Source organism: Colius striatus, chromosome 9 (assembly GCF_028858725.1).
Source record: "Colius striatus isolate bColStr4 chromosome 9, bColStr4.1.hap1, whole genome shotgun sequence".
NCBI classification, from domain to species: Eukaryota; Metazoa; Chordata; class Aves; order Coliiformes; family Coliidae; genus Colius; species Colius striatus.
In genome coordinates this window covers 17,253,059-17,395,990 of record NC_084767.1, presented here as the reverse complement: position 1 = coordinate 17,395,990, position 142,932 = coordinate 17,253,059, and the positions used below count along the sequence as shown (strand labels likewise).

General features: G+C 48.0%; 1 protein-coding gene across 6 annotated transcripts; it reads left to right on the top strand.

The window, feature by feature from the left end:
* Window positions 1-43,142: 43,142 nt before the first annotated feature.
* Window positions 43,143-129,076, top strand: JADE2 (jade family PHD finger 2). Of its 6 annotated transcripts, none has more exons than XM_062002953.1 (12): window positions 43,143-43,316; window positions 50,772-50,829; window positions 52,785-52,870; window positions 65,922-66,079; window positions 86,576-86,745; window positions 99,187-99,398; window positions 103,987-104,154; window positions 104,655-104,771; window positions 110,666-111,127; window positions 117,162-117,279; window positions 121,995-122,123; window positions 124,540-129,076. In XM_062002953.1, the coding sequence occupies exons 2-12, from the start codon at window positions 50,772-50,774 to the stop codon at window positions 125,394-125,396; spliced, it is 2,535 nt and encodes an 844-aa protein (XP_061858937.1). In that variant the 5' UTR covers window positions 43,143-43,316; the 3' UTR covers window positions 125,397-129,076. The 6 variants fall into 6 exon arrangements, with proteins under 6 accessions (XP_061858937.1, XP_061858935.1, XP_061858936.1 ...); XM_062002951.1 differs by lacking the exon at window positions 43,143-43,316 and adding an exon at window positions 43,396-43,741; XM_062002952.1 differs by lacking the exon at window positions 43,143-43,316 and adding an exon at window positions 43,450-43,472.
* Window positions 129,077-142,932: the final 13,856 nt, after the last annotated feature.

Sequence of the window (142,932 nt, the reverse complement as noted above, 5' to 3'; positions counted from 1 at the left end):
TCACTAACCGCCGTGTCTGATTCATTCCTAAGCTGAATCATTTTGACAGCTGCCAATTTGGTACACATACCATAGGCTGAGCTAGGGAGCCACAAAGCTGGCGAGGGTCCTGCAGCCGAGCAGGGGCTGTACCTGCACGGCAACACCACTGCACCCCAGCAGCTTGGGCACAAAGGAAGCCTAAATATGGACTCATTGAGGAGCTAGCTGGTCAAAGTAAAATCACCCCAAGCTTCTGAGACCCACACTAATTTTTCTCCTAGATGAACCTTTGCCTACAGATCAGTGAACACACCCATGTTCTTTTCAAAGCCGAGTTGAACTTTGAACTGCTCGGTCTTGGCATCAAATTTTGAATAATACTGTTTGTTATCATCACTCTTGATTTATTTTGTGTCCTTCTGTTCATTTTTAAGTTTATTTGGGTGCAAGGAGAAGATGATGAGTTCAGGGGTTTGTCCATAATTCTGACACACAAGCACAATGTCCAGTAAATGTAAATGCTGTTATTTTTATTACTCATGTTATTGCTATTGTGATGGGAATAGAAGGATTTAGTTCTGAAATATGGTTCTTCACAGACTGAGAGGCAAATTGTCCTCAATGACTGACCAAAACGGGGAAGAAGGCAGCAACACCATCTCTTTTGAATTAATTATGAACTGCACAGCTCTTGCTATTAGCTGTTTACACATTATTGGCCTGTGTGATGTGCTGGTGAGAGATTTCCTTTCACTGTCTGGTCCAAATGTACGTTAAGTCCAATTTCATTAAAAAGGCTGCTCGCTTTCCTTGTTGAAAGGGTCATTGTGTTGGTTATTACAGTGTTTTCTTTGTGCTCGCTTTCCTCAAATTCCAGTAACTATTTGGTAGAAAAGTTTGAAAGTGAACTTTTGATGCCTGTGAAAGCTGCTTCATTGACTTTATTGACTCTGGAGCCTGAAGTTCTTTATCTGCAGAGATCTTTAAAAGGACACTAAAAAGTTTCAGCCAATGCCAAAGCTTATAGAATTTGGTGCTTATGGTTAAGTATTATAGACCCAATGCTGTTCCCATGGAGACCTAAAGGAATTTTTCCATTGAATTAAGTGGCAGCAAATCATACCCTTTATTAAGTGGAGAAGGGAGTAGACTCGAGAACTTAATTTGTTGTTCTCAGTTTTGTTTATGCGCTTACTCTTCTGTATAAAGAAATAAACGGGGAGAAATTCTAGGTCTTTGTGTTGGGATTCAACTACTTTGGGCTTGCCGTGTTTGTAGATAAGGGCAGGGAAGTGGTGGTTACAGGGTGATAGCACACAAAGCAAAGGCAGAGCTCACCTTACTTCACTCGTTGCTAAGGTCTCTCCCTGGAAACTGGGATGCAAGGAGAGCATTTCAGTCTGCTGCGTCTCTTGCTTGGGAGAGGTCAGTGAGGGCAGGACTGGGCCCTGGGCAGGCAGTGTCTGCCTCCCTGCTGCCGGCTTTGTGCCAGCCACTCTCGAGGGCACTTTGTAACTTAAATTGACTGAAACACTAACTTGTTAGCAGTGCAATTCCAATGGATACCAATATGCAAAGAAATGCCATGTATGCTCAGTTTTCAAAAGTTTTTCCATTCTGAAGTTTGGGATATTGTTTAATGGGTCAGTGGAAGCCCCTGGTGACCCCAGCCCCAGCTGTGGCTTCGAGTCAGTGCTCTGCCTGGGCTCTGTGACTGACGTGTCTGGACCCAGCAGCTCTTGTGTATGAAGATCCTTTGTAATTTCCAGAAAAGGAGAAAATCAAGGCCTCAAATTGTACAATAATGATGTTGAAAATTGTTTTTGATTGGGGTCATGAAATCCATGGCTCTTGAAGTCAACAGATTTGTGACTAATTTAAACCGACCGAGGATTTTGTCTGTAATGAAGTCTTCATTTTGGCTCACTGGGATTTCTCTTGTTCTTTCTTACTGCTTTAAGACACATTCACTCCATCCTTGCCTCAAACAAAGAGAAATTATACTATCATGGTCTCCCTTTAAATATTTTCTATTTAAGGGCTTGCTGAAAAGACTCCAGAGGCAAATTCTTGTTTTAGAGGTTGCTATTTATGGCTAGACACATCTGAATGTTGTCGTACTTTGAGTGACCTGGATTGCTTGCCATCTTCTTTGTAAAGATATACCAGTCTAGAGAGCGTGCATGATTTTATGTTAACATGAAATAAGCTGTAAACAGCTCAGAGTTCTACTTGTTGCAACTGTATCTTGTAAAGATACATAACAAAATAAGCAATACCTCAAGTAAAATTGTGATTTATTGGTGTTTTAAAGCAGGATGGAATCAGGTCCACAATTTATGACATTGTAATCTGTTGACATGTTAGTCTTGGAGTTATTACAGGGTCTCAGACTCACACACTACGGGCTCTACACAAACAAAACTGGCATGTTGTTTTTATTTAATGGGCTTTCAGCCCAAGTAAAAGGCAGGTGATGGCAGGGAACACAGTCAGGCACAGAAGGAGAGGAAATAACAAAATCGTAACTTACTGCCAAGAAGGCTAGTGGTCTCCCATCAACTAGTTGCCCACCAACTATCAAATGTTGTAAGAAATAAATAGATAAGCTTGGCAAGTTATACATTTCATTGAAAAATATGATTACAGAGTTGTGTACACCTGAAGTAAGACACCAGATTGTCCTCAGGGTGTGTGTTTCAGCTCCAAACCCAGGTTGCACAGTACGGTTTTCACAGACCAGATGATTTCCACCTCTATTTTTATGCAGTTCTGTATTTCTCAAAGGATTCTTCAAAGCACATAAGGTACTACAAGTACCTTATACAAGTACAATTGCTGCTTGATTTTGTTCTTTCCTGCAAACTTTGTTTACTTACCAAGCAGATAAGGGTTAGGGAATGTCAGACTCTCATGAGAGCTCTCTAGCTCTGCTGATGCACATCCTCCTAAGGATGGACTCACACTCTTGTCATGATGCTGTTTTGTAGCTTTTGATGTCACAGCAATTCTGTATGGATTAAACAAACAAACAACGCATTTTCTCTGGGTCAGTTGTGAGACTTCTTGTTTCTCAATGTGGGCAGGGCAGAACTTATTGCAGTATTAGTTGGTGAAATGCTGGGCATGATAGGTACAAATCTACAGATCTGCCCTGGATCTCAGGGTGGGATGGCACAGATAGTGTGTGGTATGTGCCAGCCAGCTACAGCATCAGGACTGGTGACTGATACTCTGCATGAGCGAAGAGTTTGGGCAGTACCCTCGGGGACATTTCATCAGCAAAACAGAGATCAGGTATATACAGAGAAGAGTGAGACTCAATGTTACATCCTTCAAAAGGATTCAAAATGGCATTAAATCTCTCAATATCAATTTATCCAACTTGACTGTCTTACCACTGACTGAGTGCTGGTTTACAGTTATTTTTAAAGAATGAAGAAAACATTTCAAATGAATGATCAAAAGAATATTTTACTTTTTTCATATTCAGAGTATGGAGTCTATGAAACATTTATTCAGGAAATGAAATATTAGGGCCTGACAGATATCTCTAGCGTCACTGAGTAAGCAGGTTATCTGGAGATTTCTAGTACAAACAATCCAGTGCTTTGATGAATACATGAGTAATACCATTACAGGAGTTTGAAAGCTCGATTAGATTGGTGTTGAAGTTACAGTCGTGTCAGCAATTACAATAAAGTCTGAAAATTAGCAGTCTGTTACGAGAAGCATTTTGCTTCCTCAGTGTGTTTCTTAAACAAAGAATAACAGACCATTTTGCTTTATGGTGTAAATAATGTTTTTGTTGAGCAGGAGGCTGGATGTAATGGAAAGACCTTGATGCCCAGTAGCTTGGATTTTTGGAAGTTTTCAAGAGGATGAATGAAATCTACATGGTCATAGCTTTGTGATTGTCATTGGTTTTCTGTATAACATTTGTCTGGGGTTTTAACACTTTTGTTTGCAATCAACATTGTCATCAAAACAATGCAGACCCTCTCTGTTAAGTGGTTTGGAGCTCCAAGACCTTCAATTGTAATTACCAATGCTTCAAATGTCAGGTTCTTTAACAGCATATCACTTCTGGTGATAGAAACCTAAGCGGCTTAGGTGATATAAACCTAAGGAGCTTAATAGCTTGACGATACCATATAATGTATGGGGAATTTCCCTGCAAAGGGAATCTGATAGGGGAGATCTGAGTCACGCTGACAGCTTCAGCAAACAGTCAGGCAGTGAAGTGAGGGAGTGGGTGATGAGCTCAGAGGCGGCGAGTGGATGACTGGCTATTTATAGATACATGAAGAGGCTCAGAGACAGGAACTCCAGGCAGGTTCACTCTTTGGTTCTCTGCGAAGCGGATTCCTCGTCAGAGCTGTGAGCAAAACACCGTTTGTAGCTGGCATAGTCTCAGGGTGCCCTGACTGTATGAGCATGTGGACATGCCACAGAAGCAGCTTTTGACAAGAGCGTCAAATACAGCATATTTTAGCAATACAGACATGACTGAATTTTATCTTTCTTTGTGAGGGTGTTTTGGTTTTACAGAGAAAGAATGAAATTACACTGAGTATCCTTTACACCAAGAGCTGTCTCCTTTCATTATTATAAGATATCATTCAGGAATTAATTTGGTCCCATTTATTTAGTGTAAGATTCCCTTCATTGTCAACCAGTTCTGGAAACTAGAGTTACAGGACTTACACATAATGACCTTCTCTTCCATAAGAGACACGAATTGTTAACAACATCCAGTTGGATCTGGCTGATCACCATCAGCCTGAATTAAAGAGATTGTGTTTATTTCAGTTATTTGGTCAAAATTTTTAGTTTTAGCTATTTCCAGAGCTCAGACTGACAGAAAGCTCACAGTCATTACTTGGAGACCTCTATAACACGTGTCCATGGGCTGTATCTGAAAGATAGCTGTATGATAAACCTGCCTGCTGTGGTTGGTATGAAACCGGTCCTCTGGGTGCAAATCTGAATGTAGGCCTCAACAATGAAATTAACAGTTGAAGACAGGTTTAAACTGGATATCACGAATAATTTCTTCACTGAATGGGTTTTTTGAGTCCTGGCACAATCTGCCCAGGAAAGTGGTGCAGTTGCCATCACTGGAGGGACTCCAAAGCCATGTAGTTGTGGGACTAAGTGTGGTTTGGTGGTGGCCATGGCAGTGCTGGAGGAAGGGTTGGACTCAGTGATCTTAAAGATCTTTTCCTATATAAACAATTATGTGATTCTACAGTTCTATGACTCTAAAATATACCAGTGTGTACATCTGAGAAGCTGTCTGTCAAAGGCAACGTGAGGCTGCAATGGTTGGTGATAGCAGGGTGCTTCTGGGAGGGCTGTAGCTCTTCCAGGAGACTCATCCCGTGCAGTTTGACTGCAGCATTCCAGAATAGAGGACATTGCCATTGCCGGTGCTTCCCACAATCAGCTGCTCCCTAGCATGGTTTTGGCTGGGCTCAGCACTTTTCCGGACCATTCCTGTCCTAGACAGGGCCTAAGAGTTACTTTGGACCATTTTCAATATCTGTTTCGAACATGCCACTCTCTCTGAAGAGGGGAGGGCATTAAGAATAAGGATGATAGCCCCAGTACCAAGGAAGGGTCCTTTATGTACAGTTCAGTCAGAGATATACCCTTTTTTCTTGATAAAAGAAAAAAATCCAATTAGAAGAAACTATTAAACAACAGACATTATAATCCTAGAAGTAGGATGAAAGATCTGTCATAAAATATTTTCTCAATAAGATAATTTCTGCCTTTCTGTTGCAAGAAAAAACACATTTCTATCCCTAAGTGACTGAATGTAATGATGCCTCTGGCTTAGACTCGTGTGTCCATCAAAGTCAGGGATCAATGTCATGCTTGTTTCATAGATGCTGAATGGAGTGCTTAGGGCCCAGCTCGGAGAGCCTCCCTGCTCTTAAATCCCGATGAACTCAATGAGTGCAGAAGGAGCTCATCACCTCAGAGGATCAGGCAGATACAGAAGCCAGTGAAGCCTCGCTCTAGTCCATGTCACATGCTTAAAAAGGTCAGTCACGTATTTACAAAAGCCCTTCGGAGCTGAATTGGCCCTGATTGAGATTATACTGGAAGCAAGACACGCGATTGTGCTGATGTTTACATTATTTCCCAAGAAGGTGAGATTCAGGCATTTATTTTTGATGGTTTTGCACAGCACAGAGCTAGCAGACTGATTTGTATTCAACTGCTGCATATTGGGGCTGGTCATTGGTCTTGTGAATGCTAGATAGGAGGAATTGCTATAGTAGAGAAATATTTCCTCTGTTTTATGATAGATTTTAACCATAGCCCTCCGACTCCTGATAACCAAAGCAAGAGTTATGTGTCTGGCATTCTCTGCCCCCCTGCTCCCTCTTATTTATTCCGTGATGTGCAGGAAGGAAGGAGACGTGTGCAATCTCCATTCTTGTTACCAGGAATTGTGCACCTAATTCTCTGTGCATTGTACTGAAAATGAACTAGTAAGATGTGTTCTGCATCAGCAAAAAGCCTCCCTTATTCAGCTGGAATGAGAGCGTGCGTGCTATAACTTGGGAGGAAAGAAAATTGCTGTAAACGATTTCTTTAAACAGAGTCTGTTGGGTTTTTCCTTAAATTTTTGCTGAGAGTGAAGATTCTGCAGGTTTTTTTTTTCCTCCATTTTCCTACCCAATTGCTAACCTTTCAGTTGCATGCATTTCTGCTGCTTCTAGCACTTTTCATTCTGATGGCAGTTTTTCATCTCTTCACTAGCTTATGGCTAAAACAGTCCTTGTAACAAGAATTGCAGTTACTCTCCAGAATAATTCTTTCCATTTGTTCCTGCTCCGATCCTGGGGCAAAGGGCTCCCTCATGCCTTGCCTTGGTGGATCCTTCCTCCCAATTCTTCTGCTTTGTGCAAACATCTTCTCTGCAGGTGTCAACACCAGGTAACAGCACTTTTCTGAGATGTATTTTCAAGTCATTCTTAGCTGATACATTGCCTTAACCTATTTAGGACTCGTTACTAGGACTGGCCTTTCCCTGGTTGGCTCAATTAATAAAAATGCATCAGCATACACAGGCACAGTGATGGTAAAGCATACAGCTCTGTGACTTAGTGTGAAAACTTTGCACAACGCTTCCCAGAAGTACTGTTAGTGCCCCGAAGTCCTGTTAATCACATCACAGAGACCCAAAACCAACACAGGGATATGAGTGAATTTCTTCTTGTGCCATTACTCAAGAAGTCGCTAAAAGAACCTGGAAAACAAACTGGGATCTCCTCACCCCCCATTGTTTATATTAGCCACTACCTAAGTCCTAGGAGCTGTTTCTGCAGCAAAAGCTATAACACAAAATCACAACTCAGAGTTTTTTACAGAAGGAATGTCATTTGTAAGCTGTGTGATTTCAGAAGAGCATAGACTTTCTGCTTTTCACGGTACCTTGAGCTTTTAAAATGACTTTTATCTATGAATCTGAAGGATTCTGAAATCTGATAGATGTTAATTAAATACAAAAATACCTGGATATGGAGAAATATTATCTCCTATCTGCTCCATCTGTGTAACAGCTGAACACCATTCTGTACAACCTCTTTTCTGACCAATGCTACATCCCATCAGAAGTCAAGGTGAGGGGTATAAGGCAAAGGTAAAACTGTTGCAGTTTTGTAAAGACAGATGTTGGGATAAGCATAAGCACATTCACTCCAATTGTGCAGACATATACCAAGGAGGGGACCAGTGTTTCGAGGACAAGATAAGGTGCTGCAGGGACAGCAGAGTAGTGTGGAGCCAGAGCTGGAGCATCCTGTGCTGACATCTGGCTGCGCTGTCCAGCCTGACACGTCCCAGAGATCATCTGCAGGAGACAGGCGCCTCACTACAACTAATCTCTAAATTTAAATCAATACAAGTAATATCAATTTTTTCTTGGTTTGGTTTGGAACACATTTTACTAACCCATAATAAGCTACTTTATATGGAAATGAGTGTCCGTGCAGTCCTCGCTCCAGTCAAACTGTATTGGTTTATGGATTCATGTTAAGTTCTGCAGCAATACAACTTTCTCCTGCAGCAAAACCCTTGGAGAGTCATCAGCCTTCTATGACATCAAGGCATGGAAATATAAAGCAAAGGTTTAGGACATTTCAACTGTATTAAACTTACAAATTCTGCCTGAATCCATGAAGCTGTTGTATTATTTAATGCCTCACTGTACAAAGACTTGGAGGTTTGTTTCAGAAATGTATGTTACTTGCCTCAGGCATGAGCTTAGAGTTGTGAGAGGAGCAACCAGTGTCATTTATTGTGATAATCTGCTGGAAGAAGGCACAATGCTGACCTGTACAAGAAGCAGAGGGAATCTGGTCTCTGCAAATGACTGACGTCAGTGGAAAACCCCCAGCAGAAAGGAGTAAAGGTAAATATGTATTTAAGTGCTGTGGAGAGAGGACGTACCTGGTGATGGGAGGAGTGGTACAAACACGTTATGGGCAGGAATTACAAAGCAAACTGTGACCAGGGAGCCCAGAAGGCATATGACAAAATTAAAGCAGAAGCTGAGTGATGATGTGGGTTCTGAAGAGCTTGGAATTGCCTGGAAATATTTAATATGCCACTTAAATCTGTATGTACGCTCAGCCTGTGGGTGAGTGAATGCCTTGTGATCCTTTCAGCAGTTCCTCCAAGAGCCCTGTGCATAGCACGCTGGTTCAGGCATTATTCCTCAAGGGTTAAACTATAAACTGAAGTACCTTCAAGTGTGGAGCTCAAGTGAGGGTGGTTTTGAGTATCCAGCAGTCTGATAGCAGTTGGAATGTATGGTCTCATTCCCGAGCAGTAATACCAGACCTGTGCACAGAAACTGTGGTTGGTGTCTGCAGAGACCCGTTCGCAAGCAGCCCCCTGGTTTTATGGAGGTTGTAGGCCCTCTGGTATTGATCAGAGGAGTTTGGAGGATACTAACTTGTGTGAGGGGGGAAATGGCCTTTAAATACTAAATAAACAAGCTGTTTAGAGTGTCAGCACTACGAGGATTTTCCACTTGCTGGGAGCAGCATCTCAGCCCTCATGAACTGTATTGCTGCTTGAGGAATGAACCATGATGATGTGTGTGCAGTTCTTGTGTCTTTTCCTTTGCATGAGCACGCACAAATAAAACACTCACCCCAGCTCAGAGCTTTTAATTCTACCAAAATCTCTTTGCTTAGTGATTCGCCCTGACCAGGCATTGCTGATTATAGGCCCAGACACCAGGGCAGGTATGAGAAATGACCCTGTGAAGACAAGTGGAGAATGAACATAGTGTAAGACCTAGCAATGGGGAGCAGGTGTGACGCATGCCTCCTCGCACACTGCTTGTGAGCTTTGCGGGAGCTGACCAGGAGATGCCCCAGCACGAACTGAAGTCCCATTAGTCATCAGGCAGTGCAGGCATTTTGGGTGGGAGATCTTCCTGGGATGCAGGAGCCGGGACACGACCCTTTCCACATCTGCCAGGAACCAGGTCCATCCCGCAGCCCCAGAGCTCTCCCTGTCTTACACAAACTCCTCACACAAATTAGGCAGGTGACCATGACTCCACTATTCACAGGCTGTTTTGTGACTTGCTTCTTGCCTCTGCATGATGAAGGACAAGCTGCCTCCGCCTTCTCCCAGGGGATTACTCTGAGACAGGCTTTTTGTGACTCTTATAAAGACACTTTATCAGCAGCACTGATACAGCAAAATGACCTTGAGTAAAATTGTGTATGGGAGACAAAGACAGCCCTTCCATACAGCTCTGCCTTCATCTCCTACAGGCATGAATTAAATGCCAAGTCAAGCTTTTCTTCCTTGTGCAGGGGCTGGGGAAGAAAAGCACAGCTGTGATGATGCTTTATGTCAGGCCCGTCACACATCAGTGAGGTACCAATACAGAAATATCTATAAAAGCTGGCCTTCAAGGTTACATTCAGTGGAAAGATGGTTTTCCTTTACCCTCTGGGGTTTACAGTGGAGGTTGACACACCTAGGCTGGCAAACAGCTGGTTGTGGGACCTTGTTCACCAGTGTGTCCACACACATGGACTGGTTCTCTTTATTTTTGGCCACCTTTTGGGGTTTTTTTTGTCTTCAGTCTGGTAACTCTGCCCTGTAAAGGAAGTGTATTTGTTGAGGTACATACACTGTTGCAGTCTTTTCATCATGTTTACTTTCCCTTGTACAGGATATTTAACCAGCACTGCTGGCATGATTCCACAGCTGCTGTTTATTACTAATTATTAAACATCCAATACAAACAAAGTACTCTGTTCTTTACAACCCCGGGGATAAATTTTAAAGCATTAGATTTCTTTTTTTCAAAACCTGTGTAAAGCTAAACTTTCTGTATTGCCCCTGGGTTTTCACGCTGCAGACTTGGTCAGTCAAGCATGCAAAAATCTGGTGAAATAAACCCTAGAGACCAGGTCTGAAATGTGCCTTTCACTATCCAGAATTCTCTTCTCAAAGAGGTTGCCGAAACTCAGCATGTAACAATTAATAATAATTAATTACTCTAAGTCAGATAATGAAAAAAGTGGTACGGACAGACTCAATATAAGCATAGCATTTAACAACATTAAATTTACTTTCTTGTGGTGCAAACTATCAGTAATCGAATTTCCATTACCCAGTGATGGGTATGAACAGACAAGAAAAATACTCAGTCAACAGAATACCAATTAGAGATCTGCAAGTATCCTGCTTTCAGTGAAGTAAGGAGATGTTTTCCCAGGAGGCTGGTCTTCTAATGAGTAAGCATGACTCTAAATTCTTTACCTTTTTTTAAAATCCTCTTGAGAAACACTCTCTGTTTCTGGGTGTGCCAGGAGATGCACCAAAGGAAAAGGATCTATTCACAGCCTGTAGCAACTATTTGGCAGGCACAAAAGCAGTGAAACAAACCTTTGTCAAGTGTCCTCTGAAGAGAGGAGGAAAAGTAGTTTGCTTTGTAAATTGATCTGGTCAACCTTGCTTCTAGAAAACATGCAGAAGCTTTCAAGTGTGATGGGACTGTCAACAAGACAGTCTCGGTCTCTTCCTGCTGCATTTACAGTACAATACTCTTTATTCCGTTTCTTCTGGCTTGGGGGCACTGCCTAGTTTCAGGGGTTATTGGTGTTGGACAATGGATGCTATGAGAGGCTGTGGAGTTGTAGCAGCCGTCCTAGCTGCTTGGCAGGAGGCAGGTTTATGTTTGGTCCTGAAGATGAGGGAATTAGGAAGCAGGAGTACTTCTGACTTCATGCCAGAAACTCAGAAGCTTCATGCCTTTCACAACCATGAATTTTCTGCTTTTTGCCTCAAAACTCTATGTCTTGGCTACAACACATGTGAGTTGGGAGATTTAATTAATATTAATAAAGCCTATTATGTAAAATTAGCCATAGACAGGAGATTCTTTAAAAGGTGAAATCATAGTAGTCATGATCAGAATGTCTGTGTTGCTTGGAAACTGAAAACTGTCCTGGTCTGCTCCTCAATATTTGCCTTTCATTACAGTTATTTCCCCCTTCCTTGTGGAAAAGGGGTCTTAAAAGAGAGAAAAGAATCCATTGACAGTGATGACAACAAAAACCAGTCTTTTTCTGAGCTTTATTTTTTTGCAGTTGGTTCTTGGGCCTGGCAGGTGAAGGCCACGTGGAGATTGTTTAGCAGTGGAGCCCCACAAGAGCCAGAGGACCAGCCAGCAGCTCAGGTGAGTGCAGAGCACAAGGCTTGTTTGTTTGCTTGTCTGCTTTGGGACTATCTTTCAGCTCATCCTCATTACTCCTTTGTTTTTCCAGTCTATCTTCATAAATTTGGGGACTGGGTCCCAATCAGACAACATGTCTGGCAACACATCCATTTCCCAGCATAGACTCTGGCCATTTCAACAGCTGTAGATACACCACTGGCTTTTAGGTACAGCCTTTACATAAAGCAACTACATACTCTCAGAAAACCTTCAGCAGAAGTACACAGGCTTAAAAATAACCACACGAGTGGTATATTCAGCTAATCAGGAGTTCCGATTGTCTCGGCATTTCTGAGCACAAATCACTTGTATTTAGGAGACTAAAGCAGGTAGTCACTACTGGAGCCTGATTGCATATTTTAAAAGTGCTGCCTGATGAGATTAAACTTGGTGCTGTTTATGGCTGATTTGGAGTAAATGGGAAAAATCAGAGATGAGATCCAGACTCGTAAGTAGATCCAGATTTTCAGAATGAAAAATTCAGGACTCAAACCCAGACCTAGATCCAAGTTTCATACTGAGGCCCCCAACTTCAGAGTGGGCTGATACAAAATCCTGCAAGGAAAGACTCTGGGTTTTTTCCCCTGTAGGAAACTTGTATTTGCTTACAAATTACTGACTTAATTCTGAAGGACTCTTGAAGGTTTGTGTCCTCAGTACTGAGTTGACTTTAAACATAGATAAAGTGCCAAATCACTGGGTGGTTTAGTTACACAGAGTAGTTACATATCAGAAGATATTTCATTGGTTCTTATAGTTTGCAATCCAGCATCTTTGCAGGTTAGCACATGTATTCTGTTTCAGGCTTTTGATTAATTACATAGCACCAAACCCATACATATTTATAGCTTGCAGAATTGGATAAATGCTCCAGATGTGACTTCCTTTTAGTTAAGTCGAGATGAATGGAGATCAAAGCCTTTGATCTTTAGCCTGACTGAAACCTGCTGCTGCCATAACCCTCTAGAAAATGATGCAGTGAGGGGAAATGGCCACTCTCAGCTTTGATACAGAAGCATCTTACAAAACCTGTGAGAAGAAACCTTGTGGAGGATAAATCTATACACACCATTGAGTCTCTACTCTTGAAAGTAGAAGGCAGTTTTCAATGAACCTTTTACTTTTAAACAACATATTTAAATAGATTGATTTTATGTTCCAGCTCAGAAATGATTTAAGACTTTTCAGTGCCACGCGTATCCTCTGTGATGCACAGAACTGGCAGAAAATGTCATCATGAGCTAGTTTATAGCCTCAATTAAGGCTATTTCCATTGCTCCAGATGTGTAAAGCAGACTTATAGTTGAGTTCCTGGTATAGTGAAATCCCTGATGCATCCTAGGATCAGCACTGCCAGCTCAATGATACCTTCTTCATGACCCTTGGAAAAAATGATGGATAGCCAGAGCGCTGCAAATCCAGACTAAATTCTGGCAACATGAACACTTCTACAAGTCTTAGCCAGTGAGGCAGATAGCAAGTCTGAAAACTCTTATCTTGTACCACAGGCTATTCCAGCAGCCATGTCTGCAGAGCAGGGCAAAGTGCTGCATGGCCACCTCTGCCTGCCTCTTCAGCTTTGTAAGCCCCACAGCATGGCTGTAAGCCCACACGGCTGTTTGGGTGACGTAGCCAGAGAGTTCCAGCTCCCAAGACTGTTTCATGAGCTGCTTTCTATAAATGAAGCTGAAGTTACAAAAGAAAAAGCAAAAGAAAAGAAACCCACAAACAACAACCCCACAAACAATATAAAACCTCCCGAGACTTTAGATTCAGACTTGCCAGCATCAGAAGAAACAAAAATTATAATCAAGGATGCTGCTGTGTAGATGACCCACAGCAACATGGAGAAGAGCTGAAAAACTAGGGAGAAAAAGACTATTACTAGTGAAATGAAGTGACTCTGAGCTGCTACAGAGTCAGGAAAGTCAGATGGCTGATACCTTTTGTTGGTGGTAGAGGAATCATCCAAAAAGCAAAACGCCAGTGACAGGAGATTAAGGCTGTTAAAGGATGCCACCAACTCTTCTGAGAGCCTCTTCCAAGACTTGTAAGGCAGTTTTTGGATATAGAAGATGAGCAAAAGAATTAGAGGATAGGCTCCTGGACATCTTATGCTTTCAGAAGCTGGATATATGAAGGTAGAAGACAACTTGGTGGCACTGCCAATGAGACAATAGCATTGATGATCCTTGGAAAGACAGGCTGGCCTTCAAAATGCCTGATTTTGGTAAACTCAGAGAACTGATGGATTTTCATCAGAGACAAAAGGCAGAAATGCACTGACCCAGTGCAGAGAGAGTATAGGACGTGCCATTGATTTACTAAATCATAAATTCCTTATTGACATCACAGGAAAGAACCATAATTTGTAAGATTACTGGAGATGATCATAAAGGAACAGATCAAATACATAGGGCAAAAGTCAGAATGGAAAAGGTAGGAAACCAAATGCAGCTAGCAAGAGGCATCAGGGAAAAGAAGAGATAATTCTTAAGCATGTTAAAAACAGGAGGAAGAACAAACGAAAGATTTGTGCATTACTTTGTACAGAGGAAAAGCTCCTGATCAATGAAAATGGGAAAAATTAATACAATTTTTCATCAATTTTCAGTAAAAAGTATCAGTAAACAGGCATTTACCCCAATTAAAACTAACAAAAATAAATATTTCAGCATAGATTAGAGGAAAATCAGGTTAAAGAATACTTTGATAAGTTGGAGATTTTTAAATTGACTGTGGCTGACTTAATCATGTAGCACTTGAATAACTGGCTTTAGTAATCTCAGTACTAATGATATCACTGAATTCATGGGCGGACTGGGGTGATACCAGAAGACTGATGTGTGTCTTATCTTAAAAGGTGGGAGAGGTGAGATGAAAAAGAGCAGGAGAATTGTACAACAGCCAGCTTACCCTCAAAATCCAGAAAATGCTGGAACAAATATTCGCACACCTAGAAAATAAAAAGATGAGCAACAGCCAATACAGACTCGTCAAAGCACTCCAATATCATTTTAGAGAGTAATAGGCCATGTGGACAGAAGAAGAGTAGGTGTCAAATATATTGACTTCAGTAAGGCTTTTGACACTGATGATATTTTGCTTTTTGCCCCTTGTAGCATTTCTCTTTCTTTTATTTTTAAAATAATCTAGAGGGAACTGAAAATCTAATAGTAACCAATTTTTCAAATCCCTTTTGATTAATGATCCAATATAATGTATAAAACAGAGGATAAATGTTAGAATTTGTGAAGGATGCCAGGACAAGTTGATTCATGCCTCTTGAGAGCTAATATGGGGGATTGCATCCCCCCTTAGGTGACAGGTTTGTGATTCTGTGATTCTGTGACTTACATCTTCTCTTAGGTGATGAGGTTTGTGTCTTTACTATCAGTGTTATGAGGAATAAGATGTCTTCCTGCTGTAGACTCGCTAGGGAAGAGCAATGGTAAGGTCTCCTTTTCCCCAGAAATCCCAGAATCCCAGAATAATGGGAGTTGAAGGGGACCTCTAGAGATCATCTAGTCCAACACCCTGCAGATTCCCTTCAATCAGCCTTGTAGAAATACTGATCTGAACACCCTCTCCAGAGGCTTCTACTGCTCCTCACCTCTGCGGATGGTCAGTACTGAGTCAGCACATTTCCCAGCGAGCATAGCCTTGTCCTGTAACCCCTTCTCTACCCAGTCACACTGCCTAGATGGTAAGACCTTGTTGCAGGCAGCTGCCCATACTCCATCTTTTCCCCCGACAGACTTGTTTGGTTCGGTCTTGTGAGTGGGGTTTAAAGCAACACTTTGCATTTAATAAACTTTCCTGGAAAGCACAGCACAACTGTTCCTGCAGAACAAGAGGAGGTGACCACCGTCAGCAACAACTACCTTTGAGTTTAACCATTCATCTACTGGGGAGAAAGGGACAGACTCTCTTCCTCTCCAGTGTCTCTTGACCAACAAACATCTGGAAAAGTGACGATGAAGATGAATCCCCTACGTGAATATCTGGGAATTCAGGTTTTCTCCACTGGTGAGACTACTGCTGAGGATTTAAGGTAGATGGCTCAGCTGAAGAGGAGGTGAATGTCAGAAGGGGTGGCTGGCCCAGTCATTCTTTCCTGGCTCAGCTTACATCAGGATGTTAGAAACGAGTTAATTTCTTTGCACGGGTCTTAACATAATATTAATTGGTGGAGATAATGCATTCAAATTCAAACCCTGCATTTTAAACCACATTAATGTCTCTGTAAGACACTGTGAGCAATTATCCAGATTCTGGCAACTTGAGTACTGGATTTCAAATGTAGTCAGTTTGTAAGATATGGCCCTTTTGATTCTTTTTCAAAGGGTCAGGTTTATTTGTCTCACTTATGAAACACGATTCTGTTGCCAAAATAATATAGGCTACAGGATGTTCTATTACCAAAGTATGCCAACAACTATACCTGCACCTTGTACTACATCAGATATTTACTATACAGACTTTCTGATGTCTGACTTCTTTGTTGAATGTCTTGGAGTAGTAGTTTCAGTGTGACACACAACTGAGACATTCACTGTAACTCAGTGAGGCTAGTAGAGCTGATGGGGATTAACAGTCAGATCTCCACTGCATTCACTGGAAAGGCAGTGAAAAGAATTGATAAAAAGTGCAGAGGAAACTGAAACTGAGAGACCATGGTTTTTTGCCTCTTGCTTCTTAAGCAGCTAAAGGTGTAATATTTTGAACAAAATACCTTGCATGATGTGTATTACCTTTGTGTATGAGTATGATGTAAGTGCAGTTACATTTATGAGAACAAAGATGTTGGACTGTTGGATTATGCCCCCTTACACCTCCCAGAAAACTATGAAGTCTCACTCGTTCTTCATCATCCATGCACAGCAGCAGTGTTGTAACACTCGTTATGGACATTTCTTTCCTTAATAGCAAACTTGTGGTCTTGCTTAATCACAGCAATCACTTTTTATTCCACATTATGACATTTTGATATCATAACATTTCTCCATGGTTAGTAGAGAGGTAGTTTCTGGTCAAAATATGAATGTTATTTTACAGTACAGATTCAAGATAGAATGAAAGCTACAAAATTTGATGTGCCTCTGCCTCTTTGAGAAGTTTCTTGGTGCTGATAGTTTTATTCTCCTGAAACATCAATGTTTGGTTGGTGATAAGCAACATCTCCCCTTCAAACTTCTTTTTCACTTTTCCTTATCTTACCACTCCACTGAATGCTGCCAGCTTAGGTAAGAGTTCACAGCCATCTTTTTTTTGAAACCTGTAATTCTTTACTGCTCTGTTACAAACCTACCTAATCAAGGCTACTGGAAACATGAAATGGAACATGGATGGGACTGTGGAGAATGGATGATCATCTTAGTTTTGAAATAGGCTTCATGCGACAGTGTAGGGGAGCAAAGATGGGCATGGTAGAAAAAATAAGAGGTAAGCAGAGAGAGAAGCTACCAACATGTAGCTTGTAAGTTTAAATATGTCCCTCTGGAGTTGTGCAGAGTGACTAGTGGATACTTGTACCAGGTGCAATGTGTGGTCCAAGACATCTAACCTGCCTGGGCTGCTCAGCCGAGCTAAATCCAAGAGCAAGATCTGTTTGTTGTCTCCTGTAGAATTCAGGTATTAGCCTGAGACTGCTGTTCAATCAGCGACATGCCTCTCAGTGGGGCAAATTTTGCCCTCCAGCCTTTATGTGATGTCCATGAAGCCAGATGCAGCAACACATAATTGCCTTTTGCAATTTTATCACCCTATATATTCTTATGGCATCTCCCTCTGTCTGACTCCATCTTCAGACCTCCTGGCCTCAGCTCTAGAGCACACTGCTGCATCATCATTAGCTTTATCTGTAATGAAAAGAGTTTATGGTCTCAGATAGACCCAAACCCATATGGCTCAACATCTGATTTGTTTCAAGTCACTTAAGTCACAAGTTGAAAAACCCTCCCTTTCACATATGCTTAGGAGTTGGGGTGTGGATTTCTCCAGGAAAAGTCTTGTGTCTGCCTTTGAAGGAAGCAGCTTTGCCTTTGATGTAGCCATAAGCCAGGAGGTGGCTCATCTCACGGTGTGTTTCCTTCACAGATACCTTAGCTGTTGGGCATTACTTACAGTTCATATAGAAAACTAGAAGCAGAGTCTTGCAACACATCGCTAATCCTGACCAGGATTGTACTGCCTTGGTGAGAAATGTGCAGAGACTTTCCAGACACGCCAGTGTTCCTGGGACAGGGATGTCCTCCTGCAGCAGCTGTGTCATGGGAGTTAGCACCCCAGGGAGACAGAAACGAGGAGGACCCATAGGACATGTCAGGTCCTGCTGGAAGTGACAGCATTTTATTCTGGTATGTAATGGAAGTGATGAATCCAAATAACAGGGTTTATCACAAACTGGGAAGCTGAAGCTAAATTTCAACAGCCACTGCCTGCTTTTGTATTTTGAACCACTTCTGCTGCCTTTGCTCAGACTGACACTGCTGTCCCATGGTTACACAGCTGAGCGCTGCTCCCTGTCCTCCTGCATGAAGTGCAAATCCAATGTTCTATCTGGGTGTAATCACCAGCTGTAACTAACACTTTTTGCATCGTAACATTGGCACTGAGCTTCATCTGTCAGGGGGCGGGGGGGAAACTCTTTTCTGGTTATTAAATTGTGTATCTGAATGAAGTCGAAGAGCGTGTTGCAGATGAAATGCTGATAAAAGCACTAAATGTGGAGCTGCTAATACAAAGCTATAGCAGCAATTTTGCTTGCTATCATGCAGTAAATAAGTTACCTGTTATTCTTTGATCAACCTTTTTCTGTTATGAACTGCATGTGTTGACAAATTATGTCAGCAAAAAGAAATTCAAGTCTTTGATGAAATAAGACCAAACATGCACATGTTGGAGATTTGAAAATGCACTTCAACAGGCTGATGTAGGATTTTGCAGAGCTGGAGACTTATTCAAGTTGCATGGGTTGGAAGTGGAGCAGTTTGAAGCTGGATTGGAAGTGGAGCAATTTGGGGCCAGTGTCCTGCTGCTGGCCAGGAGCAGCCATGGTGCCCTCAAAGCACCCCTGAGCCCCGCACAAGCTTTGGGAAATGTTTCAACCAGAAAACCAGAGCTGTATCCAAATGTGGCTGATTCTGCTTTGAGTTTGCAAAAATAAGCTGCCCTGGTTTCTGCAAATGAGTAGAAATAGATGTTTCTTTATAGGACAGGCACCTTGAAGAGTGCAGTACCGCATCATTTTAAGTGACTGGTTAGGGATGAGGTTTGAATTCATGGGTCTAAGTTGAGAACTGGGTGAAGCTTTAATAATAAAACACCAACAGTAGTGCCTGAAGTGGTCAATGGAGCTTAGACATGAGCTTTGCTCAAATTCCAGGTTTCTGAACCATTTCCCAGATTGTTAGAGCCAAACCAAATAGGTTTTCACATCTGCTTCTTGAAAAACACAACAGCAATGCCAAGTGAAATGAGCTACCACAAACAAGGGTGAGGTGTGCAGTTGGAAAGTGCAGCTTTGGACCTGAACTTCCTTGGAGTCTGGAGGCTTTTAGATCCCAACTCTTCACTTGCTCCTTTGCAAAGTATGATGTTGTCCCTTGCATCCTATACTCCTTGCTCTAAAGTCTTCCCAAGTGCAAGACAGAGTAAAGCTGGGACTCTTACCAAGGTCATTTTTTAGTTACTGAGGTAACTTTTTTTTTCAGATGTAAGTAAATCTCTCTACAGTCAAGGTCTCTAGAAACTGGTTCTTTCCCAACTATAGGCATGTGATTGAGCTTTTGTCAAGTATATGAGGGCTCCAACTGTGCCATGCTGTGGTCCAGCTGAGTCCCTCATCCTGTCTCCAGTAGTGGCCAGCTCCAGACACTGCAGAAGAGGACACAAGAGATGCAGGGGCAGGCATATGCACAAAAGTCTGTTCCTCTTGATTCCCTCCTCAAATGTTATTCTAATACTTAGAGACTGATTTAAATCTTGATCTTTGTTCAGACTGGGGCTCTGGATATACTTACCCACAGAGGACTCGGGTCTCTCCTGTTGACCATTGATGATTTATGAGCATCCATGACCTCTTCTAGCAAATCAAACAGCATATTTTATCAGTTTTGAGTTTTCAGCTTCACCTTAATGAACACTAATTGACCATTATTCAACATTCCAGTTAAATTATCCTTTATACTCAAATTAATAACACTAAAGCCCAGATAAATGACACTGAGATCTTCAACGTATCTTTCCAGTGGCTCCAGCACATAGTGCCTCTGAAAAATGCAGCACAGGTGGGACAACACCACCAAAGTTACTGTGCATGAGAGGAATCTGTACTGCCTATATGTCCTTGCTCCTCTTGCCATGATCTGGGACAAACATAGGGTAGAGAAGGACAAGGCATGTTCCCAGAATGGCTGAGGCCCTGGCCAAGAAACAAGTTTGGACTGTGTGCCAGACTCGATATTGTTGCGGTTCCAGGTAGAATATCAGGTGTAAAATATTACAGGTGGGGAACCTGAAAGTGTCACTTGACTGGAGAGGTTAAAGCACTTTTAAAAGTGCTACTAGGCTGTCTTCAGTGTCCAAGTACCTTTCTAAACCCTTCAACTTTCAAAATAGTTAACACAAACTCTTTTTAAGTACAAATCATGCAATGAAGACTGGTATTTATTTTTCTTGCCTGTAAAAGAAAAGCAGAAGACCAGGAAAATAATTTAAAAAATTAACTAAATAAAGGGGAAACTCAGTTAAATGCCCCATTTTGTAACATGTAAGAACATGCTCCCAACACACCTGTGAACCTCATTTACAGAGGCTGTTACTGGAGCATGTGGCTTTTGTTCAGATTCTAATACATTTGAGACCAGAAATTCTCCCAGTCACGTATTTGTGAATGTATTACCGAGGATGATAATGAAATTCATCACTTTTTTCACTGGAGGCTGCATGTTGACAATTGTAATTTAGAGGTTTTCTGGTTTTTAGACAAATTATGGTATATAGCCTTTTCATTCTTTGAGGCACTTGATTTTGACCAGTCTAAAGCAGCTCTGCCTACTGCTCTGAGTTCTCATTCACTTCTGCTGGGCACTTCTCATGTGAATGGAAGCTGGGCAGCAGCTCTGCCAGGATGGTGCTTCAAACTGACCTTGTCCATCTGCTCTATTTTACTATATTTATTTCTGCATCTCCACTGACTGGCACATGCAGAAGCCCATGCTGGATGGTCAGGCGGACTCTGCAATTAATGGCTAGACACTTACAATTCATCTTAATCTCTCTCACACATATGGCTCAATAAATACATTTGATAGCAGCTTTGATAAAGCTGCTTGAGCTCCAGAGGGTTCATGAAATCAGTGCATTGTCAATTTTTAACCTGCAGAAGCACTCAGCGAAAGGCGCCAATCCATTTGTTGAGAAAACAGTTGGGCTGGAGAAATGAAACATCTCACCAGGAACAAATATTGTTTGACAAGGTTGGGGGTAGCATAATACTTTTCATGGTATTTTTCTGCCTGAGGCACCTCCCTTTTGCTGCCAACATAATACACAGGACAGATGATGGTAATAGCCCTGAGGTGGGATTATTGACAGCTTTCCCCACTTGTTTCTTCCTTGCCTCTCACCAGAGCCACCAGCACAGCATGGGGCAAAACCAAAAACCCCTGAAGTTCCTTTGCCTTTTTGATATACTAACATACAAGGGATGGTGATTGCCCTGGAGGGGAAAGGAGATTAGCCCTTCAAAATCCTTTTGATCCTCAGATCTACAGGAATCTTGAGACTCCTCCAGAGAAATTTTTCCCGTGTGGTAAGCAGGGAAGGTGCCCACAGGTCTGGGAAAGGATCAAAGGAAAGAAAAGCTACTGCAGCCCCATAGGGGAAACATTAGGGGTTCGCTAAGCTGGAGAGGCTGAAGACCATTACTTCAGGAGCAAAGATACAACCAGGTGGAGCTCTGCTCCTGTCTGAGTCTTTCCTGCTTTGCTGGCTTAGGGCTGTGCCACAGACTTGCCCACAGAAACAGACTCCTTAACCTAAAGGGAGGGTTGTGGTTCCAGACAAGCTTTGCTGCACCACTTTTGCAGGGGCAGGTCCTTCTCCTCGCCTCCCCTTAAAATCCATATATTGTTTTGTCTACATCTGCATCTGTTGGATCTTGCAGGAGAGTCTGTAAGTCCAAGGAACAGGAGCACCTTCTCACTGTAGAGCTGCTATGGGAAGCCTGGGATGGATTGCTTCTACAGCCTTTTTGTACCATTTGGGTGACATGAAGGGGACTTGATGTAGTCTGACTTCAAGAGAAAGCCAAGAGACCAGGCTAAGAATGGTAAAATGGTCTGTGGTCTCTCCAAACGTGGCCTAATTTGAACTTGAAAGTGAACTCAAAAGCCCTGCTGCCTATTTTTGAAACTATAGCCTTCTCCATGTGAAAGTTAAGTTGAAACAGTCACCAGCTTGAAGGCTCTTAGATCCCCATCTCTGTAAAGAATAAATACTGTCTTCCCACCATATCAATGTGCCCTGGTCTGCAGGGAAACATCAGTGGCTATGGACAAAGGTCTGAGAGGATTTTTTCAGTTTCCTGTAGTTCTCTCAAGCCTTCATCTCTAAAATGGAAAGGCTTTTCTATTAGTGTAACACCGAATGCCCTCGTTCCTCAGGTATTTATAGCAACTTCTGCAGCTCCTGTAATAACTCTTAGTGGCTCAGCACCTCACAACATGATGTCTTGTTATCCCCGTTTCACAGATGTGGAAATAGGGCACACAGAAATTAAGTGATTTCCTATAAGTGACTGCTAAGCCTTGACTATAACACCACCTTCACATTAGCTTGTAGCTCAGGCAGCGTAATGTGGGCTTCTGCTATTCTCTTTGCTTAAGAGTATATATTAAGAGACACAAATATTGATTCTAGAATACTGCCTTGATTTTCAGCAGTTCTGAGGATCCTCAGATGTCTCAACTCAACGCAGACATCCAGGACCTCTGAAAATGAGGATGGATTTTCAGTGCTGAAATAATTGTGTTGTATGTACTGTCAGAACGGGGGATTAACAGGAGATGGAGGGCTTGATTAATCTGACAGCTACACTTAGTCTCAGCAGTCGAGCTGCAGAGGAGCCAGGCTGCTGTGAAGCCAGGGCAGAATTGGGGTGCAGGGCTCCCCAGAGACCTGCATGGGCACACACGAGGTGGAGCAGCAAGGCTCTGGCTCGAAGAGGCTGCAGGATCTCCCAGCTACCAAACACAGTGCCCTCCCGTGCCTCGATTTCCCCATTTAACAAGTTGTGCATGCTAACAGTAAACCACTACACCAGAGTGGCATAAAGCTGCATTATTTTCCAGTAAAATTATTTCTTGCACTCTGGCCTTGATGTGCACCTGAATGTACATGCTGTTGCTGGCTGCACTGCTGATTCAGATCTGAATTGTGCAAAACCTGAGGCTGTGATAGAAATGGCTCATTCTAGGTGCAAATGGTCCCAGGCTCCACATTGCTCAGTAGTATCAGAATCACCCTTATTGCCAAACTTAACCATTTTTATCCTGGCCTACTCTATTAGGGTGGCCTCGCTGTAAGGTATGATCCTCTTGCTGACTACCCCAGCAACATTGGTTCAAGTTTCATGCCTTTGATGATGTGACAGCATATGTGTTATTTGCTGTAGAGGCTGGACTGTTTGGATGCTGGGTCAGCACTATGTTGCTTTGCAAGGTAATACAGTGGTGACAGGTTATGCTGCGATTTGTGGATTAAGCTCTTTACTATTCCTTAATGATGGACCAGCTTTGGGAGGTATGCAGGCAGCAAAGGATGACGGTTGGGCAAAGGGCTGGCCTTGATTCAGGAACCTTTCCCAAAGCTGATGGATATTCTGCTGCTGTGGGATGTTTTCATGCATCCAGAGATATTGCTCTTCCTTTTCTTCTGCGCAGCAGGACATGATGAAGCTTGGGCATTCCTGAAGCCCTTGCTTTTTCATGTGATCATGGATGATTTTGTCTAATTGCAAACAATGCTGGGCTGATCTGGATTGGCAGTCTTGGCCTTGGCCCTAGTCCCCATTGTCCCTGAAAAACATCCAGGACTAGTCCTTCAGCTTGGTAGAGGAGAGCTTGCCTGAACCATGCTGCACTTGAGGTTGGATTGGGAACTCCAGGAAAACAGCTTTTTCCAATAAAAATAAAGCAACAGCAACACAGAGGTGGCATTTTGTAAGGTTTTCATTAATCTTGCTATGGGAATGTCTGTTACTTTCAACAATGGTGTCTGGTGCTTCTTGGTACTGAACATACATATAGCAAACTGTTCCTGCCCCAAAAGAGCCATCAGTGCAAAGCTGTGGCTGCTTTGGAGACATTTGCTTCAGCACATGTACATCAAAGGCCTGCAGAGCCTTCGGTGTCAGTGTGTTACACAGATGCAGTCTTGGAAAATTGGTAGGTACAAACACAGGACATTTTAAGGATTACATTTGGTGCAGTACCATAGTCCTTTCTAGCCAGGGCCTTAATGTGCTGCAGTTCCTGACGGTAATTAGTTGGATTAAGTTGTACCAATATAAACAAAGTAATAATGAGACAGTTACAGTAAATAGAATAAGCAGGGCTCATCCTGTGCCAGCTGCATTTTGGATGCACTGTGCAAAAGTACCTTGGATGTAATGGGGCTGGGGAGGCCGTACTGGGCTGCAGCCTCCCTGTGAGCATCCAGCTGCGGAACAGAGTGGGACCAAGCCCCCATTGTCAAACACTGCCAACACAAGAGACAAAGGGCTTGGAGGAAAAAGGTGAAGCAGCAAGGCTAGAAGTAGAAAATAAGATCAGATTACAGCTTTGCTGTGTTTTAATTGCACTGTTTCATTCCAGTTTCTAATGCTCCAAGACTAGACATCAAATACAGTGCTAAAATTATTCAAAACCAAGCTACAAGTCTCAACATTAGAATGCCTATTACACTTATCTGTGACCTTCTTAACATTAAAACCACCATATTATTATTATTATACATCTTCAGATTATTATTAGGCTTCTGAACTCTGCTGCAGCTTGATTTATAGAAACTGCTTAGTCACTGGCACTAGTGCTGTGCTGGGAGTAGAAGAGATGCTCACTGGTGTTTCAGCAGAGGCTCCTGCCAAGAGCAGCCACTGCCCTTGACAGATCATTGAGAGCTGATGGTGAGCATTTCCCTCTCATGTCTAACTTCTGCAACTGTGGCAAACCACCCCAGCCTCCTTCCCCACGAAGAGCTAGGGGTAAAAAACTTCAAGGCTGGGTAAATGCATCCCCTCCACTTGGTTGGGGTAGATTTATTTTGTGCTTTGCACAAACAGCAGTTTTCTGGCTTGCCCTGTGCTTTACTGGGAGCACTGCCCTAGATTTTGGGGAGCTTGTGCTCTAGTGAGGTTGGAATTCAGGCTTTGGAAGAAGCAGTTGGAAGGGGCAGAAATAACCAAGTGATGTGGGAAGGAGTCACTGTGCAGCCAGGTGGGGATGGAAGGCAGATGGGGGCCTGGTATGATCGGGGCACTGGCGCACTGAAGAATACTTTCAAAATGAAATACAGGGGAGAGTGCCTGCTATTTAGTCTCATTCATGATTGTGATGATTTCTGTATGAGTGCTCTGAGCAGGAGTTGTGGGACAGGCCCTTACAAGAAGGGTGTCTTCTCCTGGGCTGCACATGCACCAGGGCAGAGTAAATGCTAATAATTTACAACTGTCTGAACAAACCCAGTACAAACGCGTTTCTTTTGGTTACTTGCTGAGTAATGACTATGGTAAGCTCTTTGCAAAGCAAATATCCCAAACCTCAGGCCTGTGCCACTTATGGCATGAATGGGCAGGGAGTGATGCCTTGTCCACTGTGTCTTCAAGACAAACAGGGCTGCTGCAGGGCTTGTACTCCAGGCAGCCTTGCCTTTCTGCACAGTGGCAGTCCAGAGCCCTGTGAAGCCTGCAACAGAAAAAAAAAAGCTTTAAGAAAATAAAGGTATTGAACACTTCCATCCCAATTTCTTTTGTGGATAGATTTAAGGATCAGCTAGAGAGACGTACATGTTTGCAACAAGCTGGTATCCTGGAGATTTCAATGGGACAGTTTAAAGAACATACATCAGTTAAGTACATTAGTCTTTATGGATTTTTTTCACTGAAGTAAGCCATTGTCAGATATTTTTGGGTAGCTAACAGAAGAAAAACAATGTCTCTATTTGGCACAGTCCAGTGGATGAGAAGCAGCAAAGGTGTAAAGTCCTAAACTGCCGAAAATAGTTGACAATAACAGATCAGTTCTTCTCTCCTAACTCAATGCATTTATACTTTTTTGACTTTTTTTTTTTTTACTACATTACTCCTATGACATGGTGCTGACTCAGTGTGAAAGGTCTGTAGTACTATTTCATTGCTGTGAAGCTACCAGATAACCATTATTCATCCTCCAGTCTCACACAGTCACAGATGTTTAGAATAGAATATAGCCAGCAATCGGCTGGCATTGATAGAATTGGGTAAAATAGGAGATGGAAAGAGTGTTAAAAAGCATGTACTGTGGAATTATGTACCCAGAAAACAATGTTTTATTTATCTATTGGAAATCAGAAATGGCATGTGATAACCTGGTGATGTACAGAGCTATATCATGGGATAGCTGCTGCCACAGCAGCACACTTCTACACTTCTCCTGTCCAAATAACTGCAGCTGCTCACTGATAAAATTCTGAGTCAATATTTTCAGGAACTTTGCAGCTTACTTACCTTCAGACCACTTTGCTTGGCCTATGTGATCCTCTAAAAGTGCAGGGCTGCGAGCACGCTGCAGAGGTAGACCTGAGCTGGGATGAGCCTCTGGAAATGGGACCCACCTGGTTCTGCTTAGGATTTTGTTGCTGGAGCAAGCTGGAGCCCTAGTGCCCAGTTCTGAACTTGCCAGCTCATCCAGATGTCTAAGTGCTGCCCTCCAGAGCAGACACCACATTCCCAGAGACTTGACTTGGTTTTGTCTTTGAGCAGGGACATCTAAGGACTGTATTCCAAGTAGAGGCATCAAGGCTTGGCTTAATAAACCTATTGACTTAGGGCATTTGAGAGCAAAAAAATCAATAAATTAGTGTTTTACTAAGCATCGAGTTGGCCAAGTTCCTTTTGCTAAAAGGATATCTCTTCTGAAGCAAACAAGGCTCTAACTGCAGCAAAATGGGGAATGCATTAAAAAACATGAGTGCTGACTTGACACCATCTCACAGTCCCACCCCAGTCTGTATCCAGTTCTCATCTATTCTCTGCCTTCAGTCCAATGGTAAAGTCATATTTATTTACTTGGCTCAGCTGTGTTAATGAAAAAGCCACTTAACAAAACAAACAGAAGGAAGGACATTTGCAACCAATTATGGTATTGCTGATCAGTCAAATTGTGCTGGAAGTTACACGCTGAAGTTCAGCCCAGGCAGCTGATCAATTACCTGGTAGCTTGGCACTGGTGCACGCTACCAACTTCATAAATCAATGTAATTTCAGTCACTGTGCCAGGATGTGTGTGTGTGTGTGTGTTAAATATGACATCAATATTACATAATAATGGTTGAAACTCACTGGCCAAACCCTGTGCTCTCTTATCTGCTGTGCAACCCCACTGGAGCCTGATGGTGTTCCAGCAGGCAGGGTGGAATTTGGCTAGCTAGTCTTTAAATATACCCCTGGGCATCATTTAAAGTCATGTTTTTAAAGCCCTTCTTTTTTTGCAACCACAAGGGAAGTTAGCACTCCAGTATATAATTCAGGGCTGACCAAACTGCCAGCCAGCTATCTGCTGCCAGGGGAGGGCTCGCTGTGTGCCGGCTCCTGGGGAGGGCTGTAGAAAATAGGCACTTTCTCCTTGGTGGCAGATGCACATCTGGGCTGCTTTATTCCCAGCTTCACCATCTTAACTAGCTCCGACATTTTAGGTGTCATAGTATGGGTTTGGTTTAAAAGCACTGAGGTTTTTTCTGTTGAAAACAAAGTTTGCCTTAAGAATACGGAAGCCAGGATGCTTCTAACTTAAAGCTTTGTGATGGGCTGGAACACAGAAATACAGGAGCTTCTGGAAGTGCTGGAGGTCACTCTCACACCCAGTATCACCAGTTTCTGTGCACTCATACTTTAGTTTTGTCCAATTAGTCTGAGCTCTCCTTGCCCTCTTGTTCTGTGCCAGTGATAACTGTAGTTCACTGGAGGTTCCCAGCTCTGCCCTACCTCTCCAGGGAATGCCCTGCGATCAGTATCTGGTTATATTTTAGGGAGCATGTAGAGGGAATTGAGTCACGGCTGTGCTAGGTGCTTTGCAAAAGCAATCCCTGCCCTGAGGGTCTTGTGTTCTGCAGGCACTAATGATCATGGGGATATAGCACACACACACACACACACACACACACACACATATATATAAGGCAAGAACCCTTCTTTGGTGGTGTAATTTGGTTTGGCTAATGTGAGAGCAGAGGTAGGGAGCACAGAGAGAAGGAAAGAAAATCTGAGTTCATCAGTTGCCCAGCCTTTGGTAGATTTTTTGGCAGAAGTGAGTTGAAAAGATAGTTCTGAAGGAGGAGAAAGGAGTGGCTGTTCAGATTTTATCAGGAAGGTTTTCCCAGGCTTAGAAGAAAACTGGAGGGAAAGCAAGTCTGTGAGTAGGGAAGGAGCTGACAGATGGATTGTAGAGGCTGGCGGGGCAAAGGTGATGGGCTGGCCGTATGGTAGGTAGGTTATTGGCTCACTGTGGTAAGAGGAGATGTGGAAAGGTAATAGGAATAAAGAGGAGAAGGCAAGAAGCTTGTAAATTATGTAAACGAAGGACCAGCATTATTGTGAATTGATGTGGTCTTGAGTGCAGCTGCTACAACTGAAGATTGCAATAACTGATGTGAGAGGAGAGAGGCTTGGAGGAAAATATTGTTTTCTAAAAAAAAAAGGCTTTAGAGATGTTGGGAAAAGAGCAAGCTTGAGACATGATTCCAAAGAAATCTGGTGTCTGGATGAGACTGTGGGCTGGAGTGGGAGGACAAGGGTAACAGCTCGATGAGCAGGAAGGGGGAAAAGAGGAAGGATAGCAGTGACTTGCCTACATCTGCCTTACTGGGAGGGGTTGGAAGCAGAGATCTGAGCTGTCCTTTAGAGCTGCCATAGTCTTCTTGAGTTATTTGAGTATTTTTCCATTTATTCTTTCATTAATGAAGCCTTCTATTATTGCTGATTCTGGTAACCTACCCACTGTCACAAAACGTAGATGACCGCGGGTGACATCCTGCCTATTCAGCCAGCCTGATTCTTTATCACCTGACACCAGCTTCATGCAAACAAGGTTTCTTTCGCTATTTCCAGAAGTTCACAGCAGAGAAAATACTCTGAGAAAAAACTGTCTTGTGGTGGTTCATCCTTTCTAACTCTGGACATCACTCAAATAAAAAATAGCAGTGTTCTGTGGAAAAAAAGAAAAATAATTAAAAAGTAGATGCTTGCTTATATTTTTCAAACCCACCAGAGCAGTTTAGCCATTCATGAGAAAAGATGCAATCAAGCAACATTACCCTTAATGTCAGAATGCAAACTCTAGATGAGTCTCTCAAAGAAGATACTCTTGTATTGGTCCTGTCAAATGCAAAAGATAATTAGCTATTTCTTTCTCGTACCCCAAATATTTACATCTGAAAATGCTAAGTAGAATTGTTTTCCTTCCTTAATTTACTTGGTTGGAAAAAAAAAATATAAAATCTTTGTTCTTCTTCTGTCGTTGTTTGTTCACGTGAGCCTATAAAAACAAGATGTACAGCAGTTGGATATGGGTGGGGGGTTTAGAGCAGTGAGACTTGGAGAGCGTCACATCCTAGTGTGGTATGGTGGAAAGAAGGCGTGGAATCTTGGATCCAGAGCCATCAGCAGCAATACTTCCTTTTAGTCATCATTTATTAGATATGAATAATAGAATAATTCATAGTCTTTCAACAGCAAACACTGATTTCTCCAAAATAAGTGACTTCTTTGTGATCCTTTTTGAATTGGAAGCCATCATGCTCTATTTTAGCTCTCAATTACACCAGCAACAATTGCATTTCTATCTGGAGAAACCTTCCTCACCACTTCGGCTCTCAGTTCACTTTGGGTTTGCACTAGGAGTTTGCCAGGCTGCGGTCAAGGGGAAGAGCCACCCTGGGCTGTGGCATGACGGGCAGACAGCTGATGTCGACTAGGGAGGGAGCGGGTTCCCGCACTCCAGAAGCCTCCTCCTGACAGCCCTCTCCAAGGCAGCTGTGCAGGAGCTCTCCCAAGGCTTTGTCGAAGTCTCTGTGTACATAAGCTAACGTGCTAATGCAGATGCAACAGATGGCTGGAGGGGGAGTGGTGATGATGAAGGTGAAGTGTAGCCTCAGACTCTGGTACCTTGATGCTTTAGTGCAGCAAGTCAACCTGCAGATCTGCAGGAAGGCTATCTACTGAGAAATACAGCTCCAATGAAGCCCTGCTGCTGGTATTTGGGATGACACACAGGGATGGGCATCCCAGCAGCTCACTCAGGCTCCTCACCCTGCTATCCCAGTGAGAGAAGCGTATTTGCATAAGCAGCAACCGGGTGAGTAATACTTTTTTCTGCAGACATCAAATGCTGCAAGTATTTTGTGGTAACCCTGTTGCTGCTCTGGGCAGGGAGGATGCACTTTTGTTTGCAAGGCAAGGATGAAAGCCTCTGTGGCAACGTCTGGGCTTCGAGTGCGACCGAGCCCAATCCTCTGCACAAGCAACTGTTTTATTATCAGAATAACTGATCTCCCGGCACCTAATGCCACAAGGAGCCGGTGCACGCTGCAGCCTCACAGCTGCTGCTGCTCAGTACCTCGCTCTCACTCCAGCAATGCCTTGCTGTTAATTGCAATAAAAGAATGAGTTTATGGGATTCCTCTGTTCAGGTTGCTCATTCAGATGGGCCCAGGCTGGTACACAACGGGAACCACCACTGTTAGATGGCCAGACTGTATCTCTGTGACCTGAAATGGCTGTATTTGCCCCATTCCTAAGCTGCAGGTGTGCAGTGACACAAACCTGTGGTTGTCATCACAGAAATGGGTCTAAGAATGAGCTAGATTTGCATATCTGTTTGGAGATAAAAATCACCACTTCAGAGCCAGGTGGTGGATGTAGCTGATGAACCTGGGTGCTGCGTTATCCCTGATCGTGGTCTGCGCCATTTACATCACTGGAGCAAAATTTTGTGTGTTTCCGTTTTCTCACATAGAGCTAAGGATACTGGTCCCTGGATTAAAAGTGTTATTAAGGAGCTACATTACAATTGTAATTATTATATTACAGGTTGAACAGCTGGCAGAAGCTGGTAGTGCTGCTGCTGAGCTTCCTCAAGAAGTGTGTGCATTTGCAAAAGGGAAGAAGAGACCGTACAAGAGGATTTTCTCATATATAAGCTGAGAAAACGGATTATCTGTGAGACAGCCAGCAGTTTTTATTTGCTGTGAAAAACTGAATCTCTCAATTTCCCATCAAGATAAAATGCAGGCATTTGGTTAAAATGGTAACTTAATGCTCCAGAGGTTTAATTACCACCACTCCATAATCAGAAGCAACACGGAGTGCAGTCTGCAGCTCCCAGCTTCAACATGAAATGCAACTCCCCACAAAGCAGTCAATAAAAAGAAGATATATAGCATACACTCAGATTTTGTGGTCCTTCCCGTAGCTGAACTTGCAAATCTGCTGCTGCTAATAGTTTCCTTTCAAACCTCAGGTTCTCCCTTAGCTATTATCAAACACCATAGCTCCTTTATTACTACATGTTCACTTTCTCTGTGTATAATATCTATATACACCGTACTGATCTAAGGGACTTCACAGTGCTGGAAACTACATTTCCAATTTTTCCCCTATATCAACAGAAAGCACTGGTCTGACCTAGTCTCAGTAAGAGTGATTGTTGAAACTATAGTCCTTAACTGTTGTACGGGCCTTGGCTGGAGGAAGTGTCAAGAAGGCAGACAGGTTTTCTGGACTGTGGCTGATGTGTTCTCTGTCACAGGCCTCTGCTGGGTGGGACCAATGATCAGTGCTCCTCCGTTGCAGTTCCTGGTATGTTTCTTTAAAGACTTCAGGACTTGCAGGTCAGCTGTAGGGCCAGCCTGGGTCTTACTTCATAGTGTTTTCCCTCTGCAAATTCAGATTTCTTTTCTCCAGTGCATTTTTCTGAACAAGGTTGTCTGGCTCTGCCAACCATTGTCAGTCCCTGTGAAAATTGCACATGTTCTGCATTTCATCCTTTACTTTGCAGGTCGGGCCTTTAGTGAGCAAAGGTTTTGCCTGTAATTGCAGACACTCTCCTGCCTGGCACTAAGGGAGCTACATCCAAGCAAAGTTGGCCAGTGCAAGTACTACTAGTCCTCTGCCTTCTGCTGGGGCCCGAGCTGTGGCTTTACATCACTGAATGCTCCCAAGCCAGAGCTGTTTCTGCAGGAGCTGCAGTAGCAACCACAGAAGTTGGTCTCAAAAAAAGAAAAAACACCCTTTGCTACAGCTTCTGCTCTAAGTAAGGGTTAATTTTTCTCATTGTCACCAACCCCCTGTAAGAAGCAGCACATTTTGTATCCTGCCCCTACTGACCGTGGAAAGAGATACCTTATTAACAATCTTTGTACAAACAAAGCCTTGGCCTGGTTAGTGCCAGCACTTTCCATCCAGCACTAGTATTTGTTTTTCCATGCTCTCAATCTTATAAATTGAATTGAGTCTGATAAAAGTGACTTCCTGAATATTGCATAACAGTTTGTGTCTGTCAGGATGGGAGACAAACAAACCTGACCTTGAACTCAGAAAGTTTCCTCCCAGCAGGTAGGGGCTTCCAAAAGCCCCCACTGACCTGGGAAATGCTGGAGGGGGTTCCTGGTCTCCTCACTGCCCTGGGACGGCAGCGAGGCCTCCCCAGCAGCCACCCTTTCCTCAATAAAAGCTTTGGAAAATGCTTTGGATCCTCCTCTGGGGACTGGAGAATCCCAGAGCTGCAGCAGGAAGACGGCAGCATGTTCTTGCTCCAAGAAAGAGGCAGAGGAGAAATCCTGTCCATATCTGGCATAGTTTAGCCTCCAGGGATTAATTAAAGGCTTTTTCAGTTTTTCTTTCAAACCTCACAACATTCATCTCTGCCTCACTGAATAGGGAAAAGGGAGAGGCATTTTCTCTGAATCACCAGCCTGTTTCAATTTTCAGTTTTACGTTGCAGTATTATTTTTTTCCTAAGGGAATACCACAGGAAGGGCAAACTTTGGCTTCTCACCATTGGAGCATTACGTCATTAACAGGAGCTGGAAATCTGAGTAGAGGGCAAAACAGATATTCCCTACACTTAACCACCCCCCCTTTCCTTGGTGCTGCTTCTCTCTCCTCTCCCCTTGCCCATGGGCAAGGCAGGTGAAAGTGGTGGCAGAGCCAGGGTGGGACATGGGATGAGGGAGCCTGTGCGTGGTGATGCTCCAGGAGCAGAGATGTGTCCCGCATTCCCCTGAGTGGCTGACAGCGACAGGACTGGAGCTCTGGAGACTAATGGAGCTCTGGGACAGCAAAATATTTTTTTCTATGACTTGAGCTAGTGGTGATGGATGCAGGGGGGAGAAGGAGCCACCTCGCTCCCAGGGCTCCATGTGAAATGTGTGGGGTCTTTCACACAGGTTTCCCAGTGCCAGAAAAGCAAGGGACTGGGAGACTCTGTTTTTTTGGGCAGCATCCTGAAGAAGCACCACAGCTCCTGGCTCAGCCTGCCTCGAGTGTGTGCTGGTGCTCTGTGCATTGGCCCTACAGACCCTCTGGCTATACCCTGGATGCGGTGTTTGTTTTCTGACCCCATTACCTATTCCAGTTTGGATTTCAGCTGCTTAGGCTTGATTATTTTAAACCCTCTCTATCTGATTATCAGCAGCCCAGCCAGGCCACATATGAAGCTTCCTAGGGGATTCCCAGCAGCATTGCAGAAGGATAATTTGCCTCTCACTTCAGCTCTTGGAGAGGGCTGGTCAGTAGACACCATGGGGAGAGTTGCAAAGACAGTACCAGACTGGGGAAAGGCAGTTCCCCCTGTGCTGAAGCCTCACCAATCCGAGAAACTTTGCTGACTGCCCTACTGCCACAAGTGTGCAGGGAGACGTGTGCTGGCACGCAACCACCACCCCCAGGAGGCGTGGGTGACGGGCATTACCCACACGCTACCCCACGCCACACGGGAGGATGCTCTGGGAGCAGGGCAGAGTGTGGCTGGGTCACACAGTGCCACTGGCACAACGGGCAGCAGCAGGCTGCTACCCAAGCCAGGCAGCCCTGTGCAGACTTCCCACAGCTGCCTTGCTCTTGCTTTTTGGTTTTCTATTGTTATCCTGAAGCTGTCCTCCTCCTTCTCCCCCCAGCAGGATGAAGAACCCTCCAGCTGGCCCCGGAGGCTTATCAGCTCTGTCTGGCTGGGTGTTAACAGTTTATTTGCATAAGTACCTGTCCCTGTCATATGCCTCTTGGCTTTGTGACTCACTGTATTTGTTTATTTTCCCTACAGCAGCCAGGCTTTCTGGCTACTGCTCCCCAAGGTATGCCAGGGCAGATGCCACCACCCCCCCGGGCACCCTGCGATGCTGTGCAGGCTTGGGGCTGGGTGCACACCCTCCCTGGCTCACCTGCTCCTTCTGCCCTGTGGGACCAGCTTGGAAATCAAATGTGTAGCTCACTGTGTTCTGTTTTCTTCTGGCTGTCAAATTAAAATTAAACTAGGCTCCCCCCTCCCCGCTTTCACACCTCGGCAGCTCTCCCTGGCTGAGCAGACCAAGACTTCCCCTGGGACTGCAGTCCTAGCTCATATCACAGAGAAGGGTGATGCAGGCAGGTCGGGGGCTGTGATGGGTAACTGTCTCCTCCCTGCTGCTAGGTAGGCACGCGTTGAGAACCTTAAAGCACTCTCTGAACTCAGCTCTCTGCTCCAAGGCAGAGTCAGCGTGGCCTGCCAGACCAACTCTTCTGGATCTGCTGTGCTAAAGCAAGTGCCTCTACAACTCTGCTCCAAGTATTGGTCATGACCGTGGAGTCACCTCCTCAGGTAGGAGCTAAGCAGTCTTGTTTCTGCTCATTAGCTCTGAAAGGCTTTTCCATCCATAATAAGAAAGTCATTAATGTTAAACTTCCGCTGCCAGGTACGATTGATTTGAAGATTACAACCACTATAAAGGGGATATGCATTGCATATACAACGTGTTCAAGGCCTGGCACGCAGGAATTGTTTCCTCAGTGGCTGTCTGTCATCCGTGGAGCTCACCAGAAAATGGCTCAGGTGAATGTGGGGCTGCTCAGCAGCCCAGCGGTACTAGTTAGGTGTGGGTTGTTTCCCAAGGGCAAAGGTAAATTCCAATCAATAGTTGGTACAACCTTTGCAGAGGGGCTTTAATCCCATCCTAGGAGATGATGGACTCGATTTAACAAGCTGCCTTTGTGGTCTCCTTGCTGTGCTATTTTACAAATATGGTGCACAACCTCGAGGTCCTCCATGCTCGCAAGATGCCCATACTCAGTGTGAGATCCCTTCTGCAAGGATCTGCCAGTATTGAAGCATTTTCTTCTGAATGTGGCCCAGAAACCTATCCTGCTGGTGCATTCCACTTCCCCTCCATGGCTGATGAGTCAGTGAATCAGCTGTCTGTCCATCCATTTAGCCAGCCAGCCACTTCTTGTACGTAAAAGTTATATTAGACACGTATTTCTGGCATTCATTATACCATTCATCATATAAAGTGCTTTTGACAACGTATCAGTTGTGCTGTGCCAGGAGAGTGTTGCTGTTCTGACCAGGAGAGAGGATGGAGGAAATTGGGAGAGAAGGACGAGGGATTCAGCTTAGCTCAGACATCCAGTCCCAGTTTTGAGTGTGGTGCCCAGGATGTGATGTTACGGGGCAGAGTGAAGCATGCTCTGCAATGGGGAGAGATGAGTAAGCATGGAAAGGTGAATAACCAGCAATTTGATATGAATATGATAATTGAAGAGGATCAGTGGACTGGATTGTCCAAAGAAAAATGCAGTGGGTAGCAGAGGGAGAAAATAGAAGGAGAAAGAAGCAGACAAAACACCACACAAGACATTCCAAGATGTGGCTAAAAGAGGAGTCACAAAAGGATAAATTAATGAAGGATAAAGGATAAATTAATGAAGGATAAAGGATATTTTGTGGATAAAGGATATCCACACAAGGATAAATTCACGAAGCCAGGAGAGGGCTGCAGGACTCCCATTCCTTCTTTGAGAAGAACACTCTTCAAACTTTCAACTTCAAACTTTCAACTCTTCAAACTTTCAACATATGCCTCTTAGAGGCATATGAGAGTGGTAGACCCACTGCCTTCCACCATTAACCAGAAAAGTGTCTGATTTGTGACCAACATCCAGATGCCCTCATCATCCCACCCAGGTGCTGACAAGCCCTGGCCCAGGCTGCCCAGGGAGGGTGTGGAGTCTCCTTCTCTGGAGGTTTCAAAACCCACCTGGATATGCTCCTGTGAGACCTGATGGAGGGGAACCTGCTTTAGCAGAGGCTTGTACTGGATGATCTCTAGAGGTCCCTTCCAACACCTACCATTCTATGATTCTATGATTCCATGACTGCACACACATGGACTGTAGAATGGCTGTTCTGGCCTTATAGACACAACAAGATAAAGCTTATGGCTGCAGCTTTCTTGAATCTACAGGCAGGTTCTGCTCCTCACTACACAGCCTAAAAATGTTTTTTAAAACTACAAATCCCATGCCTATGTCAAACTCAGAATAACTGAAATTAAATGATCAGGGCTACTCCAGGGGCATTGGGTGCAGTGGGTGCTCCTTGTCTGCTCCTCCCACGTCGCAATGAGCCTCAGAGCTCCAGCAATTGTGCTTCAGTTGTTCACATGGTGCGTCCTGGTCGACTCAGAACAGGCTTTTCTGGTCTTAGTGATGCCAGCAAAAGGACTTGTGCTGCAAAAAGCACGGGAGATGGGACCCTGCTGCCTACATGTCAAGCAGCTTGCTCAGTTGAATGCTTTGTTCATCTGTGTGAATGGCAGCATCAGTCCCATTCCAACAGATCGACATCTTCAAATTTTAGAGGAGCAGAAGGTGGAGATCTTGGATCCAAATCTTATTTACCATCCCTCTCTCACAGCCTTTTGTACATTATGCTAATAAATAGTGCTGCACATGCACAACTTGATCCAAACCCTGAGGAAATCGATAGGAACTGCCAGGTGCTCCATCCTCTGAAAATCAGATTGTGCATTTCTGGGACTGAAGGCAGCTTTCAGAGCCAGCTTTCAGGCCTCCTTTTAAAAGTATTCAAGTATGGTATTCAAGTGTATTGTATCAGGTCCTGACTGTAATCAGACCTGCTGAATTTTCTCGAAACAAATTCTGTGTGAGGTACCTCAGGAGCTCTCTCATTTTCCATCTTTATCTCTTTTCCTCAAATGCATTAGGAGCTGATTTGTCCTTCTGGCTACTCTTAGGTCTTTCTGAGATGTCACCGTAGTCCCACATTCTGCGTGCCTCCCTCAATGCTCGTTGCATCCAGGCTAAGTTTACTGCTTGAGACTACTTCTTAGGCAGTGAAGTGTCCAAGTCAGCTGCCCTATGGTTAAAATCAACTCCATAAGCAAACCCTCATCATTTTAGTTATGACTTTTGGATGAGATAATGGTTTTCCACATTGAAAAGAAAGCTCTCTACTTCAACATTTATTTTCTATAAATGCCTTGGCATTTATATTGCAACAGGAGACTATTCAGTGACATTATCTGATAAATATCACGTTATACAGTTGCAATTTACAATGCATATATTTTTAACGGTGCTTCTAAGCTAAATTAAGTGCTTCTAAAATATGGTACTTACAGAAAACAAATGTCTGTTCTAGCAATTTTGTTTTTCAGGGTACACTATTTTTTTTAAAACCAGATACCGTCTTTATCGTGTCAGGCAGTAAATTATGCACTTGCACTTTCATAAACTCTCCCCTTGGGAACTTAGTCAATGAAATGGAAATGTCTTTTTCACACCCTCCAACTCCAGAGAAATACAGGGAAATAGCCAACTTGGTTATAAACTGAATGTCTAGAGGGAATCCATAGAAAATGTGGACTAATACAGTCTTGATGCCTGTATTGTTTAGCATACGTACCGTTCACTCAAATGGCGCATTGAATTGTGACTCAGATCTTTTATCCCTCTCTGTTTTAAAAAACAAAATTGGAAGAGTAATGGCCTGTTCTGTGGTGGTACCTGCAGGTAGGAATGCACTCGCTGGCACCTGGCTGTTAACCACCCCTGCCAGGGCAGGGTGGCTGCAGGAGGAGTTAAACCCTGTTGGCTTGCTCGGGGGAGTAAAACACAACTGCTTTTACACCTAGGTGGATCCTTCCCAAGGTTGCAGGGTGGGAATGGGCAGGACAACGGATTGCAACGGCATGTCCTGTCTTTGGGATGGCCCTTCACAAGGGAGAGAAAAGGTACTTGGGTAGTTGGACTAGCTGGTCCTCGTGTAGGTCCCTTCCAACTGAACTACTCTAAATCTATTTCTCTTTTCATTGCCCACCACCCAGAACTGCAGACTTTGTAGCAAACACCTTCATACGAAACTCAGAGCAGTCTGAGGAGCCATGTTATCCCATCATCCCATCGAACATGGACAGTCTAACACGCCAAAAAAAAGGGGGGCAAAGCAATGAAGGCAAGGAAGCATGTGGCAGGAGGGTCTGCTGCGATGCCCAAGGATGTGTCCAAAGCAGGACAAGCTACAACAGGTCTCGTATTGCAGGAGCAACACTGAAGCTGTCCAGTTGACCACCGAGGGTCTGTATTTCCCCGAATCTACTCCTAAAAGCCCTTTGAAAGCCTCAGCTCTTGCAGACTGGGGATTGGATGAAATGTGTGCCACATTACACATGCTTTGTAATAAAAATGAGCCTACAGAAAATAGAGAAGCCCACCACAAAAACAACAAAAAGATATCTTGAAATTTGGCAGAAAATAATCAGTGCACAAACCCACAAGAACGTGAGTATCTTTGTACAAAACCACTTATGGATGCATCCCTTACAGGTAATCCCTTCAGACAGACAGAGGCTGCCATTTCTTTGAAAGATATTAAAGCAGCTGCTGCTAGAACATAAAGAATTTTTGAGCTATCCATCAAGGGATGGACGTTTGTAACACTGTATCTATTTTTTTGTTTGTTTACAGTTTATTTTGATACCACATTTCTAGCTCCTGAAGGTAATTGAGACTGCAAACAAAATCTCACTATCCACTGATCTGCCAAATCAAATTTTCTTCTCCTGTAAGTATAATACTTTTCCTTAGCTTCAGAGAGGAAAAGAATTATGCAGAATGAATGAGAAAGAAAAGGGATTAGTTTATATAATGACCATAGCAGCCATCTCTTCCTTGATCTTTCTGAGGTAGTTCACTCTCAAAGATGAGAGTGATTATTATTGTAATTCAGAACAGAGAATGTTCTTTTTCCTTCTACTGCATCTGTTTACTACACTCTGAATTAGCACATATTTTAATAAATATGAAATATCTTGATGATAGCTGGGACATTGGATGACCTTACCTGAGATACTGATGCAGCAAGATTTTCATCATCTTTGTGTTCCTCCTCCTGGAATGGCTGTGCACTGCTCTGTAGCCACGAGGTTCTTTTGACTTCTTCTGGCTAGCAGAGGCCTCAGAAGAGGGTAGCTAAGGCACAAAATTAGCAGCTACATGTCTCCTGCACCACCTTCAAGTAGTGTGGTGCTTCTGAGGGTGTCCACAAGCTCTCTGTCATTAGAGCACTCCCCTGCCTTGCGCTGGTCTTCCAGTGCCCAGCGTCAGGACAGGGCAGGTATGGCAGCAGGGAAAGGCTGAGGGAGCTGAGCTTTCCTGCTCACTTCTCACTAGCTACCACTCATAAATAGAAGACCTCTAAAGGTCTTCAAAGTGGCATTGCATTTTCATTCTGTTTAGGGACTGTTTAGAGATTTTCATTCTGTTTGGGCCTGTCCTGTCCATGTGTCTGGTGTTAACGTACTAGAGTAATCAAATTTGATGCCAACAAGGCAACTGGGTTTTCCTCTTCCTCTCCCATGAGATCTGTCCACGTGGAGATTTTCACTGGTCCCAAGTCTTGTTGACAAGTTTTACTAAACCAAAGTGTTGGGAGATCAATAATTTTATCTGCTTGCTCTCCTGAAGTCGCTTTAACAGTTCTGTAATCTTGGCTTTAGGGTGAGCCAGTTCACCCCTAAAATCCACGTATTCACACCTGGTCCTGCCAGCACTGTGTTCACCCAGAGCGGGGTAGCAGCTCCCAGGCACGGGTGGGCAGTGGAGGTGACAGCTCTGCGGCACTTCCCAGGACTCGTGTTTAGCAACGTGACTTAACTCTGCAGAACTCACACAAAACTCCTAAAGCCTCCATCCTTCACATAAAACCGGCTGCTAATTCTGCTTACGTGCTCATCCTCGGAAGGTTGCCTATGTTTTTCTTTTAGGCTTGCAAAAATAAGCACCGGTGAGTGAAGATGAAAGGAAAATGTTGCTGGTTTCTTCTCTGGAGATTGTATTTCTTACTTGTTGCATAACCGCTTATTTTAGCATCAATCAGCCGAGCCTTTGTTGTGTAGACAATTCTGTCCTTTTAGAGGATTTGCGCAGTATTATTTCTTCCAAAATGCTGGTTTTGTTTTTATTATTAGATTTATTTCTTCTCTTAGCGAATGGCAGCTGACAACACCCCATCAGAGCTCTTCATGAGTGTTACGTAAATGTTGTACTATGTAAACTGAGTATCCTATACATCGTATACATGACCTTTCAGCAGAACCATCCATCAGGTGTCATCTCCATGTTTGATATGTACATGCAGCATATATGCATTCGTATATAAATCTGTGTATATGGCAGCCAAAAATCTGTTAAGCATGTGACCACTTCTGTCCAGGAAAGTACTCAAAATGAAGAAATGTCTGAATTCTTGTTGTCAGCACAACTTAAGCTATGTCCTTTTGTTGAACATGATTTTAATTGCTTGTTCAGATGCTATTTTTCTTTTGCACCACTCTGACGTGCAGCATGTGCAATGGTCAGCGAGGGGCTCAGCAACGCTGGCTCATTCCCATTGTCCAGCACATGATCCTAGGCCTTAGCTCAGCACATTATTCACATGTCTGACCACTTTTGGGTTTTGCAGCAACAGAAAATGCAGCTCTGATATTTCTGTGTGCGGTTTTCAAAGCAGAACAAGGTGCTCATCTTCTGGGGAGCAAAAAGGCACGGAGGTTGCATCCAGGGACGCTGAGGACCGGCTGTGCGCAACCCTCTGCACCAAGGAACTGATGGATTTTGATGTTCTGAGACCTCCTTCAGAGGAGTTGTCCAGACCTCCTGGAGAAAAGGCCCAAAGGGTCTTAAGGCTGCTGTACAAGACTGGACCAGGGATGTTGGCAGCTTCCCCTGATGACAGAATTATTAATTCCTCATGGCTTTTTCTATGGTACTTTCCACTACGCTGCATCAGTGCTTCAGCACCTTCATTAATCCTCCCCAAACGCCCGTTACGAAGATGGGTCAGGGTGACACATGGATGGATTAAGGTCAGTTTTGACTAATTCAGGGTACTCCATCTGAGAAGTGTAATGTCTGCTTTTTCAGAGCATTTAACATGATACAGCACTTCATACATGCAAGCGCAGCATCTGCAGCTTCCAGCTGTACTAAGATGGATGTCAGCAATTCAGGCTAAAGGTTTCAAGCTACCAACCCACAACGGCATCCAAAAGTTTGGTTTAATGACTTTGTTAGCATTACAAAGCCTGCGGCAAGGGCAAGGAGAGAATCCTCTTGTTGGGAGAGTTTTATACACTCTCCTCGCTGTCGGACTGTGCCTGTGTCTTGCAGCCCTTGCTTTGTTCCTGGTGTGGGTTTTTTGGTTCTGCTGATAAGATGAGGATCTGGACAAAATTTGTTTCCCTTCTGACTTGCAGAGCAGGTTGATGGTGTCCAGGTGTCATACGGAAAACAGATTGTGATGATGTAATTCAGAACTGCAGTAGAATATGTGTGCACAAGAAAGCCTCTCAAAATTGGTACGAATGCCTCACTTTGGACATTTCTGATGTTCTGATCAGGTAAACACATCAACCTTCACACCATCCTTTAATGCAGCCTGTGCCCGTAGCTGGCTTGAGACCCATAGGAAATGCCCTGGCAGACGATGCTTGAGCATCAGGGGCAGCACTGGCTCCTGGGGCTGACGGGGACTGACAGAAAGGGGCTGTGTTCATGCATCTCACTGCTCTCCTACAACCAGGAAAGGCTTGTTAAAAAGGTTTTTTATTAACGAGGGGCTGAAGTTTGCCATTCCCTGGGAGGCTGCTGAGCAGGCTCTGAGAGCTAGGGCAGAACTGCTCCAAGAACAGCACCTTGAGAGGTTTCAGCAGCCAGAATCAGGATTATTTTTTTTTTTCTCCTGTGCGTTGTGAGCTTCTCTTCTTCAAAGCCCAGTAACGTAGCAAATTTGGGTGGGTTTACCTAAATGATCACAAAAGGCTGCCTCACGCCAAATTTATAGTTACAGTCCCCTCCAAAAAACAGTAAGCTTAAGAATGACGAAAGCAACGCTCCTCTCCTCCTCTGCTTTCATCCTTAGAAGAGCAAAGGACTTGGGGAGTTTGGAAAACATCCAGCACAGGCAGAAAGTTGCATCCTAGTTCATTCATGTTTGGCAAATCAAAAGCAGCCAGAAGAGGGATGTATGGGGGGAAAGCACCTGAGTGTCTTCCCTGGGGTGGTTCTAGCTGTGGTCCCAATGTTTTTTTTTTACAACCGGGAACTCACAAGCTTTAGAGCTGACCAGCTTAAGGAATCGAAGAGATTATGATTGTGATTGACAGACCGTCTTTAACCTGAATTTTAATCTTCTGCATCAATGTTTTAAAACAGCACAACTCATGCAATTTGTTTTACTGTAGGGCCTCCGGGAGTCTGGGAAGCTGTGCATCGCATGGACCACTCCATCCACCTATGAGTATTTTAAGAAAACGTTTCTATCTCGGCAGCCGGGCTGCCGCTGGTTTCGATGCCTGTGAAACAGCCGGCCTCGGGCAGCCCCGAGCACCCCCCCCGAGCTCAGGCCACCCCCCGTGGGAAGCGCACGGCAGCTGTTCCGCTCCGCGGAAACTCTGCGAAGTTTGGGGCAGAAAATCCATCCCTCTCCCTGGGTTTTGCCGCTACAGCCACAGTCGCATCCGCAGCCCAGCCGCTCCTCTCCCCTCCGCGGAGCGGCTCCAGCTCAGCCCGCGCAGCAGCGCGGAGGCACCGCGGCCCTCGCCGGCAGTGCCCGCCCCGCAGCCGCGGAAGTTTGCTCCGCGGCAGGGGAGCGGGAGCGGGGGGCAAGATAAGGCGCCTTGGCCGCGCGGCCCCCACCCGCTCCGCGATGGGCAACAACCGTCTTTTTGACGCAGGAGAAATGGCAAATTTTAAGTACGTCATTAATATGGCGCCAAAAGGGTGTCCTTTTTTTTTTTTTTTAAGTATAAGCTTATTTTTTTTTAAGGTTGCAGAAGCGGCCCCGTGTACGCGTGTGCACAGCGCGGCGGGGGGAGCGGCGCGGGGCCGGGGGCAGAGCGGGGAAACAGTGTGAGTGTGTGTGTGTGTGTGTGTGAGAGAGAGCGTGTGCAGGGCCGGCGGGACGCCGAAGGGGCGAGCGGGCTCCGGGCGAGCGGTAGCGGGGCTCCGGGCAACGCCATGGGGCCCCGGCGAGCGGCGGGGGGGTGAGGAGCGGGGCGGGCGGCCCGGGATGGGACCGGCGCTGCCCGCACCTGGCCCTGCCGCGGCGCCGGTGGGGGGGCGAGGGCGCAGGAGGGAAAGGAATTGAAGATTTGGGGCGGCCGAGGCGGCGTGTGTATGTGAGTGGCTTGGGGGGGGGGGTGGGTGGCTTGGGGGGGGGGGCTGGTGGAAGCGCCGCCACCATTATCCGTCCCCGCTCCGAAAGTCGCTTCCCCGCCTCCCAGCCGGAGCCCGAGCGGCGGCGGGGCGGGCGGCGGGCGCGGAGAGCCTGAGGAAGTGCGGGGTAAAAAAGAAAGAGAAAACAGGCGGGCAGGGCTCGCCCGGCCGCCGCGGAGCGGCCATCTCGGCTGGGAGCGGGGCCGCATCCATGGAGTTACTGGGCGGGCGGTCCTGAGCAGGGCCCGGCCGGCGCGGCCCCGGCAATGACACCGGATTGAGGCGGCGAGGGGGCTCTCCCGGCCGGGGACTGCGGGAGCATCCCCCGCCCCCCGCCTCCTCCCCGCCCGTAACCCGAGAGACAGCCTCAACTCTTGGAGGACACTCTCCTGGCAAAGGTAAAGGCTCGGCGGGGCTGGCGTCGGGAACGGGCTTATTTTGCAGCCGATGGGTATTTTGCAGCTCCCCCTGCTTTGCTCGTATCTATTTTTTTTTTAATTATTTATTTTCTCCCCTTCCCTCCCTCCCTCCCTCCCCCCCCTCCCGTGGCTGCGAGGCGGGGGATGTGCAGCATTTCCAGGGGTGGATTGCGCATGTTGGTCACTCTTGTTTTAAAGTGTACGAGGGAGGTGGCGGGAACGTAAACAAGAACTTTTAAAGGGTCGGATGGCGGCTTCGTCTTTTTATTTCCCAAATTAATGACTGCGGCAGAGCCTGCCGCGCGCCCTGCCCGCCGGGGGGAGGGGGCGCGCACCGCGGCTCCCGGGGCGATGCGCGGCCCCGGGAGGGGGGCGGGGGGGGGTCGGCGGGGCTGCGGGGCTCGGCGGGCGGGCGGGCGAGCGGCGGAGGCCGGCGCTGGGCCCGGGGAGCGGCGGCTCGCGGGCGCGGAGCGCTGCGCGGGGCCGGGATGGCGGTGCCCGGGGGCGTGGCGGCTGCCGGCTCCCGCCTGCCCTCACTCCTCCTCCTCCTCTCCGCCGCTCCCGGCCGCCGGGCCCGGGAGCCGACCGCCTGCCCTCCCCCCCGCCCCCGTCACCCGGGGCCGAAAACATCCCCCTGCTCCGCGGCTCTGTCGTGACTCCCGCGGGGCGATCCCCTCCCGTCTGAGCCGGCCACCTGCCTCCTCCCTCGGGCTCCCTCTTTACCCCCCGGAGGAAGCCGCTGGCGCCCGCGCCGCCCCCAGCAGCTCCGGCCCCTTCCCCACCTGCCGAGCCCGGCGGCCGCGCTGCTTGTGGGATGCGGGGCCGGGAGCGCCGTCGCTGCCGCTCCCCCGGCTCCACTCCTGGGGATGGATGCAGCGACCGGGAAGTTGGGAAGCGCTGCAAACGCGGGGGGGTAGGGGGAGGGGGGCTGCTGAATTGTCAACCTCATGTGCAACTGGGAAGGGGAAAAAAAAAATGTGTCTGGTATCTCCGTACCTGTGCATCCTGCGCGCTTGCAGAGCGGGAAGCGAAGGATGGCATGCACAGGGAAAATTCCCAGCTGCTGCTCTCAGCACCCACAGTGAAAACTGTTTACTTACGGGTGTGAGCCGAGACCCTGCAACGGCCGGGACATTGCTAAGAGGGGATTTTGCTTGGGGGAAAAAAAAAAATCGATGTTCTCAGCCTTTCTCCCAGGGGGAAGGAGCTCGGCTATTAGGAATGGTGTTTGACCTTTAAACAGTTATTGGCTACTGAGGTTAAAATAAGCTTGAGATAGGAGCAAAAATAGCTTGCAGAAAGGTTAAATCAAAGGTTAAAATTGTTTTTCTTAGGAAAATTGAGGCTGATGTCTGAAAATGAAGGCTTGGCACAAGGATGTGAGGGTACACGTTGGGTTTGTAGGCAGGGAGATGCAGTTCAAAGTATTGGTAGCTGCTGATAATGTTTGACACCAAGTTCTGAAAGTTGTGGATAGATGGTCCTCAAACTAAAGTATTTTCAATACGAGCTGCTCTTTGCCTTACCCTGGGTGTTTGGTACAGATTGAAGTCTCCATAGCTCCTGTTGCTTTCCCTCTGAGTTCAGGATACTCGGAGACCTGCAGGTTGGGGGAGCCAACTGCGAGTGCGGAGCTGAGCCCCGTGTCCCAGCCCTTGCCCCTTGTCCCTGCTTGCTCCCACCTGCCCGAAGGTAGGGGTTGCCCCGACTGCCCGCAGTAACCTTTCTGATTGCCTGTGCTCTGCCTGGGCTTGCTGAAGAAAAAAAATGGATCATGAGAGGGTAACAAGTCAGAAGAGGCAAGCAAAGTTGTGAGTAGTAAAGGGTAAAAAAAATCCCCAAAAAACCAACAAAGCCCCATATAGATGTGCAAAAAGGCAAAGCACAGGAAACAAAGGAGAGCTTGTTTTGTTTTAAATTTAAATGAGATTAAATTTTGCCCCGGGGAGCCAAGGCAGCAGGCGAGGTTGCTGTGGAGGAGAGGAGGAATGGCTCTCTTCACCTGGGCAATTGTTCCTGAAGACATTGGTGCCAAGAGCAGTGTGTGGAGGAGGCGGAGGGGCAGGAGAGCCCCGACTGGCAGGGGCAGCCTCCCCCTGCTCAGAAAATGGGTGTCCCCGAGTCCCGGGACTGTGCCTTTCTGGTACTTGCAATTTGCAAGGTTACCAGGGAGGTTAAGAAAAGAGCAGCATGGCTTCCCCTTGGGATGTAAGGGCTGCACACCAAGGTCTGTTGACGGTCTCTTGGCACAGCCGAGGTGCATCCTTCCGTCAAAAAGTTTGTTCTTGTGTTATTGTGAAACTGGGGCTGTGTTTGCGTCGGGGTATGCTGCTGCTGCTGCTCTCTCAGAGCCTGTTGTAGCAGCGCTTGGCTCCAGGACTGTCATGAGAAAAGGCAATCCGACGAGGACAGCGCTCCTACGGTGCAAAAGCTGGGACCGTCCAGCCCTCCACCCTTCCTATTACACTTTCTAACAACTGGCTGGTGTTCCTAGACAGAGCAAAGAGGCAGTTAACACAGAGGGGGAGCGCCGATGAGCCCCTCCTCTCCATCCTCTCCATGCCGGGCACAGGCGATGGGATGGGGTCCCTGTGAGCAGCGGCGTCCTGGAGCCGGGGGTTCCTGGCACGGGGGTCCCTGATGCGGGGTCGAGTGGCCGGACCCGTGTACATGCCGCTGGGGGCACCATTTTCTGTTTGTGTTCCTTTTTCTGAGCTGGAAGAACAAACAGGGAAGTGGTTTTTCTGCAGTCTCATTGCAGCTCACAAACAGAACACATAATTCAGCCGGTGTTGCTCAACTGTCACAGCGTCAGAGGTGACGGCGCGGGGGCCCGAGCCCGGCGCATCCCTTGCCGTGTGACTGAGCTGGGAAGAGATGATGACCGAATACCTTTTGTTTGTTTGCTTGGGGCTTTTTATTTTACTGCAACTTACGGAGGTTTCTGTGCCTGTTTGCTGTGGGAGCAAGGAGTGCAGGCATCCCTGAATTTCTGTAGCATGCTTGCCACAGTCCAGAATGGTTTGTTCTTCCAAACAGCCCCTGCACAGGGTGCTGTGATGCACTTGAGAGCTCCAAATGCCACGTGGACTTGATGTACAGCAGTTCACACGGAGCTGGGAAACATCAACAGATGTACCAGAGTGCAGAGATTAATGATTGGAGGGTGCACAGAGGACCAGGAGTTGTTTGCTGGCAGAAGGTTGGCTGAGACTTTTTTGGTTTAGCGTGGTTGGGAGCCCGCCGGCTCTCGCAGTCAGTGGGGAGTGCTCAGGTGAGACAGGAGCTCTGCATCTGGACCCATGCATCTCTGTGTGCCTCCAGGGTACCACTGCCTTCACTTCTCTTAGGTGGAGCAAAATTGCATCTCCAAAAACTCCTCTTCAACCCACCCCTGCTGTGAGGCTGGACCAGGCAGCCCGAGGCTATCATCTCTCTTTTACCACCAATCCTGCCGCTAATTTGCTCCAGTGCCTCAGTGATTTACATTTGTTCAGAAGTGATGGAGGGCCATCATCTTCTTTGGTTTAGCACTTATCTGACTTCCTCAGCTTGAACAAAGGCAGTGCTGACCATGTGTTAGTTTGCAAGCAATTTTGTTTTCAGGTTTCCTTGCTTTAGCACAGGGCAATGCCTGTGGATTTGAGCTGCAGACACTTCAGGGGGATGTTCATTTGTTTATAAAAGAAACCCACATCTGTTTCTGTTTGAATTTTTTAAAGAAAGCATACATGGAAACCTTTCTATTGGTTTCTGGCTCTGTAAAAACTAGATTTTGGGCCAAGTTTGACCTAACTCCGACCTTTTCAAAGTATTATGATTTTTTTTTTGGTATTTGTTTATGACTTCAATAATGATGCCATGTGGGGAATGGGGCAGTTAAAGGTGAAATTAGCTTCTAATGTAAACAAAAGTTTCATTTTGTAGCAGAGACTGTATTTTGTGGAGGCTTTAAATTACTTGGTAGTACACCAATGAGATCATTCCCGAGAGCTTGCTTTGTGCCAGGCTTCTTGGGGCTTGGGCAGGGATGTGGGCAATGGGTCCACAGTGCTGGATGCCAGAGGTGTTGGGAGGTGATGCTCACCCAGCCACCTTTGGACTTCATAACCCAGATGGGGAAATGGCCCAATTACCCTTCTTCTACAGTAAATTCTTCATTTAAGTACCATGTTGTTTACTACTCTCTGCAAATTAACCATTTTCTGAAAATATATTTTTGAGCCCTGTGTTTTGGCCCCAAATTGGCTCTCTTCAGGTGCACAGTACTTTGTGTGGCATCCCCTCCCCAGGCAGTGGTTGCCTTTCAGAATTACCGTCTTCAGAGATGCCTGTACTTTACTCAAGCCATAATTCCATTCAGAGCAACTGAAATGCCATTTGGTTCAGAGGATGCTGTCTCGGACTCTGCCAAGCAGTGGCAAAAGCACCTTCCGAAGCAGTACTGCTGTTCTACCTGCAATGTGAACTACTTCTGCGTGTGAATATAAATTCATGCTGTTACACAGTGAGCATGTAAATGTGTGTTGTGTAGGACAGGAGCAGGATGCAGGGACCAAGTTCACTTGAAGGGATGATCAGTGCATTTTCCCACATATACATCAGAGCCAAAGCCAGTTCCAGCATCCTGACATCTGTGTTGTGCTTTTATCATATTCCTCTTTGCATCCCTTAGAAGGAGGGTGATGTCAATAGCACAATCTCTGTAAAGGCAGACACGGGGAAACACTAGAAATCCCACAGGGTATCATTAGCATTCCTCTGCTTCAGCTCAGGTGTTTCTTTTTCCTGTTGCCTTTGTCTTATGTAATCTTAGTGACTATGAACTCCAGAATCAATAAAAGCATAACTCCAACTTTGAACTCCAAAAAAGCCTGTTTGACACTTCAAGCTAGTAGGAACCAGTTTAAAGGTTCAGGAAGAATTTCCAGTAAAAGTAAGGCAACTGCAGTTAGCACTGGCTTCAATATCACTTTTCCCAAGCAAAATCTAACGGCTGCTTGGAAGAGGGCTGGTTTAATAACGTGTGTTTCTCCTTGAATCGCCAGGGGAGAGTATTGATATTGCCATATTCCCAAGGAGTGTTTTAAATCATGTTTTTGATACAGTGCTGCCTTACCGCAGCACTGAGAGTTAAAATGTTTATGATACTTTGTAGTATAATACCGGTGCACTAAAGCATAGCACGTATGTTGTAAAATACAGACATGACAAGGGTTTTACTTCCTCGTGTGGAACTTTTCCTGGTTTTTGGAGGGCAGTTGACATGCTTTTGCTTGCGACCCAGTCTGTGTGCTGCTAGGACCTGCTGCGTCTGAACCACACAAACCCAGTGGTTTATTGTTCTCACTTACTGTGTGCAGAAGCATTAGTGTATTCACTTTGTTTACAACCTTGGATTCTTACAAGATATCTCAGAAAGTACTAGCAAGATTTCCACAAGATGAGCATTATTTTCTGTGGGTGTATTTGAGCTCACAACCTGTTGGATAATTGTCTGGCCCATGGGTAGCCCAGAGCTCCCCAAGCCCCGTGTTGGGGGCCACATCGATCAGTCACTAGCCACATGGGAAAACTGGGGTTTTCAAAAGTTAAAATGTCTTTCTTCTTATTTTTTTCTTTCTTTCTTTTTTTTTCCTGTTATTTTTTTAAAGCACCTACTGGTACAGGTACTTGACTTTCAACTCTGAGTGCTCAGTTCCTGAGGAGTGAGTTCAGGAGAACCTGCTGATTTCAAGCAGTTCCGTGTCTTGTTCAAAGTCACAAAGCAAATCAGCAGCAGAACTTGAAACAGGTCTTCTGTCCTCCTAATCTGTGTGGTGGTACCGCTGCCGTGGTTTTGTCTCTGAAAGGATGGAGAAGTGACGGCAGCTGTGCAGAAGCCACTTGCTCATCCCTCTGGGGAGCTGCAGTGCTGGCAGGAGGCTGCAGGGCTGTGCTGGAGCAGGCAGAGCAGCTCTGGGTGATGGGAAGCTTGGCTTCAAGCTTGGCTAGAGAGCTTTAAAACCAGGGGTTTTAAAAGAAATAGATGCTACTTGACTAGGAAGATGAGTCAGAGGGTAAAACCCCATCCCATCATACACAAGGGTCCTCCTCAGTGCCAGGATGCTCGGACTTCCCCCTGTAGACATACTGAGAGTGCTCTTGGTTTTCATTTTTCTCTCAGTGTACTTCTCAAGTTTGCAGCTCAGATGGGTAGTTCATAGGCCCTTTATCTGGCCCACCACGGTCCTTGGTGGTGATGCTTTTGCAGAGAGATTGCCATTTGGTTGTGAATCCCACACAGGCAAATTGCCATGCCCGGCTGAGTGATCCAAGTTCTACCTCCTGGGAGAGGGAAAGCTCATAGAGAGATGCTCACATCCTTGAAGTTTTTGGTTTTTGTTTTGTTTCTGTTTTTTAAAGCCCTATGAGGATTGTTTTCTTCCTGTTCTTAAATCCCTGGGTAGTTGTCTGTCCTGAGGGTAAGTACTGGCCAGTACTGGGATAACAGGGTATGCAGAGATAATAGTGATTTGGTGCCTAGATGAGTTTCCTGGACATTAAGTGTAACGTTCAATTTCTTTTGTTACAGATGGAAGAAAAACGACGCAAGTACTCGATCAGCAGTGATAACTCAGACACCACTGACAGTAAGACCTTTAATTCAAGGCTTTGAATGAGATAACTAAGTGATTCACCTCCAGCAGGGAAGACGCTTGAATAATTACTTTGCAAAGAGTGGAGGAAACTGCATTTACTGGGAAGTCTCTGCACAATGAATCGTGTACTGGGCTGGGTTTGTCAGAAAAGCAGCAACAAGCAGATATCAATTTAAACGCCCGACTGTGGCTCCTCTTAACTGATGAGAGTGTCCCCCTAGTGTGAGGAGTCTGGGCGAGGGAGAGCTGCTGATTGCAAATCTGCTAATGAAGCAAACACACTTTGTAGACAAGTTGTCCTTTCCTGTGAGCTGCAGCCCCAGACTAGTTAGCTCTTGACTGAGTTGTACTGGGGGAAAGGGAAGTTTTTGCTGGAGTCAGGGTAAAACCGGAGCCGCCTTGTTCCCTTTTTGCAAGCTGCAGAGTGATGTGGGAAAAGGGATAAGGCTCAAGCCAGCAAAGCTTGCAAGCCCACACTTGCTTTTCAGCACCTACCTCACTTCATCCTCATTCAGGAAAGCACAGAAGCATGTGCTCAACAATAAACATGTGCAAATGTGCTGAATTTTGGCTATAAATAGAGCACTTTCCTCTCCCACTTACTCCAGGGTTTCACCCACTGCAGACATACCGCAGTGCCTTAGTGTTCGTACCCTCAAGGCACGAGTATAATCCCTTGTCTGGGCTCTGGAGTTTCCTACGAGTTGCTCTTGGTTTCTTACAAATGTCACAGTAATTTCATTTGGGCCGTGCTGGGAATTTGCTCTCCACACTTTACAGGATCTGGTTGCTGGATATCCAAGAAGGAAAGGGACTTTACTAAAGACACCAAACTTCTGGGCCTTTTCCTAACAGGATGATGGGGAGATTACAGGGGGTTATGGAAAGGCCGATCTTGCTGGGTTTGGCTACCATTCCCACAGCTTTAGCCAAAAAAAATTGTCAGCAGGAGCAGAGTTTGCACCGCTCCTGCCGCCGAGAACCTGCTGTTGGGCTGCCAGAGGGGATCCCAGGCCTGCTGCAGCCCCGGGGGGCTGGGCTGTACTTACCCAAAGGATTTCAGGCTCTGTCAACACTACTTGCTTCTCCTAAGATAAAAACACCTCTCCCTCAGAAAAGGGTTTGCTTTCAAAGCTGTACTCTAAACTGCCCATCTCCTAATCCCCAGATGCTGAAAGGCTTGCCCAGCTGAACTGCACTGATGGGCTCCTCTGCCTCTGGGGGTAAAGCATCTTTAATCACAGTATTAAACAACAGAGCCTTATCTCTATTGGGCTTGGATATTTATGCTGCAGGTGATATCTAAGCTGCTGACAAATGTTCTCCTGCAGGACTCTTCTAAACAACCTGGTGCCCTTTTTTTTTGTGCCTCTGCCAGGAAGGGACGGTAGTGGCATCTAAGTGATTGTCTTAAGTCTCCATAGTTGTAGCACCATGTTGTAGCTTGAAGAGAGGGCAAGGTGGAAATTGTTAGTCCTGGCATGGGCTGAGGAGTTCTACTCAGTTTGGTTGACCATGGGATCTGAAGTCCTCAGAAGTTCAGATACTTCTCTTTAAGCATCCTCATCAGAAAATGTCTTACCTCCTGAATTCCCGATCCCATTGGATTCCTGATTCCAGGAACTAGCCCTGGCTCGTTCCTTCTTTGAAGCCATTCTTACTCACAACTTTGGGTTTCTCATTTCTGATGTATACATTTGAAATCAGTGTTTAAATTTCAGAGGCCTCTGTTTTATCATCTATAGCAGCAGGAAGGTGATGTTAGTCTGTTTTGGTGAAGTACCATGGGATGTGCATGAAAATAATGCCTTGTCAAGGTATTATTGCCTCTTAGTGTTGGCCCAGAGTGTGGTGGGGGTTGTAGCAGTGGCAGTGGGGCTGGTAACAAAGATAGGGAAAAACTTTGTCTTTTTTCTAGGTGACATGTCTGTGTTGCCTCATTGCAGGTCACACCACATCCGCCTCCAGATGCTCCAAAATTCCAAATACCAAATCCACCTGGTCACGGCAGAAGGAGAAGAAACCCTCTGAGGTATGTGGGTTTTTAGTTTTTTGCCAAAGAAGAGTTTTCTCCCTGGGCTGTGCTTGCTCAGATGTGGGGGCAAATGGCATGTGCACGACTAGCTGTGGGCAGTGGGTGCCAGACAGGGCATCTTCCAATAAGCCAGAGCCCGCTCTGCAGAGCCACCAGCTGCTGCCAGCGGTGCCAGCCTCAGCCTCATACACAGCTCTGTGGGGAGGAGGCAGGTGGAGGTACCCAGCGGGCATCTCTGATGACGGATGAGAGGCCTTTGTGCTCTCTCCATTGGGATCTTTGTGTCTGTTTTACCCCTGCTGGTGCAGATGGGGAGAGATTGTGTGTTGGGAGGTCATACAGTATCAAGTTAGCTTCATGCTGAGGTTCCCCTGGTTTGAGTGTCCACCTGGATGCCCTTTCATCAGTGGCACAGGTCATAGCATTGATGCCAGGGGAGGGTGACATGGAGGCTCCTCCCTGTGAATAAGTGGGAGGTACGGTGAGCCATGAAATGAGAGACAGCACAGCTGAGTTGCAGATCGTGTTGTGTTGGCTTCCTCCTGTCACGGGGCTCAAGGGCATTAAGCTGAGACTGTTGGTGTCTGACCTTGCTGCAGGGTTTTCCCTTGCTCCCAGCTGGTATGGGCAGCACTGACCACCCCGGGGGCATTGTCCAGGTCGCCCCTGCCCCCTCTGCAGTGCCGAGTCTGGAACCAACTGTTTTCCAAGGACTGTGCTGGAAGGGATGATGCTGTGCCCTGTTTTTCCCTTGCGTGCCTTGAATACGTTTCCACTAAACATGGAAACTATACGAGGCATGAGTTCATGCTGTTGTAGCAACTGCAGTGTTTAGCGGTGGTCATCTGCCTTTCAAGAGCAATGTGAGCAAAGCCAGAGGGACATTGTTCTCACATTCCCTTTCTCTGGACCGGGGTCTGGAGTCAAATAAAAACTTTAGAAGCAGGTGAAGCTGGTGTGGCTAATGCCTGCTGCCAGGCTGTAGGCTCCTTCCCAAGCTCCCATGTTACACCTCTCCTGAGGCTGTGGCCTGGTAAGCACAAACCTCTTTTAACATCCTCCCTTTGCATCAAGCTGAGTAGAGATTTTGAGGTTTTCCTGTGGTCACTGCCTGAATTACAGCTGCACTTGGCTCTTACCACTCTGACAGATTTACGTTGATATGTCCAACGTGTTGGCAGTGGACAGAGACTTTAAAGTCTGAGTTGTTTGTGCATTGGGTAAAGAGAGGGGCTGAAAAGCTGTTACTACTATCTGAGGTAAATGGAAACATTCCAGAGAGAAAAACCAGGGCTGCAGATGTCACTGACTGTTGACAAGGCTGTCAGAAAGTTGTGCGTTAGGGTTGGTAATGTCAGTTTTCTTTTACAGATGTGTCTCTTGAAGTGTGTGAGAGGTTATATTCTGTGAGCTGACTTGCCCTTTGAAAAAGTGAAGCATTTGGGACATTTTTTCCTCCTGTGATACTGTTAGCCCTCTCCAAAATACTTGCCCATCCCTGTTCCCAATGTGTCCGTAAAGGCATCAGGTTAGTCGTAGAGTCCCGTTGATTCTATGCCCAGCATTAGACCTGGTTAGCTGTGTTTCGTCACCAACAGTGCCATACGTGCCACCCTGCTGCTGTCCAGTAAGATCTTCCTCCAAAAGAGCCTGTGCTTGAAGATCTCTTTCTGCATCACTGGTGCAGACCTGCATTTGTCTTTAATATGGGTTAGCTTTATCAGCCAGCTAGGAGTTTCCCTAGCTGCTGTGAAGTTAATGGATAGAAGTCCAAGATTCCAAGTGAAAGTGCTTCTGGGCTTTTTGAAGGATAGTCAGACTCAGATTGAAGTTTTGCTGCTCTACGACTACTGGAGTGAAAACTAGATCTTAGTCCATGGCACCTGGGGAGATGTCAGATGTGGTGCCTGTGGAAGCCAGGCTTGTCTTTCTGCTTCATGCTGCATTATGCCCAGACGATTATCAGTGGAATGTAGCTCTGGAACAAGTAAAGTGGAGGAGAAACTTAAGAGTGCCCAGCTTAGCAACAATTGGTACAGAAAGGGAACCCCCATGGCATATCTGAACTGTAACTCCAGGGGAATTTGGGGAGGTGATACGTGATTACTCAAGTTGGAGTTTGGCCAGGAGGCTGGAGCTGACAAACAGTCTTCTACAAGAGGGTGGTGGGAACATGAGCAAATGGGAGTGGACCAGATCTTAGCTTTACTTGCCTTACCCTTGCGTCTTTCTTGTTATGCAAGTGTGCCTGAATTCATCTCCAAGTGAAACCCAGGGTCAGGAAGGTGTGGGCTGTCCCTGGGGATGGACACAGGATTGCCCTGCTACAGCAGACCAGTAGCAGTACACAACAGTGGTTTGGAGGTCACACCAGTGGGTGCTGGTTTATGGATTTCCTCTACAACAGTGTCTTCTGAACTTTTCCACGAGTGACCCAACTTCTGCTCTTGCTGTGTCTAGTCCATGTGTGGGATCCACTGCCTGTCATCCATGAGACACAACGGGGTTTGGCACGTCTTGGGGGATTTCAGGCACAAACTGGGATGGGCATCGTGTCCTGCTGGAGCAAGTACTGAGAAGTGCAAAACAAACTGCACCACTGTCAAACTACTTCACCTGAAATAGCAAAACACCTTTCTTTTTGCTCTTCCATTGAGGAAGGAATATCTGAGGAGTGTAAGAGAGAAAACATGATGACTGTACTATCAGATATTGAACCGCTCCAGATAGTCTGCCTCGGACATTTTGGGGCTGGACAAGTGTTTTCAAACAGTGTCTCAAACTCCAGGTTTATGCAGTTTTCAAGAACTGAGCTGTTGTTCAGGTGTAGAGAGGTCCACACAGCGTCCTGAGGGGCACTGATGCTGGAGGATGGGGTGGGGGAGCAGAGTGTTTGTGAGGAAACGACACGACACCAAGCTCTCCTGGCCCTCTCAAAGTCGTGTCCCTGTTTCTCTGTGAGCTGCTGTCTGCATTCTCCCTGACAACTTGAGCAGGAGATAAAAAAATCAAAAGCATTAGTGTTACATAGTTATTAGCCAGGTCGGGGGGGGGTGATGTTTATTATGAAAGACTCTGTGAGAAGGGATTAACTATACACATTAAAAACCACCCGATACAAGGCATCTGGAAAAACAAGCTTCTTAACATGGAAAAGTACTGAGCTGTTTGTAAACATCCTCAAAGGGGGCCATTGCCAGGGAGAGTGATTATATTTATCTGTGCCTGTCACGGGGCTCTGCCCGGGCCCTTTCCTGGCGTGTCCCGGGCACCAGGCCTCCGTCTCGGCTGCTTGCCTTGCAAAGGTGACCGTTGTCCTCCCCTGCCCCACGGAGTCTAGTGCCATGTTGGTGCCTGGGACATGAGCATGGCTCTCGTGTCCTGCCTTTGCCTGTAGGCAGAGGATGGATGTGGGCAGCTGCCAGCAGGTTTCTGCCTCTGCAATGATAGCAGTCTACCAATCTGGCCATTTTAATTAATCTCATTATAGCTTGTTTGCCTCTGAACCTGGCCTCAAATGGAGTGTGGTGGCTGGTAGCCATCCTCAGGCACTGCTAGCCGAAGTGCCCTGTGAGAAGATGCTGGCCATACTCCTTGCCCCAAGAGCTGTAGGGAGGGGGATGTTCACTTAGGTCCTCCCTGTCTTGGATGCTGGATCTGCAGCAGGGAGTAAGTTGTGCCTGAAGTATGGATTTCAGCTTCTCTCAGTGGCGCATTAGTGCAATCCTGCCCCTGGCTAGAGGGCTGCTGGGGATGTGAGCACAAGCCTTGCTGGTTAGACTGCAGTCATCAAGCCCTCTCTCCTGTTTCTGACAGGGAACAGTTGTCAGTGTCTAAGGAGAGAATATAAGAACAAGGCAAGTGTGTAATCATAGTCGCTGGATCTATCTGCCAGCTCTCAGCTCTCAGCGGCCTGGGGACTCCCTGTGATGCTGCCTGAATCACTTCCTTAGCCCGGGCAGTAATCATTAGCTCCTGAACTACCTGGGATCCAAACCACTGCCCTGCAGTGAGTTGCACTGCTAGAATATGCTGTGGGGCAAAAAAACTCCACTGCTTTTTTGTGCAAGCCACCTGCCTGGAAGCCCTCCAGCCGTCCCTTCCCTCAGCTGAGGAGCAGTGGGTGCTGCTTATTGCACCGGACATCCTCATCACCCTTCTCCTTCAGTCTGAACCTTTTGGAGATGAGGGGACCACAGCTGCAGGCAGGGTTTGAGATGAAGGGGAAACCACAAATTTATACAGTTTACTTTATTTTCTGCTTGCCTTGTTTAGATATTACTTCCGTGTTTTGAAAGATGTCTTTTTATATCTCTTTACAAGGATTTAACTCTTTTAACAAACATCCTCATTGTTTCCCATCTTAAAAGTAATTTTTAGTGCATGAGATCTCTTTTTTTTTTCCCTGTCATAGGTATATAATGGTCCAGTGCAATATGAATTTAGTCCCCAAGCTCTCTATGCTAGAAGAAGGGTTTTTATGATTATGGCCAAGCAAGACCAGACATGTTTTTACTGGTATGGATAAGGAGAAAATCTGTCTCTCTTGCAAGGTTTGACTGCAGTGGCTTTGTCACTTTTCCCAATCGGGCGTGAGGATAGCAGATTAGTACCATTGTTTTCTGAATGCTGAGAAGGGCCAGACAAAAATGCTTCTTGTTCCTATTTTAAATTCTGTTGTTCATTGAATCTTTAACATTCAGCATTTCGAGAGGGGAAAAAGCCTAGATGAAGAGATAGCAGACTGGCTCCCAAATGAACACAAGAGTAAGTACTTTTTCCCCACAGGCAGATAGTATCACTGCTTACACACACACACACACACACCAGGCATTGCCATGTTTGGGAGCCTTGCTGCTGAATATTGCCACTCATTTCAGAAAGGGCTGGAAAGCTGTGGTGTGCCAGCAGAGAAACGGGGCCTGGGGGGGCTGGAGGGGAGTGGGGCTGGGCAGCCGAAGGCTGCACCCATGATGGTGCTGGCTCAAGCTGATATGAAGACAGTTTGTACAACCAAAAACTATTCCCAGAGCTCCCATTGTTCCTGCTGTTTTCTCTTTCTCTAAAAATCCTTGTGACTCATGAGCTACAAGAAACAATTTTATGCTTGAGAGAGTGAAGGCTAGTAGTACTGGCTGGAAGTGAGGAGGAAGCCCTGCAGGCAAGGCAGCCAGACTCCCCTGGACTTGCTAGGGGTGAAGGAAGGAGTTATGGCCAATAGGGTCAATTGGGGTACAATTGCCAGGATGGCAGTGCTTTAAACCAAAACCAAAAGAAAAGCTGTTGTCTCAGTGTTAAAAGGCAGTCCCACATCCCTCATGCAGTGACCCTTGTGCTGGTACCCATTCCTCAGAGCGATTCTGGGAGCAGCACACTGCCCGCACTCACTGCAAAGAGGAGTTTGTGTGAGATCCCACATGGCTGCGACAGATACAAGGGCACTGGATGAGGTTTACAGATCTGTTGGATTAGAGGAGGGAACAGATTCAAATATGAGGCTTTGGATGCGGGCTGTGGCCTGCCCCTCTCTACTTCTCCTGTGCACCTTTTTGGTAGCAAGCACTTTGTGCTTTCCAGTGTGCACTTGATGTAGAATGATGGGCTTCGTTTCTCTTGTATTTTGTACCAGTGCTTTGCGGTGTGGAGTGCTTTGGAAAGGGTTGTTTTGCTAAAAGTTTTCAGGGATAGAGATGGTTTTGCATATAAACAAAATTGCATCTCACCCTGGGAGCAGGAAGAGAGACAGAGCTTGTCTCTCTGCCCCAAGAGCAAGGTCTAAAAACTGCAAGGTCAACTGGGTGCAAATGCAGGGGAAAATGTGTAGCACAATTCTGCTGGGTTGGGAAGCCTTGTGTGTTGGGATCTGGCTTGTGGGAGTTTGGATGAGCCACCTAATACCTTCAGAGATGCTTTTAGAATCATAGAATTTTCTTGGTTGGAAAAGACCTTTAAGATCAAGTCCAACCACTCACCTTACACTGCCAAGGCAACCACTAAACCTTGTCCCTCAGCACCTCAGCTACACAACTGTTCAATATCCCCAGGGATGGGGACTCCACCACCTCCCTGGGCAGCCTGTGCCAGTGTCTTAACAACCCTCTCCGTGAAAAAGTTCTTCCTAATCTCCAATCTAAACCTCCACTGGCACAACTTGAGGCTGTTTCCTCTTGTCCTGTCACTCATTACCTGGGAGAAGAGGCTGAGCCCCAGCTCAGTACATCTTCATGTCAGGTAGTTTTAGAGAGTGATAATGTCTCCCCTCAGCCTCCTCCAGACTGAGCACCCTCAATTCTCTCAGCAGCTTCTCATCAGACTTGTTCTCTAGACCTTTCATCAGCTCTGTTGCCCGTCTGTGGACACAATCCAGCACCTCAATGTCTTTGTTGTAGTGAGGGACCCAAAACTGAACACAGTATTTGAGGTGTGGCCTCACCAGTGCCCAGTACAGGGGGACAGTCACTGCCCTGGTCCTGATGACCACACTATTTCTGATACAGGCCAGAATGCCATTGGCTGTCTTGACCACCTGGACACACTGCTGGCTCATGTGCAGCCAGTTGTCTATGAACATCTCCAGGTCTTTTTCTGGTGGACAGCTTTCCAAGCCACTCTACCCCAAGTCTGTAGCTTTGCATGAGGTTGTTGTGACCTAAGTGTAGGTCCCAGCACTTGACCTTGTTAAACCTCATACAATAGGCCTTTACCCATCTATCCAGCTTTTTCAGGTCCCTCTGAAGAGCTTTCCTGCCCTCAAGCAGATCTATGTACCCATGCAGCTTAATGTCATCTGCAGATGTACTTGAGGGTGCACTCGATCCTCTCATCCAGGTCATTGGTAAAGATGTTAAACAGAACAGACTCCAACACTGAGCCCTGGAGAACACCACTGGTGACCAGCTGCTAACTGGATTTAACTCCATCTCCCACCACTCTCTGGCCTTGACCAGCCAGCCAATGTTCCACACAGTTTTTGACCTTAGTGATTCCAAAGCAGTGCTGCCTCACCAGGTGCAGTCGTCCACACCAGATCTGGCTCAGCAGCCCCTAGGCTGGCTGCTGGTTTAAAAGTTAATTAAAACCAACACTACATGAGTGCTTCTTTTTTTTTTCCAATTTAAACCCCCAAACAGATAGGGGTTTTTGGCCCTCAGACAGGAGCTGGTTTCGATTGAGTGGAAAGTCATTACCATAGGATCTGAATTTGGTGATTTTGGGTTGACATTTGAGGCCAAGGAGATGATTGTCAGGCTCAGACCTACGGTGCAGTCACTTGAAAAGCTGAGTCCTCGAAAGAGCATGTAAAGGGGGAGCTGGATGACGGTGAGATTGCTAGGCTGCTTTATTAGAGGAGGCTGTGAGCGAGCCAAAGGACATGGAAGTCAGGAGGAGGATTGCACAGAAAGGTGGTAATATGGACTTGCCCTGTCAGTGAGGAGTAAGAGCCAAGGGTAACTGAAAATCTTGCAGACTTTGGAAATCGAGCAGCTGGATCTACAGGACCAGACTGTGACTGGCAGTGGTGGACCAGACTGTGACTGGCAGTGACTGTGACAAGGAGAGGTGAGCTCAGGTCTGTGACTGCTCAGATGTTCTTCGATCCAGGGAGCAATAATAGTTGGTTCCTACACAAAAAAGATTTGGATGGACTGCGTATGTGATCAGACACCTTCTCCAGATGGCTGATAGCACAACTGGAGCAGCAGGATCCTTGTGTTGGTGGCCTGAGCTGCTATGGGGAGACTGGTGTCCTCCTTGGGCTGCTCTGGTAGAGCCACGAGATTGGTGTGATAACACTGGGAATTAACCTGCTGCCTCACTGCAAGTGGCAGGGATGTGAGTAGGGAAAGCCAACTGGGAAGCCAAGACATGGAGCTGATGGGCCTCTTTGCAGTGGCAGTGGCAGGTGAAGGAACCTACTGCATTGATCACTGCTTTCATACAGTGCTCCATCATTTGCTGCCACTGCTTCACTGGGTACGCTGGTGCCAAGGAATGACATCTTCAGGAGTACTGTTATCAGACCTTGCTGTAATATCCACAGACACCTGTATTTAGCGTGTTGCAGTCCGTTGCTCTGTAGACAGCGTGGGCAGGCAGAGGTGGGTGCAGGAGCAATGGCAGGGTGCAGGAGTGGTCCTGCTGTGGGTGCCCATGGCTGGCAATGGGTGCTGCTGGATTTACCTCACTGCTACTGCTCCTAGGGAAGTGTTGGACACCTTCTCTTTTAGCTTTGCTTTTTCCTTGTCCTGCCGTGCTATGAAACACTTCTCATAGCTCACCCTTGTGGCTGTGGCATCAAGCAGGGACTGAGAGGGATGTTTCCTCTATGTTCCTTTCCCCTGCTGAGAAAGGCTGTGCGAGCACACCAACCCTGATTCCCGGTCGCTCTCACTTGGCAGTACAAAGACAAAAACTTCTCAGGATTTTGCAATTTCATGTTGGTTTTCCCCATCTTTAAAGCTGACACTGGCAAAGGGCAAAGCTGACCTCTGGGCATCCATGCCATAATGTCTCCGAGCATTGCCAGGACCTGCCCAAGCCTCTCGAGCAAGCAGAGGTAATAAAGAGAGCGTCTCGGTTGGGCCTTCCCCATTGCTGTCTGATCGATAGGCAATAAACTGGGTCCCGTTGCTGGGCTGGAGAGGAGGACAGCCCAGCCAGGGCTGCGACAGCAGTGCGGGGAGCGGAGCAGCCTGGCCTCGGGGACAATCTGTCAGCTCCTGCGGCCGGGCAGAAACAGTAAACACTCTTATTGAGGGAAAATTGCTTGTTTTCTGGTACCCAACTTTCTCTTCACCGCCAGGTCCTCAGTTCATCACTGCCCAATTTATCCTTTATTTGGTTTTCATAAATAATTCAGAGGAGTTTGAGTAGAATAATTGAGTCTTTTCCCAACCCTAATCCCAGACAATTCAAAACAAAAAGACATTTAGATTACAATTTGAGCGTATTAGCTATTGGGAGATTTCCAGACAACTGATCTGCTTTCCTTTACAATTTCTGCGCCGTTCTATCATTTCTAAAGTGTTCTGCTTTGATAGTTAATAATTTGAGCATTTCCAGTTCTTCATGAAAAAGCAGAGACATCGCTGTGATAAAGCGCAGGCGTGCGCGCTGCCTTGGGATGGGGTGAGCTTATCTGTTTTCCAAGAAGGACTAAATAAATGAAGTAGGGAGATTGCAAATCCAGCCTGCGATGTGCCTTATCATCTTCAGGGAAATAGATACAATCGTGCTTATTTGGCTTAAAATTAAAACTAAACTTCTATGCCGATGTGTGCTGAAAAGCCAGAAGGGATGAATTTGGGGAAGACTTAATGAAGGAAAACACAAGCCTGGGAGCCACACCGTGCAGAGGGGAGAAATGATATGGAGAGTTGGTCCCATTGCTGCATTTTCCAAAGCGGAGGCTGCGAGGTGGGTGCAGCCGTTTGCCTGGGGGCTTTGTGTGTGCTCAGGGTGTTGGGAGGCACTGAGGAGGCTGGTGTTGCTGGTTCCAGCAGCGCTGAGTGTTGTGGGATGCATGGCCAGCTGCCCCTGGCATGCTGCTGGAGCACCTGGAGTGCCGAAGCCATCGCCCCAGCAAACAGCGGAGAGCACTAAAGAAATGGCCTAAGTAATAGCTGTAAGCAAAGCAAAATATGTTCAGTTTCTGACAGGAGAGTTCAGTGGAACTGTTTTATTTCCTGCCTGTGGATGGCGAGGGCCTGCTGGCTCCTCCCCAGGCTGGTTGTGTGGCACAAGGTGTGTTGCTTCAGGGTCTCCTGACTCCCTCCTCATCATCAGGAGGAAGGTGGTGGGCCAGGTGTTGACATAAATCTGCCCTGGCCACCCACTCTTGGTGTTGCCTCAAAGCGATGGGACCTGTCACCTCTCAAGCTGGCACTACCTTTGCAAAACAAAGTGGGACCCTTGTTTGGGGTAAGGCTCTGCAAAGGGTACTGCTGTGGTGGGTGCCAGCACCCTGAGGAGGAGAGAGACCTCTCAAGGCAACTTAATGACCCAGCTGGACCTTTCTGGGGGCCAGTTGCCAGGTCATGCCCCATGGCAGGAGCATGTGTATGCCTGCTGCCCACTGCCCCGTGCTGCTGGGGCCCTCCCTGCACTGCTGGTAACATCCCAAGCAGCTTCCTGGAGGAGTTGTGTTTATATATGTGCCATGGAAGGGTGACACCATGCTTCTGCACCCCGTGGCATTGAAGGGAATGTCCTTAGGAGGAGACTGAATAGAGAGAGGGGGCTGGAGGGCACTTAGTGTGTCCACAGGATCTAGTTTGGGGTGTTTAGAAAACCTATTGGGTGCCCAGCACCTTTGGAAACCATTCCTGCCTGTCTTTGCCCACACATCCCAACGACTAGTGTCTCCAAAACCATGTTTCCTGTAACAGTTCTGTATAACAGTTTCTATAACAGTCCACAAGGGCTGCAACACTCCTGTCACGGTGCTGATGGCTGGAGCAGGGAGGTGCTGCCCTCATCCATGCCTGGTCCAGGCACAGAGGAGCATCTCCTCCACTAAAGGGAAGTGATTATGCCCCTGTATTGGGCACTGGTGAAGTTGCACCTTGAATACTGAGTTCAGTGTTGGGCTTCTCCCTCCAAGAGGGACACTGAGATGCTGGAGTGTGTCCAGAGATGGGCAATGAAGCTGATGAAGGCTCTGGAGCACAAATCTGATGGGGAGAGGCTGAGGGAGCTGGGATTGTTCAGCGTGCAGAAAAGAAGGCTGAGGGCTTCAGCCATGGTCACTCTCTACAGCTACCTGAAAGGAAATTGTAGCGGGGCCGGTGTCTTCTCCCAAGTAATGAGTGATAGGACAAGAGGAAATGGCCTCAGGTTGCTCCAGGGGAAGATTAGATTGGATATTAGGAAGAACTTAACTGTAAGAGTTGTTCATTACTGGCACAGGCTGCCCAGGGAGGTGGTGGAGTCCTCATCCCTGGAGATACTGAAAAGCTGTGTAGATGATGTGCTGAGAGACGTGGTTTAGTGGTGGGCTTCACAGTGTGAGGTGAATGGTTGGACTCGATGGTCTTAAAGGTCTTTTCCAACCAAAACTTATATGAAAGCAGAGATGAGGAGACTCACTGGCATTTGTGTTGTTCTTGTGTGGGGTGGGCAACAAAACTGGGTAACGGAGATGCCGTTTGCCCGAGGTTTGCCCCTGGCAGTGCAGGGGTGTTGGCAATGGGGCACAGTTCTACACAGTATTTCAGAAATCAGCTTCCAGTGAGATTACTTTACTTGTTTTGATATGCAGACACGCAGCACTGGAAGGACTACCATGGTATCTCACATCCCTTCTCATGTTTAATTAGCTTTTTTTTTTTCTTCATTTCTCACACTGGCAGTGTATTAAAAGGGTACAGTGGTGTCTGTAACCATGCAGTTGTAGCACATGGAAACTTAAAGGAACCTGATCTTTCTCAAGCTGAGCCTAATCTTGACTGTAATATGTAGGCTCTTAATTGTGTTAATTGAAGGGTGCACTGAGACTGTGACTGGCCAACTCAGACCAGGTTTATATAGATGTAGTCAAAACTGTCTCCAAGCAGATGCATCAGTAGAAAGGTACCAGTAAAATTCAAAGAGGTCCCAACATAGAAAGGGTTGTTTACGTATTATATTTAACTCTAATTGGGTTAGCATCTGAGACTGAGGATTAAACAAACTGACCTAAATGCTGATCTCAGTGGTCTTAGTTAATGTCTAGTTTCCTGCATCTCGGGCAATTTGGTTTCCCAAATACTGTGCAAAGTGTGTTAACTTTGTATTGAAGGTGTAATACCACACTGTATAATTTACTGTGGCTCTGACAAAACAATACTCATTTGGACAAGACATTCCACAGACAGATTAAACGAGGTCTCAGGCAAACACCTGATCCACCCCAGCCCTGCAGAGGGGAATGCAGAAGTGGCAAGGATCGAGTGGATAGAACGAGATGGTGTCCAAGCATGATTGCTGGCACTGTCGGTTATTATTTCAGCTAATAGCAGATGGTAGAGAAGAGAAATCATCCATTTTCATTTACAATTTATTTTTATGCTGCAAGAGGCAGGATTGCTCGAGTCATTGCTGTCAGGCAACCCTCTGGAAGGAAAACCTTATTTACCGTGAGGGATTTTTTTGGAATGAGTTTTTCATCCTAGTATATTGGCAGAAGACTCTGCAGGGCCAGGAATGAGATGGAGAATGAGCCCATTCACTGTCCAAGGAGCTGGAGGATTTTATAGAGGAGGGGTCCAGTGTCGATCTCAGCGGAGGTTTATTGAGTCAGGAAAAATCCCCATGTATTTGGCTGTGATGTGCAAGCAGGTACCTAGATCACCATTTAGTTGGATTTTTCCAGCTATATTGCAACCCAGACTGACTTTATTTTGCCTTTTGCGTCATGGTGCACAATCACCACTGGAGCAATTGAGCCCCAATAGGTACCTTCAGCTTTTGGCTGTCCCTGCTTGGGGGCAGTGAGGTGATGCAATGGGGATATGACGGTGCTTGGTGCAGTGAGGTAATATGATGGGAACGTGAAGGTACTCGGAATGATGAGATGGCTCTGTGTTTCCCACAGCTTTGTTCCTGTCAAGAACATGATTTCCCCCAGTAAGGCTGAACATGGAGAAGCCCAGTTGGTGTATGTTCCTTGCTGTTTGGAGCAGATATTTTCATGGCTATGTTGGAAATACCGATCCCCTAAGAGAAAGCAGCCTGTTGTTTAGTTTAATTCTAATTTTCTGGCCCTGTCTCAGCTGAGCTTGTGCCTTGTGCCTGAATTTCATGTCTGCTTGGGCTCTGGGACCTCAGAGGGCTTGCAGCTGCTGGGGCTCTTGGGCTCTCAGTGCTGTCTGGCCAAGCAAGGCCTGTGCACCTTGTTCTCCTCCCAGACCCCAGCTCAGAGGTAACATAAAATGACACACTGAAGCCATACTGTTGGGATGCAGGCACACGCCATATTGTCCCTTGGGGACTGATCCCCAGACACCTTTCTCAGCCTCTGCCAGACCCCTCACCCTGCCTCTTGGCTGTTTGTTTTTCCCTGATGTAGGTTTTCCGTACGGATCTGATAACGGCCATGAAGATCCCCGACTCCTTCCAGCTGAGCCCCGATGAGTACTATGTCCTGGCTGATCCCTGGAGGCAGGAGTGGGAGAAGGGCGTCCAGGTACCAGCGAGTGCTGAGGCCATCCCCGAGCCCGTGGTCAGGTAAGCAAGCAGGATCCCCTCTGTGGGGATCTCCTTTGCCTTGGTGAGGTGCATGTCATCCCAGAGAGCATGTCAAGGAGATACACGGGGACTTGCTGCTGCACCCTGCTATGGGTGGTTGCTTTCTGAAAGTCCTTCTCATGTGTGCCTGTTTTTTTCTGGGGCAGCAGCAAGGAGCTGTGCCAGGTGGGCCAGGTCCTTGTTTGCTCTTGGTCGGGGAATTTTTAAAAAGACCTGATAAAATCAAAGGGAGGATAAAAAAAACCCAGCAGAAAACCACCCAGCACATCAGCCTCTGCCTGCCTGGTTGTTGCATCTCTGTCTAGAAACACGTGGCTGTACCATTTCTGTTTCATGGCAGGGGTGCAGCAGTTGGCCCTTAAATTAAAAACTTCCCTCTTTACCGTGTAAGCTGTTCGTGTGTATTGGAAACGTGACAGGCATGCTGAGATTTGGGGCTGGGGAAAAGGAGCCCAGCGGGTAGACGAGCGTCTCCTAGGCCTTGTAGAGATGATGTCTATCGGCCTAGATTGGTGTTTCTAGCTATTTTAAAACAGGGAACTGGGTTTTAAAATAGACACTTAAACAGCTGCTCAGGCAAAAAAAAGAAACATGGGGGAGCTGCTACCCGTTTGCTGTTTGTGAGGGATTATTGCAGGGCGATGGCCGAAGCTGTGGGGGAAAGGCTGGTGCTGCTGGTGGGGGGAAGCAGGCAGGGTGGAAAGGAACCCCAAAACTCCCAGTGTTGGACCCGAAAAGTTGCAAGGTTTGCAGCTCTCATGTACTGCCTCTGTGGCATGCAGCCCTGGGCAAAACCACAGGCAAGAGCGTGGTGCCAGCTTGGTGCTGGGGTTGTGATGGGAGTGGGGTGGCTGCGACGGATGCCTTTCGCCTAGGGATTTGGGGCCGGCGGAGCCTCCGCTTGTCCCACAGTGACAGCAGCTGCTGCTGCAGCTGTTGACCCTGCTTCTGAAGTAAACTTTTGTGTACCCTCCCCTTCCTTCCCCGGAGGAAAACAGAGAAAGAAACGAAACTTTAATGAGTCTGAACACATCAAAAGGGAAGTTGTAAAGGGGGCTGTTGAGTTGATTTAATCCTTGGGAAAAAAAGAGGGGGAAAAAAAAACCCCTATGTGTGGAATAACCTTTTTTTAGTTGTCTTTGATAGCTAACCGCAGTCTGGACTCACAGACGCTCTGCTCCCCAGCTGAGGGCTCGTGCCAGTTCCGTTTTGAGCCGGAAAGCGGCAGCTTGGGGTTGGTGCTGCCCATGTGAAGGCAGCATGGACAGCGGGGCTGCCTGCAGGCGCTGCTCCCTGGCCTTTATCCCAGACCTCTGAGCCAGAGCCTGCTGGGATGTGGGACAGGCTGCAGGCGTGCCTCTGCATTTCTCCTAGCCCTTGTGTTTTGGGGTCTCCAGGGAAGCTCTGCCTGTTACTGTGCAGGGATGCTCCTAAAGCAACTCCTGGTGCAGATTGTCCCCCCGGGTCCCCATCCCATCTTGTCTCACTCTGTCACCAGCTCTTTCCCAATATCTTTCACATTTTTATGGACCACTATCGTGTCTCCTCAGTCCTGTCTCGTCTAGACTAAACAGATCCATTCATTTTAAGCTTCCATCAAAGGCTGTACTTTCTGGAATAGTGAACGTTTTTGCCACCAACTTCCAGGCTTCCCCTGGTTTTGCCCTGTAACCACAGGGACATGCCTGCAGGGTTTGGAGGAGACATCAGACACCCTACCACAGCCTGGCACTACCCACTCACCTTGTGCTTGGGTTTCACTTCCACCATGAGATCCTTCTCTCGAAAATTTCCTGATTCTTGGGGTTATTTTGCTCATTTGATTATTCTTAAGCTTAATGCTGTTCTGTATTCCTTGGTGAACTTCCTCTTGCAATAGTTCCATCTACTTCTTCAGTTCCTCGGTGCCGTTTTGAGTTCAATCCTTGCTCTCCAAAGAGTTTGTGACTTTCCCTTCATCAGAGTCAAACTCAGCAGACTGAGTTCCCTGTGTCCCTGGAGAAGTCTCAGCACAGCCATTGTCACCATTGAGCATCTCCTGAAGTTTTCCTAGGTCAAGATGGATCCTGTTGGCTCCTCTCTTAGCCACCCACCGCAGGCATCCCAGCCCATGTTGAATGGTTCCTATCCCACATTATTTTCTGCTTGTGTTCATATAGATTGCTTATTTATGTGTTTCAGTGATTTTCCTCAAGTTCAGTTTTTAAAGGCAGATAATGTGTCTTCTGAAGTCCAACCTGTTCTCTGTGACCTTTCAAAGACACTCATTAGTGGCTCGATCACACTAATCACAGGTGGATTTCTGCAGCCTCTCCAGGTTGTGCTTTGCTCCTGGGCTGCTGTGGGATCGTGCTGCTTACCCACAGCCTTAGCTTCTTTCCTCTCTTGTTCCTTCTGTCTGTCCTGCACTGTGTCTCACCTGCCTGAACCATTTCTCTTTGCTGGCAAGACAGCAAGCATGACCTAAAGGGCTTTGTCCTCAGACTGAAGCTTGGTCAGGGTATTTTGCCTTCGCTAGTGTGGTGTGAGTGGAATAAAGAGCTCATTTTACAGCAACATTGATGATTGCACCTGGTTTGTGGCCATGATGCACATCTCAGGGTGACAAGTGGTGACACTGCCAGGTTTTTTTAAATCAGGACAGCATCTCTCCACATGCACACCAGAAGGCACAGCAGAGACGAATGTGCCACTTGTAATGAGTTCTCTCTTTGATAGCATCCCTGCCCTCAAATGTTTTCCACTTGGCTCACTGATGTGAGAGTTAGAGAGGGAGAGAGCAGCGTTTGGACTGCCAAGGACAGATATAAACTGCAGTCCCTTTCCTATCTCCAGTGTTAGACAACTGCCTCTTGCAGCTTGCCCTCCTTTGGAGAAATGTCAAGTATTTTTTCAGAAGAGATGACTGTATTCTGTCTGCCCAAAGAGAGCAGCCTTAAAGGGCTTTACAACTCCATTTACCTCCTTAGTTTAATGGTTTCACTTTGCCTCATCTCCATCCTGGCAGCAGTGAGCGGGTACCTACTGGTCCCACCGGAGCTGCTGCTTTCATACCACCCTGTGGCTGCTGTCCTTGGGCTCTGCACCAGTTTTCCCCTTGGCTTCCAAACTTTCTTTTTGCCCTGCTGAAAAAAAAAAATTCACATCAACCCAAGAGATCCTCCCTATGTTGAATATAGGCAAACCAAATTCCTTTCTCTGCTGAAAAAAAAATCCAGCACGGATTTTTCTGTAGACTGGGAAATTTGGAGCCCAGCAGCTGCCACTCTTCTTGGCTGTTGGCACAGTGTTTTGCTTTTCACCCCAAATCAAAGATGTGAGGCAAGGGTGTCCCAGTGTATCCTGCCCTCAGGTTGGCGGCATCAGATGATGGATGCCCATGCTAATCCAGTTCTGATGTCGTCTCTCCTGACAGCCGTTTCCATCTGAAATTCCTAGAGGGAGGCAGGGAGGGGGGAGAAGCCACCAGAGCCACAAGAGCGGGAGAGCAGGCAAGCATTGCCTGCAAAATAATACTCAGCCGATCATGTTGTGACCCCAGGGGTCTGGTTTCTGGGCTGAGTGATCAGCAGTGAGCAGATTTTGCTGTGGAGGGTGTGAGAGACACTTCCCACTCCAGACATGGATCTCGCCCTCTGAAAGGTGCCTCGTATACAGCCGCTGCTGCTCTTTTCGTCTCCCGCCTGGGCGCTTGGAAACCAACTCTTCTGCCTGCACCCTGCCTCTAGGTTTTTGTGCCTCCAAAGCTGAAAATGAGATTTTTGAAACATTTTATTTTTCTCAAGCTCTGAAATGTCAAAAGCTGGGGGTGAGACAGAAGGAAAGAGCCGTATTTTAAGGAATGTTTTCCCCAGAAAGCAGCCATCTCAAAATGCCTCCACTAAGAGCCACCTTAAACTGGAGAGTCCTTTCTCGGTTAGCACAAATTGCAATGCAGTTGTGAGGAAAGCAGTAGGGGGAGAGGTGCTGCATCTCTTGGCTCGGTGTCCCTGGAGGTGCGGGTGCTGCTGATGGCCACCCGCACACCGGGGTTATCGAGCAGCGCAGCAGATCAGCTGTTTCCTCTACACAATCATTTCTGGCTCATCGCTGCTGAAAAGGGTTTTCTTTTGTACAGTAACATGCCTGAGAATTGCCCAAAGCTTGAAAGGCTCCAGCATAGTGAGAAAAGCCCCTGGCAGTTGGATGGAGCAGGGGAATGAAGAGTGGGGGTGTGTTTCACTCCCGACAGGCAGGAGCTTCAGGCTGGCATCCTCTGCCTGCATGTCTCCAGGTCACCCACCCAGGATGTGGGTGGTGTTGACACCAAATTCTGGTGGCGACAGTACATCCCACCTCTGTTAGACTCTGCAGTCAAAGCATCTCTACTGTCAGAACCAGAGGTGAGCCCCTGTGAAACCTACAGTTATTTTCCAGTTGAGTAAGCGCAGAGGTTTCCACCATATGTCCAGTGGTAGAACCAGGTGTGAGGTCCCAGTCTGGTGTGGGGGCACAGCCAGCTGCTGGATGCAATGCTGGACCATCACAGCACAGCTTATGTTTAAGGATTAAACAAGATATCACAGAATCCCTGAATGTTTGGGATTGGAAGGGACCTCTAGTGATCATCCAGCCCAGCTCCCTGCTAAAGCAGGTTCACCTCAATCAGGGGTCACTGGAACTCATGCAGGTGGGTTTAGAAACCTCCAGAGAATGAGAATCCGTACCCTCCCTGAGCAACCTGTGTCAGGGATCCCTTACCTTAACAGCAAAGTTTTTCTTCATGTTCCAGTGGAACTTCTGTGTCCCAGACTCTGCCTGTTACCCTTTGTCCCGTCACGGGACACCACAGAAAAATAACTGGCCCCATCCTCTCAGCAACCCACCCTTTGGGTATTTATCAGCATTTATAAGGTTATAAGGTCCCCTCTCAGTCTTCTCCAGGCTAAACAGCCCCAGGTCTCACAGCAGGAAGAGTTATCAAAACAGTTTATAAGCACTGGGGCACATGTGGGTACCATGCCTATTGTACATGGGAAAGATAAGCTTTAGATGAGCTTTGTCTTCTCAGAATCACCCCATGATACACTCAAGAGGACATCGGGCCTTAGTGGTTTGCCATAGGTGCTCATAGGAGGCTGGGAAGCCCTTTTTGCAGCATGGATGTGCAGGGACCTGACCCGGGCTCGTCCCTCCCTGCTGGTGCTGTGCAAAGCAGCATGTTGAGCTCGCTCAGCAGAGAGGGCTACTCTGTAAAGCAGCAACACCTGCATGGAATTTTATGCACCTGTATGAGTTTTAATTCCTGTTTTATTTAATGATGTAACATGTTTGGTGTGTGGCTCCTTCCTCAGGCTCATGGGGACGCAGACAGGATCTAGAGGTGGCTCTTGGATCTCGCATTAAGCCACATTAGCATGTGCTGTAGATTCTGTTTCCTGTGAATTTGCACACAGCGGGAGGACGAGCAGGAAGGCTGCTTCTTGCTGGCAGGCTTCCCAGATATTCTTGGCATTGTGGACCTATACTTGCATTGTTGCTGTGGCCCTGTTTTAACAGAAAACAGAAAGTGCTGTGGCAACAGGACGGCACAACCTCTGCGAGTACCAACTTGATGATGGCAGCGGCACGGGCACAAATGCCATCTGCCACGTCAGCACAGTGTTTGTGTCACTGTCCTGTCCCCCTCCCTCGAGTCCCCTCGAGATCCTCTCCTCCAGTTGCCACACATATAGGTAAGGCAGCTCCTTGCTATGCTGCTGGGCATACATTCAGGTGGTGGGGGGCTGGCTGTGCCTGGGTTGTGATGTGGAGCTGCCCAGCATTCATCTCCTTTGAGCTGTTTTGCTCTTTAGTGGTCTCCAGTCCCGTAAGGAGTTGCCCCCACCATCTTCAGGTCCAGCACTTTGAGAGGGTGCAGAGGTGCTGGCAGGGATGTTCGTGTTGTGGTTTTGTGATACCAGCATCATTTCAAAAGGGAGCAAGAGGAGGGATGCAGAGTGGGCCTGCTCACAGGGAGCGGTGTCAGAGCTGGGCATACTGCAGTGATGAGAAGTAACTGCTGCACCAGTAATGGGTGTGGGACTGGGACAAATCCCTGCCCTTCTTAGCCTCTACTCCTTGGCTCATCCCAGTGGGGCTGGATGCCACATCCAGGAGATGCAGCGTAGGGAGGAAGAGATTCCAGTGGAGACAATAATGTTGGGAGCAATCTGTGCTGCGGCGTGTGGTGTTGCAGTGCCGAAGAGCTGTGGCCAGGCTGGCCTGGCAGCAGGGCGACACAATGCCAACGTCGCAGCAACGCCTGGACTTCACGTCTCCCTCTGTCTCGGCGTGCGGCAGGAGCCCTGGATGGTGGCCAGGCTGTATCCTTGCAGCCGTGTAGCTCCTGGCCCGGGGAGGGCTTTCCAAGGCTTCGTTCTCAGTATGTACTCTATGAACCAGCACACTTTGTTCTCGAGTGTTGAGATTGGACTTCCTTTCCTCGGTTGGCGACGCAGGCTGGCTGTTGACTCATCAGCAGCTTCCCTTGGGCTTTGCTGCAGAAGGGGCAGGCAGGATTCTGCAGCAGTTTGTGTATCTTTGGGAGCAGAGCTTTTAATTTTTTTAAACATAACCCTTTTTTTTTTTTTTTTTTTTGTCGCTGCAGCTCATAGTGAAAAACATGTGAGTGTGCAGCTTGCAGATGGCATGCTGGCAGTTTTATGAAGGGCTATTTCTTGGGTCAGTTATCCCCACTCTGTATCTGCCAGCCCGTAAATATGCGGGCGTTCTGGTGTGCTTGAGAAATACATGTACATTTCCCTTTCAAGATCTGAGACTACTCTGATCAAAAGAAAGAAAAATCCCAGCTTCCCTAGGCCTAAATGTTTAGTTCACGAAACCTGGGACCTGGAGTGCGGGGAGAGGAAGACTTGCTTCTTGGCTGCTCTGTGTGCCCCAGGGGACCAGCGCCGTGATGCCTGGCTGCGGTGAGGATGGACTGGCCAGTGGCACCGATCCGGGACAGCCAAAGAACCCTAGTGATGCAACATCAGCGAGTTCCCTCTGCTACTCTGTGGCCAGAGAAGAGAGATCTCCACTCAGATCTGCTCAGGCAGGCCTTGTCCCCACATGCAATGGGGAGGGACAGGTTGTTTGTAGAGTGGTTTGTCCTGCTGGTCTTTTAGATGTGTGATTTAGGATGGTGTGAATCCCCTCCAGGTGGTCTGTCCTGATGGTCTTTCAGATGTCTGATTTAGGATGGGGTGAGTCCCCTCCACAGCAGCAGTGGTTTAGAGAGTCTAGGCAGTGCAAAAGATGTTATCAGTGCTGTACAGGGTTGTTAGTTCACGCCCCGTGCCTGCGAGTGCTTTGTGAAGGAATGAGCCTGATTTACTGTGTCTGTTCCTTGTAATCATTTCTGGTTTACAATCTGCTTGACAAGTTCTCGTGTGGGCTTTCAGCAAGTCCTCACCTTTATTAATCTACTACGGGAAATCTTTTCTTACCTAGTACCAAGCCACTTGGACTTTTATTTTGAATGTTTGCTAATCCTCCCAGTGGGCGCCTGTGGTTTATACTGGATGAAGCACACAGAAAGTCAAGTGTGTTTCAGCAGTTAATGCATGGAAGGAGTGGGCTTCGTTTCCCACTGGTCCGTAGGGAGATTTGCAGCTCTCAGGACAGGCCCTGATTTGATATAGCCCTGGGAGCCTTTGCACTGTACTCCCTCACCTCCACTCTCCATCCAGAGCCATGAGTTCAGTCTCCAGCCAGGCAAACCCCAGCATATCTGATTGCTGCTGCTTGCAACCGCAGCAGTAATTAAATCACCTCTTAGTGATTTAGTGCGCCTTGTGTCCCCATTGAACAATACAAGAAACTATTACTCTTAAGTGCTCTTTGTGAGAGGAGCAGGCCAGGCCGGTGGCACAAATATCTGCCTGATTCTTGGTGCTGCTGTGGATAGTCCTGTTGAATTTAGATGAAGCCTGCATCGCTGGCAAGTGAGGTTTACTAAGTTCCCAGGACCTTAGTGAAGTGGAGAAGATCTGGAAAATGGACCAAGAGAAGTGTAGTACTGGAGCAGTACATGGATGGTGCAGGAGTCACACAGATCCCACTTGGTTTTGTGGGATGGGCTTTGTGGTGCTTGAAGTGATTCAGCCTCAAAAGTGTTCTCATGTGTTTCAGGGTTCAGTGTTAGTGCAGTGATTCAAAATACATTCAAAAAAGCTGAGTGCTGCCTTTTCCAATTCCTCAAAGCTTTGCTTTCATTGGGTTGGTTTCCCGTAAGGAGACCCATACGCTGGCACTGTGCTGATCACAGCAACAGTCATCTTTATGCCCCCATCTGTATTCTGAGTTTTCTGATGCTCAGCTCCGTTAGCAGCAGGGTCAGGGGAACTTGGCCAATAATTGATATGCTGTGGTTCATGCTCAGCTCCTGTGCGGAGCAGGGCAGGTGCAGAGCTGCTGCTGTCTCTTGAAGCCTCTGTCTCTGGTCCGTGTTAGTAGGTGGATGCAAACATGACTGGAGCTGTTTGTGTTACTGAAATAATTGTGGAAACATTATCTGGCTGAGCTAATTAATTCCAGATGCTTTAACTTTGGTAACTTGGCTTAAGTTACATGAAGAAACAACATTTTTGTCTTTTTATGTCCAGAAAACATATGCTCAAGTGTCCCTGCCTTCCCTAGTAGCAATTCTGAGATATATATTGCTTAAATGGAAATAAGCAGAATACTAGTGACGTGCTACATAGGTTTGGAGAAGATTGGCATGAGACAAGGGCCACCAGGTAGTTCAATGGTGCTCTGGGAGAAGGAGGAGAGCAACACTGAGGGGCGCTGGTGCTGAGTCTGCCTGGGTTGCCTGTGGGGAGCAGATGCTGTGCATCCTGTGAAGCTGTACTGGGCTCAGGAGCCAATGTGTTTGCTGTCTTTTGGAACCAGAAGAGCAGCCCAGGGTGTGCATCCTCCCAGCAGCGGGTCAGAACCCCCTCCGGCTGCATTCAGTGCTGCTTCATTAAGGCTGAATGGCACAGAGAGAAAAGGGAGAAACGAATATGAAGAAGATCCTTGCACAGCATCAGAGATTATGTGTGTATTTTTCTCTCAGCCCAGACCCTGCTTTTGTCTAGTCAACCAGAAAAACATCTGTGTTTTGTTGTTCCAACCAGCCCACCAGCAAACCACTGCCTGGCCGTCGCTGTTTGTCCCTGCAGCCCTGGTTTTCTTCTGTGCAAAAGTTGTGCTGGTGAACCTACTGTGAAATGATGCCTGTCCTCTCTTCCACCTTGAGAAGGCAGGTGCTGCACTGCAACTTCCCAACACAGATCCTTTCTCCAGTGTAATGATTTTCTGGGCACTGAATCAGAGTTGAGACTTAATAATGCATTTGTTGAGCTAAATCTTGGTGAGATTCTGACTGGAATATGAACATGAGAAAGACAGGGACATCAGCTCTCTGGTTTTTATCTAGTCTGCTGAGTATCAGGCTTTTTATATGGTGATAAACAGCTCAGAAACAAAATTGGAAAAGCTGTCTGGGTTTAACAAGATGGCTGTTTAGTGCCTCCTGTTCACTTGTTTTCCTCTTTTTATCACATCAAAGAAGAGTGAATCACTTTCTCCTTAGAGGATTACATTATTCCAGAGGCCTGGAAGGACCCATTCTGGTTACAGGCTGTTACTGGAGGAGATTTTAGATGGAGGGGAGAAAACAGAACATTTTTCTTACTGCACCTGTTAATTGCAATTTGGAGCTTCAGCTGCGTTTCTGCTAAAGCCTCCAGATCTTGCCTATATGAATCTTAAATTGCCAACAGCATGTGAGGGACCACCCTGCTCTGTCCTTAACATATTGCACAGAAATGACATTGTCACAGGGGAATTTCCAAACCCAAATGATGGGACCTGGCATGGCTCTGGAGCCAAAAGGAGTTTCCCAGCCAGAGACATGTGTGTGGTGCTGGCGACCATGGACAGCGAGGCCATGCCTCGACAGTGCCCTGCTGAGCTGGAGCTGCCCAACACTGCCCATGTCTGGGGATACTTTAAAACCTGATAATTATTGTTTCTAATAGTCACTGCTTGGAAAGTGCAGGCATCTGGGGTTCTACTGGGAAAAACAACAGCTGTAGTAGGTGAGCTGTGCTGTCCTGGGCTGGTCGCTGTCTGGTAGAGGATGCTGGGGTCCCTGACATATCCGGGGTTCCCAACACATCTCAGAGTCCCTGGCACATCTCCAGCACAGGGAGGGATGGAGTGTGTGGGAAGAGTGAGTGTGCACGAGGAGTAGAGTGTGCAGGAGGGATGGGGTATGCAGGAGGGGTGGGTTTGCAGGAGTGATGGGGTGTACAGAAGGAATGGGATGTGCAGGAGGGATGAGGTGTACGGGAGGGGTGGAGTTTATGGGAGGGATGTGTGTATGGGAGGGATGGGGCGTGCAGGAGGGATGGAGTATGCAGGTTGTGGGGTGTACGGGGGGGAATGGGGTGTGCAGGAGGGATGGGGTGTGCAGAGGGATGGGGTGTGCAGAGGGATGGGGTGTGTGGGAGGGATGGAGTGTGTGGGTGGGATGAAATGTTCAGAAAGGAAGAGTGTGCAGGAGGGATGGGGTGTGCAGCCTGGCAGCCACGGAGGCATTACATCACCGGGAGCCACACTCACTGGCTGCTGATACCCAGAGGGCAGGACATTGCTGCAAGCAGCATTAACCCCTTCCTGAGCATCCACGTAGGTAACACAGAAGGACCTTCCCGGACCTGTGCAGCAATCTGCAATGGCTGCACAGTCAGGGGGTGACTTTTTGGGCATGACTGCTCCTGTTGGACCCTTCCAGGGCCAAATCCAACTGCTGTGTTCTCTGAAAACAGCAGCCAGAAGCTAAACAAGAGCTTCAGAGCTGAACCAAATGTTAACTGCTTGTGTAGGTTTTTGGGACAAGCAGTTAACTGAGGGTTAGTTTGTACCAGAGGATAGTGCCAGCCCAGCCATCCATTGCCCACAGCAGCAGCAGAGCTGATAAACCACATTGCTGCACCACACTGCTCTCCCAGCACATGGGTTGTACATGGGAATGTTACTTCCATCAACTTTTTTTTCCCTAGAAATGTGCTTATTACAACCCCTGACATGAGGATAGCCCAGAATGGCACAAAGCAGGATGGCAGAATGGGCCACCAGCCCAGACAGCCACCATAGGTTGCCTTTTCCTCACCTGCCCTTGATCTGGGACAAGTCCTGGGCCCACGGTCTCTGTGATGCCAGCTAAAAGCAGGGGTTTTAATTCTGTTGAAGTTCTTGTTTAAAATAAAAAGATTTGGTGGCAGTGGCCTGTCAAGATGCATTGTGTCACCAGGATCAGCTGCCCCACCTCTTTCTCTGCCCCATCAAGCAGGAGGATGAATTGGCAGATACTAGGTACCAGTGATCCCTCTTGCAGGGGTCTAGGGTCTCTGGTGGCTTGTGCAAGGGGTGACAGGATGCCATCAAGGCTCTGGGCTCTCAGGTACCCTGCAGTGGTGACTGAGGTGCTCCCAATGTTACCTAGGGCATCTTCAGTTGAGGAGACGAGTGCTGAAGTGCACAGGCACTTGTTAGCACATCCAGCCAGCTTGCATGCAGATCCAAACATCAGGCCAGTTAATTTGAAACCTAGCCCATTTAATATTTTCTTGGTGTTCCCTTTCTTTGTTGAACACAGATTGGGAGGTATAGTTTTTGGCTCATGGTTTTACAGACTTTAATAGAAGCCATAAAAGTGGAATAAGTAGGCACAACGTGGTTGGTAAATCTGGGCCTGGGTATGCAGAGGATCACAAAATCTTGTTTGTGGGTTGCAGCTCATTACTGTGACGATCCGGCACCATCTGCAACCCCATCCTTCACCCAGACTCTTTTTCTAACATCTTAAATTCCGCACAGCTATCGAGGAGCAATAGCGCCTGTAAAATCTATTAGCTTAAGTTCATAAGAAGATTGGGCATCTGGTCTGAATGGCCTGCTAGATACTGTTTTAATAAACAGAAAATGAAAATCATCCCTTTAAATTGCCTTTTTAAAGTCCTTGTTTGCTACAGGAGAATTCCCCCACAAGCGGAGCCAGCAGTAAGAACGGTATCAGCATCCACTGAAGGTTGCTGGCAGAGTTATCTTTCCACTGACTTTCCTAAGCTGATTTATTTATGGACACTGGACAAGACTAATTTAGACTGAAGCGTAGGTAAAGAAAAGATGACTGACTAAAGCTTTCATTGTAGTAAAATTAAGTATTTTCAGAAGAGAAGCACTATGCAGGATGATTTATTTCTATCTAGTGTATTAAAAGGAAGCATATAGGAAAAACTGCCTTCTCCCTTCAGCCAAGTGAAGCATTCAGTTTACAGAGATGATTAACCATGGGAATTTACTGAGTATATTTTATTACTGTGTAATCTTCTCCAGGGATAGATGTGATCCTCAAGAGTGTTGGGGTCCACTTACTCCTTTTCTTCAAGTGCCCTTGAGACCCACTTACAGACTAATAGCCCCAGGTTTGTTGTGCTTTTCAGGCTGATGCAAATTTTCAGCCCTTCATTTAAAAGAACCCTCAATTGAGATATATATATATATATTTAAATGTTGTGTCTCTGGCTGCCTGGATAAAGGAGTAAACGCTTCTCCAGCGTAATCTAGCTCCTGGAAATGGTTCAGCCCTCAGCAGAGGATTGGGCTCTTGTAGGGCTGTGCCATGATGGAGTGGCAGCATGACAGTGGTGATACATCACCAGCAAACACCAGTGGCAGTAGCTGTGGTTTAGGAGAGGTTTAGACTGGAGACGAGGAAGAACTTCTTCACTGAAAAGGTTGTTAGACACTGTCCCAGGCTGCCCAAGGAGGTGGTAGAGTCCCCATCCCTGGATATATTTAAAAAACATATAGTTGATGTGCTCAGGGACATGGTTTAGTGGTGGGCTTGGCACTTTGGTGGGACTCGATCTTTAAAGGTCTTTTCCAACCAAAACGATTCTATGATGGAAATGTGTGTGGTCCCACCATCAGAGCCCTGTGTGGCAAATGAATCATCTCAGCAGTGCACTGCACTTGGAAAGCACACACTGCCCTTGTCCTGAGTTGGTGTGGCAACAAGGTGCTAACGGGAAGCCACCTTGCTGGAGTGCTCTGGCTTAAGGAGGGTAGCCTCCTTAAGCTTTTCACTCTGGGTCAATGAGGAGTAACTTTATCTCATGGTTGTGGATTACTGCAGTTGAGTGCACTGTGACAGTGTTCAGGTGCAGGTGGAGCCACGGTGGAGTGTGGCAGGTCCATCCTTTCCCAGCACTTTGTCCTGTGTCACAGGGGCTGGACAGACACTCTGGGTGTCACTCGAGGGATTAGTGAGGATGGTGTTGAAAAGCACTTGCAGCAGGGAGGGCCAGGGCACCTCTTGACTCTAAGCTGTCTGCTGGGACCCCCAAGAAGCCATTTCCCAGGACTGTGTTTTTTCCCCAAGAACAGCATCATTTGGGGAGTGTGGTGCTTGCTGCGCCCTTCAGTAGTGCAGTGTCTGTTTTTTACTTTCAGCAGAAGTAGACTTTTTATCTGAGTAAAGCTTGAGGGTCCAGCCAGTAGGTTTCTAATTGGATTTTTCTGAGGATATCTTTGAGATGAAGAAAGTCCCTGTGTTGCTGGAATAGATACTGATTCTGTGTATTGCACCTGTGTTGTACTAATGAACTTCCAGGCCAGACGATTTTTTTCTGTGCTGTTTCGTTCCCCGATTGGGCATCGTTTCCCCTCTGCCACCTGCCCAGTTTGGTACATTTGAGACATTCTCCTTTGAGGCATGGGTTACCCCAGCCTTGCATCGCTTTCCATCCCCAACCCAGGGTCACATGCAATGCTTTCTCATCTCTCAACATCTCCTGCACGTGGCAGAGCCTTGGAAGCTCAGGATCTTGCCTTGTTCGTCTGTTCCATAACACATTGCTTGCTACCTAAGGCTTTTGCTCTAGTTTAGGTTGAGAGAGGTGGTTTGGGACTTGTTAGAGCATGTTTTTTCATTTCCTGCAGCCCCAGTTTGGTTGGGTTGGTTGTTTATGCCCTGCACAGGGTCCCTGCCTGCAAGTGCCGCTGTCACCATTCATGTGGAACATACCAGGGTTAATACAGCCTGGGGCTGAGCATGTCTTACCTTTTTAAACCAAGATTAGGACCGAGTAGCTAAAGCATAAAAACCCATGAAGATACATGAAATTCCTCTTGTGCTATGGTGATGTAGTCATGCAGGAGTTGGCCCTGATGGATATGGAGGAGCTGGCTATGCCGAGGCTCTGAGGGTAAAGAGCGGGTGTTTTCACCAGTCTTTAGAAAACTATCTCCCTCAGTATGTACCTGTGTATTGCCAGGCTCCTTTGGGCACCTACTGCCTACAACAGCCCTGGCAATGACAGTGGGTATCCCTGTCTGCCACATCCCATACCACAGGCGATGTCTTGCTGTCCTGAAACACGTAGGATCTTCCTGCTTCACTGCATCTTCCCAACCATGCCTGAGAATGGAATGGAAGAGGAAAGCTGGAAAGCAAGGCTAGAAATAAGAAGGAAGGATTGGTTCCTATGGGGTCACCAATGCCTTAACCTGCAACATGAGGAAAATTAGTACATAATGCAACGCTCTCTGCAGATTTGTGTGAGTTGGTGGTATTTTTGTGGACATCCTCGTCACTCACCCTGGGTTTTTCTTTTTCCACTGAGCAGCTATTTGGAAATGTGGATGTTTCAAAGGGATTAAGCCTGCACAAACGCAAAGCCCTGCTGATGTCTCTGCCAGCCCCAGTTCTCAGGATCCAGCAGAGGATGGATGGGAGTTGCTGGCCAGGGCGCCCTCAGTGCTTTCTTCCCTTTTTCTCACTGCATCTCCACTGCAGTGTGTCTAGGCAGAACAAAGCTTACAGCTTTCCAGGCTCCAATTTTCTTGATGTTATTGTAGATGAGATGGGGTGCACAGCATGACTGGCTTTCTATATTGCTGTAAATCAAGGCATGGGTTTTTCCAAAGGATTGCTCTCATATTATCTTGTAGATCTTTTCCTTCCACAGTTTCTTCTAGCCCAAGGCAACTGTCTCTGCAGTCATTGATCTTTATATCTGAACACCAAGAAGCTCTTTGCAGGTGTGTTAGCATGTGTCAGGGAGAAACGGACAGCTTTTTAAGTGCATGGTTTTACCTACTAAAGCAAACCCAGGAGTTAACAGAGACTGCACACCTCTGAGCATCGTGACTGCTTGGTATTCCAAGAGGCTCAGGGTGTCCTATGTGAGCCCCTGGTTCTGGCAGCCTCCTGCACCCCATGGGGCACAAGGGACACACTGGTAAGAGCAGACAGCCTCTTTCATTATTTGCTAAGCTGTAAAACCTTGTGTTTAACTAAGTGCTATGGATGAGTCAGGAGTTTGATCTGGACCAGGCTTCCAGCAGGTCTTTGTAGGGTTATACAAACTGCTTGGCTATATAAAAACATAATTTTGTAGTTACTCCAAAGGTGCCATTGAGCAGCCAGTATTGACACTGCTCAAGTCACAGCTCAGAGCTACCCAACAAGTCAAAGTGTCCTGACAAGAGGCACTGCTGTCTCTACAGAGGTGCAGACCTGGTACCAGAGCCTCATCTCCCCGTGATTGAGAACAACAGGTTTTGGGGTTAGAAGTTCCAGGCACCTTCTTTGTGCAGTTTATTTCTACACAATATTTATTATTTAATTTCTAATCTCTTCAGTTTGCTTGTGTTTGAAATGGTGAGAATATAGCATGAAGGTATGAGAACAGCTCTGAGCCCAAATTAACTCTGGGGGATGCCAGCCCATGCTGCCAGATAGATGTGGGGACAAGGGGTCTTGCCCATGAAGAGGAACTTCTAAAAGTACAATTTAGTGGTTCTCCTATGAAGGTACGTTTCATATTAATGCTTATTCCTTACAGAAGTGTGCTGCAGTGAGGTAGGAGCTGTGGAGGCAATGTGGTGCTATGGTCACCAAGTGCAACAGCACTTGATCAACCCTCTCCAAAATGTATTTCCAGGTGTGGGGAGGCACCCGCCGTTGCTATATTGACATGTTTCAAACCTTTTAACTGAGCACCAGAAAGCACGTGGAGCACACTGTTAGGTCTTTGTATCCTAACTAATTTGATCTTCATAGTCAGTGATGTGAGTGGAAGCAGAGTTGCTGTGTACTTTCCAGTTCTTGTTAAAGCAAACTCCATTTGATGTTAGGATGAGCTGAACATGGAGCTTTTGTGCTGTTACCGTCAGTGACTCCGCGAAGCTCCCTGTGATCTCTGCATCACAGGGCCTGTGCAAAGCGACATCAGAGTGTAAATACACATCCAGGTTTTGGGGAGCTCGGTGTTTGGCAGGCAGCCGCCTCACCAGGGAGAGTCATGCCTTTCCCACCTCTGAGCGTCAGGTTCAGCAGAAGTCCTTTCCATAGAATCATAGAATCATTCTGGTTAGAAAAAAACATGAAGATCATTGAGTGCAGCCACTCACCTCACACTGCCAAGCCCACCACTAAACTAAACCACGTCCCTCAGCACCTCATCTGTGTGTCTTTTAAATATCTCCAGGGATGGGGACTCCACCACCTCTCCTGTGCAGCCTCTGCCAGCATTTAACAACTCTCTCAGTAAAAAAGTTCTTCCTGATTTCCAGTCTAAACCTCCCCTGGTGCAACATACACATATGATGGGTCTGGTGTCCTGGGCACTGTGTTCTGCACACTGGCAGCTCACCTCTCGTATGTCCCACATCATAGACAACTCCACAGATTTCTCCAATCATCCTCACCATCCTTACCAAGCTAAGTGCCTTCCAGTGCCTGTGGATACAGTGAGTGACCTGTTCAGGCCTCTCCTTTGATGTGTACACACAGCATTAATCTTTGCACTTTTATGCCAGGCTAAGAATAGCAGCTTCTTTCTCCCGAGCAACTGGCCATGGCTGGGCTGGCACCTGTTGCAGCCAGCCGTTGGGCAGCAGCTTGTGTAACACGGCTTAATGCAGGCTCACGGCACCGGCCCCGTGCCCGCTCAGCAGCTCTTTCAACAGCAGCATTCCTCACAGCTGGGAGGATTTTTCTTTCCTCAGCAGCTGTGAGCCAGCTCCTTGGAGCACTGTGCCCAGCCTGCTGATCCAGCAAGGGCCTGGCACCCTGCACAGCAGAGCTGGACCTGTGCTGGGGGCACGCAGAGGTTCAGTCCTTGGACCACATTGCACCAGTGACTCCTTTCTATTTTAGGGGTTTGGGAGCTCCTTGGATGGCAGACAGTCCTGAAGCCTGACTAGAGAATGGCTGAGTTCAGTGTTATTACTGCTGTCTGCATTAAATACAGACATTACTGAATCCCCAAGCCCTGTCCTGGATTACAGTGGTCTTGTTTTAAAATCTAGTGACTCTCTGAGAGCTGTCTTTTCATGAGGTTATTTTCAGATTCTAAACAGAGGTCTGGAGATGTCCTTATCAGAGTATTAGGACATGTCTTTATTTTTAATTGACTGGTGGGGAGAGTGAGGCAAAAGAGCCCCTTTCGTGATGTTTCCCTCTTGAGCAAATGAATTACTGTTTCTTCTGCTGCTAGCTCCTCTGGAAGTGCTTCCAATGGTTGTGACTGCCAAGGCATCAGTTAATCTACATGTCTGGGTCCAGAGAAACTCTGAGTTCATTTTCCTGCCCTGCCACAGGTGTCCTTCCCAAACTTGGGCAAACCTTGGGTCACATTCCTGAGGGCAGCTATGCACGAGTTGGTTCCCAGGGTCCCTTATAGATCTTGGAGCATCTGATAGCAAGATTCATCTAATGATGTGATGGGCACAAATGGCTTTGCATCAGAGACGTCATAAAGCATGAGGCAATCAAAGCTCTGACAGTAACTCACACGTCAGGGTAGAAAACAGGTAAAAGCCTTGCAGGGGCCAACAGGCTTCACAGCTGGCACTGGTACAAGAAGAAGGCTGGATCCTCAAGCTTTGTGTGGCAGAAACTGCTTGGAAGGAGACAGCGTGCTGGAGCGGGTTGCTGTTTGCTTGTTTGTTTTCTTGTGGTGTCTTTCTGTGTTGACATTTGTGCAGGGAGCTGGTATTTCAGGGAGGAAACGTGAGCTGCGCAAATACTGCAGTGAGCTCCAGCTCCCAACTGCACAGAGATCTGTCAGCTGGCACCACAGGCTGCTTTTCATTTCCAGCTCGTCCTCTGCTTGCATGTCATTATGTGTGACACCGTTGATGTGTGCATGGCAAGTGTCATGCATGTTGCTGCAGAGTTACCAAGAAAAGGCAGGAAAGCTGACAGCCAGCGCCTGTTCGCTTTCTGGGCAGGGAGTTTGCAGCAGATGAGGCAGCTCCTCTTCTCATCCCTGTGGTTGTGATCAGAGAGAGCTCAGAACGAATCTCACAGACCACCATGGGATGTTCTCCATTGCTGAGCCTGCCAAAGTGCTGCCTGTCACAGCAGCAATGTGCTACTGAAAGTCTGACATGCTGGGTCTTGGTCACAAGGGCATAGCTGGAGAGTGTTGTAACTCAGGGGTCACTGTGCCTGCAAAGGGTGCATTGGGGAGTGGATTCCTGCACAGAGCAGGTCAGACATCTCATCTCAGCAGTCAAGGACCAGGGTCTGATTGTTGTGCCCCAGTAAATCAGCAGTAATTCCTTCCAAGAAGTTAATGGCTGGAGAAGTCACTGTTGCCATGAGTATTTGGACCATTGTATCCATTGGACCTCGTTTTTCTCATGTAAAGGATTAATTTCCGTAAGTGAAAGGGAAAAGTTGTAGGTAAAGTTGCCACATAAATGTGCTGGGGTCATCTCTTAGCCTGAGCTCATCAGTTAACTTCGGTGCAGTGGGGCTGGAAGCAGAGAGCCCAGCTGAAACTGCCTGCCTTGTCAGGAAGAAAGCTGAGCAACTTCTGGCTGCCAAATTATAACTCATCTTTCCTGCAGCCAGGTCCTGGGCTGGGAGAGGGGGGAAGCTGGGACTTTCTGCAGCCCTTGGAGACATCTGGAGACACTTGACAGATGCTTCTGCTCCCTGCCGAGCACTTTGGGCAGGGCTGAGCTCATGTTTCTAAATGGAACTAGGACAGAGCACTGCGCTTAAACCCACCCATGAGGCAAAGAGGGTGCAGCACTGTGGCAGTGCCGAACACAGTGTCTGCATCAGTGCCACCGTCCTGCCTATGGGCTGAGGAGAGTCGGGTCAGCAGTGTGATAGGCAGAGGCCCTTGCTATAACCCTGTCCCTGTGTTTAGCCCATGTCTCTGATGCATCTTGCCTTTCGGGTGGGTGCGGGATGCTCCTTCATGGCCGTGGAGCAGGGATGGGATGGTGCCACAGTCCCCCCCTCGCTGGCAGGACCACTGTCTCTGGGCAAAAGCATCACTATTTGTAACAGCCCTGGCTCATCAGATTACCTGGTTTTACAGGCAGAACAGTGTATTTCTCTCAAACAGTCTATTTCTGCTCTGGTGGGATAGTGCCCTGTGAGCCCCTCTGCGAGCTGCTAAGGGAAGAAGCAGCTCTCTTACATCAGGTGAAGCAACATGAGATTGATGCCAGCAGCTGTAGCAATAGGTCAAGTTATTTGACTCAGGGAACTCAAACATGTAGGAGGCCATTGCAAGCAAGCTGGTGGTAATATGAGGCAGGAAGGAAGAAGGAAGCCATGTAAAGTGGGAAAGTGGCTTAATTTCTGGTGGTGTGAGGGGGAGTTGGAGCTATTGCAGAGCATTTGCGTTCCTGCAGAGAGCCCAGCACTAGGAGCCACCCGTTCATGGCCACCCGTTGCTGCCCTGCAGCCTGGAGCCATGCAGAGAGTGGGCTGGTTTGTACCAAAATCGTCACAGGGTGCTCAGGAAGAGTGAGACGCGGTGGTACAGCCTGTGTGCAGCACTGATGCCAGCTGTGTTTCTGAAGGCGTTGGTGTTACACCACTGATCTGCAGGGAAGAATACACTGAGGGAGATGGCGGCAAAAAATCAAATTGCTGACTCCCAGACTTCTCCTTCCCCTCCTGACCAGAGCCCGAGGCGAGTGGCCATGGCACCAACCTGAAAGCCAGTCCAGCGGGTGCAAGAGCTGCGCTGGACTTGGGCTGGCCCTCAGCAGCGGACACAGTGCTGCTGTCTCCTTGTGCTGCTTTTCTCTGAGACAGACTCCAGGTCTGAGCTCCTGGGAAGGGGAGCTGACAACCGGGCTGTGCTCGGTGTTTTCTGAAGATTAACTCCTTTTGACACATCCCAACTCAAATCATCGCGTAAGGTGCTCGGACCAGCAGTCTCTGAGGTAGTGTTTGTGTCTAAGCTGTGATGCTTGGAGCTTCCAAGGCACAGGAGATGACACCAAGCTCACAAAGCCCTTTTGATTTTCCAGAGCTTGCTTTCTTAGCATCAGATTTGTACCTGATGTGGTCTCACCCTCCATGGCAAGAAATGCAGTACTTAAGCAAACTCTTTCTCAACTTCTTTTTTCTTCCAGGATCATACCCCAGCTGGAGAACTCACCTTCACAGGTTCCACCGAGTAACCTGCCTGGCTCTGAGATTTCAGAAGCTACAAGGACTTACTTGCAAGGAATGAGCCGCTATGACCTGGATGAGCTCGATGCTTGCTGGTTGGAGCTTGTTAATATGGAGCTCAAGGAGATGGGTGAGTGTTGCTATTGTTTTTCTCCTTTCCTAGGCATCCCAGAGTGGACATTCAGACTTTTGAAGTAATCAGGTAGAATAAAAAGCCTTGAAAAAGTAATCTTCATTAAGACTCTCCAAAAGAGACCACAAGTTCTTGAATGTATCTCTACGCTTCTCACTCACGTAGGGGTTTTGAGACATGGTGCCAGGAGAATGAGGCAGACCAGATGATGATGGGAACAGTGCAGCATGCCCCATGGAGCAGGGGTCTGATTTGCAGAAGAATCCATAGATGCAGATCTCTCATGGCTATACTCTGATTTTATGACCGTCGTCATCTCCTGGAGCGATCTGTGCAGCATCTGTACTGCCGGAGATGTTGGTCAGGATGGGTCTTAAGCCTGACTCTTTTCCCTTTGACTGACCTGTTTTGGAACCATCTCTTCAGGATTTCTCCAGCTGTCAACAACTGGGCACATGGAGTCAGAGGAAAGAGGATTTTCTAGTAAAAGTTTGTAATTATCAGAAATGCTGGACTGAGTTGCTCCTCCTTTCCCAGTTGTCTCTAAATATCACAGCATAACATTGCCTGCATCAGTGCTGTTATATCACTGCACATTCTTAGAATCCATTAGTGCATTTCAGCTGAGTGCAAGTACCTGGACTTGGAATTTGACCATTGGCACTAGTGCTTAGCATGGTCTGCTGGGCAGAATCACTGGCACAGACATGTGGGTGTGTATTCCTGCCAGACTGTGTAGAGATTTTCCAGTCCTTGTTAGGTAAGTGTTGCTGTGGTGTGGCTGCTGCCACGCAGGTAAGAATAACAACACAATAAAACATTCACCTTGTGAGGTCAGTGAAAGCTGAAGCGTGCCTACATGAAGTATTACTCCCCGTTGCGAAGGTCTTTCAAGGGTGGGACAAAAAGTATGTTATCAAGTGCTTGAGCAGACAGGATTGTGCAGTGCTGAACAGGAAGACTGTGCTGAATTTCGGTCTGCTGGTGAGATTCAGTAAGACTGCAGTAAGCTTTAGTTGAGTAAGCTTTAGATCAGTAAGCTTTAGATCACTAAGCTTGCATGGAGCATAAACAAGCTCAGAAGTTGTCTACCACATTGGCTGCTCTTGGTTGCGGAAGATTTCTGTTCTTCTGATGTACTCAAGATTTACAACCAAATGTTGTTACCATGATCTCCAAGACCTTGAAGAAGTTGTTAAGACAGCTTTTAGAATGTGCTTTATTATCTGTTATACGTATCCTGTGTATTGGATTTCCCATGGTCTTGGTGATGTGGAGTCCATAGTATCACTTGCAAATCTCAGTCAGCTTTGCCCTCGTTACCTCATCCTGTATTAGCAGCCTCAGGTCTGTCATTAGCACACCCAGGTTTTGAGATACTGGCAGCTACAGTCAGGTCTTCGGGCAGAGCAGAGTGTGCTTTTGGGCAAAGCTGAGTGGCTCTGGCCTGTTCAGATACCTTGCAGAGTATCCACCCTTCCCAACTCTGCACAGCTGTCATTACTGCATGAAGTGTTGAACCACACTGATCATCTTTTTGACTCCACATGCTTTCACTGCATTTCCTGCTGCATTTCCCTCACCATCTCTGCAACTGGGTGGCTGTCAGAGATGTCTCTGGGCTCCAGAGGAGGTTTTCTGTAGTTCCCTCATATTTCTTAAGTCTCTAGAAAGACAACAGGGATTTGGAATCTCCAGCTCAATTGGGTCAAATTTGTCTCATTTTATTGCTTCTTCAAAGTGATGTTTTGCAAATGCAGTGTCTTAAATGGTTTTCAGATGTGGATCTGCCAAGCTGATAGGTGTCTAGAAAGTTGAGCTGAGATAAGTGCTGTTGGGGCAGGAATGCACCTGTGGCAGTCACCTTCGGGCTGGTGTGTGCCAAACCTTAGTGTGCTGGGGGAGAGAGGCAGCTTCACCAGCACCACTTCCATGGGAGTGTATTGGCATTAGGAGGGGAGCTTGACCATGGTCACAGCCATACACCCCTGATAGTCCCCTCCTTACAGGCACGTTGTGGTGGCTGGCATCGCAGCATCTCTGAAAGCACAACTTGAACCCCATGTCGAGACATGGGCCATGTGTTGCTGCTGACACTGTGTGCCATTTTGAGCAAGCTGCATTTTTCTTCCTCCAGCTCCTTGTCACTTATCAGCCAGTCAAGTTTTTCAAGGACAGTCCTTAGGAGGTGTTTGTACAGCACCAGGCTGGGTGGGACCAGAGTCTCTGACAAAGCCCCTCAGTCCTCCTACCGTAACCAACCACAGATGGTGATAACAAACCCAGGGGATTTCAGCAGTAGTAATACAGAGAACCTCCCTGTCCATCAGCTGATTCTCCAGCCCAGTTCTGTTGCTGAAAGGACTCTGTAATTACTGGGTGAGCCTTAAATATGTTGAGGAGAGAGCAGCTTTGAAAACCAATGTTTGGCACATGAAATCCACTGCAGATATAGAATCATAGAATGGTAGGGGTTGGAAGGGACCTTTAGAGATCATCTAGTCCAACCCCCCTGCAGAAGCAGCGTCACCTAGATCAGGTCACATAGGAACATGTCCAGGCGGGTCTTGAAGACCTCCAAGGAAGGAGATTCCACAACCCCTCTGGGCAGCCTGTGCCAGGGCTCCCTCACCTGAACGGGGAAATAGTTTTTTCTTACGTTTAAGTGGAACTTTTTGTGTTCCAGCTTCATCCCATTACCCCTTGTCCTGTTACTAGCTACTATAGAAAAAAGGGATGTCCCAACCTCCTGACACCCACCCTATAGATATTTATAAATGTTAATAAGATCATCCCTCAATCTCCTCTTCTCCAGACTAAACAGCCCCAAGTCCCACAGTCTTTCCTCGTATGAAAGATGTTCCATCTTGGTCGCCCTGCGCTGGACTCTCTCCAGCACTTCCCAGTCCCTCTTGAGCTGAGGAGCCCTGAACTGGACACAGGACTCCAGATGAGGCCTCACCAGGGCAGAGTAGAGAGGGAGAAGAACCTCCCTTGACCTGCTGGCCACACTCTTCTTGATGCATCCCAGGATGCCATTGGCCTTCTTGGCCACAAGGGCACATTGCTGGCTCGTATTTAGTTTATTATCAATCAGGACTCCCAGGTCTCTCTCTGCAGAGCTGCTCTTCAGCAGTTCGACCCCCATCTTGTACTGGTGTGTGAGGTTGTTTCTTTCCCAGGTGCAGGACTCTGCATTTGTCCTTGTTGAACCTCATGAGGTTCCCCTCTGCCCAACTCTGAAGCCAGTCGAGATCCCGCTGAGTGGCAGCACAGATATGGCTTCAGCCTGAAGGATTCTGGTATTTTACCCCATCCCCCCCAAGCCCTCCCGACTTACCTAGCAGTGTGAGGACTAGTGTTTTGTCCAGTGACTGATATGTGATATGTGGCATTGATTAGTTACCCTATCCCCAACGCCACGGGGAGCGGGGGGTCTGACAGGCAGGGAACAGGATGGGTGCTGGTAGCTGTGGGACCACAGTCGTGTCACCCACACCAGCTGGGATGGGTGCTGCAAGGGGCCAGACCATGGAGGCTGCAGGGCACCAGGGCTGTTGCTTTGGGGGGATGTACGTTCCTGCCTATGGAAGTGATGGGTTTTGGGTGCTCATAGAGGAAAGCTGTTGCTATTGGTGCTCGCCTCCTGGGCTGCTTGCCTCCTGGGCTTCCCACATGGGAGAAGTCATGCAGCCAGACGCAGCAGGTGTAGGATTTAGGTGCCCTTCACCAACCAAAGCAGAAGATTGCTGTTTGCCTAGGTTGGTCTCAAGGCAGGTTGGTCTGAAGCCAGTCTGTAAATAGCACTTTCTCCTGGAAGCCCTCGACATGAATGACATGCTGAGATTTCCAAACCATCTTTGCTAATCTCTTGAGATCATTAGCATGACTTAACTGGAGAATTGCAGCCTCTCCTCTTATTTAGAGAAGTCAGGAGTTCCAGTGTCAAGAGAAATGCAGAAGTTTCAATTCCTCCTGGGTGTTTAGTTGAGCTGTTGTCACTGGGCAGTCCAGGGGCATAATGTGTCAGTCCCAAAATATTTAATGACAAAGAAGAATCCTGATCGCCAACAGGCTCCTGAGGAGCTGTGGGGAGGAGAGCTGGAAAACACCTATGAGGTCATCTGTCTCGCTTTGCTGTTAGCGCAGCGTTGATCCATGTAGCACATAGCACATGCCTTTTCCAGTCCTTTTTAGGTCACTCCAGGGTTGGAATTTTATCACTGAGATCAGATAAACTTCCAGATACCTCCAGCTCTCTGTGCATGGCCCGACTCCTCTCCCAGAGAGGTGGAATTGCTCTGAAAAGCAGAAGTTTTACACATAAACCAGCTTTATATAGTTTTGAACCCCTCAGTAAGATGTCTCAGTAGCTGTTATTGCACTTGGTAGAAATGTGCTGTTTTAAGAACTTCTGTGTGCTAGAGATGAAATCAATATTTAAGCATGCCTAAATGTTTTATTTGTTGCTGCTTCAATATGAGACTGTAAAAAAAATGGGTCTGAAGTAGTTTGAATGAAAGCCTGAACCGAAGTTATGTACATGCCACTCCAGGCAGCACAGGCCTTTTCCTTTTAGAGAGGAGCCATGCCTTAACTCTTCATTTTTATTTTAACATTTTATGCTATATTTTGTGATCTCTGCTAAATCCAAAGCCATTGTAAGAGTGAGGCTAGAGAGACTTCAAAGACTAAGGCTGAAAGATCCCTTGGCAGTGATGAGCACTTCATAAATACACAGAAAATCCTCAAGAAATTGCTAAAAACGTTGCCGGAATCAATTTTGCTGAAGGCAGAGTCGAGGTTTCTAAGTATTCCCTTGACTTAATCCATATGGTGTATGCTGCTCACATATGCCTACCACAGCTTCTATCTTGGGAGCTGGAGGTGTTCCTGGTATTTTATGGCAGGAACATGCAAAGGTCACGTGTATTGCTTTTGAAGCTCCAGGGGGAATTCGTCACTGCATACTTGAGATATGTCTGCGTGCTAATGAGATGATACCTCCCTTGGAGGAGGTGAGATTGGTCAAGTAGATGTGGAATAAACTGAAGTCAGTGGAGTGACCTCGGGGAAGATGTGCTCAATGGAGCAGAGGCTGACATTAAGCACATGCCCTGGAGAGCAGCTGCTTACCTCCCTGGTAGCTCTGGGTATCCCTGTTCAAGGCTGTCCCCAGCCCACCACACGCTTTTGGGATTCAAGGAGCCTTTTCTCCCCCCAAGGAAGAAGGTTTACACTTCCCAGGCAGAGCCTATCCCCATGCAGCTGCCACCCACCCATGGGTGCCAATCACCAGAGCCAGGCTCCATCTGCTGTGCAAGGCCATCCCAAAGCCTGTCAAACTGGCATCAGAAACAGTGTGGCCAGCAGGACCAGGGCAGTGATTATGCCCCTGTACTGGGCACTGGTAAGGCTGCACCTCAAATATTGTGTTCATTTTTGGGCCCCTCACTCAGAGACACTGAGGTGCTGGAGTCTTTCCAGAGGTGGTCAATGAAGCTGGTGAAGGATTTGGAGAACAAGTCTGATGGAGAGAGGCTAAAGGAGCTGATGGTGTTTAGTCTGGAGAAAAGGGAGGCTGAGGGGAGATGTGATCCCTCTGTACAACTCCCTGACAGGAGATTGTAGTGAAGTGGGTTTGGTCTCTTCTCCCAGGTAACGAGAGACAAGAGGAAATGGCCTGAAGTTATGCCAGGGGATGTTTAGTTTGGAGTTTAGGAAGAACTTTTTCACCAAAAGAGATATTAGACACTGGCATAGGCTGCCCAGGGAGGTGGTGGAGCCCCCATCCCTGGAGATACTGCAAAGCTGAGGTGCTGAGGGACATGGTTTAGTGATGGGGCTTGGCAGTGTGAGGTGAGTGGTTGGACTCGATCTTCAAGGCTTTTTCCAACCAAAACAATTCTATGATTACAAGCAATAGATGTATTTAATACAGCTACTGATGTACAGTGTAGAAGTTGCTTGGAAACAGATTTAGTGCCCTAAGCTGTTCTCATTTACATCACCCTTGATCTGGATTAACACCATTGGTATCAATGGGAGGAGGACTTGCCTGAGCTGCCCATGGGTGGGTGCTCACACTTAATGGTGGCCTGCTGCTCAGCAGGGTCAGGGTCCATCCTCCAATTCAATGTGAGAGCAGAGCTCACCTTGTAAACAGGGAAGTCAATGAGCCCAGAGGGTAAAGAGGCACAGAAATTACGGCAATCAGAAATCATGAAGGTGAGAGCCCACCATGGCTGGCCCTGGGAGAGTTCCCGAGCAGCACGACAGGGATCTTGGAGAGCTGGAGAGGGGTGCACAGGGCTTCTGCTCTTCAGGGTGAACAGCATCAGCCCCGTGATCACCTCTGCCAGTGCCGGCCACAGTACTCCTGCAGAAGTGGGAGCCACACGGCTGCTGGCCAGGGGAGATGCAGCAGTGATCTGGGGTGCCGCAGCACAGAGTGACTGAAGGGAACAGGGGGAGGAAAAAGAAGAATTCAGGCTTAAATAATCCAAGCTAGTTTTGTGTGAAAATACCCCTGGCCTTTAAGCAAGAAAATCCAGAAATATTTTCAGGTGGCAATTCCTTAAGTTGTTGGGAGAGTTGAGAGCACCATGAGTCTCCGGAATGGAAAGCTAAGCTTACTTAACTCCTTTTGGAAACAGATATTGCAGGAAAACCATGTTAATGTACAGATTAGTAGGGCTGGAATTAGCAGGAGAAGCTTTAGACATTTTACCTCCACGTTTTTCAGCTCAATCGGTTTTTACGTCAAGTGATTGTTTTGCTGTTTCAATAAATTCCTCACAGTAATTGCAGTCGTTTCCAGCAATACTCAGAGTTTTGCTGCAGGATAGAGCAAGGAGGCTTTCACCAGAAGTGCTCCAGGACAGCTCTGTCAGTGCTGAGCATCGCTGGGGAGAGACAGCAGCTTATAAAGCAGCTTCTAAAACATTTTGTCATCATCTTACATTTGAGCAGTAATTGATGTCGGTGGGTGGCAGAAAGGGTGGTAATTGGTTCCTGTAAATCTTTTAAGTGCATTAGCAGGCTGTGTTTGTAACAAAATATCTAGAAGTTTCACCAGGGATGCTCAGCTTGTGCAGGTTGCCTGTTGCTGTTTGGTTTGTTGGTCACACTTTACATTATGGGGCTGTTTATAACTAACATTGATAAAAGAGAAATTGTTGCATGTCCCAAGCATTTTGTGCCTGCAGGAGATGGGTTAGAGGTGGCTGAGGGAGTCACACATGGTCTGGTGTGGTGTTTGGGTGGTTGTCACTCATCCCCTTTGCAAAAGATGCTTGGGACAGGCCCTGGGATACCCAGCTGGCTGGTGTCCTCACAGATACCTTCAGCACATGGGTCCTCAGCTGCTGGTATCATTCAGAGGCAAATTGTGCTTCTCCCTAAGTATCCTGCACAGCAGTGCCTAAACTCAGGGCTTTTTACCTTTGAGTTGCTTTCATACTCCCAGCCTCCAAGCGGGGAAGGATTCTCAGCACGTTTTACCATGGCAGAAGCTGAAGCAGACAGGTCAGAGGTGACTCACCCAGGGTGAGCTGGAGGGACAGTGAACTGGAAGGAGACCTCAGGAGCCTGTGGTCCCCATGCTGTGTGTGAACACCTCTATCCCATCAGGCAGCTGGTGTCCGTTCACTCTCAGTTTTTCAAAGATACCAAGAGACAAGCCTACATCATCTCACCAGTGCTTTCCTTTCCTTGAAAAAAAAACCCAAAACAAACCAAACAGTAATTTTTCTTGTTTATGTGTATTTTTACTGAAAAGTAGACTCCCAGGTTTATAGCTTGTGAATCAGCTAATGGCACAGCCTGCAGTCCTGATGACTGTTTGTTCATGAGCTGTTTTATCTCCAGGTATCCTCCACAGGGTAAAAGGATTTATTGTTTCAGTAAATTGATTTTAGTGGAGCAGAGTTTAGTCAGAAATAGGTCTCTGTTTTGTGAAAGGTGGCTCTCCAGCTTTTTTTTTTCCTGCCTGCACAGTGAGTCGGCTCACACCACAACAAGGAGTAGTTGAGAATTCATTTAGCAGAAGGATATTGCTCCTTCATGCCACATAAATTACGATATTACAGAAATAATTATAACAGAGAGCAGTGTTGTGGAAAGGAATGTGCCTGGTGCTTCTTCCAGGCCCAGCACTGTGGCTTCAGTGCCAGCCCAGTGATCCCAGCTCCTTGGGGATAAAATATTTAAATGTGGCCTCCTGGGGAGAGTGATGGCACATAGACCCTTCTACTCATGTGTTAGTGTTTTGAACATGTCTCCAGACTATGGGTGATTCTCAGTGGAGTCAAATCCAGTTGGTGGCCGATCATGAGTGGTGTCCCCAGGGCTCAGTGCTGGGGCCACTCCTGTTTAACATCTTTATTAATGATCTGGAAGAGGGGATAGAGTATACCCTTACTAAGTGTGCAGATGACACCAAGCTGGGTGGAAGTGTCGATCTGCGTGAGGGTACAGAAGCTTTACAGAGAGATCTAGTTAGGTTGGATGGCTGGGCCAAGGTCAGTTCCATGAGTTTCAATAAGGCCAAGTGCCAGATCCTGCACTTGGGCCACAGCAACCCCCAGCAGTGCTACAGGCTTGGGGAGGAGTGGCTGGAAAGCTGCCAGGCAGAGAGGGACCTGGGAGTGTAGGTTGACAGCGGCTGAACATGAGTCAGCAGTGTGCCCAGGTGGCCAAGAAGGCCAAAGGCATCCTGGCCTATATTAGGAACAGTGTTGTCAGCAGGAGGAAGGAGGTGATCATTGCCCTGTACTTGGCTTTGGTGAGGCCACACCTCGGATACTGCGGCCAAGTTTTGGGCTCCTCTCTACAAGGACATTGAGGTGCTGGAGAGGATACAGGGGTGGGCTACCAAGCCAGTAAAGGATTTGGAGCATGTCTCATATGAGGAATGGCTGAGGGATCTGGGACTGTTTAGCCTGCAGAAAAGAAGGCTCAAGGGAGACCTTATCACTCTACAACTACCTGAAAGGAAGTTGTAGCAAGGCAGGGGTTGGTCTGTTCTCCCTAGTAACAAGCAATAGAATAAGAGGAAATGGCCTAAAGTTGTGCCAGGGGAGGTTGATGCTGCATGTGAGGAGGAATTTCTTTACTGAAAGGGTTGTCAGGCATTGGAATGGGCTGCCCAGGGAGGTGGTGGAGTCAGAGAGGGTGGATGTTGCGCTTAGGGAAATATTCTAGTGGGTGATGGGGCTGGGACCAAGGCTGGACTCTGTGATCTTAAAGGTCTCTTCCAGCCAAAACAATTCTATGATTCTGTGATTATATTGGTGTGAGATGGAATTCTCACTTCTACCTGTGTCCCTCTGGACAGGAACTATGGAGAAGTGTGCAACTAAACTGCCCTTTGCTGTGGAGGTTCAGAAAAGCTTTGCGTTCTCCCCATCTTTTGTAGAAAACTCTGGCATACTTTAACCAGGTAAAATGCCTTTATCTTGTTCAGCAGGTAGAGTCCATGGTCCTGGTGATGGTCTCAAGTGTGACATACTCCCTGCAAGTCACTGGATTTATTCATGGTAGCCAAGATTAGTATCTGGGTCTTTGCTTTCTGTCGCTGGGGACAACAACAATGTCACTTGTACACGGGGAGTGTTTTGGTGGTGTGGAGTTTTTTTGGTTTTGCTATTTAACTGGCCATGATCAATACAGATCCTATTTTCTCAGCCAAAAAGATGACAATTTTATGAATGGAATGTAATAGCACAAACTTTATAGGAGGCAGAAGGAGATAAATGGAGCACAAATGGAAAAAGCACTTCACCCCCAGGCCCCATTGTTTACTGTTTCATAAACGATTAATCGCTTCATCCCCATCAAGTGCAATTGTCAATTCAATAAGCTCCGAGGTATTCTGAATGGCGCTTGGCAAACGAATTCCTGATGTAATTACATCTAAATGGAGTGTGAGAGCGTGTGCGGGAGGGAGGGAGGGAGAGATCTATATTTTTCGATGGAATGGTGTAACAACCACATTGGGGCGGAGGCTGATGGGGAAACCCCGCTGGGGTGCTGGGCTCACGGCAGTGTGAGGGATTTGGGATCGACAGGGAGTTTCTCCGCAGGGTTACGCTAGTGATGCTGGGACATGGCTGCAGGTGGGAAATGCAGGAGATGGGATGGGAGGCAATTCTTTCTACTGCATGTGAAACAGGAGTGGTGGTGGCCCTGGTGATGCCAGCATGATCCTGGCCCTGCCAGCAGGTCAGGGATGTGATTCCCATGGAAACCCCCATCGCTTTCTTTCTCCACACTGCCTGCAGCTGCCAGCTCCGTGTTTGACCTCTCGCCATAGCACACAGGGAAGAACACTGGTGACACTTCAGTGATCATTTTTGCTTTCCAGAACAGCAGAGAGAGCAGAGCCTGAAGTGTTGGGATAAAGGGAGTAACACCAAGCTGACACTCCAGTGCCTGAGATCATAGTCACAGATGCGGACTTGAAACACAGGCCAAGAGGAATATATTCTTGCTGGGCTTGTTTAATGCTCACATAAAGTCATAGCTTGTGGCTCTCCATGGAGCAAGTGGAGCTCGGGCAGCATGTTTATAAAGGGACACCATTAAGGCAAAAATAATGTCCTGGTTTATCTGTAGCCCACTCCCTGCCCTGATGCATCTGACTGTCACGGTGCCAAGAGCAAGCCAGCAGCTGTGTCCCGGCTGCGGTGTGCAGGGCTCGTTGTGCAACTGTGCCAGCACAGGACACTCCACATCGCTGAGCCCTGGCAGCCCTGGGCAGCCTGTGCCAGCCCAGGGCTCTGCACAAGTCCCGTGCCCATCGCCAGGGCTGCTCAGTAGTGAAACAGGTATTGGCAGGTTCCTTGGCATGTTGCAGCACAGCAGCCCGAGCGCTTGAAAGGGTTGTGATAGGGAACAGTGTTGTCTGTCTTAGATGGTATCTCAGACTTGACATAGACGTGTAAAATGCCAGGCTAGATGTTTGCACAGACTTGTCAAGCCAAGGGAAGCCATGCCAATGCAAAACATTGGGGAAGAGCTTAAATAGGCAGACAATGGTGTGTTTGCCTGCCGAGCTCGCCTACGGGTTGCTTTCCTCCTTGACAGAGTTGTTGGGGGAAGGTGCAGCCCTTGTCAGCCTCATCCGGCCAAGGTGCTGGGAACACTTCCTGGGACCCCTCATGGCCTTGTCCCTCCCCAGCCCCAGGACCCCAGAGCTCAGCCATGGACAGGGACATCACACAGTGGCTGGAGAGATGCCCAGCATGCCTAATGTATTGCAGAACATTTTGTTAATAACTGCTTCTTATTGGTACTTTCTCAAGCCCTTTTTTCCTGTTTTCTGCCCATAAATGAGGTATTTTCTCCTGTTGCCTTGCAACAAGCAAGGTGGGCAGCAGTGTGGGGCAGGCTCCTCCACTATCTCTTGCTTTCTACAGCATCCTGGCCATAATCACAGGTAATACACACAAATGAAATACAAAGATTAAAAGTTCCTTATTACACCCCACTGGCATCTCTGTCCCCATGTTTGTGCCTTCCCCGGTGCTGAAATAGTGGTCACAGGGAGACGGGATGCAGTGGGGGCTTAATTCTGTCTCTTACCCCTCATGGACATCCTCACTCCTGCTGCTAAAAGATTTTTTCTTCTTTTTTTCCTTACCTGGAGTGACCTTATGTTGCTTTTGTGGCCTCAGGATCTCTGTGTGCAGGTGTGAGGTAGTGCTTTTGGGAGCAGTGTTCAGTGTAGCACCGTTTCAGTGCTGCTGAGCTCCTGGCAGCAGCATCCGCTTCGTAACAGTGGCTGGGTATCCAGCTGCTAGAGGTTGCTTCTCTGAAAAAGCTTCTCCTGGTAATTAGTCTTGTGTTCCTGATTGTCACTCCGGAGAAACCTCTGGTAAAACACTTCTGCCACTTCTTTCCACTAAACATCCTGGTATAGGGGGGAGTAAAAGACAACACAGTAGTGTCTGACCTTTTGATTCTGATAAACCTGACTGGGAAAAAAACAAACTTATTTGTCCTTGGTTTCAACCTTTGGCTTCAGTTTTACAGTTCCATTTAATTGGCCTTAAAAGGGTCAATTTTCAATCTTGACAATTAAAGCATTGACTTTGTGTTGCCAGAGCTTGTCTGAGCCCTCACTGCAGAAAGCATCTTTGCAAAACTTGTCTCCTTGAACATTTAAACTGTCAGACCTAATTATCCGCATTGCTTCAGCTGAATGGGTTTCTTTCCTCTCAGCCAGCAGCAATATTTTGTTACTGTCCATGAAACACAAACTGCATCCTGAGTTAGAAGCAACCGTTTTCTGAATCAGTGCTCTTACTATCGCCATGGATTTGCCTCTTGAGTTGCAGTCTAAAATGCTGAGCCCTTTGCAAAATGCTCCCTGAAGGCAGGTGGGCTCCCACACCGGAGCTGCATCAGTGTCCTCCTCTCCCTTCTGCCTTGCAGAAAAGCCCGAGCTGGATGAGATCACCCTGGAGCGAGTGCTGGAGGAGCTGGAGACCATGTGCTATGAGAACATGAACATCGCCATCGAAACAGAGGAGGGCTTAGGCATCGAGTATGACGAGGATGTGGTGTGCGACGTGTGCCGCTCACCCGAGGGGGAGGACGGCAACGAGATGGTGTTCTGCGACAAGTGCAACGTCTGTGTGCACCAGGTGAGTCCCCGCCGCAGGGGAGAGCAAGGTGTAGGAACATCATTCTCCTGTACCCTCTGCTGAGTTCATTCCATCCCCACCCATCCCCCTTTCCCCAAGTTGCTGGAGACCCCTGTTAAGCATTTCTTATGGATTCCCCATGCATCTCCAATGGAGTGAGGACAGCAAACAGGGTCTTGGATAGCTGGCAGACAGCAAACCTGCCCCAGCCCCTCATAAATGGCCAGAGGTTGAAAATCACTTCCTGCAAACCTCCTCTTGGTTCTCTGGGATATTTTATTTTATGCCTCCTCTTACCCTATCTTTTGTTATGAAACTGCAGCCATGGGACCTTTAAGCACACAGGTTGACCAGCACTGTATGGGACTGGCTGGTGGGCTGGGAGGGATTCATGTCTGCAGCCCTGCACTCACCCTGCACTCACCCTGCACTCACTGGAGGAGTGGCCTTGCGCAGACCTCCAGCCTCTTCCTCCTCCTCTGCAGCATTATATGGTGGTACTAGGGCTTTCCAGCTCCACTAATGCTGTCTCACATCAGAGTGTTTCTGTCCCAGCTTGCCTACTGTATGAATGTAGAATTTCATTTTATTTTGCTGCCTGAGGGAAAAGAAAATTATTTTTAGCATTGAATGCAAACGCTTCAGGCCCTTGCTGGGGGGGAGTCTGTGGGCAGCTGCACTTGGGGAAACCTTGATGGGGAGAAGGCAGCCGTGTGAAGGTCTCCCAGGTCCCCTGCATGGGTCCAGGGAGGTTTTACTAGTTGTACTTAAAGGGGAAGGTGCTGCACGGTGCTGGGATGGCAGCAGCAACTCCTGACCTTCATCCTCTGTGTGAAGGATTTTTTTTTTTCTTTCCTCTGAAAAGAGCCATTTGCTCATCTTTTGGGCAGCTTTTCCATCAGTGCTTCCTGGAGGTGGGAGAGTGCTGGAGATATCTATAGTTGCGGGAGGTGGGTGTTTTGAATGGTTTCCATCAGTGAATCAGATTCCACAAAATAGCAGGACGATTCCTGGTTGGAGTAGGGTGGTTTTTTTGTGTTGAGTGTGTTTCTTTTAACAAGCCCAAGTGGCAGTGCTAGGCTGTGGGCTGGCAGATGTGGGTGGGAGATGGTCAACATGCACGAGGCTGCCATGGGGACATACCTACCTGTGACTCTGTGTCCGGCAGCAGCCGTGCTGCTGGGAGCAGAGTGGTGCTGCAGGAGGGGTTGTGATGGGCTGGATTTCAGGGCTATTGAAAGAAAAGGGAGATTTTCTACTGTTTTCAGGGAGCAGAGTCCAGCCCTAAGCATGATGCCAGCCCATGAGATGCCTGTGATTTAATCTCTGCCCCAATTTACACCCTAAGCCACAAAGGCTAGAGCCACAATATGGCATTATGTTTCTTACCTAACCTGCACTGTGCCTTTGCCAACCTCCTGTCTGAAACCTGTTGTGGGTTGGGCTTTCCTGCAGGCATCTGTGTGCCAATGCTACAGGCTTCATGGCCTCAGGCAGTGGCTGAGGGGAGCCAGGGTCCACGGGCCATGGTGGAGCCATGCCTAATTCAAAGCCAAATGCCTTGACCTCCTACATCCCAGTGGGCAGGAGCAGAGGCAAGGTTGTTCTCAGACACATGTTAGTGGGTTATGGTGGGGGAAGGGATCATTGTAATCATATCTGCTGAATAACACAAGCCATTGAAGCTTGCTATTAATTAATTCCTATGAAGCGTAGCTTTTAGAAAACACATGCAATCTTCATTTAAAAAATCTCAGTGAGGAAGAATCTTACCCCTGCCGCTGCTAAATCGTTGTGGTTCATTGCTCTCGTGGTGGCAACATTGCACTTCAGTGTAGCATGAGGTTGATCCAGCTCCAGTTCCCAGCCCCTACACCATAGTCCTGCCATTGCTGAGTTCCCATTCCCTGGCATGGGGACATGGCTGAGCCCTCCCTTGGTTACAAGGACTGCACTAAGCTTTTCCATGGCTCAGCATCCTCCCCATGTTTCCAGCATCCCCTTCTTGGTGATGCTGAGCCCATGACAGGCACACTGATAAAAATAGTTGCTCTGCTCATACTCAGCATTCCTCTGGCTATGTGTGTCTGGAGCACCTTCTGACTGTTGCACTGGGAGACCATGTTTAGCTGATAACTCATTTCTGGAGCCACTCTTCTTCAGGAAAGATGTCCTATAGTATTTGCTCCTAGGAGAAGAATTTCCCTTTCACAGAATCCCAGAATGATGGGGGTTGGAAACAAGCTCCAGAGATCATCCAGCCCAACTCCCTGCTAATACAGGTTCACCTAGATCAGGTTGCACAGGAACATCTCTAGGTGGGTTTGGAAACCTCCAGAGAACAGGACTCCACACCTTCCCTGGTCAGCGTGTGCCAGGGCTCCCTCACCTCAACAGCAAAGAAGCTTTCCTTTATGTTCCAGTGGAACTTTCTGTTTTCCAGCTTGTGCCCATTACCCCTTGTCCTGTCACTGGACACTACAGAAAAAAAATTGACCCCATCCTCTCGATGCTCACCCTTTAGGTATTTATCAGCATTGGTAAGATTCTCTCTCAGCCTTGTTTTCTGCAGGCTAAACAGCCCGAGTTCTTGCAGCCTTTCCTCATCAGAAAGATGTTCCAGTCCCCTGATCTTGATGGCCTTGCACTGGCCTCTCTCCAGCAGTTCCTTGTCTCTCTTGAACTGGGGAGCCCAGAACTGGACACAGTACTTCAGATGAGGCCTCACCAGGGCAGAATTGGGGCCAGGGTGGATAAACTCCCTCAACCTGCTGGCCATACTCTTCTGGCTCCCTAGGATGCCATTGACCTCCTTGGCCACAAGGGCACATTGCTGGCTCATGTTTAGTTTGCTGCCCACCAGCACTCCCAGGTCCCTCTCCATAGAGCTGCATTCCATCAGATTATCCCCCAGCCTGTACTGCTGCATGGGGTTGTTCCTCCCCAGGTGCAGGACTCTGCACTTGCTCTTGTTCCTCATTCAGCTGCTCTAAGATTGCTTCAGGAATAAATAACCAGGAGTTAAAGATGCACACCTGCTTGTAATTCCTGTTTTCCATGGGATTTTGAGATCGATCTGCCGGTTTATTCTCCCAGTAATACATACCAGACTGATTTTTATCTGGTACTAAATCATATGTTTTATAAAACTCTGTTACAGAAATGATTTATCTGTCAGATTTGGAGGTGCTGTGAAACACACAGTTAAGTCTCTGTGAACCATGTAGACCCACAGCAATAACATTACCTCCCTTAATTCCTTATTATCCCAATAATCTGTTCATGAAGTGGCTTTTGCCCCTTGGAAATCACTCTTGAGTCAATTTGTGCTCTGAGGCAACTGAAAGTCATGTTACAAAGCCTGTTCTTGGCCAGTGAAGACCGAAGACACACTTTTCCCACGCTCACGTGTCTCCACGTGCCCCCTGTACCCCTGTCCCCACCAGCAGCACTGTCCCTCACAGTGACAGTCACCTGCAGCTGCAGGATGAAAAGCTGCTCTTCCAGGGGGTAAACTTCAAGGAGTGAGTTGACAAATGCCTGGGTTCGGTTTCCAGCCAGCAGCACTGGGGGTCGTGATCTGCCTGGCACTGCAAGCTTGCCTTCTGGCAGGATGTCAGAGCAGCCAGAATTAATGGCATCCCCTCACTTGTAACAGTGACACAGCCCCACGTTACTGCCCGAGGCAGCTGTCTGCCACCCTCTGAAAACCCTTTAAGTGTGAATTATCAGGACCTGCCAGTTCAAAACTGTCTAGTTTTAGTAGTAGCTATTTAATACAGTCATAAGTTACGGCCAAAGTGGAAAGTCCTTGATCATCACCGTTGTGTGACACAGCTTATCATCTTGGCTCTTCCCCAAGAATGGAAGAGAAATATTTATGAAGCACTTTGGCTTTTTTGTGTCCTGTGCTATCACAGCAGGTTGAAGAGCTCTGCGGGTGACCCCAGCCCTTTAGTTCTCTCTCGGCCATAGACTTGCCCTCGCCTCCTTTAGATTTATTATCTTTTATGATTCCTTCCTTCTGATTTATATTCATGACTATCAGTTTCCCCTTTTTACCTTTCTGTAGTTATTTTCACTTCCCCTTTAGGCTATGTTGGCTGTGTAACCAGTGTGGCCATCTTTCTCAATCATGGGGTTGTGGCTTTTCAGCCCTCAGCTACCTCAGACATTTTCTCTGCGTGGCATTTCTTACTTTTCCAGGTTGTCCTGCATCTGGTAGCTGTTCAGAAACAGGCAGGAGGTGAGCGGGCAGCTGTCTGCACCGCAGAGCTGCTGGTGCTGGGGGCTCTGATGGAGAAGCCTTGTTGCCCACCCTCCACCTGGAGCTGGATGGGTGTTTGGCACAATACACAGCACATTTTTTTACTGAGCTTTTAATTAAAACTCGGAACATACTCACACAGCGTGAGTACCCCAGTGAAAACTGGGAAGGTAGCAAGGAAGGAAGAACTTAACCTTGCCTTCTGTGACTGTGGAGCAGCTTTATTGGAGTACCTAGATGGGATGGGAGTGAAGGAGGAGGTCCTGTGGGATGGTCTTTCTGGGCTGCTGGGATTAACCCACCTCCTTGGTATCTGTGCAGGCGTGTTACGGCATCCTGAAGGTCCCCATCGGGAGCTGGCTGTGCCGGACCTGCGCCCTCGGGGTTCAGCCAAAGTGTCTACTGTGCCCGAAGAGAGGGGGAGCGCTGAAGCCCACCCGGAGCGGGACAAAATGGGTCCACGTTAGCTGTGCCTTATGGATACCTGAAGTAAGATGTTTTCCAACCTCCTCTTGCACAGACCTGGTTTCCACATCTCAGCCCTGGATGTTCATTAATGGTTAAAGTAGCAAGTCCAGTTTGGGTGGTTGAGCAGTGCCAAGATCAGAGCTGTCATGCTGGTCGGTCGTCGGGCCATGTGTTTAATTAGCAATCAAGGGACACCTTGTCAGGGGAAGACACAGAGGGGAGGGTCTATGCAGGACCTGCCTGGGCAGGATAGAGCTGGTTTCATGTGGCCATCTGAGATACACAGCAACATCTGAATGAGGGGTTAGTTCAGAGGAAACACTGACATAAATGTCTCCTTCTGTTTTATCCAAATTTGTTTCTGGTTTTTGAGGTTTGGAGGTTTTTTCCCCACTTACAAGCAGCCATGAGTAATAACAAGTAAAAAGACCGTCCCTCATTTAGATTGCCACAGACATTCCCCTGTGGGAGTTTTGGAGTTACAGCCAGTACTTATAACTTGCGTTCTGTTTTGTGGCCAGGTTAGCATTGGATGTCCTGAAAAAATGGAACCCATTACGAAGATCTCACATATCCCAGCAAGCAGATGGGCTTTGTCCTGCAGCCTCTGCAAGGAGTGCACTGGGACCTGTATTCAGGTACGTAACTCAGCACCAAGGAAGCTCAGAACTCCAGGGTTGTACCTGTAGTAGCCACCAGAGATTCTAAAGATGTTGGTGGATACGATCTGGCCAAGAGTTACTCCTGCTCTGAGTAAACCTAACGGCAGGGAGCACGAGCATCCATCAGACATCAGATGTTGTTTGCTGTCATTTAATGTATGGAGTGCTAGGAATCTAGATTACCTTTCTTTGCATAAGACAGTGATGTTGCTGTAGTGACAGTAATTACCAGGACTGCAAATGACCTTGGTTTGAAACCAGGAACCTCCAGCAGAAAGGCTTGATGTAGCTGCCAGAAAAGTGAGATGCTCATGAGATTCATAGGCCAAGTATGCAGCAGCAGCAGTGTGCTAAAGAGGGGGTGAGATAGTCTCATTTCAGACTGAAGCAGGACGATCAAGGCTTTCCTTTTACAGAAGCTTCCCATGCCATGATCTCTCTCGTTGGGAAGAAAAGGGCAGAAGTTCCCATCCAAAAGGCAGCACACTTTGTGTGAGAGCATTGGGAAGCCTTGCTGCATTCAGTGATCCCCCCTGCTCAGTCAAGGCGAGGTGCCCACTGTGCCTGAGGATGGGCTGGGGATCAACTGCGCTATGTGTCCATTGCTTTCATTGGCAGATCAGGCATGGAGGCAATCTTGGTGTGTAGGGAGCTTGGAAAAATTGGGAGAAAGTTTGGGATATGTCCCAATCCTTACTGCTCAGCTCCTGTACAGCCAGAGGAACTGCATCTGGGAGGCTGGTGTACGTGGCAGTGACTGCTAGGGCCCAGACTAGCTGCCCGGTTGCCACAGGGTGACGGGAATAGGAGGTCTGTAGGCTCTGTCACGTTTGTGCCACTGCCTTAGGTTTAATGCTTTAAAGGGAGCTGTTTAAAAGCAATTCCCTTAGCTTGAAATGAAATCTTAGAATACTTCTTTAAATCTCTAGCGTTGACTCACTTCTTTTTTGATGGCTCTGGGTGGATCTGCTTATTCACCCTGCCAGATGGAGATACTGTGTCATAACGGCAACTGCTTTCAAAGAACGGAAGGGCAGGGAAGGAGGCAAACAAGCTTGGCAGCATCAAAAAGAATTCAGCTTCTCTGAGGCCTCATCCTCTTAGCTCCAGCATGTCACAGGAGCTGTGGGATCCCCAGGACTGAACGGATTTGCATTAAAGGTCACCTGAGATGGAACAGGAGCTTTATTGTCTCCTCTGCTGGCAGCTAATGCTTTATAGACCCTCACAAGATTGTCACCTGAGTGTTTCCTGAGGCCAGGCTAGCATGCTCGGGATGGCCTTGCTTCAAGGAAAATGGGGAGAAGGAGGAGGAGGGGGCAGTGCCTTTATTTAGCAATTTATGGAGTAAATCAACAGGTTCAGCCATAGATAAATAAACATGCGCTGTACTCATCAGCAGTACAGAGCTCTGTTTTGAAAGCTTCTGTTTATGGAGCATATTTTTGATTAGTGCCTGTTTATACAGGTGTAATCTAACTACCTTTGTCAGCGTTTTGGGTTTCACCCAGCTCTGAAAGGAGGAGGTTGTTTTCTGTTAAAGCACTGAGCTTTTATCCTTGGCAGTGGGAATGAGGTGCTCCAGGTGGGGCAGGGCTGGGGAAGGAAGGGTGTTGCTTCCCAAAATTGGGGTTTTCCATGTGGCTGAGTGTAACTGGGCTTTGCTGAAACGGGAAGTGAAATCTGGAAGGCAAACTGGAGGAGCAGAAGACTGTCATGCCAGAGGGGGAGAGAGGTGCTCAGAGGCAGCACCACAGCCTAAGAAAACACCCACATCAACCACATTTACAGAGACAAACATGAGATATTTTTGCGCAGGCACCTTGGTGCATCGAGGTGTTTTATCCTATACAAATGTGACCATTGAAAAGGAAACAAACTCAGGGAAGCCTGAGGAAGGGCTCCACACTGCTCTCCGTGCCTCTGCATGCATGTGATGACTTCCCTTGCTTTTCTGGTACAGATCTGTGAACCCAGTGTCACTCGCCATTGCTTAGTTGAACCAGAGCTCCTGGACACTGGGCAGAGATGCAATCCTGGAGCACCATTTCCCCAGCTCCTGTTAAAGGGGACATCATAACTTCTTGGTGGTTCTTGTGATCAGACATCAGGAGATGCTAAAGACAGCTCAGTATCCAGCAGGAATTTTTTCGTTTACATTGCTGAGAGGAAAAAGAGAGTGCCAGGAGCTCTGGCACGGCTCAAGTCCTGACCACGCTTGGGACTCAGCTCCCTCCTCACCAACTCTACTCCATCCTCCCTTGTCTGAGCAACTGGAAGAGCTCACCAAGGCCTCTCAATGCAGTGCAAAATGCCAGGTCGCTGACAGGCTTCTCCAAAGAGCATAGTCTTTTCCTGTCATCATCTTCCAACTTTCTTTTTGTTGCTGTTTTTTGGAGAAAAAGCCCTTGGAAGTGTCCTCCACCAGTTGTTCGTTATCATTTCTCTGCCTTCTACTGCCCACTCCCCTTGAGCTTCCTGTGCCACTGATCCCATCCACTGGGATAACTGGTGTGGTGGTTCCTGGACCTGTGGTCTGAATGTGCCTGTAGCCCTAAAAACATACCGCTTAAAGTCAGGGGAAGAGCAGCGTGTGTGCACTGTACAGCCCCCATGTCATCCTCCACCTCAGCCGTGCGTCCTCCGAGGATGTGTGCAGTGCTGAAATTGCCTGTTTCAACTGAGAAGCACAACCAGGGTCCAGACCATCTGTGGTCACTGAAAATCACATGGTAGTTTTTGTAAGGAGGCAGAAGTATCGTGGCTGATGGCTTGGCTGGAATTCAGCACCGGTAATTAATTTTCCCTTCCTGAGTTCCCCTCGTGGGTCTGTTGGAGGAGCCGCTTCCTTCCCCTCTGGCCCCAAACTGCAGCAGAGCACCACTGTAAGCCAGTAAACTCCTTGGCAAATAAAATCATCACTCCTTTTCTTCCCAGTAAGTGTGGTTTGAGGACTAATTAGCAGCCCACGTTAATCTCTGGTGCAGTTTTTACCCTCTCTCTTGGAACTGTGTTTGGGATTGGATTTGCCTGGATAAGCAGAGTATGCTGAAATCCTTGAATGAAGGGTGCTGTGAGATAACGAAGCGTGATCGATAACGAAGCAGACTTGGGGACTGTGCCAGTCTTGAGCCTGGTTTATTCTGCGTGGCAGGTTCCTCCCTCCCGCAAAGAGCAGTTTCGTTCCAGTGCCATTCTGGGATGGATCAGTATGTTTTCATTGTCAGTTTATGCAAGGCCCTTGGATAGCCGCAGTTACCTTTCTTTGTTGCCCTGTCAGCTGAACTGCCTAATTATTTTCTATTTGCATTTTGGGCACGGTTTCTGACAAGTGCTGCTTGCCATCTGTTGGAGAAGCGATCCAGGACGGGTGTCATTCCATTTGCTTTATTCCTAAGGTGGAGCAACGGTCGTTCCTGTTAGCAGGACCTTGTCCTGGCAGCAGCCACAATCGCGTTGCTAATGCTGTTATTAGCACTGGTGGCAGAAGCAGGAGTGAGGGGACGTCGCTGCATGACATCCCTCAGCTCACATGTCTCACCAGCTCACGTACCTCGCCAGGTTCTCAGTGTCTGCTTTCTCTGCTGTAGTTATTTGTGTGTATAACAGCACAAAAGGGTGCTGTAGTCTGAAGCAGCTCCAGCTGTTACGCTAAAACAGCCAGGATGGAGTGTATTAAGAAGTACATCAGGAGTATATCAGGAGTACATCAGGAGCTCTGTATTGTCATTCCCATCTTGGCTACCAGAGAAGAAAACTCAGTCGTGGGAACTTCAGTAATGTTTTTTCCTGACAGAGGCCTCTGACCTGAAAGTGGCTTTCAGGTGAGGAAGGGTGACTCTGACAAGCAGCCTCGTATCTCCTTTTTGTGTCAATGTTTGTTCCATGGCTGCAGGAGCAAGCACCAGCACTTCAAAAGTCACCGTGTGATATCCTGACTGCACCCAATGAATCTGGAAGCTGCAAGCCAATCTGGGCTTCCTTTGCTACCTTCCTTCCTTTCTCTGTCCTTCTTTTGCTACCAAAAATAAATGCTTGGGAGTGGAGCCAGTGCTTCAGCTGCACAGGAGGCTGCGACAGGGCCTGTCCCGTGGGACGGGCAGGTTGGCACCACTGTCAACAGGGAGCACGGACAGGTCCCACATCGTACCACACTCCACACAAGCATCATAGCATAGCAGACAGAGCTGGTTTTTCTAAGCTATCAGACATTTTCATGAGCAATTGCAGGCTGAAATCTGCACCAAATGGCCATATTTAAGCTCATAATCCGTTTGCATTTGGTGCCTGCAGGAGCTGGTGCCCAGCATCGCTGCCCGGAGCCATGCTGATACAGCTCAGGGCTGTGCTGAGGCCGGGCCACCTCCAGCTCTTGCCACTGGTTTTGGAGGCTTTGGTGAGGGGCCTGGAGAGTCCTGGAAGTGGAGGACTTGGACAGCGCTTGCCTACGCTTTTCTTGACCCTGGCAGACACTTGAGGCTCTCACTTTCATAAGCACCAGCAGATTCGTAATCAGAGGCAAGGGAAAATAGCTAAAAGCAGCAATGTCAAAAGTTCACACACTGAGTGACTAAGCAGGAATTCAGGGCTGATGGGACAAAGATAAAAAGCTGTAAAACTTCTGTTCCTCAACTACTACCAGAATTAGGGTGGTTTTTTTTTTTGCTTTTGGAAAAGTAAAGTGCAGCAAAGCCCCAGTAAAACTCAACAACATCCCAAAGGGTTTGTCATCAACATCCAGGAGATTTCACATGCCTCTGCCTGGTCCTTCAGGCCAAAACTGCATCTTCATCTCCTGCCAGAACAATTCTATAAATACCGAAATACAGTGCCTGCAATAACAGCCCACTTAAAATGTCTCATTATTGCAGTTTAACTGGTCATTAGCAGCTGGAATAGACTGATTTCTTATGGATTATGGTTGATATAATTACCTGACACTCTGAGCTGTTAAAAACCAGTTAATGAGTAGGGGATGAGAAGGTGCTGATGTGGACATGGGCACAGCCGTGGCTGGGGGGCTTCCTCTGTAGGAAATGAGGCTGAGGTTTGTTTCCTGTGGTGTCCAAAGTAATTTAAGCATGAGGTAAGTTAGGGAAATTGTTAATAAATGGATATGATACAAGTTAGACAACAATCCAGTCTGGCCACTGTAATGGTTCTGAAATGTTCATTTCGTGATGTTTTGCGCGTTTGTGCTGAGTTGGCTTTTTTTCCCCCTTTTCCTTTTTTGATGGAGCTAATTTCCCAAGGAGAAAGGCATTGTGCTCTGGGAGCAGTGGCTGCTTCTGAGAAACCACCTTTGTGCATAAACCTCAACATGTTCTGGATGCTTTTAATAAAAACAGCATACTAGCTTTAAGTGTGGTAACAGAGGGGAGTAGTTTGAGGGTAAAATACAGATCAAAATTCCTCCATCAGGAGAAATCTGTTGGCAGTCTTTAAGCATCCTGTTAGCTCACACTGATGTCTGTGATTGTTGATATGTCTTCTTGGAAGAACCACTGAATGCTCCCATTTATGATAGGTGAAAGATGAGCAGGGCCTGTCACGGAGAAAGATGGAAGCAGGTAAGGTGGGAGGGTGCCTACCAATGGCTAGCAAGCCTCGGGTTTATTATGCTTGGTCATGTGGGTGTGTGAGACTTGGGCAATGCAGGTGTTCCCCTGCATTGTAGGGAGTGCCCGTGGCAGAGCATCCATCGCTTCATGGTAAGAGCTGTCACTCAGATGGGTGCTGCGGTTTTTGCCGCAAGCCAGGCTCGAGCCGAGCAGTCCCATAGTGTTGGGAAGCGTCCCTCCAGTGCTGGGAAGCGTCCCACCTGGGATGGTGCAGTGCCCTGGCTGTAAGCCCTGTCCTTCTCCCCGCAGTGCTCCATGCCCGCCTGCGTCACTGCGTTCCACGTCACCTGCGCCTTTGACCACAACCTGGACATGCGGACTATTCTAGCGGACAACGACGAAGTGAAATTCAAATCCTTCTGCCTTGAGCACAGCACCGGTGCCACCAAGTTGCCCGAGGAGGCACGGACAGAGCCTGACCAAGCCCAGCTGGACTTGGAGAAGGTCACGCTGCGGAAACAGAAGCTCCAGCAGCTGGAGGAGGACTTCTATGAACTCGTGAAGCCTTCGGAGGTGGCAGAGAACCTTGACTTGAGCGAATCGCTGGTGGATTTTGTCTACCAGTACTGGAAGCTGAAGAGGAAAGCAAATTCCAACAAACCACTGCTGACACCAAAAACGGATGAAGTGGACAACTTGGCCCAGCAAGAACAGGATGTTCTCTACCGACGGTTAAAGCTCTTCATGCACCTCAGGCAAGACCTGGAGAGGGTGAGTACAGCTTTTCCCTTAATGGTGTACCCATATGCTGCTTTATTGTCTGCTGGCACCTGCAGCCAGCACAAATCCTGTTCCCCCTTGCTCAGTTTGACTCCCTTAATAGTTGTATCTATTCATGAGAAGAAAATGGTGCTCAGCATGCGTGTGTCATTGCTGACAAAACACTGACACTGATGAAATCAGTTAGTGGTAGCCTCAGGCAGGAGTTCAAAAGAGCAAATATCTGTGGGCAAAGGTGTCTCAGGGGGCTGGGTGGATGGGAGGCAGATGATGCTGCAGCTTATATCCACTGTATCTTAATAGTCTCAAACCACAGAATTTTCCTGTGCTGCCCCTCAGATGCTTTCCAGCAGCAGAGCACAGGAGCACTCACTGTTTACTTCCATTAAACAGGAAGGACAGGAGAGCAGCAGGAGTGAGCTGCAGGGCTGGCGGGACCGGGCATGCCCTGCCCTGCCATGCCCTTCCCTTCCCTGTCGCAGGGAAAGTGGGTTGGCTCCCCGGGGAGCTGCCGGTGAGGACAGAGACAGAGCCATGCCGGAGGATGCAGGTGCCCGCAGCTCCCTGGATACAAGGCATTCTTGCACAGGGGAGGGAGCAGCCACCTCCACAGCAGCTTTCTGGGCGAGAGCAGGCATTAGGGGAGCTGCTGCACCATGCTGCCTGCCTGCAGATTTGGCTGTCACAGCTGCATGGAGGGAAGGAGCTGGGATGGGGCAAAGGCAGGCTGGAGAGGAGGAGGGGCGATGGAGATGAGAATAGAGGAAGTGCAGGGAAAGAAGCACAGCACCTGGTGTGACAGCAGAGAGCAGCCAGGGGAGGGGATGGTGCAGAGTGGCACTGCTTGGGGGCATGGGCACGGCATGGGGGAGCAGCAGGCTGGGGACAAGCAGGTCAGGGCTGTTTGGTCTGGCACACAGGGGCCAGGCTCTTCCTGTGCTTAAAATTCGAGTTCTGCCTGGTCCCCTCTCTCCTGCTCCTGCCAGAGGGGTGAGTCGATGGCGTCTGCTTGAGTCTGCCTCCTGATAGCCCACCTGGGTTGCAAAGCCATGGAAGGGCTCAGGGGGCAGGCAGGGAAGGAGAAAGTAGGAAAACAGCGTTGCTTTGACTTGGTGGAGGAGGTACCCTGGGTGGGGGGCAGAGGGTGCTGCAGGGGGCATGCCACTCCCTGGGAAGTGAAGGTGGTGGTGACGCTGTCTCTGCAGTGATATTGTCCCTGCAGTGATGCTGTCCCTGCAGTAACAATGTCCCTGCAGTGATGCTGTCCCTGCAGTGATGCTGCACCTGCAGTGATGCTGCACCTGCAGTGATGCTGTCCCTGCAGTGATGCTGCAACTGCAGTGATGCTGCACCTGCAGTGATGTTGTCCCTGCAGTGATGCTGTCCCTGCATATTCCTGAACCCTCTCTTCAAGCTGCCATGGGTCTGCAGTGTAACTAAGCTATGGTGAGACAGACAGTGAGGGTGAGCAGGGTGTTCATGTCCCCATGGTGTCTCAGCTCTGGTCCAGCCCATTCTGGTCTCTCACTGCACTACCCCATCTGAATCTTGGAGCCAGAGAGCCTTCTACTGTGCAAAAGCAATTGGATTTCAAGCTATTTGTCTCTTTTCTGTGACTATCAGCCTTTATCCTTGCATGCATAATTATCATCACTGCCAGTCTGTCCCTCCTTTGCTCCTGCTTTTGCTGCGTTGCGTTTCCATCTCTGTATTGGGCTGGGCTGGTGCCACTGTTCATGTGTCTCCAGCTCCAAGCTGTAGGCAACAGGCTGCAGCTGCTGGATCTGAGGGCAACAAGTTCAACTCACTTTTTTCTCCTCATCTGCTTCATTATACTGTAAATCTAAACCAGGCTGCTCCACCTCCCTCTGCTTCCACTTGCTCCCAGCTTGACTTCTCCAGCTGCAGTGAACCACTGTGTATTACTAGGTACAGCACTTTGCTCCAGGAACTGCCTAATTCAAAGACATAGCACAGCAGCTTCGCTTCTATTTTTTTTGTGTCAAAACTACATGTTTTACCAGATTTCTCATTTTCTGGAGTTGCCTTCAGGCTTCGTGGGGTCATTCTTCATCAGTTTTCAGCCTCTGCTTAGCAACTCCCTGCCAGGTTTGACTGCCTGGCCCTGGAAGAGCTGTTTGTTTGCTCTACTTCCAAGAGGGGGAACAGTAAACACTGTCTGAATCAAAGTCCAGTGCTCAGATGGGTGATAGGGGTTTAAATCCCATTGCTGCCAGCACACCCCAGGTACCTGATCCTGTCCATCAGCGCCTCTCACAGCTGCTCCCATTTCACTTACAAATAGTGAGGCATCACATCAAATAGGGGTCAGAGAAGAGCAGCCTGGAGGGGTGGCTTTCAGAGGGTGTCCACAGGGCATCAGCTTTGATTTTTAGTGTTACCAGCAATTAATCTGGAAGAAATGGTTGTGGGTTTGAGGCTGATAATAGTATCTGGATCCAAGAGTTGGGGAGACAGAAACGGCAGGGCAGGTGGCATGGAGGCAGCTGAGGTGACAGCGTTTTTGCCTCTGTCATCTCATACCCACTGTCATTTCTGCCCTTCACAGTGTCAACAAACCAAAGCTATTGCCTGGGAATCCTGATACAATTCCCCCATTTTCTTTTTGGCCTTTTTAAACTCTCTTTGCCATTTGTTTTTTTCTTTAACAAGCTTTTGCCAAGAACTGGTTGTTTAAACTATCTTTAACAAAAAGCTATATTTTCCAGGCTTTCATACCAGGATCTAAGCTTGGCTTGGGGAAGCAGTGCTGGGTAATGTTTAGCTATGTAAGCGTGTGAAAATACCAGCAGTCTCCAAGCAGAGCACAAGTAATGTTTTCTTCCAGGAATATCAAATCATAGAGAAGAGATATCACCAAACACTTTGGGATGCAAGTTGCCAGAGGCAGTTGTTTTCCTCATAAAGAAATTTTAGTTTGATGTTTTCTCCAATCCAGAACAAAAAAAAAAAAAAAGAGGACATTGTAAAATATACAGCATATAGCTCACTGCCTGGTATTTGCAGCTAGGGCAGTCAACAAAAAAGAGCAGCTTTTTCTCCTACATCCCTGAGTGTTTCCAAATCATCATTAGGTAAGACTGATGCCATTAGGGGATGGCCACAGTTGTCCAGCTGCCCTCACAGCCTTTGTTGGCAGACGTTAGGTAAGCATGGGATGATGTCCTGGCTTGCTCTACTTACCTGTAGGGACAGTCCTCCCAAGTGTGGAAATACCCTAGCCTTCCTCTGCAGAGAGGGATTTGAGGACAGGGAGAGCATGGAATTGGAGACATCAGGGTCACACCTGAGTGTGGGCATACCCATGCACGTTCCTGCCCATGCCTTCAGTCAGACCACTTTCTCCTTACCTTATTATAGGCAGCTTTGCTCTCTCAGAGCATCAGGAAGCTGAGCAAACGCTGTCAAATCGTGTTTGCTGCCATTAGCATTTTCTGTTTCACAGCCGAAACCGTTTCCTCTGAAAGTCTCAACAAAGCCTTGATGCTGCCGCAGCCATGGTGACGGAGCCCTGCTCTCCAGCCGCCCTCACACGGGGCTGGCAGAAAGCATGGCACTGAAATCCATCCCAAGGCAGATGCCAGGGCTATCACTTGGTAGCCCTGTTGTCTGGGGCTGCTGAGTGTCAGCAGCAGCCCTGTGTGATGATCAGGGCTTGATCACTGCTGCACCAGCACATGCAAGCATTTACATCTTGTGCTTTCCTGTTTGCATTTAGGACTTCCCACTTGGTTAATAACAGTTCTTGAACTGGGACAAAATGCAGCAGGGATTGGCAGGTAGATGTGGAGTGAATGTGAGTAACCACATAGGCCAGATTTGGGGTAGGGGAGCAGCACCAGCTGCTGAGCTGGAACAGCATCACTTGGATATTTAGCTGTATTTTCTATGCTCTGTCCTGGCATTTGCTTTAGGGCAACAGGCAGTTCTGTGAGACTCTGATGTGCAGCAGATTGGTAGCCTCATACATAGAAACATAGAATTGTTACGATTGGAAAAGATCTTTAAGATCATAGAGTCCTACCACTCACTTCACGCTGCCAGGTGAACTAAACCATGTCCCTCAGCACCTCATCTATGCATCTTTTTGAACATCTCTAGGATGGGGACTTCACCACCTCCCTGGGCAGCCTGTTCCAATGCTTAACGAAAAAGTTCTTCCTGGTATCCAATTTAAACCTCTCCTGGTGCAACTTGAGCTCCTATAGCTCCATCCCAGCTCTGCCCCTTCCCTGCACTGGCTGTGGAGGAGGGTCACTCACTCCATGCAAAAGGAGCAACGGTGGGCTGATCATGGGGACAGAAATAGAATCATAGAATTGTTTGGTTGGAAAAGACCTTTAAGATCATCAAGTCCAACCACTCACCTCACGCTGCCAAGCCCATCACTAACCCATGTCCCTCAGCACCTCAATTACACGGCTTTTCAGTATCTCCAGGGATGGGGACTATACCACCTCCCTGGGCAGCCTTGTGTCAGCATCTAACAACCCTCTCAATGAAAAAGTTCTTCCTGATCTGCAGTCTAAAATCTCCCCTGGTGCAACTTGGGGCCATTTCCTCTTGTTCTGTCTCCCGTTACTTCGGAAAAGAGACCAATCCCCACCTCACTACAACCTCCTTTCTGGTAGTTGTAGAGAGTGATAAGGTCTCCTGAGCCTCCGTTGCTCCAGGCTGAACACCTCCAGCTCCCTCATAAGACTTATTCTCCCTTCACCAGCTCCACTGCACATCTCTGGACATGCTCCAGAACCACAATGTCTTTCTTTTGGTTAGGGGCCCAGAACTGAACACAGTATTCGACGTGCAGCCTCACCAATGCAAAGTACAGGGGCATAAATATTACCTCTTAGCATCTGGCATATATTTAAGGTTGCCACGTCAGATGTGAACAGGGCATGTGTGTGGTGCAGCTGCTGGGCTGAGGGCGATGCTTGGATGCTCGAGGCTCTGTGTGTCTGCTGGGTCTTTCCATAACTACATTGCAGTGCTCCTTCTACAGCTTCTTCCTTTCTGAGACTTCCCAAATCCTTTAGAGACATGAACTTCTTTGTTAGGCATGTGTAGTTAAAGGGAGAATAAACCAGTCCGTGTGTCCGCACCATTACTGTAGCTGGGTAAGATCAAAAAATCATTTCATGGATCTTGGTCACTTTGTGCAGTGATGTGTGTCAAGAGCAGAGTCAGGATGTGCTGTGACAAGTGCTGAAAGTTAATCCTGACTACTTGGAGCTTTAGCAGCATGCTTGGCCCCATCTGACTCCCTGCGTGCTGTGGGATTCCGGCTGAATTTGTGCCCTCAAAAGCACTGATGTCGAGGGGCAAACCCTGCTTCTGAATTCAGGTCTTTCATGGGAGAATTGAAAGATGGATTTGCTTAGTATGTTCAGAAGAAGACAGGACAGGGAGAGACTCCCCTACATGCAGCATCCTCCATGGCCCTGTGTGTGAAGGGCATTGTTGCTGGGGTGCCCCATACCCGTGGGCAGGATGGTCCCAGCTCATGGCCAAGTCGTCCCTCATGCTGGAGAAGAGGCTGCTGGAGCCGTGTGGTTTCCAAGGTGGCTGCTTTGCTTTGGGGAGGTTGCCCTGGGCACCCACAGGGCTTTGCAGGAAGACTCAGTGCTGTTGGGGTAAGCAAAGCTGTGTCTCTGGAGATAAATGACTCTTAACAGCTCTTGTGTGCCCAGTGCTTGTGGTGGAGGAGCAGCTTCCCCTATGGCTGTTAGAGCCAGAACAGAGGCATTTAGGCTTTAAATCGTTCACTAAATGGGTTTTTTTCCCCATATATATTACACATTTTTTACTAGGCATACTCATGTCTGGTCCTGGTGCATTCAGAGGGCCCTGGTAGGATTTATGGAGCAGAGTGGATGATGGTGGGATGAAGAGAACCAAATCCTGGGGAACAGGGATGTCCCTGGGCAGCAGAAGCAGTGACACAGCCCGAGGGGACTTGCTTTGACTCTGCCTAAACCAGACACTGTTTATTGTGTTTCTTTAGGTTAGAAATCTCTGTTACATGGTGACAAGACGGGAGAAAATGAAACACACCATTTGTAAACTCCAGGAGCAGATCTTCCATCTCCAGATGAAGCTTATTGAGAAAGACCTTTACCCAGGTCAGTACCGCTTACCAGAGCTTGTTCTCACAGATGCCATCCCTGTTGTCCTCTGAAGCCAAAGACTGGTGCCCAAGCCCCAGCCCCCAACCAAACTAGAGCTGCCTCTTCCCTTGCCGTTACTTAAGCACAATTCATCTGTTGACTCTTTGCCCTTCTCAGTTTTGTTCACAAACACACAAGCCATAACCTGGGTGACTGGACTGTCAAAGCTCCTTGTTTTCACAGATCCTACTCTTCCTGTCAGAGCGACCAAGTGTTTGGTTAGGTGATGGTGCTCAGGCAGTGTTCTGGCTGCTTTGTTGGAGATGGAGCTGTTTGGGAGGAGATGGCAAACCCTGGGCGTGGGGCTGCTGACGTTGGGGCTGATCCATGGCTGGCTTCCTGGCACAGATCAGCAGCCTTTGCTTTGGACTCTGCAGATGCCTTTGGCTCTGTCAAGAGTTGAAGGTTAAGCTGCTGGTGAGATGTCTGTTGCTCCCAGAGACCATCTCCCTTAGCTCTGGTCAGCTGCAATTCTCTGCTCCATATACCTGTTGGCAGAGAACATCACACTACTGCATGCAAAGCCTCTGGCAACTTTTATTAAGGAACTGAAATAAAGTTGGTTTCCTTCTGTCCTTTTTGTTTTTTCCCTTTTGCCTCACAGCTCCTGCTCCCTCCTCCTTCCCTTCAGTAGCAGGGCAGACCAAACCCCATGGCTGCAGAACAGTTTTTCCAGCAGCAGCATCTGGTGCTTTGGCAGGGTCATCTGACAGTTGTTGTGTTTGTGGCTTTGGAGTTGTGTTTCAAGCCATCACATGGTCGGGGTTTCTTCAGGAACTGTCTGGTCTGAGCTTTCCTTGACAAAAGTCTCCTTTGACTGAAGTTTTGGAGCCTGAAGAATGTGTACATTGAGATGTTTGTGATTCAGAGCCTGGGCTGATTCCTCTGAGTGGCTACAGCCAGGCAGCAATGTGGGGCTGGCCTAGACAGGACCCTGAGGTGTGTTCTGGGGAGATGTCACTCCCTGTGACACAGGTCAGTGGCATTGTGTGTTGCTCCATATGTCCTCACTGAACCAGCAATATGGGTCACCACCCTTGGCACACACAAAGTTCCTGGCAGTTCCTTCTGACCGAGCCCCTGCGTTGTGCGTCCCAAGAGCCGTTCCCTGGCACCCAGGGAATTTGTGCCGGGCCGTGTTCCCAGCAGCGATGCCGTGGCAGCGAGGCAGGAGGTTGGCATGGGAACAAGGGATGGCTAAAAGACAAGAGCAGCCAACTCAGATCCTGAAGGCAGATGCCATGCGCTGTTGCTGCAGGGCTCTGTGAGTTTAGGGGAATCACAGGGGACCTTGTGATGCTTTTCAGTTCAGCTGGGTGAACCTGGTTTAGCGTTCACAGCTCTAAGAAGGAGACAGGCACAGGGTAGTTTGCCAGGAAGGCTTTTTGAGTGTACAAACAGGATGTATGGGGACCAGCATTCCTCGAATTGCCTTGAGGAGTCCGACCTGCAGTGCGTGTCTGAACCACTCCAGTGCCGTGATGGGATGGGGGAGGGCTGACGTGAGCCCTCCCAGGCAGGATGTGGATGCCAGCCAGTGAGAGAGAGCTGTGTCAGGGCTCTGCTGCTCACATTTTGGGACTGTCTGCACTACCAGTACTGTGCAATTCTCCCCCTTCCTGAAAATCTTCCCTGTGAACTCAGGGAAAGGCATGACTGCCATTACCATGTTTGATGAGTGATCAGAAGCAAACTCAGAGTGAGAGGGTGACAAGTGGCAGTTGCTGTGCAGGCTGTGGGATTGCTTCAGATATTTCAGAGCAAATGCTCTCCTCTCCTGCCCCAAATGTTTGGCATTTGCCAGTTCATTTCCCACTGTGAACCAATCAAGCTGAGCTGCTCATCTCTCATGGGATGGGCTTTTTCATTGAGACTGTGCAGAGACCGTGGCCTCTGGGACCCATCTCCCACAGGTTGCTGTGGGAATTTGTTCCTGGGATCTCCAGGTGGTTTGGGCATCTGGGTCCTTCCCATGCCAGGGGGCCATTAGGGACTCCAGTGCCTTTCAGCATCAGTGCATAGGCTCTCCTGATTTAGGACATAAGTTGCAGTCCCAAATGTGGGAAGAGAGGATGGCCTTGTTAACAGTGACAGTCAGAGAATCATAGAATCATTATGGTTGGAAAAGACCTTTAAGATCATTGATTTCAACCACTCACCTCACGCTGCCAGGCCCATCACTAAACTACACCGTGTCCCTCAGCACCTCATCTTTGCGTCTTTTGAATATCTCTAGGGATGGGGACTGCACCATCTCCCTGGGCAGTCTGTGCCAATGCTTAACAACCCTCTAGGTGAAAACATTATTCCTAATGTCCAATCTAAACCTCCCCTGGTGCAACTTGAGGCCATTTCCTCTTTTCCTCATTGTTTGGAAGACGAAACCAATGCCCACCTCCTGTCAGGCAGCTGCAGAGGGTGATGGGGTCTTCCCTCAGCCTCCTTTTTCTCCAGACTAAACACACCCAGTTCCATCAGCCAGTCCTCATCAGACCTGTTCTCCAAACCCTTCACTGGGTTCCTAGTGCAGGTGAGAGCACAGCCTCGGTACGTACCCTCCCCGTGCAGCACGTGGTTCTGATGGTGATGTCCAGGCCCTGCCCGAGGGCAGGAGCACCACTGGGGCTGGCAGCAGCACAGCACAGAGGTGTGGACAGGGTAAGGGAGATGAGAGAAGGGCTCAGCCTCCAGCTGCCCTTCCTGCAGCAGTTTGGCAGCCCTGCCCATGTATGGCAGCACATCGTAAAGCCACAGAAAATGGTTCTGTGCTTACTTTCTGTTTCACCTCCCAACTGCTCCATCCTCATCCCATCCCAAACACACACCATTAGAGACCCCGATGCTGCCAAGGGCTCCCTACACCCATGCCTTTGCTAAGCCTCCTCCATGCCAGTTGACAATACTTGGAGCTAAGGATACTTTGTTGGGACCAGAGCTGTGGGTAACTCACTGCTGTACAAAGCACTGACTGGTTTGACAGTGGGGGGACGATTCCTGAAGCATCCCCTCCACACAACTCCTGATCAGGCTGCCCTGCATGCCTGGGGCTTCTCAGAGAAGGGAAGAAGTCTCCATTATTTTGCTTGGATGAGGCCAGTTTTCAGCTGCCGTTATGGTAGTCATCGACCAAAATCTGTTGGGGTTATTCCAAAGACAGTCTTGGCACAAAGGTTTTTTTGGAATGAGTCCCACATAGAAGTCAAAACTGGATGGGTTCGTTTTTCCCACTGACAAAAGAACATTTAAGCAGGAGATGTTTAATAAAATTAGTGAGAACTACCTGTGTAAAGTGAAACCATCTCTCTCCTGTATTTTTCTTGCTTGGTGTGGAAAGTAAACACTGTCTGGCTTTGAAACACAGCTACTATTTTGACAGGTTTCTCTTCAAGAAGTACTGCTCGGGTTTCTCTTTAGCCCCATTGTGCTGTCTAAACAAAGTTAGATTTTGATTTTGTAAGCGAAGTGAAAAATGCATCTGCCATCTCTCCAGTTATTTGGCAGGAAGGCAGCAAATAGCAGTTCTGCTCTTGCTCTTCTTTCTGTCAGTGAGTCCTTCGGGCAGGAGGAGTTCCTGGCTCGGCAACGCCAGGACTGTAAATCCCATTAACCCAGACTCGGGCAGGTGCAATGTGAATTCCCTCCCCTGCTCACCCAGTACATTTCCACTGCTGCAGCAAGGGCAGAGCAGAGGTTATTCACTCTGACCCATCTGGTCCAGGGCCTCTCTGCTGAGGCTGCTGCAGGTCCAGCCTGTGGGCCAGGCTCTCGTTTCCATAAGCCACCCACATTTTGGTTTAAGGGCGATATCCTTCACCTTCCGAAAAAATAGTTGAAGTTTTAGCATGGACTTCTTGACCTAAAGGAGAAGGTAAAAGCTGTTGAAGTATTTTACTTGGCAATACAAGTTGTACTTTCGTAGGGGTATTTGTCCTGTTTAACCAAGAGGAATAAATCCAGTAGAAGTTCAAAGCCATTTAGGCAATATTGATTTTTAGCTGAATGTCTGCATAGCTAAAAGTTACATCTGTGGCTTTCCATTGGCAATGCTGGGCATCTCTCCTGCTCCCATTTCCTTATGCTCAATACACTGCTTAAGTTTTACACCTTTGGGGTTTTTTTCACCCCCCCCCAACAGTCTGAGGGTGAGCAGTTCCTATTGCCAAAAGGTCAGATCAACATCAAAGGCTAAAACACTGCTTGTACCACGGCTGCCAAAGTGGTTTGGCAACTGAATCCCTCCTGGAGATGCTCTTGTTGGTGATGGGTGATACCCAGCTGGGTTTGAAGGTCCCTATGTCTCCTGGAAGGTATCTGAGCAGCATTTGTGGTTCCTCCCTTCTGCTCCTCCCACACGTCCTCACCCCAAAGCCCCACTCCACAAGGGCGCGTCAGTGGTTGCAGTCTCCAGTGAGTTCAGTGGGACCGTTCTTGTGGCCACGCCAAGTTCATGGCCAAGCCCCAAACCTCTTTTTTTATTACATTGTCTACAGGATTCAGATTTTTTTTTAATGTAGAGAGACCTCAGCATAAATTCAACCAAAAAGTGGCCGCTGTTGCAGGTCTGGTGCAGGTCTCCAGGACAGGGCTGTGCCTCTGAGGAACTTGCTCGTTGCAGCATCCCTGATGCCTCGTCTCACATGGAGTTTTCCTTTTTTTCTAAAAAATGCCAGAACAAACTGGGAAGAAGACAAAGGGTAAGAAAAGTGACCCGAGAAGGAAAGGAAGAGATGGTAGAAAAAATAGTCCCGAGAAGAAAGAGAAAAGGAAATCAGTCAACGAAACTGTATTGGGACAACTGGGTAAGTCTGATTTTATGGGTGCAGAGTTGACCCGTGCTACTGGAGTCTCCCTGTGTCAGGGAGCGGGGTTAAGAGTCCCAGCCCCTGATCCCTCCTGCACATACACAGTAGAGGCTGTGGGAGCCTTTTCCGTCTGCCTGAACTACTGAGGTCCTATGGGAGAGACCATGTCCAGAGGCACAGTCCCCAGCAGGGCAGGGGGTGTAAAATCCCACACTGCCCACCCCAGGGCTTGCACCCAGTTTGGGAGAATGTGTTACGAAACCTGTGATGTGCCGCTGAGGCCTGATTTCACTTTCTGCTGATAAAATCAGACTTACCCACCCTACAGCAGGGCTCATCTCCTCCTGTCCTCTCTGCTGTGCACTGGTGCCGAATACAGCTCATGGGCTGTGCATTTCCGTGGCATGTACTGCCCAGCGCTGGTTGTGCTGACAGTCTGGGAGCATCCAAGAGGGAGGCACAAAGTGCTGCTGGTCTCTCAAATGTGCCTGAGGTCTGGGGAGATAGAGGCTGGCTCTGCAGATGCTTCACCCGCCTCCAGCTCTTCCCCATCAGCTACAGCCTACTGCCGCTCAGCAGCAGACACTGCTGGGGGAGGAAGTGAAGAAACAGAACAAAAAGGTCTTTTTTGACAAGATCCTTGACCCCTGTGTATAATTTTTGCACAGAATTGGGGTTTTGTTCCATTTCCTCCAGTACTGTCATCACTGACAGCATGTAGGGTGGGATGCACAGGGACTGCACTGATTCCATGGGGCTCTTGAACAGTCTGAGGGTTCTTTAAAACCCTCCTGGGAGTACAGAGAGTTTCTGTGGGAGGAATGGAGGTCAGGGTCACCCTGCCTTGCTCTGCTTTGCCCCTTGCTCACCCTGACGCTTTCTGTTCATCTAGAGCTGTTGGCTTTTAGGCAGGACCAGCTTTGGAAATGGGGCTTTTGCGCTCATCCTCTGTTCCCCTGCTGTAGTGATTTGGATTTTCTGGGGCACATTCCATCAAACGATGGAAGGCTGTGCCGTCTCCAAGAAAAGCTGCACTGCTGCAAGCCTGGGACACCAAGCAGCCACCTCAAAGCTTCACTAGGATCTGTAACCTCCTGGGTTTTGTTAAGGGCTTGAAGCATCACTTGGATACAGTCATTGGACAAGGGCTGGAGGAAAGCAAGTTTGGCAGCACCCTTACTGGCCAGACCCTGGGCTGTGTGGTGCGTGGGTACCATGCAATGCCCTAAGCTCACACAATCCCTGAATGGTGGGGGTTGGAAGGGACCTCCAGAGATAATCTAGTCCAATCCCCTGCTAAAACAATCGATAAAGTGACTCGATCAAGTCACGTAGGAACATGTCCAGGTGAGTTTGGAAACTTCCAGAGGAGGACACTCTACACCTTGCTGGGCAGCCTGTGCCAGGGCTCCCTCACCTCAACAGCAAAGAAGTTTTCCCTCGTGTTCAAGGGGAACTTTTTGTGTTCCAGCTTTTTTCCATTACTCCTTGTCCTGTAACTAGCCACCACAGAAAAAAGACTGTCCCCATCCTCTTAACACCTTCCCTTTAGGTATTTACAACCATTGGTAAGGTCCCACCTCAACCTACTCTTCTGCAGGCTGAATAGCCACAGGTCTCGCAGCTCATCCCTGCTCCTCCTTATCCTCCCTGCAGTGGGCTGGTGCCAGGGTAGAGGCCGGTCTTCTCCAAACAGACTGTGGTGACCTGCCAGGAGGCACAGGAACACCACCTTGACAGTCTGACCTCTGAAGGGAGAGCCAACCTGACTGACGTCCCCAGTGCCACCCTGGCGCAGCCCTGTCATTGCACAGGAGGTTGAGGCACGTCCCAGATCGCAACTCATAGCGAGGATGATGGCAGAGCTGCTGTCGAGGCCGACAGAGACACCCTGCCTGTTGACACTGTTCCTTCCTCCTTCTATTGCTAGACTGTTTGTTTCAAAAGGAAAATCAAACATAATTTTTCCTCCATCCAAATGGAGACAGATTCCCAGTGGCATCTCCCTGAGGAACCTGTCATCCCTCGCCTGGGCAGAGGTCCCGCTCTGGTAGCAATCACCGCATTTTTAGGCTTATACCTGGATTGTTTATCTGCCACCTTTGCATGGGAAGGTATTTTCCACCCGTGCTGGGCCGTCCTCACTGCAGAAAGACGCTCAGTTTAGATTTGAGGTTTGTGGAGTGTTGGATGTAGGTGACCACTTGAGCTGCTGTGCTGTGACCTTGGTGAATCCCAGACTCAGCATTAGTTCTGGAGGAAACTCTCTTCTGTGTCCTGATGTGTTGTGTTATGGTTGACCTGTTGAATGTTTCTCCGGTGTGGGCAGTTTCAGTGAAGTCGGTAGTGGTGTCCAAGGGCAGCATGGCTGTTACTAGCTTCTGAGGCAATCTTCCTCTCTTGTTTCTTCCAGGCTTGTCAACCTCCTTCCCCATCGATGGGACCTTCTTCAACAGCTGGTTGGCACAGTCAGTCCAGATCACCGCTGAGAACATGGCGATGAGCGAGTGGTCCCTCAACAACGCCCACCATGAGGACAGCACCCCTGGCCTCTCCGAGGAGCTCCTCCAGGACGAGGAGACCTTGCTGAGCTTCATGATGGACCATTCCCTCAGGTCCCCGTTCAGGCAGAGCGAGGCCACAAAGAAAGTGAAAAGCAAAACGAGAACGAACACTAAGAAAAAGCTGCCGAGGAGCAGCCACCCCGCTGTGGATGGGAGCCACCCAGAGAGCTCGGAGCAGTGGACTAACGACGCCAGCGACTTGTCGGATGATGCCACTAAGCCCTTTGCTCCCGATTCCAGAGCCAGCAAGTCGGAGAAAGGGTCAGTGAAGCTTCCCACTGACCGCAAAGGAACGGGTGAGGTGAAGAGGGCGGCCAGGAAGGGCTCTCTCCCAAAAGCTAGTGAGTCTCAGCCCCCAGCTGGGGCGAGGGGCTGCGTTGGTGAGGAGGAGGAGGAGGAGACGCCGCGGTGTGCTCAGCCAGAGCCCAGCCCCGCGGCCAAAGTGCCTGACTCCCTAGGTAGCCCCAAAACCGTCGTGCGGTTCAAATTACCAAAGGAGAGCCGAGGGCCTCGGAGGTCGCAGCCCCCCAAGCTTGACAGCACCAGCGGAACTCCCTTGCGTCGTTTCGACACCGAGACGGACGGCTACTTCTCCGACGCAGAGATGAGCGACTCAGACGGGGAGTCCCGCGGCAGCAGGGCGCAGCGGGGCCAGCTGGATGCAGCCGGCGAGGACATCGTCAGGATGAGCATCCTGGCGTCCTAACTCCTCCCAACCGCGCCAGCTCAATGAAGCCTCAACCCAGTTACAACTGCCATGTCCAACTTCTGCCTGGTACCAAGCGAGGGGGATTTTTAATATCTGTATATAGTTGGAAATTCGGCACTGTTGTCTTTCTCTTCTCTGTACGCCTGAGATACAGCTTCAGCTTCACCGACATCGATGACCGTGAGAGCAGTGGTCCCTCCCTGTCTCCCTGCCAGACCCCACTTCCCGGGAACGCGAGCCGACACCCGGCAGGAACGATGCCGAGGGTGCCGAGAGGGCGGAGTGTGCCAGTACCCATGCTGTCTGCAGGGATGGCAGTTCAATTAATGGGCATTATTTAACGAGGGGCAGAGTTCTGCCCGGGATGGTTGCCCCCGGAGCAGGGAGAGAGCGGAGGGTACGGTAGCAGGAGGGGAAATCCCCACCGGTGTGCACATGCACGAGGAAGCAAAATAAGTGATACTAAAATAAATAATGACTAAAGCACAAAAAGCTTGTTGGGGGAAAGCGCTTGGGGTGGAAGAGAGGAGAGCAATGTTAACATTTCTAGTTTTAGGGAAATAAAAACCCTCGGTCATTATTTTTCCCCTTGCCTTTGCATCTGGTGGGAATCCGCCCAGGGATCAGGATGCAAGGTTTCTCCCCACCCCTGCCCCGTAGACCGGCCCCGTGGAGGTCGGTAGGAAAACTGGTTTACTCAGGTGAGTTGATGAGCTGGAAAATGGAGGTACGGGGCAGGATGGAGGAGAAGAGCATCCCTTAAAAACACGGTGGGGAGTTGGGGTTGGTTTGAGCCGGGAGGCTGAAGGAGGTCGTTGTGCCCGTGCTGCTCTCCGCCGGCTGCCCGCTGTGGTCCCGCCGTTGGCAATCGATCCCCTTTGCACAGCAAAGCGCTTGGCCCCGAGGCCAAACGCCCCGTCACCGGGGGGAGATGGGCGCGCTCGCCCTCGCCGCTCTGTTTCCCTACCAAACGCTACAGTGGAAATGGTGAATTTATTCCTCCCCATCCTTTTATTTTCTTTCTGTTTTTTTTTTTTTTAATTATTTTTATTTGATTTGATTCCTTAAATCCTGGTTACAAGCTGTTGACTCGTTGTGGGAGGGTGATTCACAGAAGCTGACATTATAAATATTACAATAATTTAATGCATAAAATGTCCCCAATAAGCCTTAAACGTTGTTTAAAAGCCCATGTTACCTACAAGTCAGGCGAATTTCCATGTTTGCACTTAATTGCACCATTACTTCGGTTTTGGCTTCAAAGGTCACAGTTGAGTCACGCTACGTGTTTTATTGGAGTGACCCCAGTGTGAGCTCAGGGAACAAAAAAACTTTAAAAACAAAAAAAAAAAAAAAGGAATTCACTGAAACTTTTGTTGTTGTTGTTTTTTAAAAATAAAAAATGTTTTAAAAAAAAAACCTAAAAAAAAAAAACCACAAACCAAACCAAACCAAACCTGGGACACTTCTGCAACCGGTCAAACCCGTCACTAAACAAAATAACCTTGCAATTGTCAAACCAATCAGTCAAATAATTTTGTGGATGCCAAAGAGTATTTTGACAGTCAAGCAGCACAGCCAGAAACCAGAACCTTGTCATTATGGGAAAAAAAACCCCACCACAGTACAAATTGGAAGTTATTTAGCAACAAAGGACTAAAGACACGCTCATAACACACTGCTGCGGCGTTAGGTTCCAAGCTTGCTCCGAGGGATGCTGCTGCTCCCAGACTGCATCCTGGCATTTTGGTTTCCGATGCTTTTTGCTCATTTCACTGTGAGCTTTCTTTTGAAACTCTTGAGACTCTTTCAATTGACTTTTTCGAGTAGATCATCTTTCTCAGCCTTCCAAAGTCCTGATTAGTGATAAGATTGCAGCAGAGGTAAGCGATGACGGCCTGGCTCATCCCAGGCATGGCAAGCAGCCGTGAGGCTTCGGGGATGCCGAGCGCCTGCACCAGCCCTGGCTGAGGCCAGTGCTAACCCGGCTGAGACTGACCGTGCCTGGGGAGGAATCTTCCTCCGAAGGGAAAACTGTTACACGAGTTATTAGCAGGGAAGAAAGAACACGAAAAAAACACCAACAAAAAACACAAAACCAGAAAAATCAACAAAATGAGCGCCACCTTCGTTATAAATTAGCATAATCCGTTGAGGTTGGAAATGAAAATCTGCTCATTAATTAAGGCTCAGTATGTTCAGATAATGTTAAATACAGTAAATAGGACTTAGTTTATCTTATCAGGCTTGCTAGCTTTAGCTACAGTATCCTAGTATAAGAGTCATAACAATAATCAATATGCTGCCTTTTAATGAATCTTGCTTCCGTGTGCTTCACTCAATTATGGTTAAAAAAAGCAGTCCACAAATTTCACTGTACACAGCTCCATTCATCAGCTTCTGCACTACTTGTCTTCTCAGTACAGGAAAGCAAAAAGGGGGAGACTTTAAAGAACAACCAACCTGGCGCCACCAGCACCAGGCAATAAACCAGTTGGAAACACTCCCAAGACTTTGTCAGGCATCGTATGTTGCCATAAGAGAGACAGCAGCTAGGTGGGGAGAGCTAAAAGGGGCTGGTGAGGCACGTCAAACCCAAGGAGAAGAAAGGGGTGGTGGGGAACAGAGAGGAGAAAAGGGGCTGAGTCAGGGCAGGACCATGGCAGGAGGGCTGCAGCCATCCCAGTGTCCACCCTGTCTGGGAGCGGGGCAGCCCCACGTTCCAGGGAGAAAACGCACAAGGAGAATATTTTTGATGTTACTGTATTTTGAAATGACTAGAAAGAAAGAAGAAAAAAGATAAAAATGGGTTTATTTTAGTAGAGAAATGTTGTCTTTTAAGATGTATAAACTGCAGGAATTGCCTTTTGCACTGTAAGAGCCCCGGTTTCGTTGGAGAAGCAGCAGCCGTTGAGGATGCAAATAGCAGTGTGCCCTGATAATGGAGCACAGCCCTGACACCAACTGCAGCCCTGATGGCTCCTGAGGACAGCTCCAATGCCCCACACCCGCTTTTCCTACACCCCTGGGTTTATTTTGGGGTTTTTTTTTCCCACTTGCACCAACGTTATGGGGTTTGGGTGCCTGCTGTCGCGCAGAGCTCTCCCCGAGGATGCAGGAGCAGGGCAGGCCACAAGGTTTGGTTGTTCTTTAAGGACATGGCCCCATTCCACTCACAAACCAGACCCACTTCACATCAGTTACAGGAAATGATATGAATGTCGCAGGAGGAGAAACCCTTCTGTTTTCTTTGTTTCAAAGAACGTGATGTGCCATTTGTTAATATAAAAGAGAAATATTGAAAATATATTGAAAAGAGCAATTTTAAATTATTTTTGGCTTATGTTGCAATATTTATTTTCTTGTATTAGAAATTCCTTTGTAGAGAAAAAATGTATTTTTCATTAATGCAAAAACCTATTTCTCCTTTTTGTACATTTTCCATGTTAGTTAATCCTTAAAGCAATATAATGTTATCAAACTCGTTCTGTGTGAGACTGTATTATGCATGCTATTTGTGTTGCCTTGGAATAGCCCTGTCTGCCATTATTTTCATCCTGTTTAGATACAGTGTATGCTTTAATACACATTGGGACCATGGCCCATTGCTTATGGAAAATCCCTTTGCATTCCTCAATGTGTTGGCAAATGCAGTCAATAAAGCGGTGTTTTCTGTGTGCCTCTGTCTTGGTGTAGTCAGCAAGGTCACACGGAGCAAACTGGCCTGGGGAGCACGTCGGAGCATCCCAGGGGATGCAGGTGTCTGCGTGGGTGTGTGGAGCTAGTTTGGCCCTGCTGCTGCAACCACTGTGTGCCTGTCAACAGACAGTTTCCAAATGTCCATTGCACTTCCTTCGTGTTCCTGGTGCCAGATCCGAGTGAACGGGTACAAGCTGGAACATAGGCTGTTCCAAAGAAATACAAGGAATGATTTCTTCACTGTGAGGGTGACAGAGCACTGGAATGGGCTGCACAGATGGGTTGTGGAGTCTCCTCTGGAGACATTTAAAACCCACCTGGATGAGCTCCTGTGTGACCTACTCTAGGTGGCCCTGCTCTGGCAGGGGAGTTCGACTAGATGATCTTTCGAGGTTCCTCTCCAGCCCTTGAGATTCTATGATTCTATGAACCCTTGGAGAATGCCGCTGGAGATGTTTTGCTTCTGGAGGGGAGAGCCCAAACTCACCAAGTCCTCCACGTCTCAAAGTTTGTGTAACTCAAGTAACCACCTTTTCTCATGGAAACTGGAATCTTATTTTGCAGACTTGGAGCAAAACACAGAGAAGGCCTTCCTCACTGGCACACAGTAGTGTCAGAGGAGCAGCCTCTTGCACTAGGAACTGGCATAACACACAGGGAAATGCCCTGACATTGGCTGTCCATGGGAGTGAAAGCAAGCTGTGAAGTCCAAAATACCCCAGCAACCTGATGCTGTTGGTGGAATCAAAGAATTGTTTTAGTTGGAAGAGACCTTTAAGATCATCTAATCCAACACACCGCTTGTTTCCCCACTGCTGTGGACTGTGGGCAGGCAGGTGCCAGAGCTGACCCTCATCGCTGAGTATGGTGGAGGAGGCAGGGTTCATCCAGGCAGCTTTAAAAATCTGCTCCTTGAAAGGAATCTGCATCTCCCTGGCTCGGGGGCGATGGGCAAGGGTGGTAGCTGGTTTCAGCAAATGCTCAAACAGGGCAGTGAGGGTGAGTGCTGGGAAGCCCCTAAGAGTGGGGGACCCGTTAGCACGTGGCCACATTGTCTGGGTGGGCAGTCATCAAGGAATGGGTGGCAAGCAGCTCTCTTGCCTTTACCTTGGTGACATTTCCTGGCACATCTGTTTTCCATAAAAATGAGCAAGTGCACAAGCTGCTGAAGGAAAAATGAGCTATTTAATAGACGTACTTTGTTCAATTTATTACCAAAGTGATTAATCAGGGAAATGGAGGTGCATGGTGACGACAGCACTAAAACCATCAATCTGAGATGGATCTTGTGGGGAGGGAGAAAAGAAGGAAATCCACCTTTAAACTGCTGTGGCCTTACATTTCTATCTTAAATGAAAAGGCAAAGGATGAGATTATTGCAATCTAAAGGTTTTATTACTGGTCTACATTGCTGCTTGCAGTTCTTGAGGCACCCAGTGATGAATCCAGCTGGTCCATGGCAGCAAAATGCCTGCAGCATCATCCATGAACCCAAAGCTGTTCAAGAGACATCTTCTGTAATAAGTTTTTCACCTGTTCTTGGCAGGGAGATATTAAAGAGTTTGATTTCATAAAGCAGGGAGTGAGGCCAGCCCACCATGCTCCTGGTTTGGGAAAACCCCTTTGGTTTGACTCCCCTGATTTACCCCTCAAGCCCTGGTGACGCCTTGGCCCTGGCAGACTCCCAAAATGACCAAGGGTTGGGAGGGACCTTTAGAGATCATCTAGTCCAAACCCCCTGTCAAAGCAGGTCCACCTAGATCAGGTCACTCAGGAATGCATCCAGGCAGGTTTTGAAGACCTCCACAGAAGAAGACTCCACACCCTCCCTGGGCAGCCTGTGCCAGGGCTCCCTCACCTCAACAGTGAAATAGTTTTTCCTTAGGTTTAAATGGAACTTCTTGTGTTGCAGCTTCTTTCCATTACCGCTTGTCCTGTTGCTAGATACCATTGAAAATAGGGATGTCCCAACCTCCTGACACCCACCATTTAGATATTTGCAAATGAGATCCTCCTCAGTCTCCTCCAGACTAAACAGCCCCAGGTCCCACAGCTTTTCCTCGTATGAAAGATGTTCCAGTCCCCTGATCATCTTGGTGGCCCTGCGCTGGACTCTCTCCAGCACTTCCCTGTCCCTCTTGAGCTGAGGAGCCCCGAACTGGACACAGGACTCCAGATGAGGCCTCACCAGGGCAGAGTAGAGAGGGAGAAGAACCTCCCTCGACCTGTTGGCCACACTCTTCTTGATGCATCCCAGGATGCCATTGGCCTTCTTGGCCACAAGGGCACATTGCTGGCTCATGGTTAGTTTATTATCAACCAGCACTCCCAGGTGTCTCTCTGCAGAGCTGCTCCCCAGCAGTTCAACCCCCAGCCTGTACTGGTGCATGGGGTTGTTCCTTCCCAGCTACAGGACTCTGCACTTGTCCTTGTTGAACCCCATGAGGTTCCTCTCTGCCCAACTCTCAAGCCGGTCAAAATCCCACTGAATGGCAGCACAGCCTCTGGGGAATCAGCCAGTCCTCCCAGTTTGGTGTCATCAGCCAACTTGCTGAGGGTACACTGTCTCTTCATCCAGGTCGTTGATGAAGATGTTGAACAAGACTGGCCCCAGAACCAGTCCCTGTGGAACTCCACTGGCCACAGGCCCTCAACTCGATTCTGTGCCTTTGATCACCACCCTCTGGGCTGTGTCATTCAGCCAGCTCTCGATCCACCTCACCATCCATGAAATCTAAATGTCTAGAAGTAAAGGAAAAGAGAAAGTGTGGGGAAGCTAGAAGGACTATGTATCATCTATATGTCCCCTTGTTTCCCAGAGAGCCTATTCCACAGGCAAGACAATAATCAAGATGACAATGACATTGACCCACCAGGAATAGCTCAGCTACCTATTTCTGGCATGCCTTTGTTTCAGGAAATACCTTCTAACCCACCAGTTGGCTCTTGCAGGAGCGAGGTACCATGGGAAGCTCAATGAGGACAAGTTCCAAACCCTAGGTACCCAAACTGGAGCAGAATCTCACAACTCATCACCATCATCAGGTCAGAGTCCCTAAGACTTGGTCTCTGAGCCACCAGCCACGAGGGTCACTGCTGTTTTTCCAGGCACCCAACAGAGCAGGGACACCATCCCAAAACAGCCCTGAGGCATCTGGGTTCTGCTAGCAGCACCACACCGTCCTTCTCCTACAGCCCACCCTGAGAAATACTTCCTCAATAAAGTTACAAAAAGCCCTTCTTATTAAAAAATATATATTTGTAGGCACTTGCAGCACAAAGGGTTTCACTGTGTTGTTTTCTTGGGGTTTACTTGTAATACCCTCATCACAGATGGTGCTGAATACCTCTTTTCAGAGCAAGCAGAAGAAGAATCATTTCAGTTTAATTGCAAAATAAATGTTAGGTTATCCCTTATATGTTTCACATAAGGATTGCAAGTGCTACCATAAATACTAACAGGGCAAATACACCCCAGTGTCAGTAAATCACTGGCAATGGATGTGAAAATGAATTCATTTCCCTTCAACTTATCCTGAAAGAATTGCAGCAAGATCTTGTTTTATTATGTTTGATTAAGTGCTAGTGGCATAATTTCCCCTAGCCATTAAAAATGCTGGTGAGCTACTGCAGCATAAACGCCTCTAATACGACGAGAGTGTGTTCAGCGTTTGCTCTTCCAAAATTAATACGTTTAGGGGAGACATTTTGTGTGCTAAAATTAGTTGCTCGGTCTTGGATTTCCATGTAGGGCTGTGAAATGATGTGTCTGCTGTGATTGCAACAGATGAACAAGAAAAAAAAACAAAACAGACCTCTAAAAAAATAAACAAACCTCTGACTAACCCACAGACCAAGGGAAAAATCCCGCCCGAGCCAGCACCGACCCTGGCTGAACCAGCTGGGTTTCACAAGCCCTGCCTTTGCCTTGATGCCTTGCCCAGCCTAAACTCCACTTGACAAACTCTTTCCCTGTTCATTTAATGCTCAAGTTAAAATCAGGCTCTTGCCTACAGCATGGAGGTTTAACCAGGCCTCTTTTCCACAGATTAGCCTGGGGAAGTAGGAGTGACACGGTGGAGATGGCTTTGCTTGTGGGCAGCTCTTCCTGCTCCTCTGATGGCCCCATCAGAGATCATCTGGAGATCATCCATGGAGCCATGCTGAGGAGGTGCTCGGCCCCCAGCCTAGTGGGTTTGGGGACACAGGGGGAGCCCACAGCTTTGCCCATATTTGTCCTTCATCCATGAGAGGATGCTGCAGATGCTGATCCTAGACCTCGTCTGCACAGCAATATAAATCATGCAAATGGCAACCAATTTCTAGGGGAATTTGAAGGAGGTAGGATGAATATAGCCCCTTCCAAAGCCAGGAGTCGGGTTTGTGAGGTGTTGTTTGTGCTATGGCTGCACTGACAAATGAGCCCTGGGATGTCCATAAGCTCTGCTGGTGTGTGCAATCCTGGATGGAGTTTCCCACAGTGGTGGGAGAGTGCTTCCCAGCCACACCCCCTCTGCTGGGTATCAGACAGTGGTTTTGCTTGGGAGTACCTGCTGTACTTTCAGGTGCAATAAAAATTAAAACAATTGACTGCCTGTGCTTGTATTTTAAGTGGTACTTTATAATGTTGACACTGAACACCAAGGAGAAAACACAGAGGTTAAAATATTGCTGTTACAGCTTGATCATTAGCAGCCCTGTAATCAGCTTCAAATGGTCTGATCAATGAAATGGAGTTTTTCCTGGGAGCCAGGCAGGTCAAAAAGCAAAATAACACCTCCTGCAGCCATAACTCCTGGGAAAATGGTTCCCAGGAGGGAAATGCTGTGTTTGTTTGAGCCGGCGCAGCCACCAGAGCAGGACAGTGGCCATCCATGCTGGTCTGGACCTACCACATGCTCTTCCTCTGCCCGGGCATCCCCCTGGGCAGAACGGAGTGCTATGAGCAGCTCCAGGCACCCTGCTAGAGAGAGAGTTCCCTGTGGAAAACAAGGTACCAAAACCCTTTCCAAGAACACTCAGCTAAAAATAGGTGCTTGCTGGATGAGATACCACAAATAACACGCTGCACAGAGGGACCAGCGGGCAGGGGATGAATTCCTGCCCTTAATAAGCAAGCAGGATCAATAAAGCATTTCTAAAAGAGGGAAATCAGCATTTTTCACAGCTCCAGCTTTATAATGACTAAGTGTGGCGGGATGGAACATAGCATGCTGCACATTCCCAAAGGTGGCTCAAGCCAGGTGCCATCCTGGGGGACACAGGAGTCCTCAACACTCAGAGAGACCAGTGCCCAGGTGGGGGGTTGGGCAGTCCCCTGAGAGACTGCTTCTGGACAGCCATGGGGGATGATCTGGCTGTCATCTGCTTTGCCCACCCCCATGCAAGAGCACTCTGGAGCAGCACAGAGCCAAGCAGCATTGCCATGCACCAGAGGCAGGTTGGACACAGCATCACTGCCTCAGCACCTGCTCTTCTCTAGTAGCAAATGGCACCCAGGGCTGATTTTTCAGGCTTTCAGTGGCCTGGGGATGCTGAGGGCACAGGTGGGCACAGGACAGCACCATGAGAGCTAGATGTGTGCTGAGCCATGAGGACTTGGGGATGATCCACTGGAGAGCAGCTCCACAGAGAGAAACCTGGAAGAAAATTGAACATGAGCCAGCAACATGTCCTCAGAAGACCAGTGGTATCCTGCAGGGCATTAAGAAGTGGGTGACCAACAGGTCAAGGGAGTGTATCCCCCCCCTTCTCTATTCTGCTCTGGTAAAGTCACATGTGGAATGCTGTCTCCAGTTCTGAGCTCCTCAGTTCAAGAGAGACAGGCAGCTGCTGGAGAGAGGCCAGTGCAGGGCCACCAAGATGATCAGGGGACTGGAACATCTCTCTGACTAGAAAAGGCTGTGAGACCTGGAGCTGTTTAGCCTGGAGAAGAGGAGGCTGAGAGGGAACCTTAGCAATGCTTGCAAATGCCACTAAGGGGCGGGTGTCCAGAGGATGGGGTCACTCTATTTTCTGTGGTGCCCAGTGACAGGATGAGAGGTAACAGGCACAGGCTGGAACACGGGAAGTCCACTGGAACACAAGGGAAATCTTCTTTGCTGTTGAGGTGAGGGAGCTCTGGCACAGGCTGCCCAGGGAGGGTGTGGAGTGTCCTCTGGAGGTTTCCAAACCCACTTGGAAGTGTTCCTGTGCAACCTGGTCGAAGAGAACCTTTAGCAAGGGCTTGGGCTGGATGATACTTGGAGATCCCTTCTAACTCCCACCATTTGGGGATTTTGTGATTCTGACTTTGGTCACTACTCTGACTTAAAGCCTGCAAACACCTCCCCAGCCCTTTGCATGTTCTAATCAACAGCTATCAAACTGGCTCGTATATATACACCGGGAAAAGAACCCAAAACACTGGTAATAGCCAAGCTCTGGGAGCACAGGCTGAGAGCAGCATGGGCACAGCACAGTACCAGAGAGTACACCAAGAACAGCTGTGCCTGCCCCACACCAACAGCAACCACAGCCGCCTCTCAACACCCCACCAGCCTACCTGTCAGGCCTGTGCAGCATTTTCCATCCCAAGCATTAGAAAACAGTGATGATGAAGCAACTGTCCCACCTGACAACAAGAGAGATGCCACTGCTGCCTCAGGTTCACAGCTGCCTTCTACAGCTGGAAAACGTGACCTGAGCTTTGAAACTCAGCAAATCTGTCCTTCCCAGCCCTACCAGGAGGAGCAGCTGCTGTGGGAAATACCCTACAAAAGCATTTCTGTCCAGCAAGGGTGAAGCAGGACGGTTTGGGACCAGCCATGAGCATGTGTTACAGCTGTAGAAGACACTTAAAGACACCCTCAAGCTGGGAAAAAACTGCAGTACTGATACAGATTATTTCCAGCATAGGCGAGTGGCTGCAGGTACACTGAAAATCTCTCTGGAGCATGCAGTGTTCCCACAGTACCTGGAAAGGGCCAAGTCAGAGGTGGCTGCTGGGGCTTCCTGCTTTCCCAGGGAAGAGAAGGAGGGAGATGCTTCAGGAAGAGCAGCCACACTGGGTCAGGAGCAGCAGAGCTGCTGGTTGCTCAGTATGGCATGCACAGCCTGACATGGTGGCCAGCATCTCCTGGAAGGCCCAAGCTACAGCCCAAACCTGACTCACCTCATGGGCCCTCACCAGGGAGTGCAAAGCTCCAACTTTCTTGTCATTTGTCCCTCACAACCCTCCTCTGCTGGGAGCAAAGCAAGGCCAGAGCTCAGCTCTGCACCTCAGAAGGATGATCTCTCCAAGCCTGTGCTCTGCATACTTCCCAGCACTTTAAGGACAGTTCAATCAGTTTATCTCTCAGGCCATTCAGAGCTACCCAGGGGACACGAACCCCGCAGGTAGTGTACACTGTGTTGGCCTTGGTTCTGCAAATTTTCTCGTCTTTCACCTAATATTTAGATGTTGAGTGATTCCTTATTTAACCACATCATCTTATCTGTGTGATACAAATCTGTAGCTGTGACATTTCAGGGTTACTGCCTTTGCAGCATTTGTAATAATGGAAGGATGAAAAATGTCAACATGCATATGAGACGAGTATGCACTGAGTGTTTGGGGGTTGTTCTACACCACAGAAAAGATAATGGACTGTTTCTCCTGTGACAAGTATTGCAGTTGAAAAAGGTTGGCTCTGGGTGTTTTTATTGCTCTATCCCTCCCTGCCCACCTCCCCTCTGCGTCTCGGCAGCGTCTCAGCAGGAAAGCTGGAGAAGAGCCCGTTTAATGCAGGGTACAGTATGCCAAACCACCAGGAAACCCAGCAAAGTCTGCATCAAAATGGCCCTTTTGCAGCTCTGCTTGCGAGGTTGTGTTTGGGTTTGGTGGTAAATAACAGGAGAATCATGGCAAACTGCTCAGCTTTCATGGTGGTTTGCTCTGTTCAAAGAGAAGGCAAATTTTGGCTAACATGCCTTAAGAGCAAAATTAAATGTACTTTTCAAGGCTGTAAACTTCACTATGGGGATTGTTCTGGCCTGGGACAGAGTGTGCAGCAGGAGGGCAGCTCAGAGGCAGGATGGGGGCATTTGTAGCTCCTGGAAGAAATTCCTAATGCCCCCCATAGTCAGCAAAACTAAACCAGAGTCTGGACAAGATGCTGAAAAATGTTTGTTCCTTCATTTGGGGGGAAATGCCCTCAGTAAACTAATAGGAGGGTTTTTCCTCCTTTCTTCTCTGTTTTTTGTTCAGCACTGATGATGCCAGTTTCTGACAGTGGCTTTGCTTTCCCTTCTGGGTGGAGAAGCACAGCACCCAGTGGGAGAACATGTAACCCTTGGGATAACTGGCCACCAAGGACCCACCGCAACTGCAGCAAAAGCCAAGCCCAGCTCCTCCAGGTCCCTGCACAAGCAAAGATGGAGGGTTGCAGCATTGGTGTCTGCAGTATTAATTGAATGAGGAATGATTGTATCCAAAGTCCTGGCACCTGGGGATAGAAAATCTCTGCAGGGAGTACCTTGGGCCTGGCTGCTTTTATGGACTCCATAGAGTAAGAGCAGATTTATTTCCTAAATGAAATGTTAACCTCGGTGTCACTCACTGCTTTCTAGTGGCAGGGGATGCAGGGTGCCATCTACCAGCTTATGAGACTGCTCACTGAGTTTTTTATACCTTCATAAAACTTTTGGCATAGCTAAGGATTCCTGTTTCTTTACAATTAAGTGGACAGCACTGACTGCTTGGGCAGACAGAATGACCTCACACTAACAACCACATGGCCCAGGGAGCCCAAAGGCAGCACTGCCTGTGAGCCAGAGGGAAAAGCACTTGGACCCTCACACAAACCCCAACTTGGCTGGTTTCCCAAGCTGGAGGCAGTGTTGGGTGGCTGCTGAAGAAGAGAGGGATGCCAGGGGCTGGCAGCAGTGAACTCACCATGCGTTTACAAACTCGGTTTGCATTTTTCTGTGTGTATCAATGAAAGGGAAATTGGAGAATCGGGGAGCAGGGAAAGGTTTGCTCCCCGGGGCCTGCATGGATCTGGACAGCTGTACTGCTGGGGTAAGTAAGCAAGGAATTAGCTCATTACTGAACGGCAGGGAAGAAGCAGGTCAGTTCCCAGTAACTACTGAAACATGTCCCCAGCTCAGACATCGACTCATCCCGTCTCCGATGAGCTTCCGCAGCTGACTGCAGGTGAGTGCAGGAGTGAAGGTCTCGCTGACAAAACATCGCCATCCCTCTGTTTGCTTTGTGCCTCTTTGCCTTTCCCAGGAAGGTGCTTGGGGCTGGGGCTGTGTCCCAGCCTTGGGCCGTGGACCGGGGGCCATGCCAGTTGCTGCAGGGCTGCGTCCCCGCAGGAAGCTCCCTTGAGCTGGTGCAAGTGGAAATCCTGTCGCAGGCAGCAGTTTCATCTACATCTTGTTCTGAGATTTTGACTCATTCCAACCTGAAAGTCAGAACGAAACTGACGGGAGGGGGGTGGAGGAACCTGAAACGCTGCAACCTGGGGGAGGTTTGCAGCGGGGAGCAGAGGGCAGTGGGGACGCGGCGAGGCTGGCACCTCCGCAGCGAGGCCCCTCCTCTCCCAAGCCCGGCCTCCTGCGAGGGCTGCAGCCCTTTTTAGGATGCTCTTCGAGCCGATCCGAGCGAGAGGACTCACAGGCTCACCTCCTCTGCCGAGGAATTTGGTTTTCATCTCATGACGCTGTCAAACATAAACCTAAAGTGAAAGCACAAGCTGAAACACCGCTGTGGCCAACCCAGCCCAGCCTTGCTCCTGTAATGACTGGCCCAAATTCCCCAGCCTGCCCACTGCCTTCATCCCACACCAATGCCCTGCCATAGCTCAGTGCAGCACGGTAGGATGCTCAGCTCCTGCCCTGGCATGTGCCATCCGACCCCAAGTTATCAAGGCAGGGAACAGAACATCTTTCCTCATCGAGACAAGGAGCCTGAGGTGCTGCCTGTCGCTTTCCCAGAACCATTGTCTCCCCTCAGCGCACTTTTGGCACCTTCATCTGGGGAAAGGAGAGGAGGCGAAGCCACCATTCAGTGACATCAAGAGCATCATCTTCCCCATGAAACAATGAGTCATCTCTGTGCAGTGCAGCCAGAGTCAGCCTGAGATACAGCATCCCGGTGCTCTGCCCACACGCTGCCGGAGGGAGCCAGCCAAAATCAGCGCCTTTGCCTCCACAGCAGTGCCTGGCCCCCTCCTTCCTTCCTTCCTTTCTTCCTTCCTTCCCCCACCACCACTTTCAACAGCCACCAGCTCTGCTCAAAAGAAGGCATTCCCCCCCCCCCCCCCCCCTTCTTGTGTCTGAGCTGGGCCAGCTGGCTTCAGAAAGAAAACTGGGGCTTATCTCCCCAGTCCCTGAGCTACATTCGCCTCTCCATGCTGTTTTTGTTGGGTCTGCTATGGTGGAGAGGGGCTTTGCTCTAAGAGAACTTCCCCTCTGCTACACACATGCTCTGTGTTGGGTGGCACAGCCCTGCTGAGCCCCTTCCCACCCCAGCAACTGGAACAGAGATGGGAACAGGGATGGGACCCAAGGCACACCAGGATGCTCAGTGTCACCACAGGCTGAGGGCCATCAGCTTACCTGTGCTCTGTGTGCACAGTGCTCTCTGCTTAATGTATGAAGGTGTCACCACAATAGTTTTATGAGTTCTCAAGTCTAATTCGATGGCGAAGTGGCCCTCCAGCCTCACCGGTGGGTGATGGTGCCACAGAGCACAGCAGAGCTATCACTGCCTCTCCAAGTCACACTGGGATGACCCCAAATGTCTGCCCTGGCAGATCCCCACCTGGCAAGCCAGCGGGTGGGAGCTAGGCTGGACCTGGCAAAATAAATCCATAAATAAAGAACACCCTCAGAAGAGCAACACTCAGCCTGCTGCAGGCAGTATTTGCCCCAGCCCATGCCAGCTCACTCAGCCCAGCTGCCTCCGAGAGGGAGGAAGCAGCAGCAACCCAGAGGAAGTGGGGCTGTGCATGCAGAACAGCTTCTATGTTAGCAGCACCTGGGAATTACTCTTTCCTGCAGGAATACAGGGCTCAAGCAAGGTTATCAGGACACCCCACCAGTGTGTGCTCCAGCCTGGGTGCTGCCACCTCCAGGCAGACATCTCAGACCAAGGCAAAGCATTTTTGGGAAGGGCAGTGCCACTGGGCTGGTTTGAGCTGCCGTGGAGGTCACATCGAGTGCCTGCAGAGCAGCTTCTTTCCCCTGGGGTAACCTAAGAGCAGCTGAAGAAGGCGTCCCATGCTTGCTCGGCGCCTGCTGAGCAGGTGGGGTGCAGCTCCCACCTTCAGCCCTTGTACTGAGGCCCCACATTAACCATTATTTCAGCAAACACTGCAGCAAACCACAGGCAAAGGGTGGGGGAAGGCTGAAATTGGCAGGCTGTTGTTAGGTATAAAGGCTTCTCAGCTGCATGGCAGTTACTTACCCATGGCTTTCACTCAGAGAAACTGCAAATAAATATAAAAGCAGCATTTGCTGTAGAGACTGAGCAGAACCCACCGGTGTGTTTGCTCACTTGTGTGGGCTGCCCAGTAGCTGGGACCCCCAGGACCTGCCACATCCTCCAGCTCTAAATGCACTTGGAGATCTTTTTCTACTGAAAGCTGGGGACAGCTTGAGCCAGGGGGAAATGAATGCTTTCAGACAGAGGCTGAACCTCTGGAAGTAATTGCAGGCACTCAGCATGCTGGAGCAGTAGGCACAGATGGAGGCTGGGAATAACACAGTACCAGCCCAAGCCTGAGCAGAAGGAGTCGAGTGTGATGCTTATACCGTAAATTTCCCACAATAACCTGCACTAGCTCTCTCTGGCTTCCCTAACACAGATATGAACCACAGTGGGAAATGCCTTTAACACACAAACACAGCCCAACACCTGCTCTAACGTTTCCTATGCTTCTCTTGCCCAGAGAAAAAACAGTAAAACAAGGCCACATGGCAGCAACAGCCACCAGGAAACAAAACTCTGGCAGTGCAGCCAGATTAAAGAGGGTCTTCTTATGCAGCTCCTGAAGCTTTTCAGGCATTACAACTGAACAGCAATTCCACCAGTGCCAGCATCTACATTTACCTGAAATTAAAAGCGTGTTCAGCCTTTTAAGAGCCTCTTACAGGCACAACTATATTGAATATCTTACAGGAGAAACTATATTCATAGAATTTAAGGTTGACAACTCCAGTGCCACGTGGGAAGACAGAGAGGCCTCAACTCATGCCCTTTACAGCCACAACACATAGAATCAAACATCACCAAGGGTCAGCCTCAGGGTGCTCACCATATAGTGAGGTCCCTCCAGCCCTGTGGCAGGGGCTTATCCTAGACAGTGACCATCCTCTGGGCTTTGCTTCCAAGGAATGAGGATTTTGGAGGGCTACCAAGGAGCTGGGGTGTACATTGGGTAGGAGCTTTTTACAAATATTTTTACTTTTTGCTGGTATTCCTGGGTTCTGGGAGCTCTTCTGCTGAGTGCTCTGGACCATCAAGGGTGATGGAGGCTGAGGGTTTCCCCATCTGCCCACCTTACACCAGGCAGGACCACGGCAAGCCCAGCTCTGAGGACAGTCTCTGCCTGCACAGCAACACCCCCATATCCTGCCCAGATCTGCATTTTATCCTACAATGGATGAACTTCTGTTCTCACAACCACCTGAGGTAAAAGTTATTCCTTGGGAATAACATGCTGGAGTGGAGAAGTGAAAAAAGCCACTCAAATCTAGGCAAGAACACCACAGTAGCCCAGTCTCCCATGCAGTCTCCAGCACACAGGCAGGACCCCTCTTCCCAACTCTTTTTTTCTCCCCAGGCTGACAGCACCCACTCGCATCCCACACACTAGTGGTTTCTAACCAAAGGCCTCCACAAACTAGACCGAGATCACCAGCTCATTTTATATTATACACTGAACAGACATAAGATGATCACTTCAACTTAATTACATAATAATTAAGCCCTCATATTCCTGTCATCTGCAACTGTCAACGGCAGTCGGAGCAGTGCTGCTGCTCTGGCAGAGCCGTCACTCATCACTGATAGCTTCTGAGAGGTGTCAAAATAGGGGTAATTTTGCCAGCAGTGCCAGCTAAGGGCTGTAAACAAGTGACAGTACTTCAGTGCAGAGCTTTGCCACAGAGCAGGGGCCATGGGGATGGAGGGGTCCCCTTCCCTGGCAAGCTGTGTATTGCCCCAGGTCAACACATCACATACAGGTCAAGGGAAATCTCCTCCTTACCCTGCGTGAGCAAACAGTATGCAGCATATTTATTTAAGCATGGTATGAGGATGGAAATGTAGCTTCATTTACTGTTCCCCCAGAAGAAGATGCAATTCCTCGAGGTGCAGCTGAGGCCAGCATCCACTCTGGGTGGTGCAGAGAGTTGGACGGGCTCCCTCTCTTCTGGAGAGGACTGTGTCCTCTCCAAGCTCCTCTGCTCACCAGCCCCAGTCCTGCTCCCTTACTGCACCTTCCACGGCTGAGCTGAACATGCCTTATTTCCCCCCATCACGCAGGAGCCAACAGTCCCAGGAGTTCTGTACACAGACTCAGACTTTCTCCTTCTCCTTTGGCTGCTTCCCCTCAGGTCTGAGTTCCAGAGCTCCTTGTGCATAGATGCATTACTATAACTACCATTTTATTATCATTTAATTTCCACATGCACCATATGCAGCTTGCAAAGGTTCATTTAGGATTGCTCTACTGCCTGTCAAAACTCCTGCCACCTCCATGGTTTCCAAGTGAGCCATTACCATTGCTCCAGCAACACTCCATCAACTAATAGGCAGATGGAGAAGAGTATCTCATTCAATTAAAACAATGATTCATTTTTG

Excerpts from the sequence above, each read along its gene's own strand:
- JADE2 (XM_062002953.1), top strand. The coding sequence starts at position 50,772 with ATGGAAGAAAAACGACGCAAGTACTCGATCAGCAGTGATAACTCAGAC. Across the intron at positions 104,772-110,665 it reads GCACTGGGACCTGTATTCAG|TGCTCCATGCCCGCCTGCGT; the intron begins GTACGTAACTCA and ends TTCTCCCCGCAG. Across the intron at positions 111,128-117,161 it reads TCAGGCAAGACCTGGAGAGG|GTTAGAAATCTCTGTTACAT; the intron begins GTGAGTACAGCT and ends GTGTTTCTTTAG.